The sequence below is a fragment of the Polypterus senegalus genome, chromosome 15 (genome assembly GCF_016835505.1).
Source record: "Polypterus senegalus isolate Bchr_013 chromosome 15, ASM1683550v1, whole genome shotgun sequence".
NCBI classification, from domain to species: domain Eukaryota; kingdom Metazoa; phylum Chordata; class Cladistia; order Polypteriformes; family Polypteridae; genus Polypterus; species Polypterus senegalus.
In genome coordinates, this window is record NC_053168.1 from 101,518,285 (window position 1) to 101,662,463 (window position 144,179).

Sequence of the window (144,179 nt, forward strand, 5' to 3'; positions counted from 1 at the left end):
CGTATGTCAGATGTCCGTAACTTGGGGACTACCTGTTTTCCCATAGTTACTGTTATCATCTACGACCAAAAGGAAGAGAAATGTTGGCACAGCTATTATAATAAAAAGATAAAAGAAATGGACTTATTTAGTCATAAAAGGTGTTGTATTCAATAAGGCATTTTTAGAGTTCATTAAAGTTACTTTTCCCTATGGGCTCAATCCAAATTAGGCTAGGCACCTCTCAAAGGGTGCATTGCAGCCAAATAAGAACTGACAAACTCTCTTCTAGTAACTCTTTTTAAAGCTCCCTCTCAGAACACATGGTTAGAAATGGTAGTCCTAGTTCAGCTTTGTACATATCCCATGGTGTATATACTCTTGTCATTTCTTTTCACATGGAATACATTACCAAGTAATGATGTGTGGACTGTAGCTACATTCAAATCTCAATTTGATGTTAATTTGGAGAAATTAAGTGAATAGGATTGGCAAGCTTTGTTGGGCTAAATTTGAATTTTCTTGTTAAACATTTTTATAAGGATTTTTCTAATGCAATGTGTCACGTTGTGCTACCATCTAGACTGAGAAAAAGAGAAGAAACACTTTGAAGCATCCAGAGTTCTTTGTACTTGCCCTGGTTTTCTCCTTGTGTCCAGATCTCCTGAGGAGATAGAGTGAGCTGTGACACTATAAATTTCTGTCTCCTTAGTTTAAAGAGAATGCTTGGTCAAATGTTTGACAACATACAAATACTGTATATAGCAAACAATTAGCTCGATTAATTGTTTGACAATATAAGGGCACACCACAAACAATTAATGTTACATTATTTTAATATGGTGTATGTTTAGCCTGCGTTGCAAGACATAGTCTCCAGAGAGGTTGCAGCTGAACTCACAGTATTCATGGCCATCAAGCAGCACGCTTTGGCCTGTCAAGAGATGGGCTACAAAATTCTGTTATAGCATGATGTCTCTTGAAGGTAGCCAAAGATCAGGAAAGCCTTTTGTTCTGACACAGAGTGGACTAGGCCACTTGGGCAAGAAATTATTTTGGCTCGGGAAATTAAATTTAGTCTGAAACTTAGCAAGGATCAACTCCAGAAGGACAGATAAACTGTGCAACTAAACCCAAACAAAGTCAAAGCAAAATTGTGTAGTACTGGAAATACTACAGAACACACAAAAGTTCTTGAGAAGTTATCCACAATCTTGGGTACCCAAAATAGCACAATGATATTATGATGTCATGTTAATAATGTCACTATTCCCAAATTCCAGTATCCATCATCTTAAGAACAGATAATCATATCATAGCAACAAAACTACAATTTGCAAAAACAATATGGTGTATTGGTAAAATGGAAAATAAAACATTAAATTAAAGTAATACATATCAAAACAAAGGAATCAGCCAAACAAAATAATAATTTGAATCTATATGATTTAGAAAACATAATAAAAAGTATGTGAGGACTGAGAAAATCCATCCACAAAAAAAATCATTTCTGACCAAAATAGAGATCATAAAACCTTCTACTTTGATGACAAAAGAAAATATTACCACTGGGGACTAAACTGCAATGAAAAATCAAAGTGACAGTGTGTGAGATAGCAGGCACTCTTGTTACTAATTATTATAGATCAGTTTAATTAATGCTTCATGAAAAATTGAATAGGAGCAAGATCCAGCCATATGGATGCTTAGAATCTCAAGTTAAATAATTCTGATTGGGAGAAATTTCTGAATTCTTTCATAACTTGGAATGAAACATAAATATATTCCTATCATACAGAGTTCAGACAACAATCAGAACAATGGAAGCATTTGTAGCACCCGAAAATACAAGGTTCAAGTCCATCCTGTCAAGATCATGTGCTTAGTTTGACAGATAGGAGGCACTATCGCTTCCTTGAACCCTCAGACTTGACTCCAGACACAAGTTAAAAGTCCAAATTATTATTTTACAATTATTTTACAGTGTTTACAATCCCCTAGTCCATGTGATCTATCACTTCCGGGTCAGATAAAAAGTCATCTTCTTCATCCCGGAAGCATGTCATTCCTCTTGTCCATGTGACTCGGATGTACTTCTGGGGCACAAGGCCAATAGCCTTTGTTCCTCTCTGCAGCGTCCCCTAGCGGCCCCCATGGTATCCAGCAGGGCTGTGGATAAAAACTCCATTGTCCAGGATTCCCTGCTGGTCTTCGGGGCACCTCCATGCTGTAGGGAGGTCTCCATCTGGCGACCTAGGTGTATTGACCGGGATAAACGACCGGCCAGATGCCACATTAGTTATTTTATGATGTTGAGGATGTAATTCATATTGATTATATAAATATTGCACTGATTTGCTTTGGCATTTTGGCAGTCAGGGAAAGTATCAAGGAAAGCTATCAACCAATGCTTCTGATCTTACTGTGTGGGTTTCAATAGCTACCTTTTGAAACTGTGGATTTAAACACGTCATACCCATCCTCTTCTCTACACCTGCTCCATCTGACTGCCACTCGTCTCCTAATTTGAAGTTCTTACACCATGGAATGTGATGTAGCAAGGATGAAAGGTCAGATTAGCTACAGATGAGACTCTCAGTTACACAGAAAAGCTTTATGAACATTTATATCAAGTGTACTAGTGTTTATGGGAAATATATAGAAAAGTACAACTTTCAAAGCTTATTAATCCATCCTCATATGTACAGTCGTACAATAAAAGCCTTTGAAACTTATGAAACGCTTGTAATTATACGTCAGTATACCATAGAAACATCTGACAAAAAGATCTAAAAACACAGAAGCAGCAAACGTTGTGAAAACCAATACTTGTGTCATTCTCAAAACCTTTGGCCATGTCTGTACTGCAGGATGTTTCTCTCATCAAGTTTCAAAACACGGAAGTTGGCAAACGTACAGATTTATGCATCTGGATTTTTCTGTGCGTAAGCACATTTCGGCTTTTGTGCTTACGTCATGTTATAGTGTGAGCTATACGCACGGTGTTATGCATGAGGCCCCAGGCCTTTGATGTTTGGGGCAAGCTGGCCCATTGGTTACACCCCAGGGAAAAAGAGCTGAAAGAATCGTGGAGATGGTACCCGCTGATTTTCTGTTCCATGCCCTCCCAGATAATCTTGTCCACCCATTGAGGAGACAGCAGTAGGTAGACATAAAACGGCTCTCAAAACTGATTGAGCGACTCCAGACAGCAAAAAGACCGACAAGAATGCAGAAATTAGGACCAAGGACACAGAGACACTCCCTCTGAGATGGATACAGTATTTTATATATATATATATATATATATATATATATATATATATATATATATATATATATATATATATATATATATATATATATACTGGCTGTGTTACCCAACTTTGCCTAGGAAAATTTGTAAGATAAATGCATCTCAATTGTCATACCATTGTTAATCAGTTGTATCAGAAGTACTATGTTACAAATTAAGTACTTTTTTGTATACAATATTTTTGTAGTCTTTTTTTTTTCAAGGGTTAATATTATTGTCAGGCAGTGTGTTGTAGAGATTAAGGCCTTGGACTTCAGTCCCTGAGGTTATTGGTTCAAATCCTACTACTGACACAATTTGGCCATGAGCAAGTCATTTCACCTGCCTGTGCTCCAATTAGAAAAACAAAAGAAACATAACTATTGTAGATCAAATGTTGCATTCTGCATTGGATAAAGGTGTCAGCTAAATAATAATAATAATAATAATAATAATAATAATATTAGTTCACTGTAGCTGCTTACTCTTGAACATACTATATACAATTGCCTATGAGTAAAACACTCCTGCATCAGATCAATTCCTGTTTTTTCTAATGATTTGGCTTTTTATGATGGTCATTGCAAAGCACAGTTTTACAGGAAAGTGTCTTCTTTTGAAATGAAATGGGTAATCAGTAGTAATCATGTTAAATTTGAGCGAATTATTATCATTATTAGATGTTTAGGATTTTCATTTATTTATGTCATTCAATCAAGTACAATATTTCTTTTCATGTTTTTCGTTAGTTGTATAAAGTCCCCCATTAAAGTCCACAGATGTGATTTTATCAGAGGTTGAAGTGGATATACATAAGTGCTGGTACTAAATGTGTTGAATTGTGAGCGGAAAAGGGAAAAGCGATTAGTGACAGTGCCCTCTCTCTGTTCAGGTGGCATCATTTACTTTCTGACAGACCTAAAGATATCAACTATTTGCTCATACTTGATGGTGTATTTAATGATGAGAAAATATTTTATCAGAGTTTGTATTTTGTATTTGAACAAAAACTGGATGATTTTTTGGGTCCAGGTAATGAGAAAAAATTCCTTATTTAAACTAATGGTAATTATGTTTCAGTGTTGCAAAAATTAACGTTCTAAAGAGTTTTTCAGGAACAGAATATTTTTACAAAGCAGCTGAGATTCCAGTGTCAGCAGCCCAGGAAACACAGTAGAGTAAAGCCAAATATAAACCATGCTCCCTTAAACATCCAGGTAAGGCCAGATAGTTGATTAAAAAAAATCATCATGTGTAGGAATTGTGGCAAATGGCCGGTGCACTTGACCAGTCGAGATGCCTGCATACTGGAAGGACCAGGGGAGAGAATGTGCTCAGGGGACTATGTCCACTGAAGCACTAGATGGCAGCCTCCTCGGGTTGCAGCAGTGCCCTGGATGCCCACAGGGCTCCTTGGGAGTTGGAATTCAGCACAGCCTTTTTGGATTTCATGGGTGCCGTTTGAAGTTGCTGTATGGATTGTGAAGCCCTACTTTGTTAGGGTTCTGCCTCCCCCAGAAGTGCATCTGAACCATGCTAACAGGCCACCGGAAGTATTCCCAGGTGCAGCATAAAACAAGTCTGCTGCCTTCACTCAGAGAGCCAGAGTCTGGAGGGAGAGAGACAAAACTTGCTGGAGGATGAGTGGAGGCGGAAGGAGAAAGAGAAGAAGAAGAAGAAGAGAAGTGCTGTATAACTGTGCTTGTGTACTGTGCTGCATTATTGGGAGAGTAACTGGGAAGAGCAACTGGTGTTTATTTGTGTCAGGTTTGGGGAGATGTTGTGTCCCCTGGTGGCCACATTACCAATTACTCTCTGTTTTTTGCTGTCTGGACAAGGCTCTAAAATAAGGTACTTCTGGGGACTTTAACTTCCACCTGGAGGCAAACAGGCATTTGGTAGGTCTATAACAAGAAAGGAATTTTTCAGTTGATGGGTAGAAATTTCATTTCAAATAAACTAAAAATCTCCAGTAAAATGGAAAATAAGGATGGAAAATCACTGATATCAAGCCTAAAAGAATAAAATTAACAAATACAACTAAAATATACGTGTATTTATAAGAACCATTCCCCTTTTGAATTCTTTAGCAACAGCTTATTCAGTTTAGAAAAATCCTACTTACTGTAAGCTTAACATCCTTCATGCTTTCTGATAGGAGAAAATTCGAATTGAAATATTCTGTTTCATATTCTAACCAGTGATTAATTTATTTGATCCTTCTTTCTGTGATTTTATTCACCTTTTATTTCTACTTATTATTTGTCATGTTTGCACAAAATGTTGCACACCCTAATAAAGAGCTATAGCTTTGAAACTGTTGAATTTATAAGAGAAACTTTCCATCTGTTTGAATCCTAAAAAATAACATTAAAATATATGGTAAGCAGTGATATTTTTTAACTTGTAGACTTTTCTCACAGTAGGCATGACTGACTTGTGTGTCAACTAGCACTTTAAAAGCATCTCCTCTGTGTTCTCATGTGTACATTATAAAGTTGGAAATGCACTTAATCCTAAGTATATTTCCTTTTCCTTTAAAACAATAAATACTGACTCTCAATGCTGAAACCTGGAGACACAACCGAAGGCAATGATGAAAAAAAAAACCACAAAAATCAATAAAGTCATCAAACATGAAATGCCTCTCTGAGGCTCTTGGGAGACACATCTACAAGGTGCAATACACAGGACGCTCTCCTTGACCTTCGCTGACATTCAAAGGTGGCTGGACTCGGCAGGATGGAGATTGACAGCTCCAGGCATCACTTACCAGATTACACTTTAAAATGTTTTGCAGTTTGAAGGAGTTTAATTTGGTTTTTATAGATCCCACTTTTAGCATATTATTTATTTATCTACTTGTAATAACTGCCCAGCTGATTTAGAAGCACAACCAGCATTTGCATTTTCTTCTATTTACAGTATTTTTCTATAATAATCAATGATTTTTGGATACCTTTAATGCTTTGTATATATAAAAAGATTGAAATAGTCTCTTGTTACAGAATCAAAAGTAAATTTTAAATGGTGAATATTCTAGCTAGCTATTTCCAAGTAAATTTAGAAAGGACTGGAACTAAAATCTAAACATTTAAATGTTTCAGCCATGTTAACAACTATTGAAAATGTGATTGGCATTTTTTAGAAAAACTTTGCATTATTACTGAGACACAAATAAATTATATAGAAGATCCATATTCCTATAACAAGTCACAACTCTATTAATGATTCTCTGTTTAAATACCTACAGATTATAGTCGCTAGCTTTTTTTACAAATGTTTCGATCAGCGCAAGCAGCAAACAGACTGCTGTCCCATCCCCCCTCGACGGAGCTCAGCTTGGACAAAAAGTTCTCCCAGCTCAAGTCTGTTTATCTGCATGTGAGGTGCCTGGAGTTGTAGAGGGTAAATAATATATCGCTGTTTGGAACACATGCATTTCATGTGTGTTCAGTGTCTGCAACGATCTGTGTAATTGTAGGATGAAAGGAAATGCGAGAAATGCAAGAAACATTGAAAACATAGCTAAAACAGAAAGTTTTTGGAAAGTTCTGACATTAAGTGTATAATGTGTGAAGGCTGAAGTCCAAATATCAAATAAACACTTTCACAAAAGGTACATGTATAACAAAACAAGTGCACTTTTATTAAAGAACTAGCAGAATACCCGCGCTTCGCAGCGGAGAAGTAGTGTGTTAAAGAAGGTACAAAAAAGAAAAGGAAAAATTTTAAAAATAACGTAACATGATTGTTAATGTAATTGTTTTGTCATTGATATGAGTGTTGTTCTCATATCTATCTATCTATCTATCTATATATATATATATATATATATATATAGGCAGCGGAGAAGTAGTGTCTTAAAGAAGGAAAGAGAAAGAAAAGGAAACATTTTGAAAATAACGTAACATGATTGTCAAAGTAATTGTTTTGTGTATTTGGCGGCAGCGTCACAAAGTTTTTTTCATCTAGCTGCATCAGAAAATGTACCACGACGTCTGACACGCCTCCTTTTTACAGTTTTCTCACAGCTTGGATTGCTGCTGTCATATACACACACACACACACACACACACATACATATATATACACATACATATACTTGTGTGTATGTTTGTATGTGTCTATATGTGTGTGTATAGCTTTGGTCACTGAGTGCAAGGGAAAAATAAAATATAGTCTATAAGTTATTAAACAGTAAAACATTAACGTTTTAAGAAGTACAGGTACATTGAGCACTACTGGAGTGGTTGCGGGTAAACTACATTTTAAAGACTGTAACACAACAGGTAAGTAACTAACAGCAGCTAAAATGTATATGGATCATCTCTCGGTAGTTGATCCCTTTTGAAAGGCGCTACACGACGGCTGTGGTATTGAAATTACATTTTCTATGTGAACGTTCAAATTTGTGCCTCTGGTAATGTGCCTTACCGGCATTTAAAGAAAATTAGTTTTGTGTCTTCTGCAGTGTTAAGAGAGAAAGGCTTTGGTTTGGGATAAAAGGAAAAAAGGTGTAAAGAAAGGAAAGTTGCCTTTTTCTTTTATATAGTATAGAGATGTGTTCGCTGACGTTATGATCGCCTTTTGGGGACAGTCTTGGGTGGGTCTTGTGTAGACTGGTGAGACGTCCCGCCATTAATCGGCTGTGATGGCACTGTCAGTCCTCCACTCGTATGCTTGTCTTCATAATCCGAGCTGACAACCTCATAATCGTAAACGTGCAAAAGAAAGTGCGAATCGCCTTAATATTAGTTTGCCGTGGTGTAGAAAAGGGGTCCTGTGTTTGCACTTGTCTGGGCTATAGCGCAGGGGGAGGATGAAAAAAATTAAAAGTGCTCACTTTGACTTAAGGCAGAAGCGCAGTCAGCGTCTCAAAGGCCGGCACAGCTATGCGCGCTGGCTGCTCGACTTTTGCAGGGCAGGAGACTACAGTTTTTGCAGACACGTTCATGATATCAAAAGTCTCAGCGCTCTTTGGAGGTCATTCATATATTATATATATAGCAAAATACCCGCTACTGCAGCGGAGAAGTAGTGTGTTAAAGAAGTAATGAAAAAGAAAAGGAAACATTTTAATAATAACGTAACATGATTGACATTGTCATGAGTGTTGCTGTCATATATATGCCTGCCTAAATAAGTCACCCTCGCTTTGCTCTTACTTTATTTACCGTTCATTTAATCATGGCTAATGGCGGAAAAATTATAAAATGGAAGGAGGATGGCTTTACCAAAACAATTATTGATGGCGAATCGATTATTCATAAAGCTTGAATTGGTGATCTGTTTTTCTGTGTTAACCTCATATTTTTCATACTTCTTCTCAAACTAAGGTGGTGCGAGGGTAAAATGAATCGGGATGCGCTGATCAATGTAATCGGTGTACCAGGAAATCATGCATTGACAAAAGCTCCCTTTGCTTGTAATGCAAAGTGTGATTAAATGCATTATTTTTAACGTTATGGAGCACATGCATCGAAGCTTCTCAGCTGTGCTTGTGCTAAGAAAAGGAAAGATTTTAAAAATAACGTAACACGATTGTCAATGTAACCTTTTGTAAGTAGTGCCTGGAGGATTCAGTGTGTAGAAACTCTAGAGACAGCGTGTGTATTAACTTGTGGATTTTTCTGGGAGTATTTGGTGGCAGTGTGACAAAGTTGCTTCGGAAGACGGCGCGCGGAGCTCAGCTCAGACCGAAATTAGATGAATGGGAGCGGAGATGATGACGTGACTCCCCCACCCGCCTTATCTGTCAATCCCCACAAACACAGTCTCGAATTTGCATAAGCACACCCCTTCACCTACAATTTTAACTTAGTTACAAAGTGATCAAAACTCGTTTATATCCTCGTCCTCTCATTAAACTTGTATCCCGCATTACCTGTGGGCATGTGAAACGCCAGCGGTAGCCTGTCTATGAACTTAATGTAAAGTTTAGGTTTACACCTTGCTTTCTTTCCGAGGTAGCAGCAGTCATGAATATGGTAGTATATGTCACTCGCTCGCTTCTTATTGTTTTTCGCTGTCTTCTCAATTATATAATGCATGTTTTCTTAAGCGCTTTTTGGAGGTCTTCCTGGTTTTCTACGCACTGCGTTGACAATCAGTTCACGTGATTACGTGGGAGGCGTGATGATGTCACACGAAACTCCGCCCCACGTCATTCCAGCTCAACTCCATTACAGTTAATGGAGAAAAATACCTTCCAGTTATGACCATTAGGCGTAGAATTTCGAAATGAAACCTGCCCAACTTTTGTAAGTAAGGTGTAAGGAATGAGCCTGCCAAATTTCAGCCTTCTACCTACACGGGAAGTTGGAGAATTAGTGATGAGTCAGTGAGTGAGTCAGTGAGTGAGTGAGTGAGTGAGTGAGGGCTTTGCCTTTTATTAGTATAGATATAACCAAAGAAAAAGAAATTGAATTAGGATATGACACTGACATGACCGTGTGGGTGGTCACAGATTCGATTCTGGCCACTTCCAGCATTACAGTTTTGAGGAGTGAGCTGTTCTTGTTACTATTATAGAATAAAAACATACATTTGATTCGAGTCTGTAACAGCCCGTGTAAATTTATGGTACTTGTAAAGGTTTGTGTTTTTTTTTTTTATTCACTTTTATTCTCTCAGTCACATTCACTGAAAAACTGCTGTTTTCAAATAAAGATGTGCTATAATAGAGGTGAGTTGAGATGAGAATGAGGGTTCTACATCAGAGAAAGAGAACAGAAGCCCTCCCCGCAAAAAAGTCCACTCACACATAAGGACTATGCAGCTGTACCAGATGGCACTGTTTGGATGCAGCAAGAGGTTGGGCATCATCCTGCCAGTGAATCTGCCACATGCAAGTCTTTCAATGAAACAGCGGGGCTTACAGAGTTTGCCAAGGTATCGTGCAAAGTACTGTTTGTGATTATGTTTGGTGATGGTCTTTATATGAAAAACATATATATGTTACGTATATAAATGCTACATTGAATGTTATGTAACTCGATTTATTTACTTATCTTCCTACAGCATAAAGTCACAAGTAGACTGCAGAGCTTCCTGTGGTTGATCAACACGGGCATGCTGACAAAGTACATGTGCAATGCTACTTCAGTACCCAAATGAGTTTAGCAGCGGGTGGAAGCTCCTGTTGCACTTTAAGCAGCTATTGTTACAGTTCTGCCTTTGTCTAGAAATGGTTTCATAAGCTTCCTGTGTTTGATCGCTCTGCAGTCTACTTGTGACATTTTCATGTATGAATGTGTATGTGCGTGCACGAGAGAGGCAGAGACAGATTTGATCTCATTCAAGTGGTTATTGGAATATAACATAAACACATTTGCAAAGGTATAACGAAACAAGTGTGCTTTTACTCATTAATAAAATTGCATAACAAAAAACTCAAGTGACAAGATACCCAGAAACCCAGAAGACATAAATTCACCACTGTTTGGGTGTCTGTTCATATACATTCAACAATGACTTTTACAGATAGCAAAACTTTACACTGGCTATTACAGACTGAAATCAAAGGCTTCTTCTTTTTGGGCGCATACACCATCAGTATGACACTGCCCGATCTAAACACTAGTGTGGCAAAGTGTTCGCATACTAAAGTGACTATTGCTGCAGGTGGAAGTCCCATTTTTTTTAAGGTGCCAAGTAGAGTTGCGTTGCGGTGCAGCAGTCTATTAGCCAGTAAAAGCACTGTGAAGAAGCTGTCTGTTGCTATTGTCCTGCATTTGTCTAGTATGAAAGCGGTCACGGGACATCGTATCTTTGATTGCCAGTACAACAAACAGTTCTGAGTAAGCATCAGCCACAGCGCTGCTCTTGTGAAAAGAATGGAGATAAATGCCATCAGCTCAGAGAGGGAGAGGCAAGTTTGTACCACGTGAATGTCACTGAGAGATTAAAACTAAAATTAGCTAAAATTTACACCGGCTGTTACAAACTCAAATCAAATGTATGTTTTTAGTATATTATAGTAATAATAATAATAGCAGTTCACAACTCAAAACACAGAGAGCCCCGTCTTGATCCCAGGACCTTTGGGTTCTAAGGCAGCAGTTCTTACCTCTGCACCATTCAAGAACACATATAATCTCCCTGTGGATTGACATTTGAACTTGGGTTTTTAACTCATTGACAGCAACATGTAAATCAAATGCTTTTTTTTCTTTGGTTATATTCTTAAATAAAATTGCACGTGTTTATTTGATATTTGGACTAAAGTTTTCAAACATTATATGCTTCACGTCATTATTGAAATAACATGGAAAAAGTTTCTGCTTTAGGTATGTGTTCGGCATTTTGTTGCATCTCTCCCATTTCCTTTCATCCTACACTTACCCAGATCTTTGTAGACACGGAACATACATGAAATGCATGTATTCCAAATAACGATACACTGTTTTATTTACCCTATACAACTCCAGGAACCTCACATGCAGATAAGGAGCCTTGGCATGAGCTGGGAGAACTTGTTGCCTGAGTTGAGCTCTGTCAAGGCAGGGGATGAAACAGCAGGCTGCTTGCTGCTTGTGCTGATCGATGCATTTACAAACAAAAGATGCTGACAGAGAAGTGTGAAGAGATTTAAGGTGGGCTGGGATTACAAGTTTTTTTGTAGGCTTCTGGAATTCTAGTGTTAAAGAAAGTAAGAGTTTTTGTGGATGAGGATGCATCTAGTAAAAGCAGACTTTACTAAAAAAGTCAAAAAATCCATACAAAGAATCAATACAATATTTTGAAAAACAAAATAAATTAAAACTCAGAAAGTGGGAAACACATTACAGTAAACCCTTGTTTATCGCGGTTAATCCATTTCAGACTCTACCACGATAAATGAATTTCCACAAAGTAGGATTCTTTATTTATAAATCAAATATTTTCGCAGTTATAGCATAGAAAACCTGTTTACAACCTTCTAAATACATTTTTTAAACATTATTAGAGCCCTCTAGACATGAACTAACACCCTTTAGTCAAAAGTTTAAACTGTGCTCCATGACAAGACAGAGATGTTAGTTCCGTCTCACAATTGGAAGAATGCAAACATATCTTCCTCTTCAAAGGAGTGCGCGTCAGGAGCAGATAATGTCAGAGAGAGAGAGAGAAAAGCAAACAATCAAAAATCAATAGGGCTGTTCGGGTTTTTAACTATGCGAAGCACTGCCGGACAAAGCAGCTGCAAGGAAGGGAGCAATGTGAAGGTAGTCTTTCAGCATTTTTAGAGGAACGTCCATATCCTCTAGGCCAGTGTGCGAACAACCCCTCTGCTCACACCCCCTCTGTCAGGAGCAGAGAATGTCAGAGAGAGTGAGAGAGACAGAGAAGAGCAAACAATCAAAATCAATACATGCTGTTCGGGCTTTCAAGTATGCAAAGCACTGCACGGGAAGCATATCCTATATCATTGAGGAGTTTCATTTAATACGTAATACGTGCTCTGATTGGGTAGCTTCTCAGCCATCCGCCAATAGCGTCCCTTGTGTGAAATCAACTGGGCAAACCAACTGAGGAAACATGTACCATAAATTTAAAGACCCATTGTCCACAGAAATCCGCGAACCAGCGAAAAATCCATGATATATATTTACATATGCTTACATTTAAAATCCGCAATGGAGTGAAGCCGCAAAAGTCGAAGAGCGACATAGTGAGGGATCACTGTATACTGAACAATGTTTTTTTCAAAAGTTTTTCTTCCTGAAAAAGTTTTTTCATTATTAGGTTTTGTGTTTTAATGCTGTTTGTTAAGGACATTTTGTGGTCTTTTACTTTTAAGTTGGATTGTTTTGATTTTTGGAAATTTTGCTGTTGTCAATTTCATTTAGGAATTTTGAGTTTGGACTTTTTTAATTTGGAGTTTGCTCATTAGGATTTCTTTTTCAGCTCTTGTATCTTGTTTGAAGTTCCTGCTTTCTTTTTGAGTGTTAGATTTTGAATTGCATTTCTTAATTTGTTATTTTTTTACTTCTGAATTCTTTTGTCTTTTTGTTTTTCTTCTTTGGTTTTCTTTATGTTTTTTTTTAATTTTATAAAATACGTTAATTAAAAATTAAATTTTGTGGCAGGAGCTGTCAATTTCTTCCTTCTTTTGGCCATTTTTTGAGCAAATACTAACAACATGGCTAATATGTTAGTGTCTCGTGACTACAAATACGTTAGATAGGCGAACATTCACTATGCAGCTAATCCAGCTGTCAATAGAGAATGCTATGCTTTCAGTATAATTCAAGCACCCAGACTCACTCACTGTATTGACTGTATATTTGAATTTAGCGCTAGACTAAACTCTCATACTGCCAATGTGCTGTATTTACTATTTAATAGCTTACACTTCAGCAGTTTCTCATATGAATAATTACATGCATGAAGAGACCCATCCATTTTCCCTCAATGACATACCTACGCCACTGACATTCACCCTCTGACCTCACATGTCAGAGTGCCTTTGTAGAGATTATTGACTTGAAAATTAAAATGACAGAGCAGAGCCCCAGTGCCATGTCAAGTTGATAAAGACATTATTGAGCTGCTACAAAGTGCTGAACTATGCCGAAATGAGCTCCAATGTATGTTTATTACAATTTGCAATCCCCGGTGACAGAGTTTATTAATAGTCCAACGTTCAGTAGTTTGAGCCACAGTAGAACAGAAAGTTTAGCTACTAGCTTTATTCACAGAAATAAATAACTTAAGATAGAATTTTAAAAAGGTGTCAATTGACAGTAGGTTTGAACCAAATACATTAAAGACAATGAAAGTAAACCTTTGACCAAATTGTATCAATGACCCTAGCCCTGGTGCTAAATCACTGTAACATTTTCACAACCTTTAAATTAACCAATCTAAATAATAAACACATACACTTGAGTGATGTAGTGGTCACCATTACTACCTGACAGGCCGAGGAGCCTGGGTTAAAACCAAGCCAAATCAGATTCTCTGTCAAGTGTGCATGTTTTCCTCATGTTTTTGTGTTTTATATTTCCTGTGTGTACTCTATGGTAAAAATATTCTTTTTAAACTGTGGACTGCCTCTATTAAGTTTTTAATTTTTCTCAAATTAACTGTACCGAACTATAAAAGATAATTTACAAAGGAAATGAACCTGGAAGGAGACTTATCTAACAGCATGTACATTTTTTCTTTTTTGTGACCAATAATTTTCCAGTTTGTAACCTTAATAAACATAATTTTTGTTGATTTTAGTTTAAAATGGTCAGACAGTTTTTATCACTTAGTCATAAAAGACAAAATGAGATTGCACAGATAAGTGCGAGGATCAAAGCTTTTTCGCAGAGCCCAATCATGTGTGTGTAATATCACATCAGAGACAGATATACTTCAGAGAATGAGATACCATTTCATAAGGAAGTCATAAAATGCATCTCATGCACCACCCAACTCGCTAAATCTGAAAGCTGCCCATGATAACAGAGCTATTAAAGCAATAAAGTAAACCCAGAGCACCTGATTTAGGAATGATCACCACTATTCTTTTCCTAAGGGGTTATCAGGTTAAGAAGGACAACCCAATAGAGTAACAGTGTAGTAGACGTATGACATTATTGGTTGTAAGTGGCATATAACCAAATGACATATCAGCTTTCATGTATGTATAAGCAGCATTTAGCTCTGGATTATATTTGATACCCATACATATGTTGTTCACACCAAAGATAGTGAGTCAGTATGTGAATAGGATCCTGTGTGGAGTACTAACAGATTGGATGGCACTGTAGGCATCACCCATATATTCTTGTGTGGAAAGACACTTCTGTGTGCGTGTGGCTGTGTCTGTGTATGTGTGTTAAGCATATGGTGTGAGAGTAGACCAATCCAATTAAAAACTTAAACATTAACTTGGTGAGTTCTGCTCATTCAACAATAATTCAGCATGTAAGGTTAGTTGGTGACCCCAAACTTTGCAGTGTGTGGCTTGGATCCTGACTTGTACCTGATCCCAAAAATGTGACCACTAGGTCTTGAGGATTTTTAAAGGCTAAGGGAAATTTATAAAGAAAACTCTAGTTATGGCATTTTTGGGGGAGCTTCTTTGGCTTACCCCTTGAGTCATAATTAGCATTATTTGTATATATATATATATATTTTTGCTTGTTTTGAGTTTTTTACACATGAACTTTTCAGTTTCATGATTGGTTCTATAATTTAAAAATGTTGTAAGAGCAAAAGTTAAAAGTTAAAGCTTTGAGTTAAACTCATATTAGTGTTTGCTTAATTTGAATATAATATAAATTTCTTTCATAGACAATGGTATAGTCTTTTCCCCCTATAAGTGAGTAAGAGAAAGAACTTTCTTGCTATAACTGAGATACAATGTGTTAATTGAGTCAGTTCTGTTTAGAACAGGTCCCAGTACACAGGGACTTAAAAGACCCATTTTCAACTTAGAAATGGGGTAGGCATACAGTTTTCTGACCTTCATTTTGAAATGGTTCAGAAACGATTTTTGAAGTGATTTGTAACGATTTGAAATGTAGCAAGATTTAAGCTTTGAACAGAACTTTTCTTAACAAGAACTTTCTTTTTTTTGCTATTTTAATTTTCTTTTTGTGTGAACTGCTTTACTTTGAATTTTAAATAAAATTTTTAAAAATGAAGATATTTTGTCTGTGGAATCATTTTGGTGTGTCAGGCTTTTGTTGAATCCCATTTTTTAAGTTAGAACTGCTGAACTTTGGTAATTTTGGAAAAACACAGCTACAAATGTATTTTAACTACTGTGATCACATTGATCACTCTTATGATGTTATAAAATAGTGATGGTCATGCATCAGTTTATCCAGAGGGGAATACTACGACTTTGCAACCTTTTATAGTTTCTTATTCATGGAGGCCTTAGTGGTAGGACTGATAATTTTCCTACAACTTTTTCTGGCTCAATTGGTTGTGATTGCTGTCCTGGTTTTGACCCTTCATTACTCATTTTGACAAAATCTTTTGGCTTCTATTTCATCTCCTTGGCACTTTGCTCACAATAGTACTCACAATATTATACCTTGCAAAATGGTCAAAAAATTTTAAGGATTAAAATTCAGAACAGACAGAAATCTCATATATTAAAGAATAAAACTTTCCACTATGCAGAGAGAAGCATCGTATATAACATGCACTATCCACTCATTGACTTTCGTAGTCAAACAGGGATTACAGATAGTGAGATGCATATTTTCACATAAAAGGCACTGCAATACAAAAGCTTGTTCAGCTTTTTTGAAATGCTTGATATTGTCTTGGTAACATATTTGTATAGCCTCTATTTGTTTGCTTGTTTTTTTTTTATAACATTAGTTGTGTTTATGTGTTGCCTTTCCCAATCATCTATGTCAATTTCTTCTTCAATTTTCCGAGCAAGATACTTAGGGTCTGCCGTGGTTTAGCGGGCTAGAGAAGTGAAGTGCTTGTGTGCTACTTAATAGAGCTCTCTTTAACTATACATTTTAGGTTTTGCAATAAATCATGACAGAGAAACACCTCTTGCATGACCTGATTTGATCTGAGCTCTGACCTCGGCTTCTGCTCTTTGGCCTTTATGCATAAACTCCACCCACTATGATTTAAATCCTAGCATAGGCTCTACCAATGACAAATGATTGCTATTTGCAACAATAAAAGCTTTTAAAGGTGCTTAGACCTTCTGCCCTGTGTCCTTCCGCATGACAACAAATAATCAATTACGGTGAGAGACTCGAACTTTAAAGGTGAGTGTAATGATAAGTGGCATTCCTAAAACATGTTTTATGTCAAGTCGCCCTTAGTGTTTCTGTTAAACACTGTTTTCCTCTTAATACTTGAGTATTTTTCCATTTTGTGTTTTGGAATTTGGCCCACTTTTTGCTTCACAGAGGTATTAAATCTTGTTTTGCCTTAATTTATTCTATTCTTCTAATAATTTTGACTTAGCACTGCTAAGAAAAAGCATGCAGGGGATAAACTGGACTGGATGTTAACATGTAGTATTATAAATATGAAAGCAACTAGAGATTAAAATATACTTATCTCTTTTTCAATGATTTGGCAGCAGTAAAAATGTAGGCAGTTTAAATTACTTAATTATAGAAATGATTCACAGCTATATCATTATTTTATATTATGACGATATCTCTATTCATAAACTGTAACATAAAGACTGTACTCAGGTAAATACCTGGGAGGTGGAGAAGGGTGCTAAACAGTTACTAACACCTTTTCTTCCTTTAACTTTAGAATGGAGAAAGCAACCAATGAGGATGTCTTACATAAATTCTGCTCTAACTCCTTAAGTCCTGCCCCTTCTGCCTAGAATGCTATATTAGAATAAGACAAACTGGAAGGCAGAAGGAGCTACTACTGTGTCCTCAGGAGCACTTTAAACAACTCTATAACAGACCACGACTATCCCTTGTACATTCTTTATGCTTGCCCAAACTCTGTACTGTGACAACTCAGTCCTGGACCCCAAACCATTACCTTGTCCTCTCTGATTCTGTTGCAGAACATTTTCAATGAGATCACAACTTATATATACAAAGTTCAGTTACAAATGGTGGCATGAACAGAACTTGTTTTTAACCTGAGGGCCGACTGTTTACTGTTTATAAATATAAATGAAATCAAAAATTTCTGGGGGCCCATCTCCTTTGTATAAAGTAACATTCCCAACTTGGTTAATAGCAGATGTTCCTGTACACTTGTGTTAGGAAATGTTAACACTATATACAGTAAACATGGATATTCCTCAACTATATGATCATATCAATACTTAACTTATTATGAGTGAGTGAATTTCAGACTACATTATTTTGTTCTGTATTTTGTCATGTTTTATAGACAGTTTACTATATGTTTATAGTAAGATCTTCTCTATTATTCCAAGACAGTGATACAGTTTAACTGAGACTTTGATAATTTTGATGATCATCGAGGGACCACCATAAATGACCATAAAAGATTGTTCGAGGTCTCCAGAAGGGTCTGTGACATTTTGGCCAAATGCTTTTATAGGGCTACTTCTGGCTTTTTGAGGCTTTGACAGTTTGATATACTGTACATGTCAACAGGTACAAAATGAAAATGTATGGGGAATAGATTCTGCTCAAACAAGGAATGGGAATGCACTTAAACAATTGAAAAGCATTGTTACATGAATTATATTAGTACATTAATTGAACTTGCCTATCAGAATTGTGTGGACCAGACCTTTGTAAATGCAAACATCTATTTAAATGTTCTACATTAGTTCATGCTCTATTTGATAATGTAGACTGTTCATTGACATTGTACTGCAGAAGCAGTTATGTGTTTGTTCTTTTTTCCATATTAAGTTTGAGAAACTGTATATTCCTGAAGCTCCTGAAATAAGAAAGTGGAGAGGCATGCTATTGTCTGAGAAAATATATTTTAAAAATAAATCTTTTGTGTTTTGGAGTGCTTACTTTTTTAATGGTCTCTTCTTTTTTGTATTTGCAGCCAGACAGTTGTGGCCATCTTAGCATTCTGCACTTCAATGTCAATTGACAATCTCTCACACCACTGATCACAAATGGCAGTAAGTGCCGTAAAATTACAAGTGGGCAACTTTGAGCTGAGACTGACTCATTTTCTGTTCATTTGACTTGATTGCTGAGAATTTTATAGAATTGGGGGCGTTGTCATTAAGTTTCTAATATGTTGCATACTATGTCAAGGTGGTATATTTGTGTGCTGCTCTTCTTCAACATGCGCCACTGTAAGTAATTTCTTTTTTCATCTAAACAGATGAGATAACCCCATTGGAGGAATATTTTCAAGACTGCTTGGAAAGACAGTCTTTCTTATAACTTTAGGTTTTCTTCTTTTTTTACTCTCTATAACAATCCTTCTATTGTATGTATTTTTTATGTTTTGGGCTAGTTTCTAAGACATCATTTTGAAGACATGAACTTTGGGATCGAAAAGGCTCAGTATTAGTTTGGTTAGCTTTCCATCTCAGATTTTATTGGATTTAAACTCTCTCTAGGTAATATAAATTATTTTATGTGGGATAGTTGCAATGTGGCTTTCTGCTGTTTAAAATATTACAGGCTGAAATAGCAAATGTGTGAAATAAAACAAAACTGAAAAAATGATTCAGTCTATTAAACTGACTGATGGCATAACAAGAGTGGAAGATGTTGTGCTTCAAACTATTGGGGAAAATGATTCATTGTTATTATTTAGTTAACCCATCTACCCATCCACCCATCATATCATCCCTCGTTTTATCCATTAGTTTAATGTAGGCTCAGCATGAATCAGTGTTCATTCCAGCAACAAAGGTAACAAAGTACTCCATCATTTGGCACACTGGATTAGCTGACAAAAGAACACAAACACAAATACAAGGAGAACATGAGAACCCCATACAGATAGTCAGCTCAAATCCCAAATGCTATAAGACAAAAATGATAATAACTGCACAAGTTTTAAACCCACTTAGTTTAATTCAGGGCCCCAGTTTCATTGGGTAAAAGGAAGGAACCAACTCAGGGATGAGCACTAGTCCATTGATGAGTACATTAACACGCACATCATCCAAATTAGATGGGTAAATGAATGTAACCCATATGTCTCATAATCAAGGTGTTTAAAGTTATGAAAGGAATCAGTACAATGAGTCCTTGCTGCTACATTAAAATAATTTCTTCAAAAGAACACAGGGACACAGTTGGAAACTTGTGAAGGTTAGATTTTGCATAAATGTTATAAAGTTTCTCTTCATGCAAACAACCATGGACACATGGAGAGTAGGATTTTAGGGCCTTAAAATTTAATATAGGTGAATCACTAAAGTTTCTTAAGTCCTTTTGATTAAATAGAAGACCACACTTAATCTGCTCATGACAAAAAAATAAACAAAATGACTAGTATTTTACATTCAGCCACTTATTGCCACATTCTAAACACTTCTGATTTGCATCAAGAGAAGGAAAAAAAAAGCATAAGCAAGCGGTCAAATGTGAAAGAGCTAAGAGTTCAAAAACTGATACTGACCTTTCTATATTTGTTTTCTGTATTCATCTGCTGTTTTGAAAAATATAAATGAACCATTTTTGATCAAAAATGTGAATTTCCATGTGCTTATTATAATAAATAAGGAGATCAATTTTCTACTTTTTTTTACATTTTCTTTTTAAATGTTCTATTTTTGGTATGCTCATACAACTAAAATTAATATAAAGTAGAAGTAAGCATACAAAGCCTCTAAGCACAAATTGTTACTAGGTTACATGTAACATTTCACATAACTGATCCAACTATATTGGAGCATTTAAATATGTACAAGTAACCTTTTAAATCTGCAAAAGGAAGGTGTGTGCATCATAGCAAAGGATAATTACAAAATAATCCATCATCTTGTAAAACCATTTCTATTGTAAATACCCTGAATGAATAAATTAATATTTTCGTAGGTCTCACTACCTAAAGGCATGTCACTTTTTGTATCATCAAGAAGATATAAACAAGTTATTATTAAAATGTCTGCATGTTTTCAGAGACACTGTATTTACCTGCAGTTAACTGGCCCATCTTCTTCCTGTTCCTGTTTTACAATCAGAGCTTCCAGAATAGGCTCTGACTTGCCAAAAATCCTAAATTAGAACACGTGAGCTGGGAAAATGGATGGAGTGCTGGGTCAGGTTAGATAGATAGATAGATAGATAGATAGATAGATAGATAGATAGATAGATAGATAGATAGATAGATAGATAGATAGATACTTTATTAATCCCTAAGGGGAAATTCACATACTCCAGCAGCAGCATACTGATAAAAACAATATTTGTCCTGTTGCCTCATGGTGTCTGTGTGAATTTTGCCTGGGCACTCTGATTTCCACCCAGATTCCAAAGATATGTATGTTAAGTTAATTGAAGAGCCTAAGTTGATCTGGAGGGCATGAGTGTGCCAGGTGATAAACTGCTTCAACTCCTTCTTTACTTGTAATGGAAAATGTGGGCTTATTAAGTTACATGTTTCATTTGTTAAGTGTGTTCACACTTCTTTTTGGTCAAAACATGAGTTTCTTATACTGTGCAATTTGTGGTCACATAGTTAAAATATAACTTAATTCAGTTTATCTTTGATCAGTGTAAGAGCCATTTGCTAGATATTTAAGTTACATTAAGTTATATTAAATGTTTGCCTATATATCAGTGTATAGTATATGGGAGGTTCCTACAACCCCCTCAAGCTAAATTGAATTGGTATATTCTAACTATTTCTTGTCTCTCTGACTACCTGACTACAGTTTAGTCTCAGTTAGTGACCTGCCTTGCCAAGGGTAAGGCATGGAGGGCACACAGTTTTAAACCATACCTTAACGTATTAACGTAGTATGAAAGTTAATATGTTCTATTGAACGTGCATTGCTGTATGTTTAGAGGATACTGAAGGCGAAGTAAAGCATCTTTAAGTATAGAAACAACTGAAGTTTGGCAAGAAAAGCTAAGTTTAGAGAAGAGACATTTTTTCCAGTTTTTTTTTTTTTGCCTTTTATTCTACGTGTATGGCAACCTTTTTTTCTTTATTCTTGTGTGGACTGTTTTGAATTTTTAACTAAATCCTTTATAATCAACTTTTGGACTGAGAGATTTCTTCCGGAACACTTTTGACCCGTGTTTGATCCTGCCTGAATCACCAGCAGCTACAATCAGTAATAAAATATGGTTTTGATCGGTGTGACAAAACTTAAATCCAGTTATGCATTTTTGATCAATGATGTCATGTTTGAGAGTCCAGATGAACAGGAAGTGCCATTCACTTTTAAAGAACGATTAAGTGCAGCCAATCAGTCAAACTTTATGTCCCTGCTCGATGTTCATGGAGGAAATGCACATAAAGAATATGCAAACCCTATATAGGGTGTAGACCTTTCAGGAATCCAATTGGGGTCTGGGTGCTCAAGAAATACAATAAAAGCCATTGCCTCAATTTGCAGTCCAAAATATTTAACATTTGATTGGATATACTTTATTAATCCCTGACCAGAAACTGCCTTTTTGCATGACCCTTAGCAGTCAGAGAACAGGGTCTGCCATTGTACATTGCCCCTGGAGCAATTTTCAAGTTAAGGCCTTGCGCAAGGGCTCAACAGAGTAGGATCCCTTCTGGCAGTAACAGGAATTAAACCAGTAACCATCCTAATACCAGCACAGATCCTTAGCCTCAGAGCCACCATTCCACTACTTTATGAAAATCAGACAATTTGTGAATCTGTTGACAATGTGCTACAAACCATCATTTCTGCACTCATCAATTGCATATATTTAGATTTTTTATGTTGTTGACCCTTACCTTTAGCGCAAAGCAAAAAGTTTCCATATTTCTAGGTTAATCTGAGGTAGGTGGGTGATTCAAGTTAGTTAGTGAGTCGCTTTACAGGCTGAAAAGACTGCCTCGTATTTGACTGCGTAATGCCTTGGCCACTAGGAAGCGCACAACTTCATTCATTCATTTGTTCATCTCTTTTCAATTCGGACACTATCACACTTGCTGAATTCAGAAAGGGGTCATAGCATTAAAGCATTAGACACACTGAAACAAACCCTGGACAGGGTGCCAGCCTGTCACATGCTACACTCACACAGATAGATAGATAGAACTTTATTTGTCCCCAGGGGGAAATATGGCTGTTTACAGAAACTCTTTAAATAAATAAATACCATCACACACATGCATCTGGGAAACTGTTTATGGGCTTGAATAAATATGTTTATCTGCCGGATCAGGGGTTCGCCCTGTACTCTAACTCTTTCGCCTTTTATCCTCTGCAGACTATCAGAAGAACCCGCCTTATAAAAATGTCACTTTCTGTTCCTGCCCCACAGAACCTTCGCCCTCAGACATCATTTCCAATTTCAGCTTCCAATGCCTCATCTTCCTTTCACTTAACTATACAGTACAGGTATATCAGCCACCATTGTTATTGTATCTGAGTTCTGTTTTGGACTGAAGTTTGTAAAGAATTAAAATTGTTTTTTGTCTTTTTTCATCCTTCAGTGTTTCAAGTATATGGGGTGGCTACCCCAACCCTTCTTCTGTCTCCTTCTGTTTATTTTATAATACATAAATAGGTAGTTAAGTAAGCAAATACATAAATACGCACACACACTGTGGTCTGAACAAACACCAAAATGACTATAAAGCAAGTAAATTAAAAAGATGGAAAAGTTCTCACTTGACTGTCACAGTCACAGTGAGGCATTATGCAGATGTATTGCCTTTGTTTTAAAGGAGCATTTGTGTGGTGTTTCTTGACACATTTCTGCTGTATAATTCATTGGATGTGCAGTATTGCTCATAATGGCATTCTGCTTTGTTTTAATTTTCCCCTTCACTATGACCTTAAGGGGTCCAGAGTGCATCCTATAACTGACCTTGACTTTTTAATTAGCTTGTTGATTAGGTGGATTCATCACAGTTCACCACAGCAGAGAACATCGCACTAGCTATCACAGAGTTATAGAAGATGTGAAGGATGTTACTTCCCACATAAAGAAGTGCAGTCTCATAAGGAAAAAGAGTCTGATCTTCCCTTTTTTACATAGTTCCTCTGTGTTGTGTGACCTGTCCAACCTGTCATTGATCCCAAAGTACTTATAGGCACACCCATACATTCACTCATAAGGGGCCAAGCTAGAATCAGCAATAATCTATGGTGTACCCAGAGACAAACCTCACATGAACACATGACATACAGACACAATTCATTCAAATAATGTCATGTATGATACTGAGTCAAGATTCCTAAAGCCTTGAAGCAACCCCACTAACCACAGAACTTCAGTTTCACCTGGGTTATAGCATTCTAAAATTAAATTGGCTGCTCAACAGAGGGCTGAAGATTTTAAATCTGAACTAAGAATGCTGTTGATACTTTGTTTTTTTAAAAAATTTTCTATAATATGTATACTTCTTGAGATAATATCCTGTATAGTATTTTGTCACATCAACCAGTCATCTGCTACCTTTTTTCATGCAGCAAGGAAGAGCAATCCCTTTCCTAATCTGTAACCCAGAGGTTAAGTAAATCAGCTGCTTTTAAGGAATCACCTAGCAATGCCATCATAATAGAATCTCCATTTGTACTCTTTGTGTCTGCTATTAACCTTGAATAAGCCAGTGCATTGCTAGTATTTCAAGCAGTCGTTAATTTCAGAAAATAAAACACAACTGTTTTTGTATAATGTTTCTAATCCCTTTCAATTTACAGTAAATATGATCACTTATTCTTTATTTATAACCCAGCCGCAGGGGTTGCACAAACTAGTGTGTTTCTACGTGCCAGTCCCAAGCCCAGATAAATGGGGAGGATTACATCAGGAAGGGCATCCGGTGTAAAATTTTGCCAAATTAATATGCGGACAACAATACAAATTTCCGTACTGGATAGATCGAGCCCCGGGTTAACAACGACAGCCACCAGTACTGTTAGCCAACAGGGGGCTGGCGGAAATTGGGCTACTGTTGGCCGAAGAAGAAAAATAAGAAGGAGAAGAAGATGGGGGAGGCAAGAGGAGAGGAGGAAGGTAAAAAGAGTGGAACTGAGGGTAGGAACTTGGAATGTTGGCAGTATGACTGGTAAGGGGACAGAGTTAGCAGATATGATGGAGAGAAGGAAGGTTGATAAATTGTGTGTGTAAGAGACTAAATGGAAGGGGAGTAAGGCCAGGTGGATTGGAGGTGGATTCAAATTGTTCTATCATGGTGTTAATAGGAGTAGAAATGGAATAGGGGTTATTCTGAAGGAACGGTATGTCAAGATTGTTTTGGAGGTGATAGGAGTGTCAGACAGAGTAATGATTATGAAGCTGGAAATTGGAGGTGTGATGATGAATGTTGTTAGTGCAGATGCCCTGCAAGTTGGGTGTGCAATGGATGAGAAAGAAGATTTTTGGAGTGAGTGAAGTGATGAACAGTGTATCCAAGTGACAGAAAGTGGTGATTGGAGTGGATTTCAGTGGACATGTTGGTGAAGGGAAAAGAGGAGACGAGGAGGGGGTGGGTATGTATGGTGTCAAGGAGAGGAATGAAGAAGGTCAGAGGATAGTGGATTTGGCCAAAAGGATGGACATGGCTCTGGTGAATACGTATTTTAAGAAGAGGGAGAATCATAGGGTTACGTACAAGAGCGGAGCAAGATGGACACAGGTAGATTACATCCTATGCAGAAGAGTCAATCTGAATTAGATTGAAGACTGCAAAGTGGTGACAGGGGAAATTGTAGTTAAGCAGCATAAGACGGTGGTCTGTAGGATGACGTTGGAGATCAAGAAGAGTAAGAGAGTGAGGGCAGAACCAAAGATCAAATGGTCGAAGTTGAAAAAGGAAGATTGCAAGGTTGAGTTTAGGGAGAAGGTGAGACAGGCACTGGGTGGTAGTGAATAATTACCAGACAGTTGGGAAACTACAGCAGATGTAGTAAGGGTGACAGCAAGAAGGGTGCTTGGCGTGACATCTGGACAGAGGAAGGAGGAAAAGGAAACCTGGTGGTGGAATGGGGAAGAATAGGAGAGTATACAGAGGAAGAGGATGGCAAAGAAGAAATGGGATAGTCAGAGAGATGCAGAAAGTAGACAAGAGCACAAGGAGATAAGGCACAAGGCGAAGAGAAAAGTGGTGAAGGCTAAGGAAAAGATGTATGATGAGTTGTATGAGAGGTTGAACACTAAGGAGGGAGAAAAGGACCTGTACCAATTGGCTAGACAGAGGGACCAAGCTGGGAAAGATGGGCAGCTGGTTAGGATAATAAAGGATAAAGATGGAAACATACAAGTGAGGAGAATGTGTTGAGCAGGTGGAAAGAGTACTTTAAGAGGCTGCTGAATGAAGAGAACGAGAGAGAGAAGAGTTTTGATGATGTGGAGATAGTGAATCAGGAAGTGCAATGGATTAGCAAGGAGGAAGTAAGGATAGCGGATGAAGAATGGAAAAGCCTTTGGTCCAGATGACATAGCTGTGAAAGCATGGAGGTGTTTAGGAGAGAGGGCAGTGGAGTTTTTAACCAGATTGTTTAATGGAATCTTGGAAAGTGAGAGGATGCCTGAGGAATGGAGAAGAAGTGTACTGTTGCTGATATTTAAGAATAAGGGGGATCTGCAGGACTGTAGTAACTACAGGGAGATTAAATTGTTGAGCCACAGCATAAAGTTATGGGAAAGAGTAGTGGAAGTTAGGTTAAGAAGTGAGGTGATGATTAGTGAGTAGCAGTATGGTTTCATGCCAAGAAAGCGCACCACAGATGCAATGTTTGCTCTGAGGGTGTTGATGGAGAAGTATAGAGAAGGTCAGAAGGAGTTGCATTGCGTCTTTGTGGATCTGGAGAAAGCATATGACAGGGTGCCCAGAGAGGAGTTGTGGTATTGTATGAGGAAGTCGGGAGTGGCAGTAAACTATGTAAGAGTTTTACAGGATATGTACGAGGGAAGTGTGACCATGGTAAGGTCTGCAGTAGCAGTGACGGATGCATTCAAGGTGGAGGTGGGGTTACATCAGGGATCGTCTCTGAGCCCTTTCTTATTTGCAATGGCAATGGACAGGTTGACAGACAAGATCAGAAAGGAGTCCCCGTGGACTATAATGTTTGCTGATGACATTGTGATCTATAGCGACAGTAGCGAGCAGGCTGAGGAGACCCTGGAGAGGTGGACATATGCTCTAGAGAGGAGAGGAATGAAGAACAGTAGGAACAAGAATCGTGATGAAACTGTCCATGATCTTATCGATGCCACGGCTGCCCGAGTTTCCGGAGAGGCGGTTGTGAGGGTGCAGTGTCTGGAGCAGTCCTTCGCGAAGTGTGTGCAGCCCCTGGAAGCCAATATGAGAGAGGAGATCAGGAGGCAGGTGCAAGAGAGCTGGCGTGCCGTCACGCAGCCACTGGGGCAGTCGACTCCTGTAGCGGGAGCGAGGAACGACTGGGGACAGTCGGCCTTGTCCGTTGCGATGCCGCGGATTGAGTTTCCAAAGCTGGCCCCTCAGTGTGCACCCACGGGCATTGTCGACTTTGTTCGTGGAGCTGCATCCTCTGAGTGGAGCCGAGCTGCGGGGATTCCTTAACACGGCACTCAGCGGGCCGGCACGCTCTTGGTGGTTTGCTGAGCGGCACAAGTACAACTCCTGGGCGGAGTTTCGCGCTGCTTTCCTGAACGCGTTCCTCTCTGACGAGTACCAGGCGCTGTTGGAAGAAAAGCTCCGGACCTTTGTGCAAAAACCATCGCAGAGCCTCCGGGATTTGTCTTTGAATTTCGTGCGTTGTGTCTGAAGTGGCGATCTGACATGCGTGAGGAAGAGATATTGCGATGTGTCCTTGATGCATGTGACCCTCGGGTGGCTGCTACACTGAGGGGGGTCGTGAAATCGGTCGATGAGCTGGTGAAGGTGGGGTCCCAAGTGGAAAAGGATTGGGCGGCTATCGGGCTTAGTGGGTCTCGAAAGGGTCCCACGTCTCGAGATGTCTCCTGTCCGAAACCACGAGGGAAAGCCCCAGTGGATCCCCGGGCCGATCTCACCCTGGTGCAAGCCACCTTGCCCCTCTTAGTGGTGCCCGTACAAGTGCGGGTTGTCACTGGAGAGGCGGTCGTAGATACAGGGAGCACTTATACCCTTATGAATTATAGCTTGTGGGAAAAGCTTAAAGTGCCTCATGAGCAGATAAGGGAAAGTGCAAAAGTAAATTTCTTTCTTGCGTAACAGTAAACAGGTAGACAAATGATTCCAGACCCCATCAAAACAATACAATCCAGGACACGAAGATGTAAAGCAGGAAAACGACAGGCAGTTCAACAGATAAATACAATCACCAAACAAACAAAACAAAACTTTTTTCTTCTACGTCCCCTGTCCTCCTTTTAAACCCCTCTGGCCACCTTTGACCCCAACAGCGCCTGCAAGGACTGCTGGGAGATGCAGTTCTAAGTAATGGTAGCACTGCTACAAGACATAATACATGTATGTAAATAAGAGGGTGGTCGATGGAATGGTGAGGATGCAAGGAATAGGTGAAGGTGGATGAGTTTAAATACTTGGGATCAACAGTACAGAGTAATGGGGATTGTGGAAGAGAGGTAAAAAAGAGAGTGCAGGCAGGGTAGAGAAGAGTATCAGGAGTGATTTGTGACAGATGGATATCAACTAGAGTGAAAGGGAAGGTCCACAGGATGGTAGTGAGACCGTGATCGACCGATAGATCGGAAAGTTAGTGCAGGTAGATCGCGTTGCATTCAAAAAAAAATTTTAAACGTTAGTCTATATATCCTCCCTATGGCATTTGCCACTTGATTGACATACAGGGCGGCCAATCTGAGATCTCTTTTCTTCTAACACACTGGTCATCCCGCACACACGATCAAACGCGCTAGCTACTGCAAAATTCCAGTTGTGATCTAGTTGGCCTTCCAATTTTTATCGACTAAATAAGGGATTTAAAAAAAAATGTTTGGGGAGGTTATGGGCTGGATGTGGAATTGGAGGAGGATTTTTTTTTCTCACAATGTCACATTTGAAGTGCGTTTGTCTGATCTGTCAATCTATCATTGCTATTCCAAAGAAGGAAATTGTGGAAAGGCACTTTCAAACTGTTCATAAAAACTATTAAACTGACTTCCTTCCAAAAAGCGATCTGAGAAAGAAAAAGGAGAGGGAACTAAAATAGCAGTTAATCGGACAGCCGTCATTTTTCACTTGGCTGAATTCAAAAGCAAAGGCAGACACACTGAAGCATCGTTCCGGGTGAGTCACTTGATCATTAAACATAAGAAGTCCTTCCAAGATGGAGAGATGATAAAAGAGGCCTTCGTTGAGACAGATGGCTAGGGAGATATTCCTGCTGAGATTTCAAAACCCCTGGCTGGAGAAAAAGGAGGTTCTCCTTCTCATTAAACATGCAAAATACAAGCAACTTAATAATGATCAATGGCCTCTAGACTTTTTTTCCGATCTGACCAACATGTTGAATGAGCTTAATTTACAGCTGCAAGGAAAAGAGAACTCCATGGTCAATATGATTAGCTCAGTTAATGCTTTCAAATGAAAAATGCAACATCTGTCCTCAAAGCTGTAGCGCCTTGATTTGGGGAACATCCAAAACCTCGCGTCAGAGCTGGAGACGCAATGGAAGGCATGTGCACAACTTGACAGCATACGCCACACAGAGCAGATTGAAAATGGCCTGTCAGACTTTGACAGACGGTTTCAAAACTCAGCTTTACTTGAGCCAATCAGTACATTTACTGTAAGTGCTATCCGTTTAGGGAAGATGTTGAGGGTGATTCACCTGCATCAAAAATTGCAACACTGTTTCACCTAAAACTCCTCTACAGTGGAGGATGAGATTTTGACACTACAGGATGACATTCAGCTGAAGTCTGGGGCTCTTGGACAGTTTTGGAACTTACTCACAGAGGAAAAGTACCCAAACCTGAGGAAATGTGCTACTTCCTTGACTGCATTATTCGGCTCTACTTATTTGTGCGAGTCAGCCTTTTCCCACATGAAGATTATTACATCCAAATACTGTAGTGACCATCAATTTATTGAATTGTTATTGTGCCATAAAGGTTATTCAGTTATGCAACATATATTTTATGTATAAAGTATACTCAGTATATATATATATATATATATATATATATATATATACAGTGGTGTGAAAACTATTTGCCCCTTCCTGATTTCTTATTCTTTTGCATGTTTGTCACACAAAATGTTTCTGAGCATCAAACACATTTAACCATTAGTCAAATATAACACAAGTAAACACAAAATGCAGTTTTAAATGATGGTTTTTATTATTTAAGGAGAAAAAAATCCAAACCTACATGGCCCTGTGTGAAAAAGTAATTGCCCCCTTGTTAAAAAATAACCTAACTGTGGTGTATCACACTTGAGTTCAATTTCCGTAGCCACCCCCAGGCCTGATTACTGCCACACTTATTTCAATCAAGAAATAACTTAAATAGGAGCTGCCTGACACAGAGAAGTAGACCAAAAGCACCTCAAAAGCTAGAGATCATGCCAAGATCCAAAGAAATTCAGGAACAAATGAGAACAGAAGTAATTGAGATCTATCAGTCTGGTAAAGGTTATAAAGCCATTTCTAAAGCTTTGGGACTCCAGCAAACCACAGTGAGAGCCATTATCCACAAATGGCAAAAACATGGAACAGTGGTGTTGTTGCTGGTGATGTCTGGTAAGGACCTGCCTTACAACAGGCCTACAAGCCCTCAGTCCAGCCTCTCTCAGCCTATTGCAGACAGTCTGAGCACTGATGGAGGGATTGTGTGTTCCTGGTGTGACTCGGGCAGTTGTTGTGGCCATCCTGTACCTGTCACGCAGGTGTGATATTCGGATGTACCGATCCTGTGCAGGTGTTGTTACACTGCGAGGATGATCAGCTGTCCTTCCTGTCTCCCTGTAGCGCTGTCTTAGGTGTTTCACAGTGTGGACATGACAATTGTGGCCCTAGCCACATCAGCAGTCCTCATGCCTCCCTGCAGCATGCCTAATGCACGTTCAAGCAGATGAGCAGGGACCATGGGCATCTTTCTTTGGGTGTTTTTCACAGTCGGTAGACAAGTCTCTTTAGTGTCCTGCGTTTTTAGAACTGTGACCTTAAATGCCTACTTTCTGTAAGCTGTTAAAGTCTTAACGACCATTCCACAGGTGCATGTTAATTAATTGATTATGGTTAATTGAACATGCATGGAAAACATTGTTTAAACCCTTTACAATGAAGATCTGTAAAGTTATTTGGATTTTTAAAACATTATTGTTGAAATACACAGTCCTGAAAAAGGGACATTTCTTTTTTTGCTGAGTATATTTATATATATATATATATATATATATATATATATATATATATATATATATATATATATATATATTATTTTAATGTAGGTAGATCATTTCGACCTGGTCATTTTAAAAGTAGCTTGCAAGCCAAAAAAGTGTAGGCACCCCTGTTATATGGGTTGGAGACGGTGGCACTGACCAGAAAGCAAGAGACAAAGCTGGAGGTAGCAGAGTTAAAGATGCTAAGATTTGCATTGGGTGTGACGAGGATGGAAAGGATTAGAAATGAGTACATTAGAGGGTCAGCTCAAGTTGGATGGTTGGGAGACAAAGTTAGAGAGGCGAGATTGCATTGGTTTGGACATGTGTAGAGGAGAGATGCTGAGTATATTGGGAGAAGGATGCTAAGGATAGAACTGCCAGTCAAGAGAAAAAGAGGAAGGCCTAAGAGAAGGTCTATGGATTTGGTGAGAGAGGACATGCAGGTGATGGGTGTAACAGAACAAAATGCAGAGGACAGAAAAATATGGAAGAAGATGATCCACTGTGGTAAGCCCTAATGGGAGCAGCCGAAAGAAGAAGAAGATTCTCTCTGGCTTACCTCATTCTCCAATCATTATTCTGTGATTGAATGTACAGCAATTGAATTCAGAGCATTTGACAAGCAAGCCACTATAATAGAGGAACTTTACAAACCATCTCAAGAAAACATGTTCCTCCATTCATTACCTTTGATAACTTTAGGTCCCAGATGGTTGTGGCCAATTTTGGCATCACACAGCACTAGTTAAATTAGTCTGGAGTGTACTACTCTTCATTTCTGGGCACAAACACATTCTTTTCAAAATGGACTTGGACTGGAGGAAGAAACCCATGTAGATACAGAAAAAGAAGAAACTCATCTAGGAATCAGACTGGGCCTCAAATGATGTGAGGAAGCAACCCTGCAATAACATTTCTTTGAAAAAAAACAAATCATTGCAAACCTTGGATATGGCTGGTGAGACGGCCCAGTAGGAAAAGTTGCCATGTTAGAGTTTTAACCCTAAAATATTTTAAATGGCTTGTCTTTTGCATGGATGTTGCCTGATCCCTCTGTATTTGTGGGAGTCTTGACTGTGAATTATACATTCATCAGCTCAAAATGGAATTGTGTGTGAAAGTGGAGATGAAAGTGTGAGTGTACCCGCTCAGTTGTGTGGTGCTGTTCTGTTCATGTTGTGCTTGTAGAGAGTAGGATACACACCAGAAAAACATGAGTTAATAAAACATCACCAAGATTTTCCCTTTTCTCTATCAATCTACTGGTAATGGTCTAGTCCTTGTTTAATATAGGTTAAGCACACATCTAATTACAGCCATTCAGTATTTATTTAGCTATATGTTTTTATTTTAATTAGATTGGAAGGGCTAAAAGCCTAGGAATGTTTAGATAAGTTTAATTTTAATAGAAAACAGGGCCATTGCAGAGCTGAGAGGTAGTTAACATCATCAAAATATCCATCCATCCATCCATCCTCTTCCGCTTATCTGAGATCGGGTCACGGGTGCAGCAGCTTGAGCAGAGATGCCCAAGCTTTCCTCTCCCTGGCCACTTCTAGCTTTTCCGGGGGAATCCTGAGGCGTTCCCAGACATAGTCCCTCCAGCGTGTCCTGGGTCTTCCTTGGGGCCTCCTCCCGGTTATACATGCCCGGAACACCTCACCAGGGAGGTGTCCAGGAGGCATTCTGATCAGATGCCCGAGCCACCTCATCTAACTCTCGATGCGGAGGAGCTGCGGCTCTACTCTGAGGCCTTCCCAGATGACTGAGCTTCTCACCCTATCTTTAAGGGAAAGCCCAGACACCCTGCCGAGGAAACTCATTTCAGCCGCTTATATTCGCAATCTCATTCTTTCGGTCACTACCCATAGCTCATGACCATAGGTGAGGGTAGGAACGTAGATCGACTGGTAAATTGAGAGCTTTGCCTTACGGCTCAGCTCCTTTTTCAACATGACAGACCGATGCAGAGCCCGCATCACTGCAGACGCCGCACCCATCCGCCTGCCGATGTCACACTCCATTCTTCCCTAACTCGTGAACCAAGACCCCAAGATACTTGAACTCCTCCACTTGGGGCAGGACCTCGCTCCCAACCCTGAGAGGGCACTCCACCCTTTTCTGGCTGACGACCAAGGTCTCGGATTTGGAGGTGCCGATTGCCATCCCTCCGCTTCACTCTCAGCTGCGAACCAATCCAGAGAAAACTGAAGATCACAGCCTGATGAAGCAAACAGGACAACATCAAAAAGCAGTGACCTAATCCTGAGTCCACCAAACCGGACCCCCTCAATGCCTGGCTGTGCCTAGAAATTCTGTCTATAAAAGTTATGAACAGAATCAGTGACAAAGGACAACCCTGGCGGAGTCCAACTCTCACTGGAAATGGGTTTGACTTACTGCCGGCAATGCGGACCAAGCTCTGACACTGATTGTACAGGGACCGAACAGCCCTTATCAGGGGGTCCGGTGCCCCATACTCCTGGAGCACCCACCACAGGATTCCCAGAGGGACACGGTCGACCGCCTTTCCAAGTCCACAAAACACATGTAGACTGGTTGGGCAAACTCCCATGCATCCTCCAGGACCCTGCTAAGGGTGTAGAGTTGGTCCACTGTTCCGCGACCAAGACAAAAACCACACTGTTCCTCCTGAATCCGAGGCTCAACTATCTGATGGACCCTCCTCTCCAGGACTCCCGAATAGACTTTTCCTGCAAAGCTGAAGAGTGTGATCCCTCTGTAATTGGAACACACCCTCCGGTCCCCCTTCCTCAAGAGGGGGACCACCACCCCGGTCTGCCAATCCAGAGGCACTGTCCCTGATGTCTATGCAATGTTGCAGAGGCGTGTCAACCAGGACAGTCCTACAATGTCCAGAGCCTTGAGGAACCCCGAGTGTATCTCATTCACCCCCGGGCCCTGCCACCAAAGAGTTTTTTGAGTACCTCGGTGACCTCAGTCCCAGAGATGGGGGAGCGCACCTCCGAGTCCCCAGGCTCTGCTTCCTCATTGGAAGGCATGTTAATGGGATTGAGGAGGTCTTCGAAGTACTCCCCCCACCAACCCACAACATCCCTAGTTGAGGTCAGCAGCGCACCATCCCCACCATATACAGTGTTGACACTGCACTGCTTATCCCTCCTAAGAGACACCGGATGGTGGACCAAAATCTCCTTGAAACCGTTTGAAAGTCGTTCTCCATGGCCTTCCCAAACTCCTCCCACGCCCGAGTTTTTGTCTCAACAACCACCGAAGCCGCATTCCACTTGGCCTGCCGGTATTTATCAGCTACCTCTAGAGTCCCACAGAACAAAAGGGTCCTGTAAGACTCCTTCTTCAGCTTGACGGCATCCCTCCGGTAGCCGCCTCAACAATAGAGGCACGGAACATGGCCCATTCAGACTCAATGTCCCCTACCTCCCTCCGGACGTGGTCAAAGTTCTGCCGGAGGTGGGAGTTGAAGCTACTTCTTACAGGGGACTCTGCCAGACCTTCCCAGCAGACCCTCACAACACGTTTGGGCCTACCAGACCTGACCGGCATCCTCCCCCACCATTGAAGCATACTCACCACCAGGTGGTAATCAGTTGACAGCTCCGCCCCTCTCTTCACCCGAGTGTCCAAGACATGTGGCCGCAGGTCCGACGACATGACCACAAAGTCAATCATCAAACTGAGGCCTAGGGTGTCCTGGTGCCAAGTGCACATATGAATACCCTTATGCTTGAACATGGTGTTCGTTATGGACAATCCGTGACGAGCACAAAGGTCCAATAACAAAACACCCCTTGGGTTCAGATCAGGGGGCCATTCCTCCCAATCATGCCCTTCCAGGTCTCACTGTCATTGCCCACGTGAGCATTCTAGTCTCCCAGCAGTACGAGGGACTCCCCAGAAGGTATGCCCTCTAGCACCCCATCTTTGGTACTCCAAACTGCTGTTCGGCGTATACGCACAAACAACAGTTAGGACCTGTCCCCCCACCTGAAAGCGGAAGGAGGCTACCCTCTTGTCCACCGGGTTAAACCCCAATGAACAGGCTCCAAGTCGGGGGGCAATAAGTATGCCCACACCCGCTTGGTGCCTCTCGCTGGGAGCAACTCCAGAGTGGTAGAGAGTCCAGCCCCTCTCAAGCAGATTGGTTCCAGAGTCAAAGCTGTGTGTCGAGGTGAGCCCGACTATATCTAGCCGGAACCTCTCGACCTCGCGCACTAGCTCAGGCTCCTTCCCCTTCAGAGAGGTGACATTCCACATCCTAAGAGCCAGCTTCTGTAGCCGAGGATCGGACCACCAAGGTCCCCACCTTCGGCCACCACCCAGCTCACATTGCACCCAACCTCTTTGGTCTCTCCCATAGGTGGTAAGCTCATCAAAATATATTGGGTATTAAAGGGCATGCAAGTGATGAGACTGTGTACATATTTTGTATTGCAGGTATCCGTTAAATTTAAAGTTTTGTTATTTTGTAGAAAGAATAAAGTTCTGTAATGGCCACTGAAGGGGTATGCAGGTGATGAGATCCTGTAAATATTTTGTAGTGCAGTGATATAAAGAATTACAGTCATGTAGGACAAACCCCTTTTTGTAGCCTCTGTCTGCACATAAACTACAACGCATAGGGCAACCTGAGATGGAGATTGTAGTTGCTTTAATTTTAAGATGGTTTATCCAGTAAGGTCCTGGTTAACCTGCAACTTGTTTAGAAAGGAGCTGCTTGTCTGCTTTTTAAGTCTTGTAAGAGGGACCATATTAAATTATTTTTAAAGTCTTTATATTAGATGGCTGCTAAATATCAGATTTTAAATGCACTTGCATCTGCTTATTGTTCAAATGTGTATAACAATGCGGGTTCTTGCTCTATACTCCCTCTTCCTTTTTGAGAGCTCTTGAACCCGACACCGTTGGTAATGTAACCGGATGAGCTTTTATTACAAACAACAAAACCAGTGTCCAAATAAATAGTGCAGTGCAATTAAAAAGTCATTAAATAAGTAATTCATTAAAAAAACCGTGAAAATGTGGTGGTTAAAATCCAATAAATAAATCCTTTAAAATTGAGGTTAAAATTCTGGCTGGAAGCAGTCCCTTCTTTAAAAAAAACACAGTTGCTTCTTCAGCTGGTGGCTCTCCTGCTTCTCCCATCAGGGCCCTGCACCAGGGGAGTTGCCCTACCTGCAGCTGACTTCTCTTACTAGTCTGGTAGCCTTTCGGACCCTGGCTACGTAGGGCTCCGCCAGACCGAGACTCAGGTTCCCCCAGCGACCAGGGCACTCACACTGGGGCTTCCACCTCCCAAACCTCTGATTCCTGCTTCCTTACACGGCAAGCTATCCTCGAACATGGTCACTCCTGCTCCTCTGTAAACTCAACAGGAGGCATCCATCTGCCCTCGGGTGCCAGCCAAACACCCCACTAGGGCTCACTTCCCAGCTGCCTTCCTTATTACAGCGAGTCTGCTCTCGCCGCTTGCTCGACCGGTCACACCAGCACTGGCTATCAGTTTCCGGCTACCCCTTCTTCTTCCTCTAACCTCCGTCCCCTCTTTTGACTTTTTTTTCTGTCCCTTCGCACCCGCGCTTCTCTTATTTATAATGGAGATGTGACACAGCTCCCGGCATCAATTACAGATACGAATGATTCCTCACCTATGCACTTAAGTGAGGAAAAGCCCACACCACATTGCTTCTGAGAACCGCTTCGGCCACACTGCCATGCCCCCTTTATAAGCCGTGAGTGATGATGTGATTATTTATTTAAAAACTTGGCCTTTTCTTCTAAGCTGTAGCCCCACTATACCACAACATGACTTTTAGATCCGCTAGACTGGGTCTTTTACCTGTTTCTACGGGGATGACTAAGAGTCATGGGCATGGCCTTTAGTTTTATGATCCCTTTTTATGGAATAGCCTCCCTGAGCTGCTGAAGGCATCTCAATCAGTGGACATATTTAAATGCAATCTTTAAAACATACCTATTTGCTATTGCTTTCTATAAAATGCCATTTACTGAATTTATTGCTTTGTTTATTGGAGTTATTAAAAATACCATTGCGTGTTTCATTGCTAATACTTTTGCTTTTTTATTGATACATCATTTCTTTTCTTTTTTTTTTTTCTTTCTTTTCAATTGCACTCCAAATTGCAAATGCAAATGCATTTTGATTTGATTTGATAAAATGAAGAGACTGGAGATGCCCCTTTTGGTTTCATCTTATAAATCAGGCTGAAGACTTACTACTTTAGTCCAGCATACCCTGACTAGAGCTGCTGATTTGCTGTGCATATTGCATCTCTATGTGTTTGTCATTGATAGAAAAAATATAAGGAATATGATAATTATGATCCATTACTAACTCTCCTCTATTCTGTTTCTTTTCTCTGTATCCTGCTTTGGAATTTACTACCACTTCTCTACTGCCAAGCTGCTTCCCTGCCCATGAAAGACACACCTGAGATATTGATAAAAGATTCTTTTGTTAGATTAGACATCTCAGAACAGACTATAATGTAGAATGATCAGAAGAGGGTGGGCAGCTAGTTGGCTGAGGTCTCTAGGTCTGTGACTGTGTCTGACTTTGTCTGTTATAATTAACTATGGACCCTTCAGAGGTTTATTTTCTTTAAGGATGCTGCCGACTGGAGTTTTTTTCTTCCTCTCCTTCAATGTCAATTGGACATAGTTAAATGATTAATTAATGGACAGATAGTGCTGGGGTCTATTTATGTTAAGTGGTTGCATACTACTTTGTAGCTTTATGTGCACTCATTTAATTAGTAAAGATTGTATTTGAGTTTTACCAGTGCTCTGTATGTAAACTCAGTGAATAGTGCCATAAAAAAATAAACTGAATTGAATTCTACAATATTGTCAAAAATTAAATTAAAAGTTGCTTCAACAAACAATGATGTTCCTCATCCTATTTTCTTTATGCTGTTTTTAAAAATTTTCAACACCATAAAAATGCAAAGTATTCTACATAATTATTCATTACCCTATCAAAATATTTAATGACTTAGCTCTCCCATTATATGTTTTTTATGAAGCACAGATTTAATTTTTCTTGCAATTTAAAGAAATGTAAACCACATGTAATAAAATATTTAGGTGCAAGGAACTGGGAGATAAAGAATTTTGGTGTAGTGACAGATTTGATCCAATTTCTCCAACACTGACCACCAGCACCAGCATCCTGGTAAAAAGAGTATGCTGCAAGTTTTGTTCAGATCAGTATCTTTATGTGAAAGGACAGGTGCAAATTGGTGTTGGGGTGAGGGCTTAATATGACTAACTAGTGACAAAAAAAACAGATTCCAATATCATATTTTAACCTGTCTCCATGCAAGGATAGCAAGAAAAGCATGATTACTTTATCTGTTCAGCCAGTTACTGACTTAGCTTCATTGAATTTTAGGGCTAAAGTCTCTTCAAGCTGGGATTCCAGTCCATCATTGTATCCAGTGTGGACCTCAGGGGTGCGTACAGCCGCCCTAGCCCGGCACAGAAAGTCATACACAAGTTCCAGTCCAGCACACACGTTTTATTTACAGCTGGGGAGCACTTTTCTCTGCTCCCCACAGCACAGTACATAAAGCACAGCACAGTCCCCTTCTTCCTCTTCTCTCTCTCTCTCTCTCCATCCTTCTGCCTCCACTCCTCCTGGAAAGCTTTGTCCACCTCATCTCGAATCTGGCTCCCCAAATGGAGTGAGGTGGCTCCTTTTATTCAAGTTCTGGGTGTTTTCCAGGTGGCTTATCAGTATTATATGGAATCACTCCCTTGTGTGGTTGAAGTTCACTATAGGGCTCTGCAGCTCACCCTGGCGTCCCCCACGGAACTCAATAGGGCTGTACTAAACTCCTGCTCCTAGCATGCCCTTCAGGAACCTGTGGTGCCACAGCCACCTGAAGGGCTGCCCTCTAGCGTCCCAGGGTAGATATTGCCTCACTGATGCTGTTTTCCCTGGTCCTTCCACTCTGCTGGCATCCCAGCAAGGTAATGGCCATGTCCACAAGTCACACCAGCTAGGCGCATATGTTCTTTTAGAAATTGCTGTTTTACTAAACCAAGTATACATATTGTCATGTGCGTGCATATAAGGGACAATTTAAGGGCTCCGGTGATGGTAATTCTCTGCAACTCCATGGGTTGCTGCTCTGTAATAATGCCTTTTCCTCCCTCTGTGAACTGGAAAATTGATGACATTTCCATTGCTGATGTCACTTCTGGTGTTTGTCTGCCTGGATCTCTGCTTGCCAGAACCATTATAACAGAAAAAAACGACATCTTGTGTCAGATTCCAGTCTGAAAAGATGTTCTCTTTAACACCATTTACTCGTTTTTTATTTTTTCCTTGAAATTCCAGTGATTACCTACTGATGCCATATATAATATATATATATATATATATATATATATATATATATATATATATATATATATATATATATATATATATATATGGAAGCTCCTGGTACAGCACAATGCAGTTGTGTGGTTCTTGGCAGTTGGCTCTGGACACTTCAAAAGTGTGGGAAGAATTTTTCCTATGTATGGCAGGAGTAATGCTTTCCTTCCACCCATAGGTAAGCTTCTATTTTCAATGCAATTTCCACAGCCTTATAGTTTTCTCACAGACTTTAGCTCCAAAATAAGAACATGGAATTTCCAAAAATGGGATTCAATCTTTTTCTAGCACAGTCCAATTTTTGCAGCATACAGCATTTTAGTATAACACCACCAATAATTTTTGATCAGTCTGTTTCCCCAGACTACAGGAAATTAAATTGCTGGATGATCACTGAAATCACTTCCTGAAACCACGGAACCCTACCTTTTCTGGTCCTCTGATATTTAATGAACATAGCCACTAGAAATCAAATTCAATTTTAGACTTTCATCAGGGAGACACAGAACTCCACCCCTGTAATACTCTTTATTTTTTGTCAGACATTGTCAAGATGACAATTTCTATTAAGCACAGAAAATGACTTTGAATAATGTTAATGTTTACCCCCCCAGGTGGAATTGAAGAGTCGCATAGTGGGGGGAGGAACGATCTCCTCAGTCTGTCAGTGGAGCAGGACAGTGACAGCAGTCTGTCGCTGAAGCTGCTCCTCTGTCTGGAGTTGATACTGTTCAGTGGATGCAGTGGATTCTCCAAAATTGGTAGGAGTCTACTGAGCGCCTGTCGCTCTGCCACGGATGTCAAACTGTCCAGCTCCATGCCTACAATAGAGCCTTCCTTCCTCACCAGTTTGTCCAGGCATGAGGCGTCCCTCTTCTTAATGCTGCATCCCCAGCACACCACTGCGTAGAGGAGGGCATGCGCCACAACTGTCTGACAGAACATCTGCAGCTTCTTATTGCAGATGTTGAAGGATGCCAGTCTTCTAAGGAAGTATAGACAGCTCTGTCCTCTCTTGCACAGAGCATCAGTATTGGCAGACCAGTCCAATTTATCATCCAGCTGCACTCCCAAGTATTTATAGGTCTGCACCCTCTGCACACAGTCACCTCCGATGATCACAGGGTCCATGAGGGGCCTGGGTCTCCTAAAATCCACCACCAGTTCCTTGGTTTTGCTGTTGTTCAGGTGTAAGTGGTTTGAGTCACACCATTTAACAAAGTCCTTGATTAGGTTCCTATACTCCTCCTCCTGCCCACTCCTGATGCAGCCCACGATAGCAGTGTTGTCAGCGAACTTTTGCACGTGGCAGGACTCCGAGTTGTATTGGAAGTCCGATGTATATAGGCTGAACAGGACCGGAGAAAGTACAGTTCCCTGCGGCGCTCCTGTGTTGCTGACCACAATGTCAGATCTGCAGTTCCCGAGACGCACAGACTGTGGTCTTTCTGTAAGATAGTCCACGATCCATGCCACCAGGTATGAATCTACTACCATCTCTTTCAGCTTGTCCCTAAGGAGCAGAGGTTGGATGGTGTTGAACGCGCTATAGAAGTCCAGAAACATAATTATGACAGCACCACTGCCTCTGTCCAAGTGGGAGAGGGATCAGTGTAGCATATAGATGATGGCATCCTCCGCTCCCACCTTCTCCTGGTATGCGAACTGCAGAGGGTCAAGGGCGTGGCAGACCTGTGGCCTCAGGTGGTGAAGCAGCAACCGCTCCATGGTCTTCATCACATGTGATTTCAGAGCAACAGGCTGGAAGTCATTCAGCTCACTAGGATGTGATACCTTTGGGACTGGGGTGATGCAAGATGTTTTCCAAAGCCTTGGGACTCTCCCCTGTTCCAGGCTCAGGTTGAAGATGTGCTGTAGAGGACTCCCCAGCTCCAACGCACAGGCCTTCAACAGTCATGGCGATACTCCATCTGGACCCGATGCTTTGCTGGCACGAAGAATCCTCAGCTCTCTGCTCATCTGGGCTGTTGTAATTGTAGGTGGGGATGTCTCTCCTATGCTAGTATCAGCAGAAGGATGGGTGGAGTGTGCAGTACTCCGAGGTGAGAGTGGCTTAGGGTGGTCAAACCTGTTAAAGAAGTTGTTCATTTGGTTTGCTCTTTTCACGTCTCTCTCGATGGTGGCAGACCAGTCCAATTCGAGCTACAGCCTGTGATGATCTTCATTCCATTCCACACTTCCTTCATGCTGTTATTCTGCAACTTCTGCTCCAGCTTTTCCTGTACTGCTCCTTCGCTGCCATGAGCTGGACTCAGAGTTCCTTCTGCACATGCTTGAGCTCATGCTCATCACCGCCTTTAAAATTTGTGATATGTGATTTACATTACTTTGCAGACATTCAAAATAAATGGGGAATCCTCCAGTACCCCGTGTCGTCTTTTGTTTACTTTCACAGTGGCATAGTCAGCAGGATTTGTTTAATCTCAGAACCCTTGTGCAGAACCTGGCATCGCAAGTGAGACAACTCCAGGTACAAGTAGCAAACCAGCAAATGGACTTTGCTAAAGCACAACAAATGGGGCCCTTCAAAGGGTTTGTAATCACAAAGTTACTGCCTTATTTGATTCTGGGAGCAACACTACAATTGTTGCTAGCTGACTAATACTATGTGACTAATATAATGTGGTACATCTTAGGGGCCTCAAGAATGCCAATGTGGATGCACTCACTTGAGTTTATGACCTCTCAGCCAGGTCTGCTTGTGAATACTTGGATGAGCTGAAAGGAGCAATGTCAAACATTTGAAGTGTAGGGGGCACTTTACATATTTATTTTACTGGAGGAAGAGAAATTGCTGGACAACCACTGAACTCAGTTGTAGGAACTACAAAACCCCATCCCTTCCATCCCTCCTGGTATTTAAATGACATAGCTGCTGGAAGTCCCTGTTCCATTTTGGGGCTTCTGATATTTTTAAGAAAGAAAAATATGTTTTGGATAGTTTTTTTAATGTATTTTAAAAGAATTACTGGTGCTAAAGATGATGTATAAGTTGTGTACAGATTCAGTAAAACTAATGGTGAGTCTAATTGTGTTAAAAAGTGACAGAATATTATTGTGGTCTGCATTATTGCCCTCAATAAGTAATGCCTTTTTTCTGTATTTAAAAAAAGTGGTTCTCATCCATTCACTCCTTTAATTAAACTGACACCATTAATTAAGGACATTATAAGAGAAGCAATATTTGGCCTGAAAGAAAGGTATAGCTGGTTATCGTCTGCATACGAGTGAAAGTTAATGTTATGTTTTCTAATGATAGTGGCCAATGGATGCACGTACAAGTACTGGGCCCTGTGGGACACAATATTTAACTTCTGAATATAATGGTAGAGTTCTGTAAGTTCATTCCTTTATGTACTGAAATTGATTTTATAAATATGAACTAAACCACGCAAGGACTGTGCCTAAAAGCCCAGTGTAATTTTCCATCCTATAAAACAGAATACAGTGGTCAATGGTGTCAAAGGCTGCACTTAAAACTAACAACATAATTTCGGTTGAATTTTCCTCCTCAGAATATATTAGAATGTTTTTTTACAACACAAGGTAATGTTGCCTCTGCACTGTGACATGTGTGGAAGCCAGGATGAAATTCCTCATATAATTTGTGATATATAATGATAACAGAAGCTGTTTGGTGACTACTTACTCAAGTATTTTAGAAAGAAATGGTAAAATAATCTATAATTGTTAAACATTTAATGGTCTAGCACTGATATTTTCAGTCACAGCCTGATAACTGACACTTTTAGTGCCAGTTAGTAACCACCTATTGATGGTTAACACCGAGAATGGGTGCTGTCAGAACAGCCATTGAGGAACTGGGCCTTTCACAGTAAATTATTTGGAGAAAGCATATTGCACTGCTTGCTAGTCTCTTCAAAAGAGACAGGCAAAAAATATTCAAACAGATAACCAGTCTTGACACTGACGGAATCTTATAAGCCTTTATCTTGATGTTACCGGGTGGTGGCTACCCTTATTCTCTGTGCACAGCTTCAAGTTTGTAAGCATGCCCTTCATTCACCTTTGTCACTTTTATGCTCTTCCATTTACAGTTGTACAGCTTTGCTCTGTATAACTGTACTTTCTAATCACAATATTTACACTGGTGCATCAGGTGGGTGCACAGATTCAGCTATGTCAAATTTTCCTTTAGTATTTAGTATTTAATTCCTGAAAGATAATAGAAACAAGATAACAATAATAATAATAATAATAATAATAATAACATTTGCAAACACACTCCAATTTAGTGTTGCTGGAGTGCAGAGCCTATCCCAGCAGCAAGGGACACAAGGCAGGAAACAGCCATGGACAGAGCGCCAGTCCACTACAGGGCCAACTCACACACACCCAGATGACATTTTGGAGTCACAAGTAACCTAATCCATACCTGCAGAAACCCCACACAGACAAAGGAATAATGTGCAAATTCTAGATTTGCACAAATTCAAATTCTAGATGCACATCTGGGTATTGTATTTGTACCCAGAATGATGAATCTGTGACACAACAGCATTAATCATTGTGCCATTTATTGATACATAATCAAAAAAATAACAAATAAAAAGAACGGTGACCTGGGAGCATTTGTTGATGGTGCCATGCTGATACAAGAGAACCATTCTTGTTATTGATGCTCTTTGTTTCCTCTGCTTTTCAGGCTATATACTCCATGTTATTTATTCATACCCACGACTGTACTCAGGATTAAGTGAGCTTAGAAAATGGTTTGGTATTTCTCCATACAAATACTGGTTAAAACTTCTGTTTCACTTCTGTTAATGGAAATGTCATTTTTCTTTAAATTAACCCCACTTATTTCAGTTCTTGGATGTCATTTAGGGTGGGGAATAATGCTAATACTGCAGGCCAGTCTAGTCTATGTGGACTTGGCAAATTCCACCCCAATGTCTGTGTGAGTGTTCTCTGGGAGCTCAGGTTTCCTCTCCGGTCATTAAGATGTACTTGCAGGTTGACTCCAACCTGTGTGTGTGTGTGTGTAAGTGTGTCTTGTGATTGCCTGGCAGGAGTTTTTCTTGCTATGTGTCCAGTTCTCCCAGGGTAAGCTGTAGCCCTCCACAACTTTATATTAGAATAAGTGTGTTTTTCAAAATGTGTTGCCACCTATACTATTACAGAATGAGTATTTATGTGCCATCAACATTTACTATTTTACTAGTGTAATATAACAGTCATGTCAGACCTGCTCAATTCAATTGAGAGCTGGTGCTGAAAACTTCTAAGGAATCATCAGGCACAAGGCAGGAACCAGTTCTGTGTGGCATGCCTGACCATTAGAGAGCCCAATCAAGTGCACATCGACAATATGGAATGCCATTTAACATAATAGGCACACCTTTTAAATGTGGGACAAAACTAGAGCTTTCATAGAAAAACTCAAACAGACATGCAAACAGATGACAAATGAGAGTTTAAATTCAGAATGCTCCATTGAGGATGCATTAGTAATCACTGCATCACTATATTGCCCTACACTTTATTTTTTGTCATGAATTGTTTGGTAGACTTGAACTGAGAAACTGCACAAGGCTTTACACAGTATACTATAATACTTTTACAGTGCCTTTATTCTTATTGAATTTAGACCATTTAGATCTGCTTTCACTTTGGCATTAAGGAGTCTTTTTCTGCTAATGTGTGTCCAAAATTCCAAATTAAATCCATTGTGATTCAATGCTGTATAGCAATAAAATGTGAAAACTTTCAAGGGGGTGAATACTTTTTATGTTTAAAGCAGTGGTTTTCAGGTTCAGTCTGGTGTACCAGTTTGGCTGTAGGTTTGGATTCCAACACGTTTCTTAAATCAAGGAGTCACTTTTAGGTCTGATTGACCTAATTGTTCAATTAACTGACGTTCTTTCTTATCTTATTGTGCATTCAGAAAATTGTTCTTGCATAATATCTACTTTCCATATATAAAATCCTAAGCCTAAAAGTGCAACGATTTTGTGCAACAATTTTATGTGATGTTATTATGTCATGTTTTTTGTCACACTTTAAATCGGACTTATTTTAAAACCTACATATATATGTTTGGTATCATTCTTTTCAGAATTTTATGTACTTTAATGTGATGTTGTTAGATTTTCAGATTCTTATTTCGTTTTTAAATTATAAACTAAAATATCAAGAAAGTCGTTTTTAATATCAAGAAAGTCGTGTTTTTTATTTTTGATCAAGTAAACTTTACTTCACAGGAACAAACTATTAAAAAAAACTGTCTATTCATAACACCAATGTTTGCATTTAGGTGATTTAGTTAGCTGAAGGTTTTCATGTGATTTTCCCTGTTATTTAAATGAGTAATTTTTAATAAAAAAGTTTTTCTATCTATAAGAATGTCAGTTAAAACAAATGGATCGTTTATTTAGTCTCTTATAAATATTCATCAAGCATAGTGGACCTCAGTTTAACAGGAATATTGCAATCAGTAAGAGAGTAAATATTTTATTCTCATTTCATGATTTTTAATTTGTTAAATAAAAATTAATTTTTCTTTTACATATTTATAGAATTATGTGATTTTGACTGCAATAAATAATAATTTTTCTTTTGTACATTTACACATTTTACTAATATTCTGGCCACAACTGGGGGTTGGGTGCCGATGGCGTCAGGGGTGTTTGCCCCCCTGGTTTATATTTATAAAAATTCAGAAATGTGTATTTTCAACCTTAGGTTTAAACATTTGTTTCACATTTTACTTTCAGTTCATCTTTTTCTGTGGAATGTACTACCCTAATTGTATCCAAATACTAACAATGATGAGCAGCACTGACACAGGTGCAAATTATACAAAAGACTGAAAAGTATCAGTGGTACCTAAGTTCGGTCCAGTGGAAGGTGTCCACCCCAATGAACTGCTGCTTTTAACTGGACTCCTGCCTTCAGCAAGCTGCTGTTTCACACTTTCTACACTTTTTGTGTTAATGCAGAAATTACAAAGTGGATCAGCTAAATTTTTCTTTGTAAAGTAGGATGCATGTGTTTAAAGTGACAGTTCTTTTTCTTGCTTTTTAAAAATGCTGCTTTTTAATATTCTGGTTATTTATGCCTTTTCTTACTAATTATTACACAAGTGAATATAACTCTAAAGTTAACGGCTTGTCAGTATTTGGATATAATTAACACAAGAATTACCAGAGCCTACGAAAAAACTCGTAGATCTGTCCCACCTTAAATTGCTTCTCACCTCTCCGTCCGCGTCTTTTGTCCTTTAAATGTGTTGATAAACAGCAAGCAGCAAGCAGTCTGCTATCACATCCCCCACCAGCGCACAGTTTTCTCAGCTCAAGTCTGTTTACCTGCGTGTCAGTTGCTTGGAGTTGTATGAGTCAAGTAAAATCACACCTTGGCAAATGATTGGTAGGGTAGGATTGTGAATGTGCCTGAGAGTATGAAACTGAATAATAATAATAAAAAAAAGCAAAGCTAACCTTTACAAGTATCATACGTTTACACCGGCTGTTACAGACTGAAATCAAATGTATGTTTTTTTTCTAAAATAGTAAGGATAAAAGCAGCTGACTTCTCAAAACGGACTCGTCAAGGATCAAACCTGTGAAGTTTAGATTACTAGTCAACAGCTGATACCATTGTGCCATTGAAGCAGTCGTAGTAAACATGTTTCAATGTGACACCCTAACGTGTTGTTTTTCTGTAGTTATATTTTTGAATAAAAGCGTACTTGTTCTGTTATATTTGTACCTTTTGTGAAAGTGTTTATTTGATATTTGGACTTCAGGCTTCACACATTATAAACTTCATGTCTACATTTTGTCAATTATTACTAAAACATTAAAAACGTTTCTTTTTTAAGGATGTGTTTAAATAGATTGTTTTAGACACTGAACGCACATGAAATGTATGTGTTCCAAATAACGGATGTGCTTATCAACACATTTAAAGGACAAACGACGCTGACGGAAAGGTGAGAAGTGATTTAAGGTGAGAAGGATCTACAAGTTTTTCATAGGCTCTGGTAATTCTGGTGTGGCATCGTCGTTAAGACTTTGGACCTCAAACCCTGAGATTATGGTTTCAAATCCTGCTACTGCCGATCTGTTACTATGAGCAAGTCATTTCACCTGCCTCCATTCCTATTGGAAAAACAAAAGAAATGTAACCAGTTGTATTTCAAATGTTGTAAGTTGCCTTGGATGAAGGTGTCAGGTAAACAATAATTAATAACTTTTGTATCTAATGTATAACACAGGGTTTTCGTACTGGCTGACAAGACAAAATTTTAATTCCAGAGATGACTACTTCTAGAGTGCTCAAACAGATAAAAGATTTTACTAATGGTGAGTGGCAAACGTTTTTAAGTCACCCTCCTTTCCAATCTACCAGCAAAAGCTGAAAGTATGAAAAGAGAGCAAGCAGTCTATTGAATTTTCCTCTCTTTTGCTGGGGTCTTGTGATGCTATTTAAAAAAAAATGTGGTAAAGCATCTAATTTCCCCCAACAAGTAATTTTGTGCTAGATGATTTATGTGGAATGCCACTGGAGTGGAGCAGTGTGGTTTTGGGGCCCCCTGTAGTCACACTCTAATGAGTGGGAGAGAGCACTGATGGCACATCAAGGGAAGAGATCGTACCAAAAAAGCACAGCTTGTCCAAACCTGATCAAAGTGATTGTCTCATCAATTATCTTTAGCAGAAAAAGCTCCAAAGGACATTTGAAGACAAAGAGTTTTAACAGCTATAAAAATATCAGGTATGCCAGTGGATCTTTAGCTTTAAAATAGAAGACTGTGTTCAGATCTCTAACACAATGCCATAAACAGAATAATCACTTCTTAAATGTGGGCCTGAAAGTGTAAGTATGTAATTAACTAGATTAAATGTTTGAAAGTACAATACAACTGAAAAATGACAACAAACAGTTAAACTCACATACATTCAGTGTGTATTGTGGCCTGATGGGTGTGCTCCAGCTCCCCAAACCCGACGCAGACAGATACAAGACACAAGTCCAGTACAATACAAACTTTTTATTACATGGAAAACTCTTCCCCAAGCGCTTCCCTCAGCACAGTTCAGAAACATATGAATAAATACAGTAACAAGAAGCACATCACTGTGTCTTTGCCTTCTTTCGCACTTCATCTCTGTCTGCCTCTGCCTCCATTCTTCCTTCAGCAAGCATCAACACATTCCTCCCAACTCTGGCTCCTGGAATGAAGGGAGCAAGCTTTTTTCATTTTGCACCTGGGAGTACTTCAGGTGGCCCATTCATGGTCCAGAAGCACTTACCGGTGAGATGGAAACCTGATGAAATAGGGTTCAATAGTCCCTGCTGCACCCCCTGGTGGAGTCCACAGGACCCAACAGGGCTGAGCTGCAAAATTCCATCTCCCATGAAGCCCAGTGGTAATCCGTTGTGCTGTAGAAGCTCAGGGGGGCTGCCATCTAGCAATGTGTGGGAGATAATGCCCTGTGCATGCTCTCTTCCCAGGTTCTTCCAGTATATACAGTAGGTGTCCCAGTCTGGTAAAGGACCTGGCCGTCTGCCACAGTATACACTAATTATTCTTTTCTCACTGTACCTGTTTGAATGTGAACAATACACACATGCATCTGTGTACTGTATTTATTAATCTTTTTTCCTAGCTTGATTATTCCAGTAGAGGTTTGTGGGCTGCTGGACTCAATTGAGGCACCACTGAGCAAGCACGAGTCAATAACTAACCCTTAGTAACTGCTGGCCCATCACAGGCCACACTCATCAAAAACCCTTTTGAGACCATTTATGGGCCTTCACTACATCCAGCAAACAGTTAACACTCAAGAGGCAAATACACAGGAATTCTGTGAAAATACAATATTTCAGCTAGAGCAGGACGACATAACACATTTATTAATTCATTTTTATATTTAAGAAAAATAAATACAGTATGTAGAAGCCATTATAGTGATGCTCAGTATTTTCGATTTTCACCAGTTTCTTCTGATATTTAAATAAAATCTGCAAAGTCTCCGCCACTCTTTTTCAGTATGATGGCATCAACTCTGCCATGTTGCCTTAATGTAGATCAAGTAGTGTTAACTTTGTTGTTTGAAAATGGTTTTGATTTACCTGAGATGACAGAGCAAGCAGTACAGCATCTAAAAATAAAACACATTACTGCATATTAAGATGTCATCTAAGGCAGTGGTTCCCAACTTTTTCTCTGTCCTGCAAAGCTAGAAAATGTTTGTTTTATGTGCATATCTCCAAAAAGATCACTATCACATTTGAAGATGACGAAGTCAAATGTTTAATTTTCTAACCACAAGTTGAACCACATACAGCACTGCAGGTAAATGAATTGAATTGAAAAGAATATCTTTTAACTAAATGTATACAATTTAAGCATAGATTGAGCAATTTACCTTTATAAATCTCAGTAATTTTGTGTACCCTGTGAAGCTTAGGCACTTGAATGATGATCCGGATTTTGGAGTATCCTACTAAGCATCAAGCATCGTGAGGAAATGACAGATGATCAACAATTGAGGGCTTTGGGGGATTGGAGACCCCTATTAAGCAACAGGTGCCGGCATGTCACTAAGCAAATAAACACAGTCAACAAACTGTGTCCCTTGATAACACCTGAGCTACAGTTTAAATCTAGATGGCCCACACATTAAAAATTGCTGCGCTACTGCCCTGACCACCAGCAGGAGAAATAGGCTGAGTCTAACTAGCAGGTATTCCCTCTAATCCAGTCTCCCTTGACCCGCCCACCAGCAAAACATGACAATCACACCTCAGAATCAGTGACATTTCATGATCAGAAATCTATACTAGACCTTGTCCTTCTCTATGGATCATTGCAATGTTCAACTTTCATTATCTGAAAAAGTTACTAGGGGGCTTTTCCCCCTGCTCACTTCGCTCACCAGTTTGTGGTTCAGCCGCTTGCGTATGGGGATGCGGATGTACAATTTAAACAGATTGTTATTTTCATGGGAATTGTTACATATACATAATAGATTATTTTGCATTACATCGAGTAATTAACCACATTAAAAAATAGTAAAACATAATTTGAAAGTAAATTATGTTTCATGTTGCATTAGAGTTATTTGTTGCACTATACGATTTCATTCTGTTTGAATTTGAAATTAACATGCAAATACTTTTTAAACTTACACTTTAACTGTAAAACTTCAGTAAAAACTATTTTTTTAATTAAATTTTTGTCTATATCACATTGAATTTTGATTCTGTGTTTGTACTTACATCGTGACAATACAATGTATAACTGCCTGTGAGTGAATTTTGTTCTTTCCCTCTAATAAATAAACCGACTTTGTTGAATGTTTGTCTCTGTGATTTGTTAATTGTCATAGCAAAAGCTATTCTAACTGGAAACTGTAAACATTTTAATATGAATGGCATATCAAGATCTCCTTTTGTGTCTAATGTTATTCGCAGGAGATGTACCACATTATCTTTCTTGGATACATCCTTCTTTCAACAGTAATTCGGCTGGTGGAAGACCGTACAGTGTTATCGATTATAGATATTGTTCAAGATATTGTAAGTTGATGTTTTCATCTTCCGCACAATCACCACCAACTGTTTCAGCATAGTCTATTGATACAGATTTAACCAATTTGCCGTGTAACCAATCAACAATTTTCACGTTACGTCGTTTGACTTCATCGTTTCTCAGTGCTAGGGTTGCCCGTGCACTCATTTCTTCTGTTGATAACTCTTCAGGATGAAAATAAAATTTGGACATAATAAGTCTTCTTTTACTGGAAACTTAAAGTGAGGAAAACATAAAAAATTATAAGAGCTAAGAGAGCAGGAATTGTGTCTGTCAAAAGCATTCACACGAATGAAAGGTGATAGGGCCGTGTGCGTGGTTGAATATGGTTGAGAGGAAGGCGTGACTCAAAAAAATCTCAAGACCAAAGTCTCATCTTGCAGAAATTGAAATTATCTCTTTGAAAAAGTCCTGTGTCAGGATTTCCTCTTATAATAGTTAGATTTGACTTCAAGAATACACCTGAAGAAGAAACGCACAAAAATGCACATTTCTTTAAATCGTTCAGAGGTGACAATTGCTTGTATTGTTTGATTCTTTTCATATCATATAACAGTAGCACTAACTAATAAATGACCTACAAGTGATTGCACACTGCAACACACCAAATGCACCATGCTAAAGTCAGACAACGCACCTTACTCAGTTTTGGTGAATCATGATGCAGCCTTCCTCTTTGTTGCACCCCTTGAAATGCATTATTGGGGTGCAGCCACGCCTGGTTGGGAACCCCGATCTAAAAAGTAAGTATTGTGTCTGTAGTATGCCCTCTTGCAAATGTGTCTCTGCTAAAAAAGTCCTACAAAATGTTTGTTGTTCTATTGCATGCTGTATGAGCAGACAATCAGCAGGTAGACAATCAACAGGTAGAAGAAGATAACAGCTTCAGTGATTTAATGAAAGACCTTCACACACCATGAACTGAAAAAGACAACACAATGAAGAGCACAGCTCGGTAGCCATATTGAGACAGGCATGTGGCCTGTTCTAAAGAAAGCTGACCACAAAGATGCCTTAACTAGAAACATTTTAAGTAACTAACAAGTCTGTGTGCCACCTGAAACTATACATCACCATTTATCAGATTGTATGGTTGCCAATATTCAAATGTACTTTGCATATTGTTATTATTTATGAATATTATCAATAATATATTATTTAAATTGTAACTTACCTCATACTTGTCTTTTACTACACCTAATTGCCTGAAGTTATAGATGTAGAAGGGAAATTGGGGAGATGTTATATGGTACAATACCTTAGAAACAGTGGTAAGTCTGGGAGATTTGAGGCATTCTGCAAAGGCTACAAATGAATAATACAAAAGGGGAAAGTAGAGCAATATAATACTCTACCAAGACAAAACAGATGGATTAATTCTGAAATCACTACTTTCTATTTTATTTTCTACTTCCATTTTTCATGTTGTCCCTGCTTTTCCTGAATTGAGGCTTTAAATGTTCTTAAATAGTTCCTTTTGTTTTTCAGCTTCCTTAGAAGCCTATGTAGAGTACTTTCATTTCACTGTGCTGGTCTTAATGTGATATTAGAAGATTTGCTTGCTCATTCTTACTCATTTATCTTTATATTATAAAGACTGCCTTTTTAAAGAAACATTGCACTAGTCTGAGCCTTTATATCATTGCTGACAAATGAATACATGCTTTCTTTTTAGCTGACTTGATTATTGTAATGCACTCCTGCCAGGGATGCCAAGAAAAGAGAGAGAGAGAGAGAGATAGAAAGAGATCATCTGCAGTTTGTTCAAAATGCAGCAACAAGAATCTTAACCAAGAAAATACAAAAACATTTAATTGATATTAGCGTCATATCACTACCTGCCTGCATCTCTCAGAATTGATTTCTAAATGCTCTTAATTGTTTATAAACCTATAACCAATCTTACATCTTTCTATATTTCACAAAGCCTCTACCCATGCATCTCTAATCATAATTTCAGATTTTTCAACACTGGCTGGCTCGAAATTCAAAGAGTGAATTTAAAAGAACTGGGGCCTCGTGTATAAAAGGTGCATACGCACAAAAATGTTGTGTATAAACGTTTACACACTCAAATCGCAATGTATAAAACCTAAACTTGGCATAAAGCCACTTTGACAGATAGGGGGTGCTGTCGTCCCCTGGAACCCTCAGACCAGACGCCAGACAACAGATAAAAATCCAATAAATGATTTTATTCAGACAATAAAGTGCCCAAAGCACCACACTCTCCACAATTCTCAATAATAAACACAATAATAATTAAATACAACAATAATCCAATCCTCCACTCCCAGCAGCTCCGTCCTCTACCACCCAAGTCCGGCTCAATCTGCTGGGGCTTCCCAGACTCCTTTTAAAGTCCATGACCCGGAAGTATTTCTTCTCCAGGTCAGTACCACATCTTCTTTCGTCAAGTGCTCCGGAAGTACTGCGGGCTTCCGTCCTTGTGACCCAAGTACTTCCGGGTGGACGTAATTGTAAAAGTTACTGGGTTCTTGGTGAGCTCCCCCTGGCGGCACCCATGGCACCCAACAGGGCTGGAAAGACGGACTACATGTCCCATGCTGCAGGAATCCGAGGAACCATTTCCATCCAGGGGAGCTGCCATCTAGCATCCCAGAGGATGTAATGCCTTGAAACGGCTGCTTTCTTCTGTAGAGGGACGTCCCGGCCGGACTGAAACGCTGGCTGCCCATCACACTGTGCACATTTTCACGGTAGCTCCAACCCTGGCTTACGCAAGTTCTGCACTTGGTTTTGCAAACTTTCGGCACCCAGCGTCGAAGCAGTGCTACTATTCCTGTGTGGTTACCCTTTGTTTTTTAGATCTACATCCCTGATACGGCTTTATCATATACACTGAAACTAACTGCATATTGTTTATTAGTTTAAGGCATCTGATTGTAATTAACCTGTAACAATATAATGGTCCAGGGAATAGCCAAAGTATTCCAAATACCATAGCTGCTTTAGCGTTATTACTCTCACTGCACCTTCTACTTCTCCTTTCATCTGATCCAGTTAGGGATTGCCATAGCGAATCATCTTTTTCCATATTACTGTAACTGCACCATTCGGAGTATTAATATCACTGCATCTGAGTGTGGAATCACAGATCTACAGCAGCTGATCAGAAAGAGAATTATCGATATACAGCATCAAGCACACGCTGCCTATTTGAACTGCTCTCAAATGGAAGTCTTTTCTGTACGGACCTCACGGTTCAGAAACAGTTTCATTCCAAGAACCATAAACGCAATCAATCAGTCCATCAAGTGTTCTTTGTAGAACTGTTTGTACTTATAAGTACAATTACCTCACTGCAAACATGCGATACTGTTATAATATTGCACGACCTGCGCCACTTTATAAAGCACATATTTACATATGATGACAATATCATTTTTAGGATGAAATGCAGCAAAATATGTTTATTATATTATACAGATAAAACTTTAACTTCATTTAAATAATCTATATTGGTAATAATTAAACATGTGAGGACACTGTGTCGCTGCGCTAGCAAGGAGCTGGCCCTGTATTCACAGATTGTTCCTGCCTCACGCTGTATGCTTGATGGGGCTGGTGCGACACTGGAAGGATAGAATAATTAAACATCTGCTACAAAGATATTTCAATGTTCCTTAAAAGTTTTGAAGAATCGGTGTTCCAAGCTTACAGATGGCTTAACATCTATTACAGAGCTGATTGTGTGGTGATTGGGTATTTGGAGAAAGAAAAGTGAAGACAGGAATTAGGAGTTAGTACGTTTGAAAGAGACAGTACTGCTGCAATAAATTATTTCATTAAAGGTCGCTCATGGCGCAGCAAACATCTTGCGTGAGGCATGAACAATTACTTCACCACCATGTTCCCATGCTTAATAACATGCTTTAACTCCTATCATCATGAAAATGATATCACGTATACTTCTCAGTATTTTAATCATTCAGAGAGATGTAATATCACGAATGTAATGAATTATGTGTCCTGTTGGAGGAAGAAAAAGCCTGTTTAAGAAGCACATAGTGATTCACACACATAGAGCACATAGAAGATCAAATATAAAACAAAGCATTTAACGTGCTACTTTAGTTACGGTGGATTTGAGAAACTAGTATATTAAACGATTTTAAGATTAAGTTTATGATGTTCTACTTTACTGTTTAAATAAACTACGTGATTAAAGTGGAAATTTAGAGATTAAAGATGACATTTTGTGCTTTTTTCCCAATGTGTGCCTATTTTTTTTTTCTGTACCCTAATAAGATTTCATATGACACTCAGATGGTGGGCTACGACTCGCCTTTTCACGGCAACTTTGATATCTGACAACTTCTTTTTTATTTCGGGCACTGTGCAACTTTTTGAACTTGAGCTTTCAAATTTCTTCTATTTCCCCCCGTGCTTTTGCCATTGCCTTTTCACAGAACACTGAGCTTAAGGGCTATTTATATTGATTTGCATATTTAAAGAGGCGTAATTCTGGGAGGAGACGGGGTGGGACAGCGGGCGCGTGCATGTGCGTTACTTTTCACGCTGACTGGTATTTATGTAGCAGAAGAACATGAAAGTTGGTGTTCACACAGATTCATGCATCCGGATTTTTTTGTGCATAGGCACATTTCCGCTTTTGTCCGTACGCCATGTTGTACTGTGAGCTCTACGCACGGCGTTATACATGAGGCCCCTGGTGAGGCAAGCCTTGCTTTTATGCTTCAAAAATCCGGAATGTTATGCAGATGGAAAAACGTCAGACATAAGGTTGAATATTAAAAAAATATATATTATTTTCATAACTTGTAATACAAATGTTTTCAAATATTAAAGTTAATGCTATATAGACACACATTTTAAGTTTTACCCTTGTTCGATGAGGAGTATTTGGCTATCTTCATAGAATACTATTTTTAACATTTCTTATTATTCATATCTTATTTTCCTGGTACTAATCATTTTTATCTTTTCTTCTTTTTCTCTTACTGGGTTCTTGTGGTGGTATGCTAAACTTCTTCCACCTGGCCCAAGTTCTCTCAAGCTGCCTTTGAAACTAGAAAGGAGGTAGAAGATCCTGGTATGATGGCACCTGCACAATTATATTCTCTAGAACAGTGGTTCTCAAATAAGAGGCCACAGCCCATAGGGACATCCAGTAAAATCCCTAAGATGGTTGAAAATAATTATGAAATAACAGCAAAATACTTTAATCTATAAAAATCAAGCTACAGCAGGGGTCTGGTCCTGGTCCATTAATATTCAAAACATGTTCTGTAAAGCCCACAATGACTGTTGCTTTCTCAAAGACCCAGTCTGTTTCATATACAGTATTGATTGCATATATACTGTTTATAGTTCAGCTGGATTACATTTACAATTGGAATTAAAATGTATCTCCAGTGTCAGCATCATGTCCAGATCAGAAGGACTCACATTTTGGGGGGTTTAGTCAGCTCTCGTATTTATCTGAGCAGCACAGTACATTGCAGCATCTAGCCTGTAGTCAGAATGGGAACGACTTGCTCGTAATGACCCAAGAGGAAAAAGAGAAAAGAAGGTGACATGTCACACTGCTATAAAGAACTTCAGTGTTGTAGCATGATGGCAAAGATGTGACAGTCTCACACATACCCATGCCTCCAGTGCCTTCACTTTTTAAAGCTGCACTAGTATCAGGACTGACCACCCTTCCATGGCTTATCTGCATACTGCCACCTCCCTACACAATGCTTTTGTCATTTTGGTTGAGTTGATTATTGTTTGTGGAGAGAAAACATGTTACATTTACAATCATGTTAAATGCCTGATAGAAACATTCCAGTGCAGAATTCTGTGGAAAATGAGGTAGCTTCTGTAATTAAGTTTTGAAACAATGTATGCCGCATGTAATTTTGCATTTTAAAAATGAAATTTTATTTTTTAATTTCAGAAATACTCAATCATTTTATGCTTAAAAAGTAATACTTAAGCTGAGAAAGTGGCGAACAGCCTGTGTTTTTATCAAAAATATCTGCAGTGACAAATTCTCTATTTTCTCATTCTGGCTAATGTCTATCTCATACTCATTTTATGTTATGATTAAGATTTTCAGGTACTAGTAAAAATAACTTTTATTTAATAAAAGCTTGCAGGCTAATTTTGAAATGGCCTATTAATATTTTATTATGTTTTAAAAAACACAGTGTAATAATAATAACAGCAGATATGCTGCTGCTAATTAAAGTAATTTAAAAAACAAGCAGGCTTGTCAACAAAAAGATCATGGCCTGCATATGGGGGACTCTCGTGGTCCAATGGGGGACTTTGCAGGAATAAAGGCTGAGAATGTTTCATTAGATTTAGACAAGGGGTCTCCAACTCCAGTCCTGGAGAGCTACTGTAGCTGCAGGTTTTCATTCTAACCCTTTTCTTAATTAATGACCAGATTTTGCTCTATCTAATTTGGCATGTTGAGCTGTTTAATATTTGATTCTTCTTTGATTTATAAAGTGAATTTGTTGCAGTGATCACTGTTAAAGGCACTCACTGAAATAAACATCCACCTTAAGATAGATAGATAGATAGATAGATAGATAGATAGATAGATAGATAGATAGATAGATAGATAGATAGATACTTTATTAATCCCAAGGGGAAATTCACATAATCCAGCAGCAGTATACTGATACAAAGAAACAATATTAAATTAAATAGTAATAAAAATGAAAAGAATTAAAATAAAATTAATGTTCGCATTTACTCCCCCGGGTGGAATTGAAGAGTCGCATAGTGTGGGGGAGGAACGATCTCCTCAGTCTGTCAGTGGAACAGGACAGTGACAAAAGTCTGTCACTGAAGCTACTCCTCTGCCTGGAAATGACACTGTTCAGTGGATGCAGTGGATTCTTCATGATTGACAGGAGTTTGCTTAGTGCCCGTCGCTCTGCCACAGATGTTAAACTGTCCAACTTTAATCCTACAATGGAGCCTGCCTTCTTAACAAGGTTGTCCAGGCGTGAGGCGTCTTTCATCTTTATGCTGCCACCCCAGCACACCACCGCGTAGAAGAGGGCACTCGCCACAACCGTCTGGTAGAACATCTGCAGCATCTTACTGCAGATGTTGAAGGATGCCAACCTTCTCAGAAAGTATAGTCTGCTCTGAGCTTTCTTACATAGAGCATCAGTATTGGCAGTCCTGTCCAATTTGTCATCCAACTGCACTCCCAGATATTTATAGGTCTGCACCCTCTGCACACAGTCATCTCTGATGATCACAGGGTCCATGAGGGGCCTGGGCCTCCTAAAATCCACCACCAGCTCCTTGGTCTTGCTGGTGTTAAGGTGTAAGTGGTTTGAGTCGCACCATTTAACAAAGTCCTTGATTAGTTTCCTATACTCCTCCTCCTGCCCACTCCTGATGCAGCCCACAATTGCAGTGTCATCAGCAAACTTTTGCACGTGGCAGGACTCTGAGTCATATTGGAAGTCTGATGTATATAGATTGAACAGGACCAGAGAAAGTACAGTCCCCTGCGGTGCCCCTGTATTGCTGCACACAATGTCAGACCTTCAGTTCCCAAGACGCACATATTGAGGTCTGTCTGTAAGATAGTCCACAATCCATGCCACAAGGTGTGAATCTACTCCCATCTCAGTCAATAATAATCAATAATCTCAGTTAATAAAAGAATAAGAGTCTGTGTGTCTGTTTATCTGTTTGTCTGTCCACTTGCTGTGTCTAAGTAATTCCAAAAGATGCCGTATCACAAACATTTGTAGTCATAAAATGCATTTTGTAATGTATGTAGTTATAAAACATATTGCATTTGTCATTCCAACAGATGGCACATTATAAACATTAACACTGCTTTTGCAAATCTCAATTCAAATGGCATATGAGAAAGACATATGCATTGCATTTGCTATTCCAACAGATTGTACATCACAAATACTTGTTGTAATGCATTTTATTACTACAAATGTTTCTGATGCACCATCTGTTAGAATGACAAATTTAATGCATTTTTTTACTATATGCATTGCAAAATACATTTCAGTGGATGGTGCCCTGCAAATGTTAACACTAAGGTCAAGCTGAATATTTAGATTTCAATCCATCTTTAACAGTGTGGACTCTAGGGGGTACCAGTGCACCCCAAACACCAGACTTAACTACCACAACCACAATTCCATGTTAAAGCAAAGTTATTTTATTTTTATAACAGTAGTTTGTCAGGCTTTAGGGTCAGCCCACAGAGTGAAAATCAATAACTTAAATGCATTTCTGTCTCCTTCCAACTCCACAGCGAGTGTTGTCCTCTTCCTTCTAACTCTGACTCACCTAAGTGAGGTGAGATGGCTCCTCTATGGAGAATTTCCAATGTCATGACATAGCACTGCAGAAGCACTTCCGGGTCATGCGGAAGCTCCCCAAAGTAAGGAGACCTTCTCCTGACAGTGCCCTCTGGCAGTTCTCATGAAACTCTGCAGGAACCCAAACTGGAACCATACCACAGTAGCACTGCCACCTTTTGGCCTGGGGGATAAACTGTCCTTGACAACCAGTCTCCCCCAGTTCATCCATTATACGACTGGGATATGAATCTAGAGCCATCTTGGCCCAGTTGCACCTCCACTTATGCAGTCCAACCATTATGGCCCATGGGCTGGGTAAGTTATTCTTTATCATCCTAGGTGATTCATTATGGCATCGGCCATAGGTAGCACAGATAGAACTCTGATAAGACTATGGAGCATCATACAGAATGCAGAACATGTATGGCTGCTGAAAAGCACATTTGTTTTATCATTCAGAAAAGGTGGGCCACATTGGCTTGGGGTCAGCATTCCACGCTGGTTCAGAAAGTCATAACAAAAATCTTAATCTACCATATATACTCACATATAAGTCTGGTCTTGAAACCTGAAAAATCAATCATAAAATTAGACACCGACTTATACGGCCGTTCAACTATGCGACACTTACATTTTTTTTTTTACATCTCCTTGTCTTCTCTAATCTCGCATCAGTTTATCAGACGCATCAAATTTTGTTGCAGCAGCACAGCTACCAATTTCTTTCACTACTCGCTTCATATTTTCTTCTAATCAAATGCTCCATCGTAGATAAGGGATGTTCTTACGATAAGGGTGTATGAGGCTGTGAGATACAAAAAACACAAATCAGTGGAAACGTTGCTTCTGAATAGTTTGGGTATTACTGTGTTGTCACGTAGGCACGATAGAGAGAGAGAGTGACAAAGGTTAGGAGCACACGCTGATACAGTGCATTACCACACCCACATAGAAAAAAAAGGCAGTGTGTTCAGTGGTTACTCTCTCAGGTTGTCGTTAGCATTTCATAATCTCTTGGACCAATAGCATGAGTTTTCTGCATTTGACTTATGTGACTGACATTATAAAATACCAGAAATTATATGGTAAAATCAAATCCTGACTTATCCGTGGGAGAACTTATATATCTGCGAGTATATATGGTAATTCAGCATTGCAAGGGGCTGTAAGACTTCCTGGCAGCATTCGATTCAAGACAGGAAACAGCCTTGGACAGGGCACCAGTCTATCGATGGGTCTTATATGAAAGCATATACTGTAATTAAATTGTAAAAACAGACATTTAATGTCTATTGTTTGTGGACTGAAATAAAGAAAAGAAAAATGTTGTTAGATAGATAGATAGATAGATAGATAGATAGATAGATAGATAGATAGATAGATAGATAGATAGATAGATAGATACTTTATTAATTCCGAGGGGAAATTCACATAATCCAGCAGCAGCATACTGATACAAAAAAACAATATTAAATTAAAGAGTAATAAAAATGCAGGTAAAAACAGACAATAACTTTGAATAATGTTAGCATTTACCCCCCCGGATGGAATTGAAGAGTCGTATAGTGTGGGGGAGGAACGATCTCATCAGTCTGTCAGTGGAGTAGGACAGTGACAGCAGTCTGTCGCTGAAGCTGCTCCTCTGTCTAGAGATGATCCTGTTCAGTGGATGCAGTGGATTCTCCATGATTGACAGGAGCCTGCTCAGCGCCCGTCGCTCCACCACAGATGTCAAACTGTCAAGCTCCATCCCTACAATAGAGCCTGCCTTCCTCACCAGTTTGTTCAGGTGTGAGGCATCCCTCTTCTTTATGCTGCCTCCCCAGCACACCACCACGTAGAAGAGGGCACTCGCCACAACCGTCTGGTAGAACATCTGCAGCATCTTATTGCAGATGTTGAAAGACGCCAGCCTTCTAACGAAGTATAGTCGGCTCTGTCCTCTCTTGCACAGAGCATTAGTATTGGTGGTCTAGTCCAATTTATCATCCAGTTGCACTCCCAGGTATTTATAGGTCTGCACCCTCTGCACACAGTCACCTCTGATGATCAAGGGGTCCATGAGGGGCCTGGGCCTCCTAAAATCCACCACCAGTTCCTTGGTCTTGCTGGTGTTCAGGTGTAAATGGTTTGAGTCGCACCATTTAACAAAGTCTTTAGCTTCCTATATTCCTCCTCCTGCCCACTCCTGATGCAGCCCACTATAGCAGTGTCGTCAGCGAACTTTTGCACGTGGCAGGACTCCGAATCATATTGGAAGTCTGATGTATATAGGCTGAACAGGACTGGAGAAAGTATAGTCCACTGAGGTGCTCCTGTGTTGCTGACCACAATGTCAGACCTGCAGTTCCCGAGACGCACATACTGAGGTCTGTCTGTAAGATAGTCCACGATCCATGCCACCAGGTGTGAATCTACTCCCATCTCTGTCAGCTAGTCCCTAAGGAGCAGAGGTTGGATGGTGTTGAAGGCGCTAGAGAAGTATAAAAAACATAATTCTTACAGCACCACTGCCTCTGTCCAAGTGGGAGAGGGATCGGTGTAGCATATAGATGATGGCATCCTCCGCTCCCACCTTCTCCTGGTATGCGAACTGCAGAGGGTCAAGGGTGTGGCGGACCTGTGGTCTCAGGTGGTGAAGGCAGGTGGTTAGGCACTTCAAAGTACCAAAAGTTTAAGGTGCTCTTGTTCGACAAAGACCCAGTTATGAAATACCACCTCTACTTGTCTGTGGTGGCATTTATGTTAGAACGGAATTGGAGCTGGTATGGTGGTCATCTTCTGTAAAAGTGACCTTATCAGTTCCCGGGCTGGTCCTTCTCCATTTTAAGGCACATGGAAACTAAGTAAGTTGCAGTGTCACATTCAAATTGTTCCCTGTAACAGTAGTCAACACAGCACCTGTGAGATACTACCCCCTAAACTCTTGTGCTTGTAAATATATGATTGCTAAATGTTATATATGCAGTATATTGTCAAACATTTGAGTTACAGGGACCAATTCTCTGGGCACACAGGGGTTGGAAAAAGGGGACACACATCCACTGCACTGTCATTTCTGTTCTTGTTTTCAGGCAAGTGGAAGTTCTGTCTAAATTACCTTGACATCACTTACAGTCCTTCCAGACCCCTCTACTTTTGGTCTCTCCAGCTATAAAATACCCTGACATAGGAAGTTCAGTGTCACTCGATCAGAAGATGCCCAAAGAAGAACCCCTGCCATGAGGTAAACATCACTTACAGAAGGCATCATCCAACCATGTTCTCCAAAGTCTTTCATGTTTGTAAGCATTTGCCGATTGAAATAGGGCATCTTAGCTGGGATTGCAATAAATTTTCATATTTCTGCCTACTTTGTTCCCAAGCTATACAGTAGATTCCAGGAGTATTGTAGTGTTTAAGTTATTTACAAATGAAGCAATCAGCTAGCTAAATGGATTTAAAAAAACTCAAAAGCTGACTGGACTTGTTCTGTCATCCTGACAATATCACTTCAAGTGTTTCACCTTTTGGCACACTGTTTGTTTTTTTTTTTTTATCTGCACCCCCTCCCCTCCCTCCCACACTAAGTCAGCTTAGCTGACCTAATGATTTGTGATCTTGCTGGGAATTCTCACACAGTCAATGGCTTGCGTAACCCAAGGTTCCCTTCTACATTAAAGGCCCTCTGTGTGATCCTGGGGACGTACATTTCCTAAAATGAGGTTCCTTTGATAATGAAGACAAAAAGCTGCATTGAAAGGCACGCCAGCTCAAAGCGGGCGGAGGAAATGAATTCAGTTTCTCTGTGTCCTTGGCTGAGGGCAGTCAGCTTCTTTTAGGTGGTCTCTTTGTGAGATGAATGCCAAAGTGGGGGCGGCTGAATGGAGAAGGCCATTCCCACCTTTTTGGCTGGGGGAGCAAGGGAGGGTTGATTTTTAAGGCTTGAGCCTGTCAGCTTGTTCTCTATTGAAATGTCAGAATGGTTTAAGTAATTTACTGCGCCTCTTCAACTCATGGCAGGCACAAAGAGCTGAAACCAACACAGCTCACAGAACGATTTGTATTCATCAGTCTCTGTATCGTGAGATAGGAGGCTAACGCCATTAATAATGGACTGCAAGGCAGCTGGAGATCTAATCTTCTGTCCCTCCCTGCTGTTGTCCTTAATCTTTAGTGCTAATATTCTGTGTGTGTGTGTGTGTGTGTGTGTATTTGTATGTGTGTGTGACAGAAAGAGGGAGATAGGAGAGATCATCTGAACAAAAAATGAAGCCTTTTTAATGGCCAATGCCTCCTAACCTCTCTTGGTAGTCACAAAAGCTGTACGTATTAATACAATTTATAATGTTAGTTACTATTGTTTCAAATAATATTATGTCTGTCCTGTCCACATATCCTTTTACTGGGTCCTATGATATGTCTCAGCTTTGGAGGAAGATGTTTGAGAGGCTGAAAGAAGATTTTGATGGCAGATTTCAAATTTCAGAAGGTGCTCTAGGAAGCAGTACTGGTTTCCTACCATCTGCCATCAGACTTTACCATGTGTATGTTGCCTATAAAAAGTATTCCTCCTCTTAGAAGTTTTCACATTTCATTTTTGTACAACATTGAACCACAGTGGATTAAATTTGGCTTTTTGACACTGATCGACAGAAAAAGGCCTTTTTAATCAAAGTGAAAACAGATCTCTGTAAAGTAATCTAAAATATTTACAAATATATATCACAAAACTGCTAATCATGTAAATATTCATCCCCTTTAATATGACATGCCTAAATCATCATTGGTGAAGCCAATTGGTTTTAGAAATCACAGAATTAATTCAACGAAGATCACATGTCTACAGTCAAGAGGTTTCAATTGATTGTTGTTCAAATTCACTTGGGAGGTCCAAATTGTAGTGAGTCAACACCATGGCTTAACTTTCACTATGAAGACAAAAGAATGTGCCAAAAAACTCAGTGAAAGTGTAAATGAAAAGCACATGTCAGGGGATTTAGACAAGAAAACATTCAAATCACTGAATACCCCTTGGAGTCCAGTTAAATCAGTCATGAAGAAATGGAAGAGTATGGCAAAGCTGTAAATGTGTCCTAAAGCAGGCTGTCCACAAAAACGTAGTAATCATACAAGAAGAAGAGAGGGAGGCCACCAAGAGACCCATGATAACTTTGAACGTGTTACAAGCTACAGTGTAAAAGATGAATAAGGCAGTGCATATAACAATGGTTGAACAGGTGCTCGACCAGTCATTTTTATGATAGAGTGATAAAGAGAAATCCACTTTAAAAAGTGCACTTAACATCTTGTCTGGAATTTACCAGAAGGCACATGGGGATTCTGAGGTCGGCTGGAGGAAGGTCTGATGAGACAAAAAATGAGCATTTTGCAATCAGACTAAACAGTGTGTTTGAACACTGAACATGATGAAAACAGCAGTAGAGGTAGCATCATGGTGTCCAAATGATTTCCTGCAGCGGACCCTAAAAGGCTTATGAGGGTAGGGGGTAAAATGAACACAATAAGTCCTGGAGGAAAACCTGATGCAGTCTGCAAGAAAGCTGCACCTTGGAAGAAGATTTGTTTTCTAGTAAGACAACAACCACAAGCATAAAGCCAAAGTTACACATAAATGGCTTGAAAACAACAATATTAATATTCTGGAGTGGCCATGTCAGAGTCCAGAACACAGTCTTGAAAATTTGTGGATAGACTCAAAAAAAGGTTGCCCAATCTTACACAGAGCTGGAGCAGATAGAGACCTGCACACACAGACTCTAGGCTATCATGGCTGCCAAGGGTGCATCTACTATGAAGACTTGTCAACAATTATGTGATCAATTATTTTGTGTTTTATATTTGTAATAATTTAGACCATTTCTCAAAAATCTGTTTTCACTTTGATTTATCTGTTGGTCAATTTCAAAAAAGCTACATGAATTCCACTATGATTTAATGTTGTAAAATAATAAAATTTAAAAAGCTTCCAAGGGGGTCTTTAATGTTCCATCAGACAAGCCCAGCATAACTCTATCTTTCTCTCCCTGGCTCACCCATTGCTTCCTCAGGGTGTGGAGACACCAGCAGCTGCTAATTCCACACCACCTGATGCTCGTCTTAGCTGCGTTAAGTGACGTAAACCAGACCTCCCGGGGTCGGTTATCCTCCTGCCATCCTTCACACTCCCTTGTCATACCTCGGATGCCTGGGGCAGGACTTCACCTCACTCACAGCCACTCTATCACCAAAAAATTAGTGGGGATGAATTGCCTCTAGATTGCTGATTTGTCACTCCGCTGCAGGGCCAATGACCACACTTTCTTCCCTATACTGACTGGCTGGCTGGCCGTCTTGCCCCTCCCCTTGCTGTGCAGGCTACTTTTATCCAGCCAGTTTAATTTGGTGCAGGTGTGACACGGCACTCCACCTGAAGAGCAATTAAGGCGCCTGACCGATCCGTCCTCCTCCACAAGTGTATGCAGCACAGTCGGCTAGGTACCTCAATTAACTAAGGAGTGAAGCATGCCTGCACACACCCGCACCCGTTTGAAGCCCTGCACGCAATTACTTATTTGAAAAGTTGCCCTGCTCCACGGACCCCTCATCACAAGGTTAGACAATATTTTTCTCTCATAAATGTTTTAAATTGAAATAATGTACAGACACAATTATTTTATTCAATATTTACTTTAGTATTTAAACCTAGTATCTTCAAGATTGCCTGGGAATGCCTTGGGATCCCACAGTATGAGTTGGAAAGTGTGGCTATGGAAAGGGATGTATGGGCCTCACTGCTAAGCCTATTGCTCCCGTGACCCAGTTTTGGATAAGCAGGAGAAAATGAATGAATGTTTAAACCTGAGTGCTGTTAATATGTGGTGGCTCAAATTTATCCTGGATCAATTTATTTTAGAATTTATTTGAAATCGACATCAAGAGCATTGAACCATCAATTCAAAGTCAGTACGTAAGGTATTGCTTTACCATGACCCATATGAAAAGCTTCTGCAGTATGACATGGGCTCTACTAACATTTGTAATTGTGAAGTTTAAATGGGACACCATTCCTCTTTGTTATGCTAGATGAGCTAGCAAATTGAAAAGATTGTGACCGGGGGAAAGGCATAAAAAAATTCAGAAACAAATGGTTCTAAACCAAGCCATCAAGCCGTACTAGCATCAAAATGAAACTCGGATGAGTAAGTGAATATGACATGGCCTTTTTCTTGTCATTCCCAAAAATTCCCTCCAAGGATATCCCACAGCAGCACGAGGGTACTACCTTAAATAGTTGTGGCCAATATGGCAAATGAAACAGATGAATTAAAACTGAGATCAGAATTAATACAATTAAGAGTTAACAACAGATTTGAATTCTCTGGCTGATAAACCTACCAAAATGAGTTGTAAAAATCAACAAAATTGATAATTGAAAATCCCACAAAAAGTATTCAAAAACCAATAGCCAACACTCCTCAAGAAAGACAATTAGCCTATGCCTTGGGGAAGTGATGTGTTTCTCAAATGTTAATTTAATATTTGGCATATATTCTTAATAATATTTGAAATGTTTTGATCAGACACAAAGGAGTATATATGGAACTCCTTCTTAGTTGTTCTATCCAGCTCTGTCCTATTCAGTATATCTGTGGCCTGTCATACTCCTCCTGAAATTAAAGAAATGTTACAGAGATATAAGTGTCTTCTTAGGGCTTGTGGTTGACCATCCATGTTTTGAAATTGAAAGGTACTTTTGGTATCCCTTTGCTGCATATTTCTCCAAGTGAAAGTCAGCATAACATTTGCACCTTTCCTTGTGTAAGAGCAGCAGTGTCGGTACACTCACTCAAGCTTCTGCCAACAATATTCAAACAGCAAACACTCTGACAAGGTCATGGGCATTTTTTTTCTTTTAGCTATGCTAACTGATATACACAGAGATAAGGTAAGAGATAAATGATGACGTATGTGAGAACACATAAAGGCAGCCTGCTCGATGCTCCGAGCACACACACATCACAGGAGCTGCAGCAGGGCACAGGGCACTTTTATGTGTCTAGCACTTAAACAATTCTTCAGACCAATCAATGTTTAATCAAAGGGTTTGATTTATTTTTCATATAGGTCTTTGGGGAAAGCCTATGCAGTTCATGAGTATCAAAGGCAGCATTTTTGGACATTGTAAGAAAGGCGCTATATTGCGCCCAACCCGGCACAGACTGGACACGGGAAGCACATATAAAATTAAAGACTTTTTATTTTTCTTCAGCTGGCGGGCACATCTTCCCCATATTCCCTCCAGCCACAACACAGTCTCAAGCACAAACTACACCACAGAACACTCCTCTCTCTTTAACCACCACTCCTCCACAGCTTTGTCCTCCTTCCACCCGACTCATTGAGTGGTGGTTGCTGGCTCCTTTTATGGCCCACCCGGAAGTGCTCCAGGTGCTTTATTACCTGTTTCTGGTTGCACTCCCTGGTGGGGCTGAAAATTAATCCAGCTGGGCTCAGGGACCCATGCCGCACCCTGTAGCGGCCACCCCAGACCCCAACAGGGCTGTGGAGAACTCCATCTCCCAGGAAGCCCTTCAAGAGACTGAGGCACTGCTCCAACCCAGGGGGGCAGTCATCCAGCGTCCTGGGGTGGGGTACTGCACCGTCCTGGGCTGCTCCCCCTGAATACACATTGAAGGGGCATCCCAGCTGGGTCTGCCACAACATGAAGTTTAAAAGCGAATTGCCTCATTAAGTCACGAGCAAATGCACTTTCATTATTCTTTGTGTTTCTCAGTTTTTATACTGAAGGTGCATTATGAGGTATATTTGCCTGAAATGACTTTCCAGGACTCCACTCCAGGCTCTCGTATTCAACTCTGCTGAATACAGTTTCCACTTATGAGCTATCCCATGACATTTCTAATGGGACTCTTAGGTCATCTAGTGACATAACCCAGGCTTTGCCCCAATTTCCTTATTCTATCTCTTTTTTTTGCATGCTGTCCATACAATTCAATACAATACAATACAATTTATTTTTGTATAGCCCAAAATCACATAAGAAGTCCCGCAATGGGCTTTAACAGGCCCTGCTTCTTGATAGCCCCCCAGCCTTGAATCTCTAAGAAGACAAGGAAAAACTACCATAAAAACCCCAGTAGGGAAAAAATGGAAGAAACCTCGGGAAAGGCAGTTCAAAGAGAGACCCCTTTCCAGGTAGGTTGGGCATGCAGTGGGTGTCAAAAAGAAGGGGGTCAATACAATACAATACACAGAACAGAACAAATCCTCAATACAGTATAAAAATAAAAAATTTAGAAGTACGTAGCAGAATTTAACAGTGGATGACATAATATGATTTGGATTTGTTTAGAGTCCTGGAGACCTCATCCATCAAGCTGCCTCCCCCATTTGGCCATTCCACAGCTAAAACAGTGCTGGGCCAGCCAATCCGATGAAAGGTTCTCTCTTTCCTATGATTCCAGCAATCCTACATCAGGGATGACTTTACCATAGGCAGGCACAACAACTTAGCAGTTGGGCCATGGCACCAAGTGCCACATTTAAGTACCGAGAAGAGAAACAGAATAGGTGAGGGTTAGTATCAAATTATAACTATCATCTTACTTATGTTTTAGTGCTAATGACTGACAACAGAGATGCAGTATGTACAGTAAATCAGCAGCTCTAGTCAGAATATGCTAAACTGAAGTAGTGAGTCTTCAGCCGGGATTTAAAAGCTGAGACCGAAGGGGCATCTCTTATAGTAGCAGGCAGACCATTCCACAGTTTAGGGGCTCTGTAACTAAAAGCTCGACCTCCAACTGTTATTTTATTAATCCTTGGAATCATAAGCAGACCGGCATCTTGAGATCTTAATGTGCGTTCTGGTTTGTAAGTCATGATAAGTTCAGACAAGTAAGCCGGACCTTGGCCATTTAATGCTTTATATGTTGTGAACGGAACCCGGGCACAGACAGGCAGACATGTTGTTTTCTACCACCACACGTTTATTTACAAGTCTATTTACAAAAGTCAGTGCACACACAAACCCCCAAAGTCCTGGCCACACACTATGCCTTTCTTTGGGCCACCTCCACTCTTGCTTCTCCTGCTTTGTCCTACTTCCACCCGACTCCAGCCCTGAATGAAGGGAGGCGGCCCCTTTTATCCACACCCGGATGTGCTCCAGATGCTTCCCGGCAATCTTCCACCGACACGCCCCCGTGTGGCGGAAGTGCCGGCTGTACTCCAGGAAGCACTCTGGGTGTCCCTGCTTCTCTTCCCCCCCCAGCACTTCCTGGTGTGGCGGAAGTGCTGAGGTCCAGAGTCTCCAAAGCCTCGGGGCGCCCCCTGGCGGTGACCATGGGCCCCTACAGGGTTGAGCTTCCAAGCCCTCTACCCATGGCCACCAAAAGCACCAGGTGGCGGCCCCCACATGGTCCAAGGTGGGCGCACGCCCTCTTCAGGTCCTTCATGGCGTCCCGGCCGGGTCGTCACCCCTGGCCTTCCTGACAATGTTAAAAGGAGGATTTTGAAATCTGCCCTAAACTTAACCGGGAGCCAGTGTAAGGATTTAAGAACTGGAGTTATGTGTTTTTATTTTTTTGTTCTTGTGATAATTGTTGCAGTAGCATTTTGGATTAATTGGAGGCTGTATAGAGAACAGTTTGAACATTCAGTGAATACTGCATTGCAGTAGTCAATGCTACTAGAAATAAATGCATGAATTAATTTCTCAGAATCCTGTTTATTTACAAAGCGCCTTAATTTCCTAACATTTTTAAGATGGAAGAAACATGATTTGTACAACTTTGAAATGTGTGCTTTAAATGACATACTAGAGTCAAAGAGAACTCCAAGATTTCGGGCTGATTCAGTAAAATTAATGGTGATTCCAACTGAGTTAAATGATGACAGAATATTGTTGTGATCAACGTCATTCCCTCCAATAATTAACATCTCTGTTTTATCTGTGTTTAAAGACAAGTAGTTCTCATCCATCCACTCCTTTAATTCACTAACACAACTAATTAAAGACAACATCAGAGAAACTTCATTTGATTTAAATGAAAGGTATAATTGGGTGTCATCTGCATACGAGTGAAAATTAACATTATGTTTCCTAATGATAGATCCCAGTGGAAGCATGTAAAGTGAAAACGGTAAAGGTCCCAGTACTGAGCCCTGCGGGATACCATATTGAACTTCTGTGTTTAATGATGGAGTACTGTCAGCACATTTCTGTACATATTGCAATCAATTTGATAAATAAGAACTAAACCAAGTGAGCTCAGTGCCTGTAAGCCCAACATCATTTTCTAGCCTGTGCAGTAAAATAGAATGGTCAGTGGTGTCAAACGCTGCGCTTAAGTCTAACAACATAATTACAGTGGAGTTTCCTTCATCAGAGGATATCAGAATGTCGTTTACAACCCACGTTAGGGCTGTTTCTGTACTATGACCAGTGCAGAAACCAGACTGGAATTTCTCAAATAAATTGTAATGGATAACATGTTACTGATTATACAACATATAATATCTGGATGTCAGCGGAGACTAAAAATAGATTGGATGGAACTTCTTCAGATTAAGAAGGAGATAATAAATTGGGTGAATTCCTGATTTGTGTCCATGCTTTTTAGGCGAAGCAGCTTATGGAATATTCAGTCACATTCAGTTGGGCTGTCATTTTCACAGTAATAACCATTAATCTTTACTATTTGTATGCTTGAACTTCTCTGACTCTGAAGGCGTAGAGACTTCATAAAGACAAATCTATTATATAGCTCTATTCTATACTGATCATCATCCCTTAGTTTGCGAACATACTGTACATTAGGGAGCAGACCAGTTGTGTGACTTACACAGTAACAGACTGTGAATTGTCAACTTTGTATTTTAATGTCAAGTGCCTTAGCCACTATGTCACACTGCCTACCAAATGAAATTTATCATTCCTGCACACTCTTCTGTCTGTTTACCCATTGCACAAATTGTTTTTCATGTAGCTGGTATACATGTTGTACTTCACTAGGTGTAATATTAATGTGTGCTGCTCATGACAGCATTATATATTGTCTTGATTTACGCAGGATTACACTAGTGAGGCAAAGAAACAAAGTGGAAACAGTTTTGACCTTCCAGTGTCCCAGGTTGTGCCTTTGTTTATTCCCAGCTTCCTCATTTACAGGGACTGATCCAAAAAGAAGATCCTTGAAGCTTATAACTTGAATCAGAACTTACACACGGAAGGGCTCCTTGGCTACACTTCCTTAATGCTTTGCCTGGTGGTGGATCAGTAACTAGGGCAAGCAAATTTAGTTTGTCAGGTTTTGCAAGCTGTAATTTGCTCATAGAATCAGTACTCACAGTTGCTTCGTGTTATTCGTTTGAACCTTTAAGTGCCTCAGCAGGCCATATTCTCATTTGCCACCCTGCTTGTCACCACTTGAACTTGGAGTTTCATCTCGTACTTCGTGCCCCTGAGGACTTCTATCAGTAAACCTCATTTTTCTCAGGTTTATGTAGTGAGGTAGCAAGTGACATTCCCCGATTAGGAGAACATCAGTCACCAGTGCAGGATATGACGAAAGGACATGATACATGCTGTGATTTGCGCCTTCTTTGTTTTGACATATAACTTAAGAATTAAAACCACAGTGATGCTAAAACAAATGTTATTCTGTATAATTGTTTGGCACACACATTACAACACTTTTTATTATCACAGTCAGATCTCCAAACTCTTATTTTTATAAGCATTTCATTTTTTTCACTGGTTTTCATGTATGTATGTCCTTATACGGCCCAGAATCTATAACCTTTGGAGAAACTCTGTATTCAAAGTTTCAGAAAATATTCAAACTGCCTTGTTTTTCCTTTCTAAAACACTTTGAGGCAAAGATCTTCCAGCAAGTCTAAACCCAACAGCATAGAATTTGTTCCAAGACTGACATTTCAGCCCTTGAATCTCATGCATTAGCAGAGATTTCTTTCATAATGTAACAGAAATGTCACAAAGGGTACTGGATATTCCCATTAAAAATACAAAGTAATTCATCACCGCTGAGCAAAATGTATACCCTTTACGCAAAAGAAGAAAGACATATGAGATTTTAAATTAAAACTCAGAAGGCTGCTTATTACACTTGCTAAGGTCACACTTAAATATTGATAAAAAAAATCATGCTTTTTGCAGGTGCTTTATTTAAACTGAGCTTCTGAAAACATACTTCTACTAATCTAAACACAATTCCTTCTCTTATGTTCCTCATGCTAAAGAGATATTGATCCGTTGTGCCCCAAACAGCATTCAAATTTACGTTACACGATGTGACCTTTAAGTGAGAAAAGCTGCTGAATATTAATGATTGGGCTTAATGGTCTACATGGATCTGTAAGATGAACTCAGCCTTTTCCTTGAAACTCTGTAATGCTGGTGCACATAATTTTTGAATTATCAATATCTATTGCATGTCTTCTTTTCATCGCACACCCTAAAATCGAAAGTTAAAACCAAAAGACTTAATCACTCGTGGAGTTGTGTACCATATTATTTATTAATATCATTTTGTTACATTTATTGCATTCAACCTATTCATCCGTTTATCCATGCACCCCTCAGTTTAGCAGTTTATCACCCATTATCAATTAATAAATCACAAATGAGTCCATTGATCCATTAATTTATTTGATTATATGTGTGAACAATAATCAAGTAAATCATCAATCCATCTATTCAATATCCATCATTTAACCAATACATGAAACCATAGATCCATCCATTCAACTGTTCATCTGTTGATCACCTAAGTATTCAACCCACCAGTCAACAAATCAATTACTCCATCCACCTTTCAAGCCATCCATCAATTTATATCCTTATCAGTTAATCAATCTAACTAATCTGTAAACAATATAATGAATTGATCATTCTATCACTGTCTGTCTACTCATCCATCAATGTATTTTACTGTTAGACTATCTGTTCAACCATTATTTCAGTTTATCCATCCTCCCATTAATCACTTGAATAATAAATCAATTAGTTAGTAAATTTTCTCTAACCTTTAGTTTGTCCTTCAGGTTTAAAGTATACCCCTTTCTCAAATATTTTTTTTACTTGAGTTTTCATGTTGATTTTGCCTCCTATTATCCTCTGAGAATCATAAATTATTGCAACTTGATAATGTCTCACTGAGCATGTTTAAGGCTACGTCACATTCCATGATATTTCCAGCAGCCTTCATTTACACAACTTTTGCGAATCGGTGGTAGTTAATGAAGCCTATTGTCAAATTTAACATCCTCACTTCAACTAAATACGGTAGTTAGAGGGCAAGCTCTCTGTGCAGAGAGCCGACAGCCAGTGAATGCTCATCCAGAAGCACAATGCATAGAACACAACAATGAGGAATAAGGAATGCAAGTTTTTTGAAACACACAAACATTAGAGATCCTTGTTGTCATGACTTGGCAGGAAACAAATAACAATTTTTTTGAGAAGGATCAGGAAATTCATGAAAAAGGCAAAAAAAAAAAAAACCCAAATAAAACGCACCAAAGTTAACCAACCAAGATGAAAGGCAAGAATCAAACTCAGTACCATTATGAGCAATGCTGCTCATCCTGTCTCTGATACACTAACACTGAGGACTTTCAGCCAATTAATTTTATAACAGAAGTGTGTCAGGAAAAGCTACTAGGGCTCCTTTATATCAACAATATGTTTGCAAAGAAAAACTTTCTCATTGTGACTGTGTCTGCCAAGTTTTTCCTTCTTTTTAATTTCTTACTTTTTAGTCTTGCTGGTGTATGTTCAGGCTATAGTATCTACACTAGTAGCAGTGGTCACTAGACATACCTTTCCTACTGTGATTATGTCAATGTTTTAGTATTTACATGTTTCTGTTACATATAATAACGTTTTTTGTAGTTGGAAAAAAAAAAAACACTTTTGGATGCTTTTTTTCTTGTGCTAAACATAATGTTAAGCAGGCTACATGCCATTTGGCAAACTCCAAGATCCTCAAATGAGTGTCTGCTTATAATTCCAAAAGCTAAACTTAAAAGAAGTGGTGAGGCAGCCTTCTGCTGTTATGCACCTAAAATCTGGAATAGCCTGCCAATAGGAATTCGCCAGGCAAATACAGTGGAGCACTTTAAAACACTGCTGAAAACACATTACTTTAACATGGCCTTCTCATAACTTCACTTTAACTTAATACTGATACTCTGTATGTTCAATTCATCATAATAACTATTCACAGTGGCTCCAAAATCTGTACTGACCCCTACTCTCTCTTCTGTTTCTTTTTCTGGTTTCTTTGTGGTGGTGGCCTGCGACACAACCACCTACTCAAAGCATCATGATGCTCCAACATTGATGGACTGAAAGCCAGAAGTCTACCTGACCATCATCATCAAATCCTTCCGTGAGAACCCTAACTACAAACAGGACTGTTTCATTTATGTTAGGTAGATTGCCCAGAGGGGACTGGGCTGTCTCATAGTCTGGAATCCCTGCAGATTTTATTTTTTTTCTCCAGCCGTCTGGAGTTTTTTTTTTTGTTTGTTTTTTCTGTCCACCCTGGCCATCGGACCTTACTTATTCTATATTAATTAATGTTGACTTATTTTATTTTCTTACTGTGTCTTTTATTTTTCTATTCTTCATTTTGTAAAGCACTTTGAGCTACATTTTTTGTATGAAAATGTGCTATATAAATAAATGTTGTTGTTGTTTTATATACCTTTTATGCATGAGTGGCTTTAGTCAAGCATCTCTACCGAAAACACCTGATTGAAAAAGTACCACTGAAATGGTCATCCTTATGACAAGTTCTTCCATTCAGCAAAGGTCTTCTGAAGCTCTGTTAGAGGGACTGCTGTGTTCTTGGAAACCCACATGGCCAAGGCTCTTCTTGCCCAGTTACTTAGTCTGACTGGACAGCCAACTGTAGGAAGAGTCCTGGTGGCTTTAAACTTTTTCCATTTCACAATGACTGAGGCCACTTTGCTCCTGGGAGCACTCAAAGCTTCAGGAATGGTTTTATACCCTTGCTCTGATGTACACTTCACCACAATTTGATAACGGAGGACTACAGAAAGTTCCTTGGACTTCTTGGCTTGGTTTTTTCCTACCATGAAGTAAGAATTGTGCCACCTTATATGCACAGGTATGTGCCTTTCTAAATGATGCCCAATTAACTCAGGATGTAAAGATCTGCATCTTACAACTCCTGGTTTGGCCAAGTTTGCAGAAAAGTGTGGAAAATTAAATAACTACTGTATATCAATATATATATGCACAACTGACAATATATCTGCCTGTGTTTTCCAAAAGTGACAATCTGCTTTCTTTTTACTCGTATTTGCTGTTAAGCAATACCCATTGGATAAATCACAGAAAAACAGGAGGTATGGGCTATTTATTTTTTTTTTTATTGAACTTATATAAAAAGCTAAATTTCCCCCTTGGGACAAATAGAGTTCTATCTATCTATCTATCTATCTATCTATCTATCTATCTATCTATCTATCTATCTATCTATCTATCTATCTATCTATCTATCTATCTATCTATCAGTGTCACAAGTAATGCAACATAAAGATTTTTTCAAACTATTTTCTATAAATAATATTTTAAAAATTGTTTCACCCATAAAGTCTTATGTTACTTAGTTTCTCACATCAACAGGTGGAGTACGAGGCTGCACTGGCAGCAGTGCACCAAAGACAGACTATTGGATTCATATGAAAGAAGACTGTGTCAACTAAGAATGCAAATGGAAGTGAAGCTGAGTTTCAACATAGGTGGAAAACAAATTGGATTAGACAAAAAGACAATGAATGACAAATCCTGACTAGGGTGCAGTCGACATTTATTGATTTATTACACAATTTTTGGTTCACAAAAACAAATCATGGGTCATTTTGTATTTGCTGAAAACAGACAGTAGGGATTATGCCTACATCTGAACTGCGACGAAAAGAGCCGAAGAAAAATAAAAATAAGCAGATGAAGAGAGACAGAAGAGCACAGTCACATGTAACTGTGATAAAAGAGGTGATATTTTTTTCCTTTCAAATATCAAATTGCAGCTGTGATGAAAGTCCCTTCTTACACCAAAGTAGCTATCTGGGGGGCACAATGAATGTCATCCCTCAGGAGACTCTCACTTCATTACTTTTTTCCTTTGACAAAACAAGCAGTGAGATCATTTTTAGATGTATTTCTTCTGTTAAAACCTTGTTTTTGCTTTTCTGTAAGATTAGATCAATATCCTGTCGCTTTTACCCTAGAGCACATTACAAGAAATGAAAATATTCTTAACAGACACAAAGCAAAAAGATGTTTCTCTTTGTAAATGTTTGCCTTATTGATGTCTGTTACCTCTAACAAAAACTGCCTCACACGCACACACACACACACATATATATATATCAATCCATTATGAACAAAAGTGTCACTAGGGGTCAGTCCAGTGCAAAATAAAGTGTCACAGAGCATCAAGAAAAATAATTAAAAAGTTGTATATTTTAAGCAACTGCACAAGGAGGGATCAACAAAGGAAGAACATAATAAATTTTACAAATAAAAAGAGGCAATTCAAGTTATTGTGCTTTTTGATTAGTTAATTATTACTAAATTGTCAGAACTTTCAGGGTCTCCACTTTAACCACATGACTCAATATTCCATATTCCTCCAAACATTTGTGTGAAAAAGTGTTTTCTGATTTCCACAGGTGGTTTGGAATACAACTATTTTAAAAGAATATACAGTGCCTATAAAAGTATTCACCTCATTGGAAGTGTAAGAGCCAATCTTAAATAAGTTAAAGTTTTGAGTTAAACTCAAATTAATGTTTGCTTAATTTGAATAGAATGTAAATTTCTTCCATAGTCATAGACAATGGTATAGTCTTTCCCCCCTAGCCTAGCACCCAACCAACCACCTTACACTAATGTTGAAGTTGATTATTTTGGTCCTTTTCAAGTCAAAAGAGGACGAAGTCTGGTCAAGAGGTACGGAGTAATCTTCACTTGTTTAACAACCAGAGATGCACACATTGAGATTGCACATAGCTTAGACACTGATTCCTGTATCCAAGCCATACGCCGATTTATGTAGAGAAGAGGACAAGTTAAAATCATGCGCTCAGACAATGGAACAAATTTTGTTGGAGCAGAAAGAGAGCTAAGAGAAGCTACTAAAAATTTGGAACAAGAAAAAATCTACAACGCTATGATGCAGAAAGAAATCAAATAGATTTTCAATGCACCATCAGCTTCACATCAAGGTGGGGTGTGGGAAAGACAAATCAGAAGCATAAGAAAGATTTTAAATTCAACACTAAACCAACAAACACTTGATGATCACAATCTTCATACAATGATGTGTGAAGTGGAATCAGTAATCAATAACAGACCCCTCACAAAGACATCAGAAGACCCAAATGATTTAGAACCACTCACACCCAATCACTTGCTGTTAATGAAGACACAACCTGATATGCCACCTGAACTCGTTTTAGAAAATGAGCAATACTCTCGAAGATGCTGGAAACAAGTTCTATACATGGCAGATTTGTTTTGGAAAAAATGGACTACGCAGTATTTGCCAATACTTCAAAAGCGTCAAAAATGGCTTGCATCAAGAAGAAATTTTGAACCAGAAGACATTGTTTTAATTGTAGATAAAGATACACCTCGCAATTCCTGGGTAATGGGTCGAGTCATCAAGACAATACCAGAAGCCAAAGGTGCAGTCAGAAGAGTTTGTGTGCAGGCCAAAACCCGCACACTGGACAGACCCGTGAGTAAACTGTGCCTGCTTCAAGAAACAGCCAATGTTTGAAATAAGAAATTTTTAAAATGTTTGTTTGCAGTGTTATTGCTAGTGATTTAAAAAAAATAGTTAATGTAAAAGTAAAGTTAATTGGCTCATATTGAAGTATAGTATAGTAATTGTTTCTGCTCCTGCTTAGCCAATTAGGGGCCGGAAATGTAAGAGCCAACCTTAGAAAGTTAAAGTTTTGAGTTAAACTCATATTAATGTTTGCTAAATTCGAATAAAATGTAAATTTCTTCCATAGTCATAGACAATGGTATAGTCTTTCCCCCCTATATGTTAGTAAGAGATAGAACCTTCTTGCTAAAGAGTCCCAATCTTTGGTGCTATTCTGTTCATATTTTGGGCTATTTTCTCAGGTGATTGACAAGCAGCCCTGTGACGCGATTGGCTCGCCGCAGAAACGCCTGTTTTCTAATTGGTCGAGGTGTTCTTTTTCTGATATTTTTGTAAATTTTTACTGGCTAAAAGAAATGTGTTCTATTTTCTGTTCCGAAAGACCTGCCTTCCCACCTAAAAGCTGCGATGTCATGTTCCAAGTTTTATCTTAAAGCGGGCCCGCTGGTACTATTAATATGGTACTATTGCTACTACTATTAGTACACAAGAATTATAGTGAAGTGAAATAAAACTTGTAGTTTAATCTAATTTATTTTTTTTTCTTATGTGCATATTAATGAAAGTGTTCTTTTTTTGTTTTTAGCGACTATATAATGATACTTTGACCAGTAGTATAATAAATAATATAACTATAGTGCTACTGCTATAACAGGATTATAGTGAAGTGAAATAAAACAGATGTAGTTTAATCTAATGAGAATTTATTTGTTTTGTACATATTAATGAAAGTATTCTTTTTTCTTTTAAGCAAACTGGTTTCAGTAATATAAATATCTGTAAAATAGTCTTTACAGAATTGCGTTATAATTATGTTTGTTAATAATAAATAATAATAATGCTAACAATAGCAAACTGCAGTGTAACAAGGTAGTTGTAATATTATTAAAGGCCTTAAAAAAAGTCAGTACTAGTATTACTAACAATTAAATTTATTTATTTATTTATTTTGTGTGTCCCCTTACTCTTTCAGAATTAAATGTTTCTGGTATCCCTTACCATGACTGCTAATAGTATTCCTACGTGAGTCTTTGTTTGTAGTAGCAGTGTTCCTCTGAAAACAAAGGTTTCTTTCTTTAATTGACGTACTGGTTGATTGCGTTGTTTTAAAAGACCCAACATCACCTGCAGTGTTGACATGTAAGTATTCATAGGTTAAATAACACTAAGGTTAATTAAAAAAAAAAAAACTTTTTGGAATATTGGGCTTGGCACAAATAGACTTTGCTAAAAGGTGGCGGCTTATAGTCTTGTACTTCCTTTGTTCCTTTTTTCTTTTTCCATGCTCAGTTACTCTTCATTTTATCTCTGTTGGAGGCAACGTCGCTTGGTACAGACTATATGTAGGTTGTAATCTATTAGTTGTTCCCTGAAGGCCAATTTGTAATATTCTGAAATTTCTTTTAATTTCAGTTTTTGATAACCTAAACTTTAAATGTAAATGTCTGCCAGTTTCCTGCGGATCTGTTTTAGGTTGCTTGTTGCATTCCAGTTGGTTAAATTTGAAGAAAAATAGAGGTGTTGTAAAACTTTGGAATGTAACTGTAACATTCTCCTAGTTTGTCTAATTTATCCATCTTGAACCCTGTGCCACAGTTCTGCCATGAGACTGCTGGCAAACTGACCCTCAAGGCCTCCGCGAGGCGTCCAGGTTGCCAAGGCATACAGTCTGAGCGGCTCTGTGCCATTCAGGTTAAAGTCGGCCGAGATGGTCAGGGAGCAGGCCAGGAAACACGTGTGGGCAGCAGGTGGTGACCCCAGAGACTCCAAGCTGGTGCACAGTGCCAGCAAGCTTCAGTTAGGATGAACCGGGGTCAAACTTTTAAATGGTTGCTGACCCATGACCTCGGTTATGCCATCATGGTGTTGGCAACCCACCAGAGGGAGAGCGAAGATAGCCAGGTGTCGGATGTAAATGCCGAAGTAAAGACGGCCATCTGTCATCAACAGGAGAGAGATGGGTCGGCCAGGCCCCTGGATGAGGGCAAGAGGCTTTTTGGCTTTGGTGAACACGCACACCTGACGTTTCAGGCCCTTACAATGCACAAGATCGGGAGGCCAAGAGGTGAGAGACTTTTGGGTGGGGTCTGATTGGAAGGGCACAGCAAGGTTGTGGGACCCTGCTTCCATTTGTTCACCTGTTATCGTTCCCTGTTTTGTATCTGAAAACGTTTTACATGAAATGGCTCCAGTGCCAGACCAAAATTGGGACCAGTATGCATGTGCTCCAACTGTATGCGCGATGGAGAGACGAGGTGAAGGCAGAAGCAACCTCCTCCCTTCCCAAAACCACCACTGCCAGGGAGGTGGCTTCAAGGCTAGAAGAGACCAAGGCCCGGATCACCTCCATCTTCGTCTCAATCTTGAAAATGGACTCAACCAAGAAGGTGAGCAATATTGCCATCCCCTCCTTCCTTCTTTCCTTCCAGCTTACCGTCACTCTCCCTTTCATCATTCTGGTGACCAAGACACTCCACAGCCACTACCCCTGCTGGCCAACATTGCCGTTCCATCACCTCCACCGACACTGGCACAACCTTCAGTACCCCGCACCACTGCCAGATGGTGCAGAAAGAAGCAGGAGGCGGAGGAGCTGATGCAACAGAAAGGTATCCACCTCAAACAAAGGAAGAAGGTGGAGGGCTTTGTTTGCCAGCACTATTCAGCCACAGCTGCTTTGGGGGGGGGAAACATTTTGCTCCACCTCAGCCTGCAAAAGTGTTCAGAAATGGCTGGATGAAAAGAGGAGGGAGAAACAGAATCGTGCTGGGGAGAGGATGGCCATTAAGGATTTTTTTTTTATTATTATTTTTATTTTATTTATTTAATCTGTAGATGGGCCCATACATTGCTTTTTTTTTTGTTTACGAGGAGGTCTGGTTAAGATTTTGTAAATCTGTATAAGTGCCTGGCACTTTGTATGTTGTCAGGCCTCCTCCTCTCAATTTTCTTTTTTAATTTTGGGCTTCATCTGCAGGTTATGGCTTATTTCAACAATATATTTAGTTATTTTTTATTGCAAAAAACTGCCTGTTGTATTAATTGTATGTATATTATTATTTCATGTTATTTTTTCATAAACATTGCATTGTTGTTTGATTTTTATTTATTGCATGTATATAGTTGTTTCATGTTATTTTTTCATAAACATTATTGATTGAATTGTTGTGTCTGCCTGCCTGCTTCTGTACGGCTGCCACTTTAAGGGCTCTCTGTTTACCTTCCTGCGACCACGTGGCTATTCGGCTGTGGGTCCACCCCTTTCACCTTTTATGGACCAAGCTCTGCTCCGCAGGTGGCCTTCTTCTGCCACAAAGATCAGGCTTACTGAGATACAGTGTGATAATTGAGTCAGTTGTGTTTAGAACAGGTCTCAGTACTCAGGGATTTGAAAGACCCATTTTCAACTCAGAGATGGGATAGGCATACAGTTTTCTGACTGTCAAGAAATGGTTCTGAAACGTTAAGTAATTAGTAACGATTTGAGATGTAACAAGATTTAAGATTTGAACAGAACTTTTCTTAACAAGAATTTTTCTCTTTTTTTTGCTATTTTAATTTTCTTTTTTGTGTGAACTGTTTTACTTAGAATTTTAACTAAAACTTTTAAAAAACAAAGATATTTTGTCTGTGGAATAATTTTAACGCATCAGGCTTTTGTTGAATCCCATTTTTTGAGTTAGAGCTGCTGAACTTTGGTAATTTTGAAAGAATGCAGCTACGGGAAGTTTTCCCATTTTATTGTTGTACAACATTGGATCACAATGGCTTTAATTTAGTGTTTTTGACTCTGACCAACAGAAAAAGACTCTTTAATGTAAAAGTAAAAGCAGATATCTTCAAAGTGGTCTAAAATAACTAAAAATAAAAAATACACAATAGTTGATAACAGAATCTTTCAACCCCTTTAATATGACACCTAAATCATCACTGGTAGAGTCTGCTAGTTTTAAAAGTCAAAGAATTATTTTAATGGTGGTCACTTGTCTGTAGTCAATGGACTTCAACTAATGGCCTAACCTACACAACGAAAGCAAAAGAACACTCCAGGCAACTCTGTGAAAAGATGATTGAAAAGCACAAGTCAGGGGAAGGAGACAAGAAAATATCCAAGATTCCAAATATCATTTGGAGCCCATTTAAATCAATCATTAAGAAATGGAAAGCATATGGAACAGCTGTAAATCTGCCAAGAGCAAGTCATCCACAAAACAGAGTGATTGCGCAAGACAAAGACTAGTGAGAGTGGCCACCAAGGGACCTAGGATAACTCTGAAGGAGTTACAAGCTACAATGTCTAACAAAGGAGAGAATGGGCAATTGTTGTTAGATGCATCAACAGTCATAGCTTTATGGGAAGGTGACAAAGGAAAAATGATGTACATAACATCTCAGCTAGAGTTTGCCAGAAGGCACATGGGAGACTCTGAAGTCAGTAGGAAGAAGGCTTTATGATATAATGGCAACAAAAATGTACTTTTTGTCCATTAGACTCAACGTTATGTTCGGTGTAAGCCATGAAGCATGGTGGTGGGAGCATTATGTTATGTGGAGGCTTCTCTGCAGCAAGGCATAGATGGCTTGTGAAGGTAGAGGGTAAAGTGAATGCAGCAAAACACAGATAAATCCTTAAGCAAGACAATGACCCTAAGCAACAAAACAAAGCTTAACATAGCTTAAAAACAGATCTCAATCCAAATACGAATGTGAGGCTGGGCTTGAAAAAGACTGTTCATTCCCAATCCCCATGACACCTGACACAGCTTGAGCAGTTTTAGAAAAAGGATTTGGGAAGGGATGCAGTGTCCAGCCAGAAGTGCAAAGCTGACAGAGAAAGACCTGTGCACACAGACTCAAGGCTGCTATGGCTTCTAAAGAGTCATCTACTAAATACTGACTTAAAGGGAGTGAATACTTCATCAGTTAGTTGTTTTGTGTTTTATATTTGTAAATAATTTAGATCAGTTTGCAGAGATCACTTTGACATTAAATAATTATTTAATTTATAAAATACAATACAGTGCAATTTATTTTTGTTTATCTGTTGATCAGTGTCAAAAAAGGTTTTTCATTAATGATGTGTATCTGAAGCCTTTGTTTTTTCTTTTTTAACCTTGAAATGATTTATTGTTTTTTTAAATAGAATAATTGTGGAATATACAACTTTCTTTGCTTCTATTTTCTATTTATTTGATTAAAATGAGGTTTGCAGTGTGATTTGTAATGAGTAATTTGTACATTCCATAATCATGGAGGGATTATGAATGACAGAAATGATGGAAAAGGGTGAATGTTGTTCATATATGATGGCTTATAAATTTAGATGTTAGCCCCAATGCTGCCATCTACGAGTCTGTGGCAGCAGCTCTTTCTTCCCACATGCACTTACTTATCATGGTTGCTCAGTGTGGACGTTGGCTTCAAGGACAGCAACTCTTGCCAGACAAGATTTCACTTTCATAAATATGCATGTCAATCTGGAACCCATCAATGCTTCCTACTGCCATTCACATCTGGCTGTCATTGTGTTACATAAATGGAGAATTGGGCAATTTAGAATCAATTTGTTTAGTGCTTCTTTTGTAGCATGGCCATGGTTCTACAAGAATTCAGAAGACAATAAAATGAATGTCAGGTAAAAAAAAAAAAAAATAACACTACAACACAAAAAAAGCAAGTGTCTCTTTGATTTGATTGAGCAGAATTGCTACCTTCTTAATAATAAAATAGAGCCTAATGGCAGGAATGTATAGAGACACATTGTATCACTGCAATTATCTGTATTCATGTAAGATTTTGAATTTACTGTCCTCATAAAAGACTTGCACATTGGGCTTTCAAGCATTGGCCTTACCTATAAAATTAAGTTGGGTGAGACTCTTTATGGTTGCAGACTCTAATACACTGAAGTGGCACCATGTGTAAGGCAGAGGTGAACACTTACGACAGTGCTGATAGGCAGGTACAAACAAAAACCAGCTGGCTCCCTATAGATGTGCCTTTTTGACAGCGGTAGGCCTATGATGTAGGTCTAGTCTGTCCCTACTTTGCTAGTTTTGGTCTTTATCAAACAAGTTGTTGTGACTTTATTCTTAATAGATTCGGTTTTTTGCATATTTATTTTCTGAACACTACTTTTCCATAGGGCAAACAAAATGGTTCAGTGAGTAGTTCTGTTGCCCTTGAAGTCCAGTTGCACTGTATTTGGATATTGTACCCTGCTGTTGGCTGAGTAGAGTTTGCATGGGTTTCCACTGCATATCCTGTGTTTCCCTGGGTTTTCCTCCCACACCTAAAAGATGAGCATCATAAGTTAAACGGTTAAATTTAAACTGCCCCATATGGATGTGTGTTAAGTGGACCCTGTAATTTACTACAAACTTTCTGCTTTGAGTCTCTTGAGGCCCCAAATGTAATTAAGCATATTTGAGAATGTCATAATATTTTATGCTATATTATAATATTTTATGCTTTTCCCATTAATTGTAGAAAGCAAGAGCCTCCCATAACCAGTTTCTTGTTAGAAGGTAAGAACACTTATCATGCTGGGATTTCCTGGCCTCTACCATCCTGTGAAAAGATTTCAGGCTCCTTCCCAGAGTACAACATGCTGTTGTTCTGTGACACCAGGAGGAAATTTAAAGGGCCTCAATTCAGCACCATCTTTGTATTTCTGATGGTCATCTATACAAGACACTCTCTATGATAACATTGGCTATTGTCCTACAAAGCCCTGGCAGGAAAATAATTTTTCTATATGCCATTTTGGCTTTTTAATTTAATCTTTGATCCTTTTTAGGCCCTCCCCCTGTCTATTTCCAGCATAATGCCATTTGTGCCCCTTGCCAGCCTAGAACCCTTTTACAGTATATATAGAGTAACAGACTGAATAAACGAGGGTCTCGTAAAGGGTTTACTTTATCTTAACAGTTTTAAGTACAGAAATTTCTTGAATTTCTCCTTGCATTTCTTGTAACGCATTTCTAATCATTAACTTTCTAGAGGCTTCAGCCCTGTGGGAAGAGCCTAAGTTGGCAGACATTGCAGTGGTTTACTCAGGGTCTACTTCAACAGAAGCATTGGCTGATTTTGTGCAGGTTTCCTTATCAAAAGCATTTCTCTGTCTGGTTGGGTTCTTTTCACTGTACTGCACTGCTCAGCTATTTCTGTTGAGACATCCAAAGTGTTCACCCACTGACATAGTCATAGGTCCCCACTGCAGCAGCAGAGGTGAGGCTCCATCCCTGAAAAAAGCACTAACAATGGAACACAGATTTAACATTTCTATGTTTCCTATGGTCCCAGAGGTTCTCTTATCAGTGGTATGCTGATGATATACAGCTATATCTGTTGATCCCTGCAGAGGGTCATGTGGTATCAGCTAGAATCTCTGCATGTATCACTAACATTGCAACCCTTAGGAAGGAACACCAGCTTCAGCTTAACGTAGCAAAGATGAACCTTCATGATATTCCAGATTGTCTGTCTGTTCAGCTTGATTCATTATCTCTTACACCGGCTAGGTGGTGATTGATAAGCAGCTGTCCTTCAAGGACCATGTTGCTACAGTCTGTCAGTCTTTCAGATTCACTTTCTACTATATCTGCAAGATCAGATTGCATCTGACAGAATATGCAGCACAACTCCTGGTCCAGGCCCTGGACTTGTCCTGGCCGGATCCCTGCAACTCTCTGCTGGCAGGAGCAATGACATATCTCACCAATCTGCTCCAGATGATTCAAAATGCATCAGGCACATCTGGTTCTCAAACAGTTGAGGTGGACACATGTCACTCCTCTCATTAGACCACAACTTTGGCTTCCTGTAGCAGCATGTGTTAAGTTCAAATCCTTGATGCTTACCTACAGAGTAGTCACTAGGTCTTCACCTATATATACAAAGACACTTGTGAGATCTTATGCTCATTCTAAACCACACAGGTCTGCCGTTGAATGGTGTCTGGTGATGCCACCTCTGTATGGTATCAAATCTCAGTCCACACTCTTTTCACATGTAGTTTCTGCCTATTGAAAAGAGCTCCCCGTCTCCATTTGATACTCTGACTCCCTCAGTGTGTTTAACAATGTTTGAAGACCCTCTTGTTTGCTGAATTTCTATCTTGCTGATTTTAGCTATTAGATTTTGTAACCGAGGACTTGTAACTAGCTTATATTTTGTTCTGAGCTTTTAACTTGTGATGATCAGTTTTGCACACTGTAACTAACAGTCTCCAAACTGACGTTTACTCAATTATGTTGACATCTTTTGTAAGCTGCTTTGGATAAAAGCATCTGTTAAATAAATATATGTAAATGTAAATGCATATTAAGCATTTTCACTCATTTAACATTTTTTGGATGCTGTTGTTAAAGTAAAAGCAGCCATTGTATGAAAAAGTGCATATCTTTTAAGACCGTGTTCACACTGCTGCTAAAAGTGTCTCAATCCTACTTTTTGCATAGTATCTGATTTTTTTTTTTATTTTACTTTTTTATTTCTGTGACTGTTTAAAGAGAAAAGCCAAACAAAATGACACCTTTTATTGGCTAACTAAAAAGATTACTAACTAAAAAGATTACAATATCCAAGCTTTCGAGGCAACTCAGGCCCCTTCTTCAGGCAAGATATAATACAGAAACTGGAGTTCCCTGTGTTTATATGCACACACTAGGACATGAAACAACATTGGTAAATCTTTAAATGAAAAAATCTTAAATGTAAAAAATTAATAGATTCATTCAGGCTAAAATTAATTTAACAAGAGAAATTAGATTAATCTTAGCCTGAATGAATCTATTAACCAGTCTACTGGTTTCAAAAATAAAACACAAAGTTGCTATCAACAAAATGGTCATGGAAAAGAATACCAATGTGAAATGACAAAATTATAATAATAATTACACAAATTAAACAGACTGAATCAGGACAATTCAAACTTCATCATAACTGTTAATCATATAAAACTGCAATGAAAATATAAACAAAAACCCTAAGCACTGTGAAAAACCTGTACTAATGAGATTTCAATATCACAACAATTTCATATAATACTTTGGGTCTTCTACTGTATTCCAAACTTGCCTGCCTCTTGGGTGAAGCCAGTAGCTATTCAAACAAATGTTTTCTCAGATATCAAATTAATACCATGCAGTAAATGGATAGTTTATTAACGTATGAAACATTTTGAGAAACCAATGTAATCATTTATTTATTTATTTGTGTTCAAACACTGTGTGCATTGTTATTTCTACCTGGATCTGGGTTTGTCAGGTTGTTGTGCACATCTTTAGTAATAGGCTCATGGGAAGAGGTGAGCAAGTAGAACAGGGAGAAAAAGCCTGTTCTGTCGAGCTTGCCACAAATACTTGGTTCACCTCATACACACAGATTTCCCGTAGTGACATTCGAGGGTAGCATTTTATTTATTCCTTCTTCCTCTGATGATTGATGTTATTGATGTTATTATGGGCTTGTTGTGCCAATTGCTTAATACTTACTTATTTTCTTTTTCATATCATTATATAAGTCTTCATTGTCTACTCGCTTACAGGTCTCAGGTATTACCGCGCCCATCAGTCAATCCGACAGTTGGCTATAACATCATGTGTTGCCACATTGCAGCTTATGACTGTTGTGTTTAACTTAAAAATGCACCAATATTATTTTTCTGTTTTCAAAAATGAAATATATATTTGTTTGGATGGCTTTGAGGAGGTCTGATGAGGCCATACATTAGAGCTGTGGGGATGTCCGTTACACCACTGTGTCCACCCTTATGGTCACCAAATCTAGCATGTTAATTCAATATTAAATTAAAATATGAGTATGAAATAAATTTCACTTCCAGATTAATATATTTTTGTTATTATTCTTATACCTTGATGGTCCCCTTGAGGAGATGGGAAAAAAACTTTTCAATACTCCATACTTTCTACCATCTTCTAGGTTAAGTAATGTTCTATTCCAGTTTTTGTTGCTATCTCTTTGATGAGTTTTTTATGTGGTAGCTAACTGGCAGCCTGGACTAAAGAGCAACATTTGTGTTTTTGCCTTAAAATGGTTTACACATAGTCTGACACTGCTAGCGCTCATACATCTGTCTGCATATGCACAATAAAGTCAAGAGTGCATGTCAATGGTATTGATATCCTCCTTCATCTTTGAAAAAATTGGTTCAAGTTAGTTACATTCTTGCACTGATTGTTGAACACGTGAATGAAGGGTGTCATTTTTCATTTAGGAATGGAGCAGAAGATATTCTTTGTAGGTGTCATAACAACCCATTTACATATTGTCAGACATTTCTTGTTAAGTCAAAACACTAGTTTTGGTGTGGTCCTTGTGTGTGTTGGTATCTGTTTGTTTGTGTGTGTCTCTGGGCATATCTGTATTTACTAATGGGTGTTCCAGGATACAAAATACCAAACAACTCATAGAAAAAACAACACACAAAGAATGAATGAAAACATGATAATTCAGATATTATAAAATTAATAATAAAAGACAAATATGCTCTTTTTACTCATTTCCTTTCATGTCAACCTTCTCTTTTCCTTTTACTGATTTCCCTGCGTATTTCTCTTCTGGGCCCACCACTATGCACACAAGGTGTAGGGCATGTTTATACAGTGCATCCGGAAAGTATTCACAGCGCATCACTTTATCCACATTTTGTTATGTTACAGCCTTTTTCCAAAATGGATTAAATTCATTTTTTTTTCCGCAGAATTCTACACACAACACCCCATAATGACAATGTGAAAAAAGTTTACTTATGGTTTTTGCAAATTTATTAAAAATAAAAAAACTGAGAAATCACATGTACGTAAGTATTCACAGCCTTTGGTCAATACTTTGTTGATGCACCTTTGGCAGCAATTACAGCCTCAAGACTTTTTGACTATGATGCCACAAGCCTGGCACACCTATCCTTGGCCAGTTTTGCCCATTCCTCTTTACAGCACCTCTCAAGCTCCATCAGGTTGGATGGGAAGTATTGGTGCACAGCCACTTTAAGATCTCTCCAGAGATGTTCAATCAGATTCAAGTCTGGGCTCTGGCTGGGCCACTCAAGGACATTCACAGAGTTGTCCTGAAGCTACTCCTTTGATATCTTGGCTGTGTGCTTAGGGTCGTTGTCCTGCTGAAAGATGAACCATTGCCCCAGTCTGAGTTCAAAAGTGCTGTGGAGCAGGTTTTCATCCAGGATGTCTCTGTACATTGCTGCAGTCATCTTTCCCTTTATCCTGACTAGTCTCCCATTTCCTGCCACTGAAAAACATCCCCACAGCATGATGCTGCCACCACCATGCTTCACTGTAGGTATGGTAATGGCCTGGTGATGAGCAGTGCCTGGTTTCAAACTTGACGCCTGGAATTCACACCAAACAGTTCAATCTTTTTCTCATCAGACCAGAGAATTTTGTTTCTTATGGTCTGAGAGTCCTTCAGGTGCCTTTTGGCAAACTCCAGGTGGGCTGCCATGTGCCTTTTACTAAGGAGTGGCTTCCGTGGCTACCTCCCTGACTAAGGCCCTTCTCCCCCGATCACTCAGTTTAGATGGCCGGCCAGCTCTAGGAGGAGTCCTGGTGGTTTCAAACTTCTTCCACTTACAGATGATGGAGGCCACTGTGCTCATTGGGACCTTCAAAGCAGCAGAACTTTTTCTGTAACCTTCCCCAGATTTGTGCCTCAAGAAAATCCTGTCTTGGAGGTCTACAGACAATTCCTTTGACTTCATGCTTGGTTTGTGCTCTGACATGAACTGTCAACTGTGGGACCTTCTATAGACAGGTGTGTGCCTTTCCAAATCATGTCCAATCAACTCAATTTACCACAGGTGGACTCCACTTAAGCTGCAAAAACATCTCAAGGATGATCAGGGGAAACAGGATGCACCTGAGCTCAATTTTGAGCTTCATAGCAAAGGCTGTGAATACTTATGTACATGTACTTTCTCAGTTTTTTTATTTTTAATAAATTTGCAAAAACCTCAAGTAAACCTTTTTCATGTTGTCATTATGGGGTGTTGTGTGTAGAATTCTGAGGAAAAAAATGAATTTAACCCATTTTGGAATAAGCCTGTAACATAACAAAATGTGGAAAAAGTGATGTGCTGTGAATACTTTGCAGATGCACTGTATACATCTCTACTGTCTCTGTGGGTTTTTATTCTCATTTCACAGCCATAGCATTCTCTGTCTTAGCTTAGTCCTCAGTCATCCTTTCCTGCATGGCAAACTCTTGTATGCCATGCATCCATTAGACATCATTATTTTGAAGGTTAACATTCCTCATTGTTTTCAATTATATCAGGACACATAGATAGATGGTTTGATTTCCCCTCATGTGTTTGTTACCTACACACAATTGTTTCACTCTAGGTTCACTGTGGGCTGAATTGTGTACAAACTGAAATAGAAGCAAAGGAAGGAACTGTTTTTATCGGGAATAATTGGCCATCTCAGGGCATACTCATTCACGCAAGTTTTAGTATACTCAATAATGTAGCGTGTTCATTTTTTTCTGATGTGGAAAGAAATCACAGTTCTCAGAGAAAGCCATTGTACAAACATTACACAAGCAGTGGCTAGGAGGACAGGTGAAGTTGTTGTAGTGTCAAGAAGCACAAGGTTCAGATGAGTTCAGATAAGGTAAAAAACAAACTCTTGTGAGTACGTGATAAGCCCTAGCCCTACAACTCTGGGGAGAATCAAATTACAAATGGACTCAAATTGTGATTATGCATCTATTTTATCTGTGCTTTGCACTAAGGTAAAAAGAAATGTGGTTATGCTTTATATATAATACCCTACAGAAATTGTCATGCTTACAAAAAGTAAAAATGAGGAATAATTGATGTCTTTTATACGATTTCTTGTACTTTTCATGGAAGATTCTAGGAAACATCTAAGCATCCTCTTTATAATCTGCAGCACTCTAACCCTTGTTCTTTATTCCCCTACTCCAGTAATTTGTCACAATGTCTTGGTTATAGATTTCAGACTCAGTGCTCATTATTGTTAGCAGTCTGTCACCATTGTTCTTCTGAAATTAAGCTTCTTCCTTGATTATCCTGCTGTGCTTTGCTTGTTAGCCTTGAGAGCACTCAGTCTTTAATTTTTGTTGCCTTTAATTCCTCACTAGACTTTCTTCAGAATTTACTTTGTTCACTTTCCAATGTATATAACAATCAGTCTTTAAATTTTTAACATATATTAGTTGCTTATCTGGCAAGAACTCTGCACTCACTCAACCACCATGTAATCCCATCATTCTCAGCTCATTTATTTAGAAGTGGTTTCTCTCAATCTGCCATCACTGCAGCCTAATCTCATACCTCTGTCATTAGGCTGCTAATATTTCAGAATTATTCTTCTTCATTTTTTATATTTAAGTGTGATGGTATTATAATCAATTGACCCCAATAGCCCAGTAATGTGAATGTTGTTGCCTTGCTTGGGTTTAAAGAGACAGATAAACCTCCTGGGAGAATTTTGAAAAACAGCAAAAATCATTTCTTGGCATTATTTCCATTTTTTTTTTACCTGTAATATAATTCTGATCCTCTAAAGTTTAATTTACAAAGATGGCATTTGACAGAAATGTAATTAATTTGGCACATGTTCCTACATAAAGGAAAATGAGCAATGAAATTTAAAAATCATGAGAACATTAAAGGAGAGGAGTACCGACTAATGTAGAAGTACAGACAGCATGCAAACAGAATACGGTCTGCAGCCTACAACCCCAATTCCAAAAAAATGGGGAGGGTATAGAAAATGCTATTAAAACCAAAACGGAGTGATATGTAAATTTACTTTGACTTACATTCAAACGAAAAATAGCACATTATTATATTATATTATATTATATTATATTATATTATATTATATTATATTATATTATATTATATTATATTATGAGGGTGATTGGTTTAATCCAAGCAACTATAGGTTAGTAAATGAATGGAACACTATCAACTTCCAGACAGTGTTCAGAAGCCATTAATAAGGCACACAGAATGTTAGGTTATATAGCACTCTGTGTAGAGTACAAGTCCCTGGAGGTTACACTCAAACATTATAACACACTGGTGAGGCCTCATCTGGAGCACTGTGCGCAGTTTTGGTCTCCAGGCTTCAAAAAGGACATAGCAGCAATAGAAAAAGTCTAGAGAAGAGTGACTAGGCTGATTCCAGGGCTACAGGGGATAAATTATGAGAAAAGATTAAAAGAGCTGAACCGTTTCAGTTTAAACAAAATTAAACTTATTGAAGTGCTTAAAATTATGACTGGACTTACCAATAGAAGACTGCCTTCTCAAACAACTGCCCGCCCTTGCAAGCACCTCATAAAAGCAAGTAACTTCTTATACCATGCACCCAGTCTGCTGGTGCTTCAGTTGTTTATTTGTCATCAGTAGTGGCTATCAGAGGTGAAAAAGAGAAAAAAATACAAAATATACAAGTTGGCGTTTTTGCTCTCAAAGTAAAAATAAAACATTAAAGTATTTTGTAGATGAAGCCCCACAGAATAATTCTCTGTTTTAAAACACAATGCTTTTTAATAGAAGATTTTAAAATTTCAAAACTTTGTACAGTGCAATCTTTTTGACATAGCTTAATGAAAATAGAACTGTTGCAACAAATTTCCTTGAAGAATAGTTGTACAACATTTAAATAAAATTGATCTATTGGGGGGTTGAGTTGATTTATGTGGATAGATAGACAGTCAGACATGGTTATTGTAATAGGTGCTTTGCACATGATATGTGAATGCGCCTAAAATAATTGGGTTAGGGTAGTTTAGAACTAATAACAATGGAAAAAGTTGAAATAACAAAGTGATGTTAAAGGAGTGAGGCAATCATGATATAGTATCTAAATAGACCCCATCAAAAATAAAACCTAGTTTTTCAAGAGCAAGGACGAGGCAGAATCACTTTCAGTTTCACTGACTGTTTCAGTTTCACTGCCTGAAGATGGATTAATATTGTCATCACAGCTAATAAGGGGCGTTTCTTACAAGACTCCATTATGAGGCTAGGAATAGACCTTTTCCCAGGTAACATGCTGCACTAACACTGTTGACACTTTTACAGCCCAAGTAAACCTCCGGTCTTTCACGAAATGCGTCTATACTGTTGCCTGAGTGACATTTGGGACTAAAGCTTTTAGCACTGTTTTTACAGCCCGTGTAATGCTCAGGTCTAACACTAAGGGTGTTAATCCCTGAGGGGAAATTGTCTTTTCACATGACCTTTGGAGGTCAGTGTGCAGGGTCCAAAATCCCCTGGAGCCATTTTCAGGTTAAGGGCCTTGCACAAGGGCCCAAGAGAGTAAGATCCCTTCTGACAATAACAGGATTTCAGCAGGCAACCTTCTACCTAGCAGTGCAGATCCTTAGCCTTAGAGTCATCACTTTTGTCTGTATAAGTTTCTCTCTACAATTCTATTCCTTTCAAATCTAAGCCCATTGCGGCACTTCCTGTGTGATATTGGGCTATAAAAAAATAAACTGTATTGTATTGTATTGTATTGTAAATCTCAATAACCAACTCATCTCATGACTGTAAACTGGTCTCATGCCTTACGATGGATTAATGTCTAATCTAAGGATAATATTTGATGCTGTCAGGATAAACTGCAGTGCCTCATAATCATATGTTTAAATAGGCAATATGATCAAACAGGGTACTATGGAGGAAATCTGGTTCATAAAAAGACATCAGTATGGTCCAGTTACAGACTGGAAAGGGTTATTTCTTACAGAAAACAATACAAGAGAGGATAAAATAAAATGGAAGATAGATAGATAGATAGATAGATAGATAGATAGATAGATAGATAGATAGATAGATAGATAGATAGATAGATAGATAGATAGATAGATAGATAGACTCTGTTTGTCCCAAGGGGTGAATTTAGCTTTTTATACAAGGTCAATAAATAAATAAGTAGCCCAATAAGTAGAATACATAGGCAGATATATTGTCAGTTGTGCAAATGCATATTGATATAGTTATTTAATTTTTCACACTTTGTTGTATCCACAAACTTGGCCAAACCAAAAATTATAAGATGCAGATCTTTACATCGTAAGTTAATTGGACATCATTTAGAAAGGCACATACCTGTGCATATAAGGTTGCACAATTCACACTGCATGTTAGGACAAAAACCAAGCCATGAAGTCCAAGGAACTTTCTGTAGACTTCTATGATCAAATTGTGGTGAAGTATAGATCAGGACAGGTATAAAACCATTCCTAAAGCTTTGAGTGCTCCCAGGAGCAAAGTGTCCTCAATAATTGTAAAATGGAAGAAGTTTAAAGCCACCAGGTATTGTTTTTTCAACTACAAAAAATGTTATTATATGTAACAGAAACATGTAAATACTAAAACATCAACATAATCACAGTAGGAAAGGTATGTCTAGTGACCACTGCTGATCTGATACAGAACTAGCATTTGTACTTTGTGTAAAATATTTTGAAACAGTCACCAGCAAACATAAGCACTGTTCAAGCAGATACCAAAAGGTTTTTGTGTAATGTTTTTTCTGTTGCATGCATGTGACAGGGCAGATTATCAGTGCGTGACCTCCACTTATTTTAGCCTACCACAGCGCAAGTCAAAGAGACTTCCACATTTCCCCTGATACAAACATTGACACTTGCTGCTTTGTGAACAGTACTTAGAAGGCAGATGTCTTTCTTGCCCTTCCACTTAATCACAATCTTTTTGTCTTTTTGCCACACAGCTATCTGCGGTGGGCTGGCGCCCTGCCTGGGGTTTGTTTCCTGCCTTGTGCCCTGTGTTGGCTGGGATTGGCTCCAGCAGACCCCCCTGACCCTGTAGTTAGGATATAGCGGGTTGGATAATGCATGGATGGATGGACACAGCTATTGCATGATGTTGCAGTTTGACACGTTCATGCAGTTGGAATCACCAGATATTTCGAAGCAGTTCAATTATACATTACCGTAATCATAAATTTTCCTTTTTAAGTAAAATTTCAAGCACTTCAGGTGAGGTATAGAAACTATCAATCATTGTACAATAACCTTGGTCAAGCAAAGGTTTGCAAAATGAGAGCAAAGATAATGTTGCAACACCTTTCCACTTGGTCCCTCTACTGGTATAAAGTATCAAATTCCAGATGTATCTAGAGCTTCCTTTGCACACCATATAGAAACTGACACCATATCTTGCCTGTTTGGATGTAATATGCTGTATCCACAACAGCCTCCTCTCGTAACCCATGAGACTTTTGTTAATACTTATGCCACAATCAGGAACATATACTGTAACTTCTGCATATTTCTGATGCTCACCTGATGCACACCCCACAGTTTGTACAGTTTTGGTGTCAGGTGATTATCCTTATTAGTGAAAAGTAGACATTTCATAATGAGTGAAAAACAACACCCACTCATAACTCAACCAGTTTGTGAACCAGTAACATCCCTGGACTGTTTTTCCCAATATGCCATGCTGTTTCAGGAGAATGAAAAACACCCATGTGTTGTCTGATACAACAGACTGCCAGTGACTGGGACAAACGTTCATAAATAGAGCAATCAATCATGATTAACAGACACCTTAAGACTGGGGTTATCCATAATTGGGCAAAGAGGAGGTGCAGGATAGTATGAGCTGACACCAAACATGAACATCACTAAAACTTGGAAGGTGGGAATTTACCAAACAGATGTCACTTTCACATCGTCATCACTGTCGCTTGATTCGAGGAATGGTTCAGCTTTATTGTGTTCTAAAACTGGCTTTATGGCTTTCCATTTCCCATTGTCTTTTTGATTTAAGGCTCTGCCCCACTCATGAATATTCTTGAGTTACCACAGAGTTACCATAAACTGGCCAAAACATATTCATGGATATATTTCATATTTCATGGAAATATTCAGGATTTTTTACAGTATAATATAATTTCACCCACTAGTCCAAGTTGGGCTTAACTTTATTTACATGGAATTCTGAACCTGAGTTATGCTTGTAGTTAATGCAAAGGAGGTTAAAGAACTCCAAGTACTATGGTGAAGACCAGGCACTACTCACCTGCCTGCCTCTTACTATTCCTTGGTGAAACATGGTGGCAGCATCATGCTATGCGGGGTGCAACCAAGTGGCAGGGACAGGGAGACTGTTCACAATTGAGTGAAGACTCAATATAGCCAAATACAGAGACTTCATTGAAGAAAATGTACCCTAAAATGCGTGCAACTTCAGACCTGGATGAAGGTTCATCACACCCCAGACAACACTGGAGTGGCCTGCGGACAATTACTTGATTGTCCCTGAGTGGCCCAACAAAAGCCCAGACTTAAATCCCATAGAACATCTTTGGAGAGACCTGACAATGGCAGTTTACAGATGATTCCCATCGAACCTAATACACCTTCAGGAAAAATATGACAAACTGCCCAAGTCGAGGTGTGAAAAGCTTGTAGAAGACTCAAAACTGTAATTTCTGCTAAAGAAGCTTCCACAAAATACTGAATTAAGGGTCTGACTTCTTTCTTTTTAATAAAGTTGTAAATCTTTTTTGAAAAGATGTTTTCACTTTGTCATAATGGGTTATTTAGAGTAGAATGATGTTCAAAAATGTCAGATTTATCCATTTAAAATGAAATCTAAACACAATAAAGTGTGCAGGAAGTGAAGGGGTCTAAATACTTGCGGAATCCACAGTAACTCTTTAGTGTAGGGTAATATGGTTGAGGAGCAGAACACAAAGCATTGCTACCACTTAGTATTATGTACAGTATATGAACACTGGGTACAGTATTGCAATCAGCACGGACAATTCAATAACATCCGATTTATAATAGATAACACTAAATCATTCTATGTAGACACAACAAGAGCAAATGATCAAACTGTCCACATTTCATAACTTTTTTCAGCCATTATATCTGGCTCCATCAGAGCACTGCTAAAATATCCTGAAATGACTACTGCAACATTTCCCATTTGCTTCAACAGGACCTGATTTGATTGGCTTTCTCATGAACATCATCTCTCTTGCTTAATTACATTAGCTGTCCTGGCAATTCAATGCTTTACAAAATCATGTTTATTGGTGTTTTGAGACTTTTGACCAATACCTGTATTTTTAATAATTAAGAATATATCAGAATGGCTTTTGCCGGAGGTAAACACAGAGTTGTTTTCAGTTTTTTGATTTTGTTGTTGTTGATTTGTTGATAGATTACATTTTAAGTATAGACAAAGGAAATTACTGCACAGATGTTGGCAAATATTATCACAAGGAAATTAAACCTCCTACACCATGTTTAATCTCATTAAACCTACACAGTAGTTAATCAGAGGGGTATTGATCGTCTTTATGTATTGTTCCACTTTGTGACTAAGAATCAGTTTGCACTGAATATTTACCAAGCACACATTTCTCAATATTCATTAGTATTGCATATTGTATGTGGGGGCTCTTTGTGCTGCACCAAAATCATCCTTGTCAAAAATGATTGCCATATTAACAAATGCATTTTTTTGGTAGACATTTTTGGGAATTACTGTATATGAATGTAGTGATTCTTCTATTATTTATTAATCAATTGATCTTTATAATAATAATAATCATCATCATCATTCTTTAAATTTTATATAGCAATTTTTTTTCATAAAGTACTTTTCACAAAGAGCATGAAAACAAAGTGTTTTAAAAATTACACCTGTACAAGAATATAATACAAATTTAAGTAGGTACAATAGACGATAACATGCACTTCAAATATTGATGCCCCCTGTTCCAATGAGGTGCTGAGGTATCACCTGTTGCATGGCTGCACTAGGCTCCCATTCTGGGGGTTTCATTGGGTGATGGGTGAGTCATCATGCTGCAATCAGCACATGCTCCCATCCTTTAACCACATATCCCAACATAGTGTTAGAATATACAGTATAAACAATAAACTGAATGAGTGGATTAGTAGGAAGAACTGCCAACAAAGCACCGCAGAAACAACAAGAGGCATATAAAGGTAAAGGAGAGAAACTATAAAGATTAATAATTATATTTACTGAGAATGGTTGGAGTTGGGGCTGGGTTAGGCAGATGTGAGATGTCAGGTTCATGACAGGTTTACACATGGCAATGAAAGAATACAAGGATAATATAGAGTTGGCACTTACATCTTTTTATTTTAGTGCTTAGGAATATTCTTTACACAGGAAGCCAGTTTTGTCAACTAAGTTGAAGTGTAGTCTTCCAGTGTAACTCCTAAATTAGCATTTTACATATGGTGTGCAATGTTCATTATTAGAATTCTTGTGGGAGGAACTTTGAGAAGAGACATGCAGAAATTCAGCTGAAATGTTATGAACGTTTTTGAAAGGTCGAGTTTTCATGATAGATTTACAGTAGAATTAATATTGCATTATAGAGAGACATAGACCATTTTGATGGCAGCAGGACATGACAATCATAATTGACAAAAACATTGCATACTTGCAAAGAACATAATGAAGAAAATTATTAGACCTTTATTGAATGGCATTGCTCCACATTCCTTTAAAGTGGCTGTTTTCAAGCCTTATTGAGTATATCAGATTTAGACTCAAATATTAATAGTAAGTATAGATGGATGTACCTACAATCTAAAGTTTCAAAACAACTGTGACTTTGTAACTACAGTCTTATCGTTTATAGGGAAAATACACATAGGGTCACCTAGAGTAGCAAAATTTGTGGGGCAGCATTTTTTAAAGACCACAATCTCTGACTATGTTAATAAAACCTGTCCAACGTACAGTACATTAACCTGATTATGTTGTAAAGAGCACCAGCATTGAAGAGACAGGCCATGCACACATAACACACAGGACATGCAGGTTTGAGCTTTCAGACAGCCAGGTGTATTTGTTGTTTAAGATCAGAACACTGCAGATCTCTAATCCTCCCTGATGTTAGGAACCAGAAAGAGTGCCACAAAAATAACAGATACACTGCTAAACACTGCTATAAGTTGTGCGTTGTCTCCTTTGCTGCACTGTTCTTCAGTTGCATCACTTCATGATTCTTATTCCCCCCACACTTCTATTTCCTCGTCCACTCTACTGAACACAGTATTTCAACTCCTCCATTCAGCTCCAGTAATTCTTCTAGAGGTCCTCTTTTTGCTGGCTACTCCAACTTGTCACCTTCTGAAAACACTTGGCCAACTGTCCCTCAAAATTGTCCTTTTTAAAAAAAAATGTTTTGTTTGTGCTGTGGGGTGGTCAGCCCTTGGAGAGCCATGGAATAGACTGAGTGTTTTTATGGAGTTCACTGTCAATCAGATGGCAGATTTCACATTGCCTGTGTGTGCTTCTTCTTGCAGTAAACTTGCTTGTATTTGAGTTTGCATATTTAACACTCTGTAGATTATGCAAGTTTTATATTACTATTATTATTGATATTCTATATTCATATTAATGTGAATAATTTGTAAAATTAGAGATAATTAGAGAACAACCCTATCTCAAAACATAGTAGTTGTTTGCTTGTACAAACCACATGTACACATTATATGTGTTTTATACATTTTAGTAGCTGTGTTAGCTGGTTTTACCCAGGAAATTTAATAAGACAATGGCCATTAGTTAGAGTTCTGTTGGCTAATTGGGTGTATCAGAACTACTATGTAACTAAGTGATTTTCTGTATATAGTATTTGTAGCTTTTTATTATTATTATTATTATTATTATTATTATTATTGGCAGGGAGTGTGTTGCTGTGGTTAAGGCTTTGAACCTGGGAATTCAAACCAACAGGTTAGGAGTTTAAATTACACTACTGACATTGTGAGACCAATAGCAAGTCACTTCACTTGCCTGCAACCTAACTGCAAAAACAAAAGAAATGCAGCCAACTATGTCTCTTATGTTCTAAGTCCCCTTAGATAAAGGCATCAATCAAATAATAAATAATAATTTTATTAGGTCACGGGAGCTGCTTACTCTTAAACAATCACAACTGGCCATGAGTAACACAATCCTGAGTTACTTCCATTGCTGTCTTTCCTAGTGACTTGGCTTTTGTAGAAGGTGATTGCAAAATACAATTTTACAGGAAAGTGGATGGAAACTATGAATGCTCAAGTCCAGTGTATTCACTGCATGTTATTGTGAAGTGCGCCGTTATAAGTATATATATATATATATATAATATATATGTATATATATTGTGGTCCCCGGCCGGGGCTGGAGCCTGGCCGGGACGCCCAGGAGGACCAGAGGAGGCATCCGCCCTGGTTATGTGGGGGGCCTCGGGTAAAGGGCTTGGAAGCCCAGCCCTGTAGGGACCCGTGGCCACCGCCAGGCGGTGCCCCGGTGCCTGAGGAACCCTGGAGCCCAGCACTTCCGCCACACAAGGAAGTGCTGGGGAGAAGAAGACAGGAGACACCCGGACGGCTTCCGGGTGCACAGCCGGCACTTCCGCCACACTGGGGTGTGTCCAAGAGGGAGTGCCAGAGAGCAGCTGGAGCCCATCCGGGTTCCCATATAAGGGTCCGCCTCCTTTCAGTCGAAAGTGGATGTCGGGTGGAAGAGGACAGAGCTGGAGAGAGGACGGGAGGCGGTCAAGAGAAAGGCACAGAGACTGTGAGGCCTGGACAGTTGGGGGAACGGTGCTGGAGGCAGTGGGAAGTGCACTGATTTAAAACTGTAAATATTGTAAATAAACAAGTGTGTTGGGTGAACTATGTTGTCCGTCTGCCTGTGTCCGGGTCCCAGTTCACAATATATATGTATGTGTATATATATATATATATATATATATATATATATATATATATATATACTGTATATATATATATATATATATATATATATATATATATATATATATATATATATATATATATATATATATATATATATATATATATATATATATATATATATATATATATATATATATATATTGTCACACACGTGCGAATAGGAGTCAACCAAATAATGGCAATTCCACGTCCGTTCAATCAAGTAAACAATGCTCTGTTCGACTAAAAGCCTTCTTGCACCCAGAGGACATTATACGGATGGCTGCCCCAAACCTTTACGAATGTCTAAGTGTTCTTGTTACAATACATATATATGTCATTATGATTCATATAATTCTCAGCAGCCTTATCAGTGAAGAGTAATTTAAATTGATTTAAAATAAATAGAATTGAAAAATAAAATATATAGAATTGTTTATTGTATTTCTAAATTCTAAAAGATGAAGTAAATAAAAAGCAGTTTTGAATTTCAGTAAGTTGTATTTTTATACTGTAGATTTAATGTATTATTGCTTATTTTAAAATGAAACTCTCGTCAAGCAATTAACTTATCACATTTATAATTTTTCATTACATATTGATATATTTGTGTTTACATATTACAGTATTTAAATGAAATATACTCAGTTCTAGAATGCTATGACAATTTTTTTTGTAATTTACTTAATATCTGTAGTAAAGCGGTAGTTTCCAAAAACTTTGAACCTCATTATAACAAATGAATTGCATACATTTAGTTAACAAATACATTTAAAGTAACAGATTAGAAACCAAATATTATATAGGTACAACTATATGAAATGGTAATGGCAATAATCCTACATTTACAAAGCTCTTTTGTCATAGAAAGAGTCATTATTGGCAGTGAGGGAATGGGGGTACATTTATAAATTTGCCTGCCATGTGCTTTGGTACAGTGCAGCACGACAAAAAAACTTAACAGAGCAGCATCTTTTACAAGTTAGGTTCATTTAGATAACATATTTGTGAGGCATTTCAATTGCACCAACCAGAGAGCTGATAAATGGTATGATCTTTAATTTCCATATGCTTTACATTATCTAAAGTCTCAAAATATTTAAACAGATTAAAAGTCTTTGCTAAATATCTGATTCATTAAATAGGACTTCTTTAGATTAGATTAGATACACTTTATTAATCCCACAGGGAAATTGAAATGCATACAGCAACATAAACATACAAAACAAGAACACAGACTCATAGAACAGATAATACATCCAATCAATCCATAAAACAATTACATCAAGTAGAAGCATTGAATTATCTGATAACTGTGGACAGAAAAGACCCACAGAGGTGTTTCTTAGCACACCGTGGTGCAATGATCCTCTGATTGAAAGTGCTCCAAAAGAGTGCAGACTGGAGGGGATGGCGGGAATTTTTCATGATGGCATTGAATTTTGCCATCATCCTCTTTTCTACAAAAGCTTCAAGTTTGTCCAGGGTTTTCCCTGTGATTGTTTTCCTGGTAAGTTTAGTCAGGCATTGTACTTCTTGCTTTTCTCATGTTGCTTCCCCAGGAGACTGCAGTGTAGAACACCACACTGGCTACTATGGCTTGTAGAACATTTCCAGCAGTGTGCTGCACACATCGAAAGACCTGAGTCTCCTTAGTAAACACAGTGTCTGCTCTGGCCCTTCTTGTACAGAGCCATTGTGTTGTCTGACCAGTCCAGTTTGCTGTTTATGTGAACCCCCAAGTAATAGTAGCTCTGCCCCACTTCCATGTCCTCCCCTTGAAAGGTGACTGGTCTTAGAGGCTTCTTGGTATGCTGGAAGTCCACGAAGAGCTCTTTTGTCTTGTTGAGTTGCATGTTGTTGTCCCTGCACCACAAGATGAACTAGAAAATTGTTATCATAGAACAAAATAAAAAGTTAAAATGACACATGATCTCATCTCTGTAATGACATGTTGAGTATAAATGATTCACAATGACCTACTTAAACAGGCAGCACTTTCAAGCACTTTACAAATTCATACAGTAAGTTTTTCCCATGCAATCATGAAAAATATAACCTGTATAAAAACGTCCAATCATGGTTTTACCTCATTCAAACCACAAAAATAGCTTTAACTTATATAGTAAGAATGCTAGAATCGCTATAATCATTGTTTGGATATTTAAAAGATTAATAGAAGTCACCAGGCTATTCAGTTGCACTGATGCAAAAATTACATTTTGTCCTATACTTGCCAAACAGTTTTTAGTCAGTTACAAAGCTTCAAGAAAGTGTTCCTCCTTTTGTTTTCTAAAATTGAATAAACTGTTCTATATATAACTGTTGTTGTACGAAATGATCTACACAAAACTGAATTGTTTTGCTTTGCAAAAAATTCCAATTCAATTTGTCCTATTGACACAAGAATAATACATTCACTTGCAATAGTTGCACAACCGTTAATGTAGTCCTGCATTTAAATAATAAACTGCATTTTGCTCAGTTTCCAGTCCTTAAAAAAGAATTTAAATTTAAATATTCTTAACTGTTATACCCTGTCTTCCATTTCACTCTTTGTTTTGTAAAGTTTTTGAGTCAGTAGTAACCATACAATTTGTCCCAACACAGAAGCCACTATGGCACATACTGAGAAGGATTCTAATCTTCACTGACGCAAGGTATTCTGCTACCATTAAAACTACTATATATGTTGCTTTTGACACCATTGATTATAGCATTTTATTACACAGGCTTCAGAATTTAATCGTTCTGTTTTATGTTAATATTGTGCTACTCTGTGAATCCTTGTCATTTGTCTTATTTGCCTGGAATTATCTCCCATTTTAGGTTTATGTTATTTCAGGTCATGCTTATTTCACCACTACAGTACATGATTGCAAATTTAAACAATATTTTCAAGAAGATGCATTTTTTCTCATCAGACTATGACAGCTGACGTTTACCAATAATGTTTTTGTCCTGTCATAATGGTGACTGCATCAAAAATGGCAGACTAAGATCAATCAAGTGACATTCTGCTGATCAACAGCAGTTGGCTGAAGGACATTAACTGCCCTGAGAAACTGTAAGCTAAAGCAATCTTTCCAAATCGTTGTGGGGCCCTGACCCAGTTTTTCATATTCCAGTGTGGTGGGAAGGGTTCCCCTTCATGAATTTTATGTGATTTTCAAAGCGGAAGGAGGTTCCTTGCTGGGGAGAATCCCGCCCATACTATCACCGTAGCTTAAGAGCATTAGATAAGTCAAGTGCGACCATGCTTTTTCTCTTTGGTGACTAAAGTATGATCATCACAGAGGTAGCAGTGAAGGTCGTCTAGGATTTACCACGATCCTCCTACAATGCTGCCGCTGTGAATCGAGTGTGATTGTCAGGTCTAGGGGTCTGAAATGCCGCCATGGCCCACGGGTTAGGAATAGCTGGGTTATAGCAGTAGTTCTCAACCTGTGGGGCGGGCCCCCTTAGGGGGGTGCGAAGTAACAAAAAGGGGGGCGCGACGATGTGAAAAAAAGAAAACAAGAATCAAAAGTATAAAAAAAACATGTGTTGAAACCAAAACAAATTAACTTAAACTACATTCTGATACTAGAAAAATAAATATACATTAGAGTTAGATAAATATCGATAAAAGTTAAGTAGGTATAATAAAATATGCATCTACTTTTCAAAAAAATGTTAGGGGGGGGCACAATTAAAACTGTTATGAAAACTCGGGTCGCAAATACTTAAAGGTTGAGAAATGCTGGGTTATAGAATTGCAGCAAGTCAGCGGCTTCTGTGAGGATATCTTGGCAAAAGAGGAACTAAATAATATGAAATTTTTAAAACTAAACCATGACTTGAATTGAATCATTTTTTGCATATCAAAAATTAAGATATTCTCAAATACCACATTGTATAAGTGAGGAAATTAACAGTGGAGAAGAAAATTTCTTGACATCAAGTAAGTCATCTACTTATATATAAGCAAATGTGCAGTTACAAGTCATCCCTGTCAGTGGCAACCAAAAACCAAAAGCCCATAGACTAATGATTTGCCATTCAGGCATAGTGCAGGAACTAAAAAAATAGGGAGAAATGTTTAATTTACTCTTTCACAGCAATCCTAACAGCAGACAGCTGTTTGGGACAGTGAGAAAGTATTCAACAATGCCCTCTTCGTCCATGATAAACAGGTGTATTTCTGGCAGCAGGCTTCCAGCACTATCTGTGGTGCGATATACTAACAGAGTGGGGTTTTCAGAGTACGAGTTGAGCTGGTGCTGCTCCGGTTGCAATACAGCTGTGTCCTTCTTAAAGATGCCATTTATTGTGAGAGCCTGGAGGTGCTGGGGGCTGTGGGATTATGTGCAGCTGCTCCAGCACAGACTGGTTTCTTAACTGTGAAACTTCTGCACAAGCTGCTTTGCCAGGAGCATTTTTGCCTAGTGGCAAGGAATTGTGTGTAGCGTGGCACATACTCTGCTGAGGTAACCAGGCAAAGAGTGCACCCTCCAGGTCACAATATGAATTAGCCATTTTGTTGTATTTTTATATTTAACTATGGAAAATCCACAACCACTAAGCAGATTTTTTATCTGTCAAAATTATAATGCATAGAGCTCAAACATTCAGCCTGGTTGGCAATCATATCATTCATTTTTGTCGCTTTGGCTTTCACTTTACATTCAACTCATTGTTTGAATCTAGTGTTGAACCCATTGAGATCACACCACCAACACTACACTGTATTTTCTAAAAATTGTTTTGTATATCCCCACAAGCATTCACTTAACGCATGGCATGCGCCTTCCCTGGAAAGCCAAGTTATATGTTATTTCACCACTTCTGTCTTTGCTATAATGTATTTGGACTAGAATTACAATGGCAACCTACTAATTATATTGCGCTTTCAACTTTTACATTGCATTGCAGGCTTTTACTACTTCACGATACACCAATCCTTGCCTATCTGTGATCACTCTATTGTTATATTTGCATCCAAAGTTCTCTGTCCACATTGAAACCCCCAAATCTGAATCTGCATCATAAAAAATGTAAAAAGTCTGCATGCACCAGTGAAAAGTTTAAATTGCCCACCCATCCAGAAAAGAAGATGAGTGCGCAGTGGTTAGACATGTCTCAGTGCAGTGTTTGGTGCTCTCACTGTTTAAAATGGTTGTGCTTTTGATTTTTCACTATCATTTTTAAATTAAAAATGTTTGCAAAGAAAGTGGACAAGAAGAGTCTTCCATCATCCCCTTCTGGCACAACCCAAATGTAGTTCAGTTTTTCAGTTGGTAAGTAAACAAATTTTTAAAAGTTTATTTTGATAAGCATTATATTCATTAATTATGAGTTTTAAATGTTCATTTATATCACACTACATGTCCATTATAGTACAAAAGAAAACGTAAATAGTTTCCAAAAGTGAATACATTTGTTGTGTTTACTTTTGTACTACAACTAAGCATACACGCTATTCGGTTCATGAAGTGTTAAACAAGGAGGTCATTAGTGTTTTAAATGCTTTATGTTTTAAAGTCCAGTCCTTGGTGGACTGTAATACAGGTGTTTCTGTTTGTGTGGACATGGTGAACAACTGGCTTCTGAGGGCACTGACCTTTCATGTTGTTAATACAGGCAAAATGAAAGCATGACTACCATTTAAATTGGTTATGACCCCTTTTTGACATGTAAATGTCAGACTTTGGACTCGCTAAAGTACACCAATTTTCCTGGCATTTGATGAGTTATTTTAATTGCTACAACTTTACATGTAACAGTTTGTGTAAAGTCATGAAAAATGTGAAAACTTGGCTGAGTACAAGTACATTGCATGGACATGTATTTGGGTTTGCATGATCCGTTCTAATATTCCTGGGCATAAGAATGAACCATTAAAGTTATTAATAAATTTGGACAAAATAAGTGTATACTACATCTCTTCAAGCAACAGTGATTTAACTGTCATATATTTAAGGCTTTGTTGCACTCATGGAGTGGTTTCTCAAAGTTATGAGGGAATAAAGGAGACAAGACTGTTACTGTTGTCCCGGGGTGGTACCACATACTGTACCTTATGTGAGCCTGGAAGTTGACTTTAATATATCAAATGTACAATTTGGTAAGAGTGACATATGAGACACCTGCTCTGATCATGCTCCATTCATGTCCACCAGCCAGCATGCATATTATTCTTTTAAATGCTTTTTAGTTATGTCTGATTGGATGGGTTTATAATTGTGAGGATCGAAGTGGAGAATGGGTATGTGCCAGCAGCAGATTGCTGTAAGTGCCTGTCCCGTTAGTGAAAACATAGACTTTTCCTGTTATTTGGTATATTTTCTTTCGCACATGCTAAGGCTGCTTTGCAAGCATGACTAAAGGGTGCACACCCAGTCATCCTGATAGTAGCTCTGACCATATAATCTTCTCTATTCAAACTCACAAATTTAGACTTTACCTGTTTATTGAAGATGCCTTTTATAATCATTAAATCTGGCGTGATTTAGGTTATTTTTATTATTACCATTTAATATCAACTAAATATTCTGTTTACCACATATTCTTATTAGTTCTATTCGTCTTGATGAACAGTTTTTAATTGTGTGATTCACAGACCCAACCCCAAAAAAAAATTTTCTGCAGATACCAAAGTTTATTCCATTCATCCCCTTTGTGTCAATTGGACTGAATTCCTTCCAAATAAGATTTTTTTTCTTGTTTCATACCAATTAATTTCTTTTATTCACTGTTTTTCACTTTGATTCTCTGTCTAAATTTCCTGTTCTTTCCATATGTTATTGTATCTCTTTTTAATTTCTGTGTCCCAGAAATCCCTTTTTAGTTTTTGTCCATGTATCCCACCACTACAGAATCAGACCATTATAACGTGTAACCTACTGAATAACACAGATACAAAATTATAACAAATGGTTCAGCAAACACAATTTATAAAAGACTAGGACTGAAAAAGGGTTATGGATGAGAGAAGTTGTCAAGAAGCTCTCGAGCCGTTTTTAAAAATCTTAACGACACTTAACAGTCAGCATCAATTAAAGACAGAGATTGGACAATCTAATTAATTATGCTGCCTCCAAAGATCTAAGTTAAAATTAAGTTGGAGTAGAATTAAAATACTTTTGCAATCATATCCTTGACCAAATTTAATTATGAATATCATTAGTAATACAATTTTAAACATCCTCAAAGGGCTTTTCTTCTTTTCATTTAACTACTTTTAATTTTTTTTTTCATTACACCAAACTATTCACTCATTTTTTTCTATCACACAGTTACTTCTAAGCAACGATAGGCAGTCAGCTACTCATGGGGTAGGTGTTTTTCACACACTATCGGTACAATTTCTGAAACCAAAAGCGCAAAAAATTATATTCCCTGATTAATTTAAAATTTCATAATAAATTCAATAAGGGATTTGACATGATGACACAGTGGCAAATGCTGTTTTGTTATAGAATGCAGTATGAAATATGCTAAATATAAATGCTACCGGTTTTCTTTATAATTTATTCCTCATCTTTCATCCCAGTATAAGCTTAGAGCACACACATAAATTTAAAGGTACAAAGCATTAGCAGTATTAAGCCTTACAATATTTACATACATAAGCTAGTAGTGGCACCAAAATTTCATAACAGGGTGTTCATAAATTTTTCACAGGTAAACCAATTATTATTTTTATTGGAAACTATAGGGTTTTTTTTTTTAAATCCACAATTTAAAAAATTCACATATACCGACGTAAATGGGGTCATCATAGAGGTTGTTGTTCCTTCCAGTTCTTATACATTTGTGTTCACTTTAACTTAATTCCATTTATAAATGGTTGGTTTGTGTATTAACTGACCCCGTACCTTTTTATGATCTTTATGGGCGCCATGTGCTTACAAATTCCTAACGTGACAATAAATTTGTCTGCAATAGAGTTTTTGCCTGTGTAGCCCTCTCACACAAAGATCACTCACTTTTTGGGGTTTGCTGTAATGTATAGCAATAACTGCCATTCTCTGTGTTTCATATATAGGTCTTTTCTAATTTAATGAAGTTTACCACAAGCTACCATTCAAATTCCTTTATAGAAGTTGCAGTAAAGCCTAATGTCTTAACAATAAACAAATAGCTATAATCAGAAGTGTGAGAAAACGAAAGGTGTTCTGCAAATAGAACAAATGGTGCACATTTGGAATCACACTTCCCAAAGTCTAAACATCAGTCAACTACACCTGTATAATTTGTATTCAAAAATTGCATCTTTTAATACTCTGTATTCCATCCATGCATCTTACCTGTGGTGCCAATGAGGCGTAAAAGATGTTTGCTTCATCAGCAACCAAAGCTGCAAAAATCAGCCTGTTGAGTTGTTGACTCATCCATAATAGACAAATCGAGGACCTCTGATAATCTCTCAATATCTGCCGAAAGAATGATCTTGAATCTTTCAGCACTTCCAGTAGAAGCGTTGCTAGCAATTGCTGCTTTCACTTGCTATTAGGGAGTAATTTTTAATGCTTGCATCAGACTTGGGAAGGTTTTGAAATTCTTTTTGTTACCTGGTAGTCTGACCGTGTAACATTCCTGGCTGGCAAACAGCTTACATGAGGAGGACCTCTGGGTGGATGACATGGGTTGGCTACAGCTGCTGAAGAGCTTTGTGCAAAGGAGTGAGTGTGTTGCAACATAAGCAAGGTGTCATGACTTCTAAGGACAAGCTCCTAACAAATTGGGAGTGGTTCTATCAAGAGTACAACATTGTTCAACCCAGTAATAAACAAATATGTTGGTGAAACTGGATCAAAAGACTTATGAAATCCAAAAGAAAACACATAATGAGAAAACACATATCAAAGTGGATTCCTTTGGTTTCTAGAAGCCATCAAAATAAATGCCATTCAAGATACAACAAAATTTTAAAAGACCAAAATTCCCAACAATGAGTAGAAGATAAGAACTTGCCTAGCAGGAGAGAGTCTGGCCAGAGTGGTTTTTAGCAGAAGGAGAGGTGTTTGGTGTGGAAACATGGACATTCTGTGTGGTTTTGGATTGTAATATACCATACTTTTTTGATTTTCCTAAGTTTGTGTCCATTGTCATGACCCCCATGTAACCCTGGCAACAGCCCTATAATTATTGTTTGCTAATTTTAGTGTGATAACACAATCAAACACAATAGCACAAGTGTCATTTTGTGTTGAATCATGCCAGATCCGAACACATAATGCATGCTGGCACAGAGCACATTGGTGGGTAATCAGAGAGAGTTAAAAGGGGTTGACATTCAATGTCACCTTGTTAGGGTTGAAACTGACATACTTACAAAATACAGAAGTTTGTGTATATGTTGATTTATCCCAAAGAAAAATGCAGGTATGCAAGGTATGCATGTCAGGCAGCCATTAAGACTAAAAAAAGCTGTTAGTCATGTGTAACAGAGCTCAAGTAAAATGAGCATGTTGCAAGATGAACACAATCACATAGATAAAAGTACTTCTCTTTTGGCTTGATTGGCAAAGAGGATTGATTTTCACTCTCTGAGTGACTAATGACAAAGGCAATCCAAAAAAAAAACATAAACAGTGGAAGCGTTCTAAGTAAATTTCCTTCACTATAGATGCCCAGTAGGAGACACTTTAATCAATGGAATTTTGAACCTTGGCTTTAACCTTCTGTCCAAGTAAAAAAGATATGAACCATTGAAATGGTTGTCAAATTTTAGATTTTCTTTTTCACTAAATTTACACTAATTTCCATCAATTCTAAAAAATAATCATGTCTAAATATCATGGCACAATAAGTGACAGAGAACAAGAACTGAAAAATAAATAAAAATAATTATTTCTAGTTTTTTTCACTAGTCACCATTTTGTTCCATTTCCAATATTCAGTGAGAACTAATTTTTTTCAAATGACCTTGACACCCTCAATTTGAAACTGATCTAATAATGGACAATTTTATTTAGTAGGGGGAAAAACATTCTGGACTCCTTGTGGACATTGATAATCCTGAGTATTTTCTTACAAGGTACCTTGTCAGTTTAATGTCATTCATTACATCCTATACTGTGGAAATTGTAATGCCAAAATACCAGGAAATAGTTGGGCATTTAAGGACTTTCTAGAGATCAAAGACTTGAAACAGGCAAAGGTCAGTACAAAAGAAAAACAAAAGTCAAAGTTAATAACGACATCCAAAAGCCAAAGTTAAAAAAAATCAATAGGCAAGGTTCCTAGTCCTGGTCTATGCCCTTTCCCTAACAAACTAAGCAATCATTAATGCTTTACAACAGGTGTGGTTAGGTTGTTTTGGAGGAAAGGGAGACCAGGAAAGGTTATCTCTATGAGACCTCCATAACGTTCCTGGATGTAGCAAGAAGTTTGCCGCGGTATTGTCTTGAGAAGAGAAGAGAAGCAGTCACTGACAGAGAGGTGGCCAAATGAAAGGAAAATGAAAGTGTATTGTGGACCACAAGAAAGTAGAAGCTTTATGGAGATTGTGCTTAAAACTGATATCAGACAATTCTGGATATTTTTTTATTTGAAAGAAAAACATTAGATATGGGTTGTAAATTTCATGAAGAATAGAGTGAACTTATGTGCCATAATGTTTTCTTTTACTTGTTGACTGTTTAATGGTCACCTTGTGAATTTTATAACATGCATTATCAACGAACCACCTGGATTGGTACCTGAGTGCAGCAGGTGACACCTCACCACCACACTGGAACAGTGTGAGGTTTTTTACAGTGGCTGGAGTACCAATCCTGCCAACAACCTCTGAGTTTTCACCATAAGTTGGAGGACCTACTTGCAGAGCTGGATGCAGATTAACGTCATACCCAGGACAATACAATTACAGATTAAAGGCCTTGCTCAAGGGTCCAATGGAGTAGAGTCACTTCTGGCATTTACTCCCAATATAAGAGAACTGAATTCAATTTTAGAGTTGGCGAAGGTGAATGAGTTTAAATACTTGGGATCAACACAACTGAGTAACGGGGATTGTGGAAGAGATTTGAAAAAGAGAGTGCAGGCAGGGTGGAATGGGTGAAGAAGAGTGTCAGGAGTAATTTGTGACAGACGGGTATCAGTAAGAGTGAAAGGGAAGATCTACTGAAGATTATGATAGAGAGATCAGCTATGTTATATGGGCTGGAGATGGTGGCACTGACCAGAAAGCAGGAGACAGAGCTGGAGGTGGCAAAGTTAAAGATGTTAAGATTTGCATTGGGTATGACAAGGATGGACAGGATTAGAAATGAGTACATTAGAGGGTCCGCTCAAGTTGGACAGTTGGGAGACAAAGTCAGAGAGGCGAGATTGCATTGGTTTGGACATGTGCAGAGGAGAGATGCTGGGAATATTGGGAAAGGATGTTAAAGATAGAGCTGTCAGGCAAGAGGAAAAGAGGAAGGCCTAAGAGAAGGTTTATGGATGTGGTGAGAGAAGACATGCAGTTGCTGGGTGTAACAGAACAAGATGCAGAGGACAGGAAGATAATGGAACAAGATGATCTGCTGTGGCAACCTTTAACAGGAGCAGCCAAAAGAAGAAGAAGTATTTCAGATGTTATGCATTTATGTAAATCATAACTTATCTGTTTCTTTTGTACTAGGGTGTTGTACCGTGTTAGCCATTATGAATGTAGTGAAAAGTCAAGCAAAATTGTACCTTTTATTGGCTAACTAAAAAGATTACAATATGCAAGCTTTCAAGGCAACTCAGGCCCCTTCTTCAGACAAAATGTAATACAGAAACTGGAGTTTCCTGTGTTTATATACATACTAGGACAAGAAACAATATTAGTAAATCTTTAAGTGAACAAATCTTAAATATAAAAAATTAATAGACTCCTTCAGGCTAGGGTTCATTTAACAAGAGAGAAGAACAATGTATGGTCAAGATCTTTGGATAAGATAACTGTCTAACAAAGTCTTTTGAAGTTTCTAATGAGTTTTTCAATACAATGTGGATATGTAGACAGGTTGTCTGTGTTAGTCTGAGAGATGCAAACAATCCTCATACCTGGCCATAAAACTCTTTTCTTTATTCAAACTATGTTGCAATGTGTTAAATTTTACCATGAGTTTAACTTCCCATTCTTTTCTCTCTTGCTGTGTTCTGAAGTTGTCCATAAGCACTGTGATTTTAAAGTCCCTCTTGCAGTGTCCATGGCTGTTGAAGTGGGCCGCTACAGGAACATCTGTGTTGCCGCCTTTAATGTGGAACCTGTTTAAATTCATTCTCTGGCAGAGTGTTTGTCCAGTTTCTCCCACATAGAGTGCAGTGTCAGTACATTTCATACAGAGAATAAGGTAGACTACATTAGATGATCTGCAGGAAAATGATCCCTTTATGTCATGTTCTAGTCGGCAGTGTGGTATAACTATACAGTCTGTATTGTAAATGTGGGCACATGTTTTACATATTTTCTGTAGGCAGGGAGATGTGCCATTGTCTGTTGGTTCACTTAGGGAGCTTCAGACAATTAGCTGCTGCAGGTTTGGTGGTTGTCTGTATAAGAGGAGGGGAGGTTCAGGAAATACATTTTTCATTGTTTGGTCATTGTTTAGCATTGGCTGAAGTTCTTTTATAATTTTTTGAAGTGCTTCAAGATGTGGGTTGTAGGTGACAACATGGAGAATGTGGTTCTTGTTGTCTTTGTTTTTATATTCCAGAAGGTTGTCTCTGTTGTTTCGTTAAGAAGAAGATGTCGCTGTACATAAATGCCAGAAGTGACTCTACTCCGTTGGGCCTTTGAGCAAGGCCTTTAATCTGCAATTGCATTGTCCTGGGAATGACGTTAATCTGCATCCAGCCCTGCAAGTAGGTCCTCCAACTTATGATGAAAACTCAGAGGTTGTTGGCAGGATTGGCACTCCAGCCACTGTAAAAAAATCTCACACTGTTCCAGTGTGATGCTGCGGTGTCACTTGCTGCACTCAGGTCTCAATCCAGGTGGTTCGTTGATAATGCGTGTTATAAAATTCACAAGGTGACTATTAAACAGTCAACAAGTAAAAGAAAACTTTATGGCTCATAAGTTCACTCTATTCTTCATGAAATTTACAACCCGTATCTAATGTTTTTCTTTCAAATAAAAAAATATCCAGAATTGTCTGATATCAGTTTTAAGTACAATCTCCATAAAGCTTCTACTTTCTTGTGGTCCACAACACACTTTCCTTTTCCTGTCTTTCATTTGGCCACCTCTCTGTCAGTGACTGCTTCTCCTCTCTTCTCAAGACAATACCACGGCAAACTTCTTGCTACATCTGGGAATGTTATGGAGGTCTCATAGAGATACCCATTCCTGGTCTTCCTTTCCTCCAAAACAACCTAAACACACCACATGTATAAGATTTGTGTTTAAACAGGAAAGCTTGCTTTCTCTGAAAAAAATTCTTATGCTACATAAAGACACAAGTTATGCAAAAAGGCTGTTTCCTCTTCAAACTCTGTGTCACAAAAAGACACTCCATGGTTTCTGGCTTTTAAAGACCGTTCTTTTCAACATTTGTGCAGCATTATGGATACTACAGTTTGCTGAAATTAAACTCAGTTCATTGATTTGTGCAATATCACCCAAATTATATTTATTTCACATGCATTGATGCTAAAATCATGTAATTATTTTACTAATCTCAAGTAGAAAATATTATATAAAAACTTTGAAAGTATCAAACATCAACTGATGTGAAAGTGAAAATACTGTAAAGCCACCAATGCAATTTTGCTAATGCCTGTTCATGTTCAATATTATTATGGAGCATTAACTGTGGGAGGATTCAGTAATAATCTGAAGTTGGGCAAACATTTTCAGTAAACACTTATGAATATTATATTTGTTTTCACTTTGTCTTTATAGAATTTTGTATGCTGGTAACTGGGAAAAATTACATATTGAAACAAAATGCCATCTGAAAAAATTCAAGAAGAATTCCTTTCAAAGCCACTACCAGATAAATAAAATATATTACTATTATTATTAATAGTATATACAGGATGCTATAATACTGAAATGTTAAAAACTGCTCCGTTTTTCCTGTGTGGAGGCTCATTTTGGGAGCCCAGTCTTATCTCAGAGGTACGGCCATGAGTGGATGGGAGGTGGGTCATCTGCTCACTCAATGAAAAAATCTGTAAAATAATATTATGAAATGTACTTGTCCTCTCTCCATATCCTAATGTCCAACCCAGGATGACATTCTAGTAACACCACTGGCTAATCCTCACTCAGATAACCTTCATTTGCTCAGTTGATTAAATGTTATTCCCACAGACACTTTCATTAAGCCACAGCCATTAATATTTAAAGAAAATTTATAAAATGCAGAAAGCCAAGAAGTCAATTTAGAGGCTATTTTCTTAGCTTAGAATGACCTGCTAATATCCCCCATGAAAAATCCATAACTTCAATTCAAGGGTCAATCCTCCCAGTGAATTACTTGCACCTACTCATGATTCTGTACCTCGTGCATAATGCAGATGTTCACCCAACCTTGTAGTGTCATTCTTATTCTAACAGTATGCTAACTTATTATTTGCCTTTTTCTTCCTCTCGTTGCAGCAATCTCTTCTCTGTCTCCTCTGCACCTTTTCTTTCTCTTATGCCTGTTGATTTATGAGTGGATTTTACTGTTAGTCAATTGAGAATTGTATATTGATGAAATGTATTCATTTCATTTTGGCCAGTACAGATATCACCTGGATCAAAACAGGAGTAAGTGGACTAAGTGGCAATAGTTCTGATTTCTTCATCTTAAACAGACAGAATTTATGGAAGTTCTTCCTTTTCAGAGACTCTCAGGTATCAGTGAATCAAAGAAAGGATCCACCACTTCTACAAGAAACCAAGAAACCAATATCTCTTATTCCACATTAATAAAAGGATAAGTGTCTATGTGTCTGTGTATCTGTGTGTCAGTCTGGTTGCTAAGTAGTGAAAAAATGTATGAACACTGTTGTGCTTTCTCCACATGAAAATCTCACTACACAGAAATTGGCTGCTGCTGATGACTTAACCTAGTTGAGGGCATGTAGACTAATTTCTTTTTTTTTTAGAGAGATTTTTATTTAAATACTTAATGTCAAGCAGAATTAATTGAAAAATACATTTCTAGGTTGGAACTTAACACCTTTCTTCTTGTGTGAATAGTATTAATCTTACTGAAAATGAAATTTATTTTGTATGTTGTGCTGCAAATTCAGTTTCGCATGAATCACTATTTACGCATTTATATCATATTATTTTAGATTCATTAAATCCTTCCATTCGCTAAAGTTCGCAAACTCAGTTTTACAAACTTTCACATAGGAGTAACAAATTTAAGAGAAAGGTTAGAACCAAACCTAATCTAACACAGGATTCATTCACACGCATGGTGACACTCACTCAGAGCAGACCAAATTAGAACTGCTAAACTTAAACTTTGATTCTTTCCTATGCAGAAATAAAACCAGAATCTCTTCCCACATGGTGACCATTCTGGAACTCTGATGCAGCACCACCACTCTATGACACCATGCCACTATCAATACTGTATACAGTTTCAGAAACACATTTATATACATTTTTATTTAGCTATATTCATCAACTAATGAAATATTTTTCTTTTTATTTCATTAATTAACTTTTTGGATGAGAGAAAAATACTCTTTAATATGAAAGAAAACAGAAGCTCTTTTTTGCGGTAGAAAAAGTTTATTCATGTCATAACTTCTAAAACGTTTTGCCAGTTTCCAATATTTACATATTTTGTAAACAGATTTTATAATAAATCTACCATATTAATGCCAATCAAATGGTTCCCAAATGTCTGCTCGGTCAACTGAAGAGGAAATATGAACTTTTCTAGATGAAATCTGTTTTGTGTTGTGTTTATTTAGGCACTTCTCATAACTGCTTCCCACTGCTGCTTGTCAGTCACTTTTTTGTCCTTGGGCAATTATTCACTGTTTTCCAAAGTCACTTAGCTTCCTTACTAACATTATTAATCTGGATTGGACATTTCTTCAAAACAGAGGTAAATATGAACAAATGCTTCTTTCCATCCCATAAATCACAGTTGTTAAAAATGGATTTCACTTACTCAGGTAGCTCAGTGTCAGATGTAACATAACAAAACATCCTCAGAGTCACTTAAGCCAGTTCTGAGACTCAAGTAGCCTGCAGCTTATTCCGGCAGCACTGAGCACAACTCAGAAAACTACCAGACTACTGGGGAAGTTTCATACATTTGTATATTCTCCTTATAGTGTGGCACATTGATTTAAAAAGAGAGACCATGCAAGGAACAATCCTTAACAGGTTTTCATGATAGCTTTAAAAAAATCAAAGAGAGGCTCATCTGGAACAGAGATATCAACATCCATTCCTTGAACGAATCCTGGGAGTGTTAACCTGGTGCCTAAGTGGGCTACGTAGTCTAGCCAGGTCAATCTGAAAAAAGCATGTCCTTGATGTCCTTGTTTCGGCTCACCACACACAAGGCCATGAATTTCAGGTGAAGAAATGGCAAAAATGGGTTGGATCCAGGCATATTAAACCTTGGCAATTGAAAGTGATAATTGGGATATGGAATGGAACATTCATGAGAGTGTCATAAAAAAGGTCATCAATACTAAAACTAGTCTAGCCTAAACCACAAAGAATCAGAGTCTAATTATACATGGCAAAATCGTAAGCCCTAATGACAATGAAGATTATTAACACCAAATATTTTCTTTGTTTTTGGATAAACAGGAAGGGCACACGGACCTTGTTATGGTCATGTCATGAGTGGCTACTTCTGGGTATCCCATGGTAACAGAAAACTAGCAAAAGTATGCAAACAATACCACAAGGAAAACAAATTGAAGCATACCAAGCTTAAAAAAAGTACCGTATGCCTCTTAAAAAAACTTGGAAAAGGTAACACTAATTAAAAATTCAGATTTACCAAATAGCAAACCCCAATTAACACTGGAGAAAAATTAAAATGTGTCCAAAATCATGATACAGTCGGACTCACCTTTACATAAAGCATTTGCTCTGCATCTAAGCTTCTCATTCAAGGGTAGTCTCTCTCTTACTCTCGAGTTACACCACTGGAGAGCTAGAGAGATATGGAGACACTCCCAATCCCATATTCCAGTGGAGGAGAAGATTGTGACTTCAAGCTGCAGTGAGAAAAACGTTGACTGTATGCACCAAAATATTATTCTCAATATTCAGACTCTTTAGAGACATTGGTTTTGGTACACCAACAGACTCTCAAATCCCACTGGAGGAATTCACTGCTTACGTGAGGAGTGACAGAGATATCTGGAGGGTTATGATTGGGAGGAAGAGCATGTCGCAATGGTTAATTGTTATTGGAGTTAATTTATTAGATTCTCCATAATAAACATCATGTTCAAAGCAAATGATGCTTATAAGTGGACCTGATACAAGAGTACTTTGGGTCAAAGGTAAATATTTGATAATTATGTCTGAGGCTGTATGTTCTGGGCACTCAGGTAAAGAAATTTTTTGAGCTGGCTCACAGCAAATTCCCTACTTATCTGTATGTTAAGTAGTATAGTAGAGTGGTTCTCAGTGGCAGTTCAGATGGCTCAGTGTTTTTTGTTTTTCTTTTAATTGCACTTTTAATTATGTAAGTGGTTATTTTGCAGTTTCTAGGTTTCCTGTATCAATCCAATCATCATAAACTAGTTATGCTAATACAAGATTTTATGTGTAATAGATGAGTAAGAAATCATTCCTTTTTTTTTTTAAATATTTGTTGTTTCTTAACATTCTAGTTATTTTTAGCCATTAATTACTACTAAGTACGAAAGGGTATAACACCACTGTCCTTTAGCAGTCTGTTTTGTTTGTCCTGCAGTCTGCTCTGCTTGTCATCAAATGTCTGTATTTGGTTACAATTAAGAGAGTTATGCGAAAATGACAGAGTATGAATTTAAGGATATGGCAGAAAAAAAGCTATTTCTTATAAACATACATGTCATACTATTGCACTACTTTTCTAAATGCAAATCAAGAGAATGAAAAAACCAAGCTACATTAGTTAAATAAATTCAATTAAAGGTAAAAATGCCTTGCTGATTATTAAACTGGTGGAAACACAAACTTTTAGCTATCTAGTGGCCAAGGGCTAAACTTGAGAATCATAAATAGACTGACATAAAATGAAAGTGTGTACAGATGCTGCACTGTATCCCAACTCTCTGATATCCCCTGAAGCTGCTTTATCTTCTTGCCTCTCGACAACTATCATGTGCAATGCTGCAGATGCTGCACTAGGCTGAACCTTTACATATAATTAGGAAAGTGTGTGGCTCTAAAACACTGGCAAATTTAGGTTTTATAATTAAGCATCTTCAAACTGCTTGCTAGCTAATATTAGCTTTGTGCCTCATGTTTGAAAGTTGGCACATTGTAAAATAAAGCACCAAGCTGTTTAAATCACCACAACAGTCCCTCGCTCCAAGGAGGTTCAAATAAATTGTTAATTTTCTGACCCTTTGCTGCTTGGTAAAAGAGTTTTTTTTCCCCTCGCTTTTTCAGCTCCCCTTTCTGGTTTTTCGTGACATTTTCTCTGTCCCTCTTGCACTTCTGTATTATTTGCTTTGCAGTTCAGGCATTGAGATTATGACAGTGAGAGATGGCCATGAGTTAGTAGGGTAATGTGATTGGAGTGGTTCAAAGCTGAATACAGTGTGTACCACAACTACTCTACCCCACACCGATCCTCTTGAGGGTAAAAAGCATGGCCAATAGATATAACAGCCCTTTGGAAATTGTTCTGGTAGGTTAGATTGCCAGTCCTTCCCTGATAAGAATGTAATTTTTTATGTTCTTCAAATCATCACAAAGATGGACATGTTTTCTAGACTGGAGTATAAAAGTGATTTTTTTCCTTAATGTTGATGCTGAATCTCTTTGCACTGAGTTTGATGACTAAACTATAAAGCTTTACTATAGTGTCAAATGAACTACGATAGAGACTCTGGAATATACCATTTATGCATGGGTGTCTTCCTCTGGATACACAAAATTGTCTGTGTTTATTGGGTAAAGCTCTCTGCTGCATCTGTCTTGTTATGTATGTCAACATTACATTGAGTGCATAGTCTACTTCTAGAATACTACATTCACCAGCATGACTTAAAGTTCCACCTTCATAGATCTGATATCCAGCTTTGCTATCACCCATATGTGCGTATTACATCTAAAGACAATAATTGCTTGCATCAATAAAATCAATGCTTGGATGTTTATTAAGCTGAAACTGAACAAAAGTGAACTGATTTATCTCACCCTAGATGTAAGTTCCTGTACATTCATCTTGTTATCACATATCACTGTCCAGACATCCTGCTTAACATCATTACAGGTGTTTCAAAGTCAAACGATTGTATCATTACTCCATTCTAACCTTACCTTTTCTCCTCTTCTGCAAAACTATCTTCTTGTGTTCTTTACTGCAATTTGATTTTGAATGGTATTTCTACATAAAGTAATAAAAGTTTTAAAATGATACTGCCAGAAACCACACATCATACCTGAAATTATCTTCTCACTATTCAAAAAACTCATACACTCCAAAACTCCCCCTATCTGTACTGTTCCCAGGGTCATTCTGCTAACAAATAGACCATAGTCAGTGAGGATTGACAACAGGAAGAAGTGTACGCTGTTGATGAACTTTGGCATTCTGTAGCTGCTACCCGAGCCCACTGCTATGTAGTCTATTCAATTGTGACTATGTAGCAAAACAAGGCAGAATAACATCACCAGTTTGTGGATGGAACCCCTGTTGATGAGGTTGCCTGCTAAAGAGAGAGTATAGTGTCTCTCCTTGAATGTTCACAAGACAAAGATGCTCATTGTTGACTTCAGGAAAAACAAAGAAAATCATGCTTTACTCCACATTCAATGGCTACTCTGTCCAGACAATTAGCAGCTTAGGATTTCTGGATGTCCAGATCACTGTCTGCCTTTTATTGTCTGTCAACACCACCTCCACCCTCAAAAGGACTCTGCAAAGGCTCTTTTTCCTAAAGAAAATGAAGAGCTTTGGAATGGGAACCAATATCCTGGTGAACTTCCACTGCTGCTATATTGAAAGTATCATGTTGTTGTTTGATAACTTGAATCATCAGGATCACAATCTCCTCCAAAGAACTGTCCATACTGCTTCCAAAATCACTGGGGCTGACCTTTCACAGTTTCATAACATCTACTCCACCGGATGTCTGAGGAAGGCTCAATCCACCATCTCTGATGCTAGTGGAACAGGTGTATAAAATAATAATGTTTAGTTGTTTGGAGCTTCACCAAATTATTCAACACATTCATTGTGTTGTATGTATGTTGTGGTCCTGTTATATTTCCATACTCCGTTTATTGTGTTATGTTACGTCATCAGGGAGAGCCTCTCCCAGTATGCATTGTGTTACTGTGAGAGGAGGTAAGCACACTGCTATTCTCTATAGTAGAATTAATTAAATTATTTTAAATTGCTTGAGTTAAATTAGTTTTGTATGTGACGGTAATTGTAGTATGATTTTGTAGTATACAGTTGTTGTTTTTAAATGTTTTGAATGCTTTTCTATTAATTTTGGTTATGTGTTAATCTGAGTGTTCAACAGCCTTTCCATGTGTTTTTGTTTTGTTAATAAGAGGAATCACAGAGCTTGAATAGTCATTTTTTATGTTCTCTGATATTTCAGGTAGGTTATTTTTTTTTATTTGTATACTAAGCTGTACATGGATAGGTATGTCGTTGGAATTTAGCACTGATCACAGTATTCATTATGTCAAAGAGCTTGAATGTTTAATGTTCTCTGTTTTAATATTTCAGACTGTTAATAAAAAAAGAAAAGGGTGTTTGCATTACTCCCTCGTGGCGGTTTGTACAGCACGTTGCATACATATCACAATGCAGAAGCTATGTAGATTATGCTATTCTTGTGCTATCTATTGTCTATTATACTTTATACTTACACATTATCTTATTGTTTATATATACTTCCCTGCACAGATCCAGCCCTCACACCCAGGACAAAGTGTGGCCAAATATTTCACTGTGCTCTTGCATTGTATGTGCCAATAAAGATCTAATCTAACCTAATCTCAATTATATTTCAAATATATATTATATTAGAAATCTGTTTTTCTCTCTTCTTTTTAATTGCCTATGAATTATTCACTAATTGACATTTGTGTTTCCATGCTGACTGTACTGACAACTCACATCGTCAATCTGCTCTTCTGGCACTATCACTTCTTGCATACTATTTTAGGCTCTTCAAAGGTTTGTTTCCTTGTAATTTAAATATATTTACATTTACTTACTTATTAAGGTGAACAATCTAGTTACTTTAAATTGTACTTTCATTTGCGAAGTGCCTCATGATCATATTATTTAAGCAAGGCATCATGTGAAAGATTTTAATTGCTTCAGGTATTCTGTCCCCCACTACACTCACAGTACTTCACATGGTCCTGATCCTAAAGTTTTTCCATTGTTTATGATATTTTCTCATAACTTCTTACCCGACATTCATCTACTCCAAGTGAACTTCATGTGATTCTAAGTGTTGGGAGAACTGCTTTCTATTGGAGCTTTATATCCCAAAAAAAGCAATCTGTTTTACAGTAAATGGGAATTAAATACTGTAGACTCTGTGGCATCTCCTTGATGTGCATACATTACTGCAAGCTTTCTCCTGTCACATATTGAATCTCTAGAACTCTTTCCTGTTTGTCGCCTGTAGAGGGATGCTGAACCCAGTCTGTGCTTTGGCTCCATTACTGGGTAAGTGGCATTAACTCCAAAGTACCTTCTTTATTTTCTCATAAATTACTTGCCACCTTGGATGTTTTGAGATTTTATTTCTCTGTCAAATCTTAAAACATCCAATTGTATCATTAAAGTAAACCAGAGCAGAATTTTTCTACCGTTTTTATCTATATTCAAGAGTTACCTTAGCTCACCTAAATTATTATAAAACTTTTAATGTTTAAATGATTCTTGTTATTATAAAGGCATTAGCTAAGTTAACAAAGAGCCATTAAAATGTTGTGTAGGCATTGATAAATTATAATAAAACATTCAAATAGAACGGAAAATCATGAAAAAAACATCAAGGCCAATTTAGTGATTAGTTGGAAGTGGTTTGGTATGTATGGAATATAAAAATAAAAAGACTGTTTTTTTTGGGGGTTTTTTTTTTTTTTGCATTTACCAAAGCCTCTCAAATATTCCTATGAAAACACTAATTGGTGGAATACAGATGTAGGTGTACATGGCATAATAGTCTTTTTATCAGCCCCTAATATAAAGGAAATTGCACCTGCCCCTTCATTTATTTGAATTTTTAGAATCAACTCAGTATGATAAAGTAGTCATAGGGCTATTGGGAGTGTCCATGTCTTTTATGAACCTACACAATCATGCAAAGATAATAAATGTCTTTACAAAAACCAAAATTGAAAAAAATATTGTATGAGTGTCTTGTTTAAATTGAGATTGTGCTGACTCCAAGACAAAAGTAACATGGGAATGCCTTTTCTGCTTATGATGTATGCAGATTTTTCTGGAAGTAACCTTTTAATAATATTTTAGCATAAAAGGCACATATTTTGCTTCTTTTGAGGATATGGCTGGATGACAGACGTGTATTATGTGATTTTTTAATTTTTTTTTTTATATAGGTGTTTCCCACATCATTTGCCATTGTACAGCATTGGGGTCACCATTGGTTTTTACTGTAGGAATACACTTTTTTGTAAACTCCTAGAGTTGACAGCAACATGTAAATTGAATAATTTCTTTTTCTTCTGTTATATTTTTGAACAAAGGTGCACTTGTTTTGTTATACCTTTTGTGAAAGTGTTTTTCTGATATCTGGTCTACATTATAAACTTCATGTTAACATTTTGTCAATTATTACTATTACGTTAAATAAGTTTCTGTTTTAGTTATGCGTTCAACATTTCTTGCCTTGCATTTCCTCTTATCCTACATTTACACAGATCATTGTAGCCAAGGAATAGGCATTAATTGTATGTTTTCCAAATAACAATATATTATTTACCCCTTACAATTCAAAGCACCTCACACCCAGATAAACAGATTTGAGCTGAGAGAACTTTGCTACTGACTTCAGCTGAGTCGGTGGGGAATGGGATAATGGGATGTGCTAATTAAGATATTTGTAAAACAAAAGACACTGATGAGGAGGTGCGAAAGAATTTAATGTTGTCCAGCATTATGACTTTTTTTTCATAGGCTTTTCATAGGCTTCAGGGATTCTAGTGTTAACCTGTTTTGGGCCACAAGGGGAACTTTGCTAAAGGGCACCTTGTAGGAGCCCCCACATTGATCCAGTGCCATATTTATTTGGGTTGCTCCAACCCCACACCGCCCATGATCTGACTACAGGAGGGCACCATGTCCATGTCTGCTGGATTTCAATATATTTTGCTAATTATGGAAACAAAACAGAGAGCTTGTCCCCCTTTATTATTTCACAACATCAAACTAGATGTAAATAATTCAGAAAAAAGGAAATAAGAAATATAATTGGGCAAAGAGTTCTGATAAAGTCATGAGAGAGCTGCTTACATGTTATTGTTCCTGCAATAGAAATCCAGGAGACACCAAAGCCCTCCAGGAACTAAGTTTGAGATTACCACTTCAAAACAGGTTTATGATTAAACATTTTCTGTCATGCTTCATTGGGATCAGATTGCACATATTCGGCATTTTCTTGTTATATAACATTTTATAAGAAAGCCACAGAACACTGAGGCAAGATCTACTTTTTTCATAATTTTGTCAAGTGTTTTGAAGCCACTTGTTCTTCTTATGCTTTATATCTTTATGTGTTTTTTCTTATTATAATCGTTTTTTTGCTGATTTGTGTTAAATACTTTCATTTAATGTAGTTTACTTAATAGAGATCACAAGCAGAAGAATCTGTATGGTGTATTAAATGACAGAAAACAAACATGTTGGCAGAAGTAGAATATCACTGCCATTTTGACAAGGATACTGAGAGGAGACCCAAAGCAGAGTGTCTGAAGCAGGAAGAAGATACACAGTGGAAGCCACCTTCCTCTTTCTGTACTGACTATGCATGGACGTAGCTGGTTTTAATATTGGAATCATCAGGAGAGAGAGTTCAGTTGGAGAAAACAAGATAAAGTTGAGATTAGGTGAATAAGAATCTAAGAAACTAAGCACTAAAACAAAAATATCACAATGAAAAAAGTGAGCAAGAAGATCAAAAAACACAATATTCCATGTAACTGGGCAAAAACAAGAAACAAGAGATGTAAATCATAATCAAAGGAAGGAAAAAATTAGAAACCAAAGAGCTTTTCAAATGAACAAAAGGAATGCTGTGTCTTTTTAGTGCATCCAAAATTGGATAACCAAGAGGCTGACCTTTATACCCCTTGACCTGTGATGTCAAGCCATTTGTGAGCCCTATGCTAAACACTAAACTTCCAAAGTGGTGGTGCCCATAGAACAACATAAAAAAGAATGTGCTGAAACCACAATTGTCAAAGTTGAAACGTTAATGCATGCCATTAATTTCAAAGCATAACAAATTATCTTTCCTTAATCGCGTTTAGGACCTGCATTGTTTCACAACACTTGCTACCTAAGTCATTGGTTTTCAGACTAGGAGCCCCAAGGCTAACATTATTTTAAAAAATCAATTCTAATTAAAATTAAATTCAATTCTCTTTAAAGTATTAAATAAATATACAGGTAACTGAAAATTCTCCATTTGTCGCTTAAAAGTATTTGTATATCAAAGTAGTTATACACAAGAGAATGAATTCTTAACTTATACTGTAACAGATATCAGGTAATACTTGAGGAAATGAAATGAAAAGGTATTTAAAATAAGACTTAATAGGACTGTTGGTTACTCCGCAGCTAAACCTGAGTCTTCTTGTTCAGCTTTGGTTTGATTGCACTGTGCCATCTCATGGTGCTCCTGCTGCAAGATTCCACTCTTGTCTTTCCCACCCCTATTCTCTGCTTCCTGTGTTCATCACCCTCTGCAAATCAAAGTCCCCCACGGCTACCATTGGCTTCAAGGGAAACAGCTCCCTCTTGCATCCACACACTCTTTGAGATGGTCTATGCTAGGATGGAGACTGCTTGGGGATCACGCAACAAGCATGGTAGACGTGGGTGGAACAGAGCATCTCATTTGAGTCATTTGTTTTTCTCCCCATCCACCCGATGAGCAGGCTGCACAGTGTGCTTATTTCTGTCCCTCAGGTCTAGTCCTCCAAAGTTACAAGATTTCTGTTTTTTGTATCATTATTTTTAGAATAGATTTACAAAGTCAGAACAATATACAATGAGGAACAAGTAAAAATACAAGTATCTAACGTTGCATTTTAGTGTTATTAATATTAATTTACAGTGGAAAGCTATTGTTCAGACAATGTTAGTGGTAGGTAACCTTCAACTTTACTGATCTACTTTTCATCATCTGAACAATGCAGAGAAGCTACTGAGAAAGGCAAATAAAATGTAAGGTTATTGTTAATAGTAAAAACTGACTTCATGCTCAGACTATGTAGTGTATTGTATTGTAAGCAGTTCCTGTCACAACACTGCAAGAAGACATAGCAGCACGTGAAGCTGTGCAGAGTAGAGCAACCAAGAGCAAGACTTTAAGGACATGTCCTAATGTGACATACTCAGAGAGTTAAACCTGTTTAATCTCAAGCAGAAGAGACGGTGTGAGTAACAAATCCAGGTCTTCAAAATTCTCCAAGGCATTCATAAATTAAAACTTAACATAAATTTCAACTTAAGGGTCAATCATGTAGCTAAGGACACCAATGTAAGTTTAGTTGAAGTGCCTTTGGAACTGAAGCCAGAAAGCACTTCTTTAGAATAAAAGTTGCGGAAATCAGGAACAAACTATCAAGACATATAGTTGAAGCTGAAAGCTTCAAGACATGTCAGAATTAAACATTGCTTAGCCTTAAGCTAAACAAGTGAGCATAATGGTCTGGTCACGTCTCATTGGTCAAATTTCTTATGTTCTTATGTGTACCTCTTTTGATATGGATTCATATGTAACTGTATAGTTTCTGCAAATTAAATATATATAAATTTTTATTGTTTATGAAACCATGCTTACATTAAGTAATTATTTAAAATAAAAAAAGAATTTGATATACGTAAGAAAAGCTAAAAGACATACACCCAAAAAAGCATCTGTAATCACTTGTTAAAATCTTTAAATCGAGTATTAGGGTGAGGACTGGGAGTTAAGAACTCTCAGTTTCAGTTGTGCCTAAAAGCAGTTCATCACTTAAAAGTTTCAGACTGAAAGACAATGGGGATACTTAAGAATATTTCAATTCCTAGAGATGGTGAGCCAAGAAAAAGGGTTAAAGATCCATGGTCTTGAGATAGCTTGTGACATTTAATGACATATGTGTCACTAGTCTGTTGTAGTTTTATGTTTTCTTTGATTAATACATCTGCTATTATACAAATAACTTCAGTTAGCAGTTATCGCAATCCAAGTTCATGCTGTGCTTTGTGGCATTGGCGTTATATTACCTGGAGGAGCCTGACCAAATGGTTAACCATTTTAAGGGGCATGACTTACAGTTTGGGAACCCCTGATCTAAACATTTCATTACCAAAGGCTTAGAAAGACAACATGTATAATGGCTGCGTTATATTTAACTCTATCTCAGATAGTTCAAAGGCCAAAATTGTCAATATTTATAAACCTAGCGTGGGAAAATTTAAATATCAGAGAAGTACAACATACTTGGCTTATGGCTTAAAGTAAAACATGCAGGATGCTGCTGTTAAATACTGTAATGCGAGACAACAAAATCCATGAAGGTACAACCTGAAAGAAAATCTAAAGCATTAATAATGCAAAATGTGTCACATTAGACTGCAGACCTCTAAAAATAATTTCAGAGAAATATAATTAAGTGATGAGAAACATTATTTTGGCAAGGTCTGACAATTTCTACACTTTACCGTCATATATGACAATCATGTCACATATCAAGGATTTATTGAGCAACTAAGAAGTTGTGCAGCAGTCGCATTCTCAGGGACTGCTAGACATCGTTGAACTACCTTATTTAAACACACAATTAATTGAGTGACATTTTGTGATTGATTTGACAACCCTAGTTGAAAAAAAATAAATGTAACCTTTGGATTTCTGGGCCGCAGAAACACACTAAACAATAAATATATACAGGGAGATTGAAAAGGCGCTCTATAGGCACCAGACCTGACACAGACTGACAATGGAGGCACGTGTAAAAATAAACAAAAAGATTTATTTTCTTCATCTGTGGGCTACGCCTTCCTCGTACCCACAGAAGCAACACAGTCCCAAAAGCACACAAAAGCAAAAGCAAAGACAACTCTTTTCTTCCTCCACTCCTCGCAGGCAGCTTCATCCTGCATTACAGCCCACATGAGCTTAGGAAGCCATGAAGCTCCCCCTGGTGGTGGCCACGGAGCCCAACAGGGATAAGCTCCGGTGTAACAAAATTGTGGCCCCGATGCAGCCCGAGGGGGCTGCCGCCTAGCGTTCAGGGGAGACATAATATGCATCCCATGGTTGCTCTCCCGGGTCCAGTGTCAAAGGGGCGTCCCGGCTGTCTGCCACAAAATAAATACAGCATATATATATATATATATATATATATATATTATATATATATTTATATGCATGTATATACAGTGTATACATACAGAGAGAGTATATATATATATATATATATAGAGAGAGAGGGGGGGTGCAGTGAGTGTGTACGCCTGATGAGCCCAGAATTAGGGCGAAACATGTGTTGCGTACTATTTGACACTAAAACTATTTCAACCATTCTATGATCTGCTTCTCGCAACTGAAAGAGGGCACCGTGGCAGATGTTAGCCAACTTGCTGACCAACCACAAGCGTTACCTGGTAGGTAACCACCCATACAATCAGATTGTGATTCAGACTATGAATGCTTTATATATATATATAAACAAAATCAAGAACCATTAAAACATTTAAAATTAAAATCAAATCATGACACTTTCTAACTGAGGAACGTTATACATGATAATTCTTAGATAACTGACATTCAAAAAAATACTTTGTAGCCTATGAATTTTCCTTTTCCACTTTGAAAAAAAAGGTTAACATTTTAGCAGATAATGTTGATTTCCTACTCTGTAAGAATCACAGTCCATTTAGAAAAGACTGCAAGGGCGCTAAGCAAAAGCCACATAAATTACATCACAATGACCTGACCACTAATAACCTTAGCTCAACCTTAAAGAAAAACCTTTTTCTTGGGTAAAATTAAATCCAGTGTTAGGCCCAGTATCAACTCCATTACTATAAATTTTGTGATACTGCTGTTTTGCTCTCATCATTCTCCAATTAGCCTTTGAGCTAGAACAATCCTTTGAGTGCTTCTTTACACATTTTCATTTGCAGTTGTCATGTTTTACTCATTTTCTTCATTTTCTTTCTATTTGTTTGTTTGCCACTGTCAGGGCCTTTTGTTTTTCCTCCATTTTGCACTTTGCAGTTATCATTGAAGACAATCAGCCTGACAAAAAGAATTGCTTCAGTAATAGACAACTAGTGCTTTCGAATCTCTATCTCATTAAGCATTTATTGGGTGCTTCGTGGAAAATAAACAGAGGCCTTTTGCTGTGTCAGCAGGTCTGAACATTTGTTTCTGTGGTTCCAATTTTCTCATTTGTTCAATCAGATTGTTTCAAAAGTTTCCAGTCATTTTGAATTCAAAAATGTCTCATTTCACCCTGTGAGAAAATGCAAAGGTTCTGTAATTCTCCATCTTCTGTTGACTTTTTATTTCTACAACTATTTGTAGGCTAAGAACTGCCATAGTGTTTATATGTATGTATGTTTATGTATTCGCATCTAGCTGAACTCTAACCCTGCTAAACTTACACAAGTAGAAGATCACAATGTAATACTGCATTGGTCTTGACCAGAAATTCTAATTGTAGAATTGATTGTTTAGGTATGAGGTGGTGAAGGGGGGCAGTTTCTGTGACAATAACATTATTGGTCTTTTGTTTAGACATGCAGCCAACAGATGAAGGAAATTTCTGATCATCGTGTTAAAGGCTATAGCTTACTAACAAAAACCATCAAAAGTTATAATAAAGAACTTGTTTTGTGTTAACCATGTCACTCAAACATTAAATGTCCACTACAACTTGGGTAATAGCTTCACCATACTGATGTATTCTCCTAATAGAACATTCATGATGGTTTCCTCCAAGAAAGCCCAGTCAGGCCGAAATTTTGATGTGCAAGTGTAGGTTTGCTCAGTGTGTAAGTGTGTGTTTTGTGGTGCTCCTCCAGGACTGAGTCTTGTTACACACAGCTTATTGTCCAGAGCAAGAATCCTAAAGTTTTGTCCTGGAGGGCCACAGTGGTTTTTACTCCAGTCAGTTTCTTAATTAGAAGTCAGTTCTTGATGGTAACAGAACTTATTATTTAATTCAGTTGTCATTTTAATATGATGGATTTTTCTTTCCCAATAATTTCATCCAAATGGTTTTAGGACAAGAGAAAACTGGTCATTTTCTATCCTCCACTGTCTTCTTTTTCATTTTTGTTTCTTTCCAAACATTCTTTTAAACGAGATAGTTCACAGGGAATCAACACATTATCAGTCCAACCAAATTAGACAGTGTACTGTTGGTTCTTTTGTCGTTTACTGCATATTTAATTGATAGTTGGATTTTGTTTAAGAAAATAAAAAGCAAAATAAATCGTGATTTCAGTTGTTTAAGACTAAAATAAAAAAAAATTAAGGGTCTGTAATCTTAAGAAGTAGGTACACTGAAATGAAGCACAGAAATAGTGCTTGAGCAATAAGTACATCAGCAGAAATAATTACTTTGTAATTGAGAAATTGGATTGCAACAGATACCTGCAGCCATTGTAGGCCCTTCAGGACCAAACATAAGGACTCTTGGTCTAGTAGTTCTGAATATAGGTGGATGGGATTGCATGAACAAAATTTAATTAATTTTAGTGCAGTGGCTCTCAACCAGAGGTTACAACCTGCAAAAGGGGGCCAAGTAAACTTCCAGGGCATCTGTAAGATGACTGAACACAATTATAGCAGCAAAATACTTAGATCACTTAAAATTTAGACACTGTAGGAGTGTGAAACTTAAGGCACATGAGCCTGATCTGGTCCTGCAAACTTTTTCAAACAGGCTGCGGTATCAATATCCAAAACATTTTACATACAGCCTGTAATGGCTGCTAGTTTTCTCAAAGACATTCTTTAGAGTTGCTGCATCAGTTTATAGTTTAGGTGGATCACACTTTCACCTGGAAATAAAAAGCATCTCCAGTGTTCACATCATGTCCGGTGTGAGAGAACAAACAAGCACCAACCTGGTGACACCTAATAATTGCTGTGAAACAATTACGAAAAACACAGTAATTGCAAAAATGTCTTTCCAGGTGTGAGCACCCAATTAAACTGCCTCAGAGTGGTAGATCTTCTGGTCTTAAGTCCTTCGGCTAGGAAAAGGTAGGTCCCAGTGGATGAAAACTGAAAGTGACGTCAGTGGTGCTATAACCATCAATGTTTCCATCTGTAGAGGGAGGAAGAGAAAAGGCATTAGGATACAGTGCAACCCCAGTTACAGTAGGGAATTACAATTGCTAGAGCCTTTAAGCTGTCACCTATGAGCACACGTGTGACACCAGATAGAAATCAGATGGACTCCCCACATATTTGCAGCAATTCAGGGTTTAGTAACCACTACATTTATCTGCATAGCACAGTGCAGCCACTAACGTGTGGATGGAGTGGGAAAAGAAGGTGTAATAGCTCACTGCCATTAAGTACTTTAGTGGGTTAGCATGATGGCAAAGATATGAAAATCTCATGAAGGAGATGGTAAGTCGACTTCACACATGCTGCTGCTGCTACCAGTCTAAAGCCACACAGGTGTCAGGGCTGACCACGCTTTTGGGGCTTACACTACTTCTGCTACAACCCTACTTGATTCTTTTGTCTTTTCCACTGACTTGGTTGTTGTATGTGAAGAGAAGAAGTGTTTAAATGTTCACTCATGTTAAAAATGGCCATTTTTGATGGAAAATCTCCAGTGCTGAATTCAGAGAATAATGGGGTATCTTACTGTATGTAATTAAGTTATGAAGAAATGTCTGCAGCAACTAATTCAAGACTTTAAAAATGGTTTTGATTTTTTATTTTTAAAAATGCATAATCATTTTATGTTTAATTTAAAAAGTAATACTTAGCCGAATGAAAGAGTGCAGCTTTTGTTGTTATCAAAAATATCCGCAGTGACATATTCTGTATTTTAATAATTTCAGGTTATTATTTATCCATAAAAAATGACATGTTTTATGTAATGATTAAGAACTTCAAGCACTAGTAAAATCATTTTTATTTGATAAAAGCATACAGACTGTTTTGGAAATGGCCTATTCATCTTGTATTATACTTTAAAAAAGATAAAAAAAACACAAGCACTTTAATAGATGAGCAGCAAATATGCTTTTGTTAATAGATGTAAGTTCAAAAACAAGGACCTTTGTCAAGACTAAAGCAAAAGTACATGAGAGTAAAGATTATGGATTGTGTAGGGAACCCCTCAAATATTCTCATTTTACACCAGGGGTACCTTGGAGGAGTATAATGCATATTGAGAACCATTGATATATTTCTTTGGCATTGGTGAGCATGAAAATATTATGAAATGAGTTGATGTTCTTTTCCACACCAGTTACTGCCTCATGCCCTACCTAATACACAGTATACATTATCTCTCTGAAAAAACATCTATCTACTGTATAATAAAACACTATGGTTTATGTCTCCAATACTTCTGAGCAACCTCATGGGTCAGTTTTAGTTTGGTGAGATTGCTCATATTAGCATTGGTAATGTGATCGAAAGAGGAAGTGCAAGTGTGAGACTCACAAAGAGGAGTAAAGCCATATAAGGCACGCTGAGAGCATCCCCTTCAAAGACAGCAAACATAGATAGATAGATAGATAGATAGATAGATAGATAGATAGATAGATAGATAGATAGATAGATAGATAGATAGATAGATAGATAGATAGATAGATAGATAGATAGATAGAATATTTATTAATCCCCAAGGGGAAATTCACATACTCCAGCAGCAGCATACTGATAAAAACAATATTAATTAAAGAGCAATAAAAGCGCAGTGCAAGTTAAAAAATGCAAGGCGGAGAGTGTGAGGCAGGTATAACAGTCTATAATCTTGTGTAGTGTTAACGTTTACCAACGCCCCCTTACCCCGGGTGGATCTGAAGTGTCGCATAGTGTGGGGGAGGAACGATCTCCTCAGTCGATCAGTAGAGCAGGACAGTGACAGCAATCTGTCACTGAAGCTGTTCCTCTGTCTTGTGATGATCCAGTTCAGTGGATGCATTGGATTCTTCATGATTGACAGGAGCCTGCTCAGCGCCCGTCGCAATGCAACAGATGTCAAACTGTCCAGTTCCGTGCCTACAATAGAGCCTGACTTCATCACCAGTTTGTCCAGGCATGAGATGTCCCTCTTCTTTATGTTGCCTCCCCAGCACAGCACTGCGTAGAAGAAAGTGCTCGCCACAACCGTCTGATAGAACATCTGCAGCATCTTATTGCAGATGTTGAAGGACACCAGCCTTCTAAGGAAGTATAGTCGGCTCTTTCCTCTCTTGCACAGATCATCAGTATTGGCAGTCCATTTCAATTTATCATCCAGCTGCACTCCCAGGTATTTATAGGACTGTACCCTCTGCACACAGTCGCCTCTGATAATCACAGGGTTCAGAAGGGGCCTGGGCCTCCTAAAATCCACCACCAGCTCCTTGGTTTTACAGGTGTTCAGGTGTAGGTGGTTTGAGTCGCACCATTTAACAAAGTCCTTGATTAAGTTCCTGTACTCCTCCTCCTGCCCACTCCTGATGCAGCCCACTATAGCAGTGCCATCAGCGTACCTTTGCACGTGGCCGGACTTCGAGTTGTATTGGAAGTCCGATGTATATAGGCTGAACAGGACCAGAGAAAGCACAGTCCCCTGCGCGCTCCTGTGACCACAGTGTCAGCAATAAAAGTGAACAGGAGGAATGAAAAGCACCTCGAAAATAATGTCAAAGTCTGAGAAGCAGGCTATAGAGTCTATATAAAAGGGGTAAGATGCACACTGGCAGAGTTGCATTGAAAGACGGCAAGTATTTAACCAGATAGGATATGAGAAATGCTCCTTAAAAATAATTAGAGTCTGAAAAGCGGGCTTTATGGGAATGCACTTGAGAGAGTGAGTGCTGGTGAAGAAATATTCACACATACCCAACAGAGTGGAAGGGCACTGAAGATGCACGTAGAACATCAAGATGAAGATGCTTCATTTGGGAAATGCCTCAAAGAAATTTAATCACCAGGAAATGAAGGACAATAATTATTGAGAGAGACTGTGAAAAGACTAGGAAATGACTGCAAGAGACAGAGAGCATGGTTAAAGTTGTTGCTGGTGTCAAAACTAGGAAATCAAATGAAAGCCGAAGCATGACGTACAAACAGGTAAAGCACAGCATGAAAATCAAGGACAAATGATGGGTCCAAACCAGTATAAACTGCTGCCTGGTTAACTATCAGTAAGACAGGGTTTGAAAGGTATTTTTAGCCACTGACTGATGCTGACTTTTTGCTATCTTGATAATAGTTGGCATCATGAAAATAAAATACAACAAATCAAATTGAATAATTCAAATACAATTAGAAAATTCAAAATGGCACAATCTAATGCATTTCTGGATACATTACAGATACCACAAATAGACGCTTCTAGTGTGAAGGAACTTGAGAAACCTCTGGCATTATCAGAATTACTAGATGCTATAAAGTCACTCCAAGGCAGGAAAGCAGCAGGCCCTGATGGCTACCCTGCAGAATTTTACAAGAAATTCTCCGCTCAGCTAGCTCCCCTCCTATTAGCAACATTTACAGAAGCCAGAGATAACCAATCTCTTCCACAACCCTATCGCCAAGCACTAATCACTGTCTTTCCAAAACAAAATAAGGACTTATTACAATGTGCATCATACAGACCAATTTCACTTCTGAATAACGACGTTAAAATACTCTCTAAAATCTTAGCCAGAAGGATGGAGAAAGTGCTCCCCTCGGTAATATCACAAGACCAAACTGGATTTATTAGGGGCCGGCACTTATCTTCAAATCTTCAACGCCTGTTTAATGTAATATACTCACCAACTAAATCAAACACCCCAGAAATATTATTATCATTGGATGCAGAAAAAGCATTCGACATGATTGAATGGAAATACCTTTTTACTATATTGGAGAAGTTTGGGTTTGGCCCAAACATTTGTGCATGGATTAAATTACTGTATACTAACCCAGAAGCTTCAGTTTGCATCAACAACATTTGCTCAGACTACTTTAAACTAGAACGTGGCACTAGACAAGGATGCCCCTTGTCACCGCTGCTGTTTGCGATTGCCATTGAACCACTGGCAATACATTGTCGAAATACTGATCAGATAAAGGGGATTAGCAGAGAAGGACTGGAACAGAAAATCTCATTATATGCAGATGACATGGTACTGTATATATCAGACCCAGAAAATTCTGTGCCTGCAGTCTTAGCAGCACTCACAGAATTTCAAAAGATCTCTGGTCTCAGAATTAATCTGAATAAAAGTGTACTCTTTCCAGTGAATTCTCAAGCATATAATATTAGATTAGACCCTACCTTTTATCATTGCAGAACAGTTTAAATACCTAGGGTAAACATCACAAGTAAACATAAAGCTCTATATCAACAAAATTTGCCGTCTGCATGGAAAAAATTAAACAAGACTTGCATAGATGGTCAACCCTTCATCTCACACTAGCTGGAAGAATTAACACTGTTAAGATGAATATTCTTCCTAAGCTCCTTTTTATTTCAAAACATCCAATATACATTAATAAATCATTTTTAGCAATTAGATTCAACAATAACCTCATTTATTTGGAATTCAAAACATCCACGCATCAAAAGAGCGACCTACAAAGACAAAAGGCAGAAGGCGGCATGGCTCTACCTAACTTCCAGTTTTATTACTGGGCAGCAAATATACAGGCATAAGAACCTGGACACAAATAGAAGAACATACACAGGCTTGGACCACAATAGAAGTAAAATCCTGCAGTACTTCTTTGTATTCCTTGCTCTGTGCTCCAATAAACACACGTTATCGGCAATATACTAATAACCCAATTGTGCTCCACTCACTTAGAATCTGGAACCAATGTAGAAAGCATTTTAAGACGGAGAAGCTTCTATCTGTGGCACCCTGCAAGAGAACCACCTCTTTCAACCTTCACAAACATATGCAGTTTTAATATCTGGAAAAATTTGGAATTAACTTGCTTAGAGATCTTTATATAGACAACGTCTTTGCATCCTATGAACAATTACATTCCAAATTTAACATTCCAGCTACACATTTCTTTCACTATCTTCAAATCAGGAACTTTGTTAAACAGAACCTTCCAGATTTTCCTCATCTTGCACCCTCATCCATGCTGGAAAAAATATTGCTCAATCTCAAGGACTTAGACTCCATCTCTACAATATATAAAATCATTTTACAATCCCTCCCTTTCAAAGATCCAAGAGGACACTGGGAAAAAGATCTCTCAATTAATATATCAGAAAAGGAGTGGAAAGTAGCAATGCAGAGAATTCACTCGAGCTCCATATGCAAAAGCATACAATTATACAACTCAAAATTATATATCGAGCACATCTGTCTCGACTAAAACTCTCCAAAATGTTTCCAGGGCATGATCCAACCTGCGAACGTTGCAACCAAGTCCCAGCCTCACTAGGTCACATGTTCTGGTCCTGCACCAAATTAACATTATTCTGGACATTTTTAATTACCTTCAGACAGCCTTGGACTCACAATCCCTCCTAACCCATTAACAGCTGTGTTTGGGGTTCTTCCAGAGGGTTTAAAGTGGAGAAAGACAAACAAATTGTGATTGCATTCACTACACTTTTGGCACGCAGACTTATTCTGATAAACTGGAAGAACCCAAACTCTCCTCTTTAAGTCAGTGGGAAACCGATGTGTTATATTATTTGAAATTGGAAAAATCAAATACTCAGTTAGAGGATCCGTACAGACTTTTTCAAAACATGGCAGGATCTAATCAGTAGTATTTTAAAATAAGTTCATAAAGCACAGAGAATTTATTAATTTAGGTATGTTTACAAGCCTTAAATTTAACGCCGTTTGGCTTGCTCTCTCTCTCAGGGGTGGGGATCGATCTGTTCTTAACTTAATTTTTCTCTTTGTAAAAACTTGATTACTTTGTATGGATTGTAATAAAATTAATAAAAAATAAATAATAAAAAAAAAAGAAAATAAAAAATGAACATAAGACTGGATCTTGATATCCCCAAACATGAAAAACACCAGCCTTCTCCTACAACTACAAAATTTTGAAGATTTATGCAAAGATTGTCCTAATTGTGGAAAGAAGATGTTGCTTCTTTCTCTCTCTCTCTCTCTGTCTGATAAGATTAAAATTTTAGGCATAACAACTTATAAATAAAGTTGTTTTGATCAGTAACATTATGTTGAGTACACAGTCTGATCGTTGTTTACTTACTGAAGCTTGGCTTAGTAACACTGATGCTATTCCTTTAACTGAAGCTATTCTGGATAGTTTTACCGCCCTTCACAAATTAGCAATTAATCATTAAGGAGGTGATCTTGGAATAATTTTATGTGCTAAACTCTATAATGTTTCCAAAACTTTCACATTCTTTGCAGGGTCCCCATACTAGTTAGTTAATTGTTATGCTAGTTTCTTGTTGTTAGGTGCCATTGAGTCCAATTCCGACTCATAGTGACCATATGTATGGTAGAATGAAAAACTGCTCAATCCTGCTCCAGACTCACAATTTCTGACAGGTTTGATCCCATTGTTGCAACCACTGTATCAATCCATCTCATAGGGGGTCTTCCTCTCTTTCTTTGTCTTTCCAGGTTACCAAGCATGATGTCCTTTTCTAGGGAGTGACCCCTTCTGACAACATGTCCAAAGTACGTGAGACGAAGCTTCGCCATACTTGCCTCTAAGGAGCATTGTGGTTATACTTCCTTCAAGACAGACCTGTTTGTTCTCCTGGCATTCAATGGTTCGTTCGATATTCTTTGCCAGCACCACAACTCAAAGGCATCAATTCTTCGATGGTCTTCCTTATTCATTGTCTAACTTTCGCCACCATAGGAATCAATTTAAAACACCAGGGGCCTCATGTATAACGCCGTGCATAGAACTCACACTATAACATGGTGTAAGCACAAAAGCCGAAATGTGCTTACGCATAGAAAAATCCAGATGCAGGAATCTCTGCGTACTTCAACTTCCACGTTCTTCCGCTACATAAATCCCGATCAGCGTGAAAACTAACGCTTGTGCACGCGCTTTATGTAACGCCCCAACTCCTCCCAGAATTACGCCTCTTTGAATATGCAAATGAATATAAATCGCCCTTAAACTCAGCCTTCTGTGAAAAGACAATGGGAAAAGCACGGGGGGAAATATAAGAATTTCAGCGAATACCAAGTGGAGGCAAAGGAAAAACATACTATTTGTTCAAATAAACCGTGGTATAATCAACAAAAGGAAGTTGATCGAGTGACATAGCGTGTTGGAGAAACTTGAAAGCTTACGTTCACAAAATCGCACAGTGCCGGAAATAAAACAGAAGTCACATATCAAAGTCGTCGTGAAAAGCTGAGTTGTAGCCCACTGTCTGAGTGTCATATGAAAGCTTATTAGGGTACAGAGAAAAAAAGGCACACAGTGGGGAAAAAGCACGAAATGTCAACTTCAATCTCGACATTTCCACTTTAATCACGTGGTTTATTTTGTCATTAAAGTAGAACATCATAAACTTCATTTTAAAATCGTTTAATTGACCAGTTTCTCAAATCACATCGTAATTAGAGTAGCACGTTAAATGCTTTGTTTTGTATTTGATATTCTATGTGCCTATGTGTGTGAATCACTACTTGCTTCTTAAACCGGCTCTCTTCCTCCAACTGGACACAGAATCCATTACATTTGTGATATTACAGCTCTCTGAATAACTAAAATACTGAGATGTATACGTGATATCATTTTCATGATGATAGGAGTTAAAGCACGTTATTAAACATGTGTTTCACATCGATGAAATAATTTATTGCAGCAGTACTCAGGGGTGGCTCTAGGCTTGTGGTGGCACTGGGCAGAGGAAGAATCGGTGGCTCCTTCGCCCGCCAATGTCAGTAAAGTAGCTTATGCACGGTGGATGGCCTCGTCCATTGCAGACACTGCATAGTCGCCTCGTGCTCATGACACAAGCATTTAACTTTTGCCGAAATTTGTTGCTGTGTTTTTAGCTGTGTTGTTATTTTCTCTTTCTGTGTTATATTCAATATATATTGGCGTAGCCATCACTGCAGTCAGTGCTTTTCTTTCCCCAAGTAACCGATCGCCATACAATCAGCTCTGTAATAGAAGTTAAACCATCTGTAAGCTTAGCACCGATTCTTCAAAACGTTTAAGGAACATTGAAATATCTTCGTAGCACATGTTTAATTATTCTATCCTTAAAGACACTCCCAGTGAAGAATATAGATTATTTAAATGAAGTTGAAGTTTTATCTGTATAATTTAATAAACATATTTTGCTGCATTTCAACTTAAAAATGATATCGTCATCATATGTAAATACGTGCTTTATAAAGTGGCTCAGGGTGTGCGATATTATATCTGTAGTGCAAGTTTACAGTGGGGTGATTGTACTTAGAAGTACAAACAGTTCTACAAGGTGCAATTGATTGAGTGCATTTAAAGTTATTGGGATGAAACTGTTTCTGAACCGCGAGGTATGTACAGGAAAGGCTTTAAAACGTTTTGCAGTGGCTGAGACAGCGTGTCCTTGAAGCTGTATACCGATAATTCTCTTTCCGATCAGCTGCTGCTGTGATTCACACTCAGATACAGTGATATAAATACTCTGAGTCGTGCAGTGAGAGGAATATGGACCATTATATTGTTACAAGTTAATTACAATCAGATGCATTACACCAATAAATAATATGCGGTTAGTTTCAGTGTATTTATAAAGCCACATCAGGAAAATAATGAGTAACCACACAGGAACAATACCATTGCTTTGACGCTGGGTGCCGCCAGTCTGCAAAACCGAGCGGAGAACTTGCATACGACAAGGCATGAGGTACCGTGGAAAAGTGCGTGGCTTTACGCCAAGTGTAGGCTTTATACATCGCGATTTGAACGTGGAAAAGTTCTTACGCAACATTTCTGTGCGTACGCACCGTTTATACATGAGGCCCCAGGTCAGGCACAACTTAGTCCTCCAGGGGTCATCATTTGGGGAGGTCTTTTACTGCAGATCTTCCCAATGGAACATGCCGTCTGATTCTTTGACTGCTGCTTCTATTGGCATTAACTGTCGATCCAAGTAAGATGAAGTCCTTCACAACTTTAGTCTTCTCTATCTATCATGATGTTACTTACTAGTTCAGCTGTGAGGATTTTTGTTTTCTCTGTTTTAAGATTGTCACACACACACGCTTAGGAGGCAGTCAACAAGCCCGGAGGTGAGTGAAATATTGCAAGACACGGGGTCGATCCATGGTAATAATGCCTCTCTCTCTCTCTCTTCAGACAAAAAGAAGAAATATAAAATACCTGCAATACTTCCAGGTTCCCAAGATGGCGACTGATCGTCACGTCCTTCTCTGACTCCCAAAGACAACGACACTTCCAGTGTCCTCATCATGAGGTCACTTCCGGCACCCTTGTCACAACGTCACTTCCGGTTCCAAATTGATGACATCACTTCCGATTCCACATCACTTTCAGCTTCTAAAGATGATGTCACTTCCATCTGCCAGACATGACATTATCTCCTTCCAACTCACTTCCGTCAGCCATATTTTCTTGTACAAAAATGCTATTCTTGCATATGTCAGTCAGTCAGTCATTGTCCATCCCTCTATATCCTAACACAGGGTCACACATATGTAAAACGGTCAATTTCTATATTTTGATCAAAAATTCTTTTTTTTCTCATTATTGTCCTTGGACATTATACAGGGATGGTCCTCAACTCTTTTTTGTTGTGTTCAGTCATCTAATTTATCACAAGATGTATTCTATGCTGAAGGCTGTAGTCTTTGATTTTCATCAATAAGTGCTTAAAATCCTCTTAGCTTTCAGCCAACAGGGTTGTATCGCAATTGGTCAGTCAGTCTTCCTTTAATCGTGATGCCATGTTCTTCATATAGTCTGGATTCTCGGATTATTCGCTCAACATAAAGATTGAACAAGTATAGCATAACTTTCCCAATTTTAAACCACCCAGTATTTCCCTGTTCCATATGGATATCTGCCTCTTTGTCTATATACAGGTTCAATATGAGCATAATTAAATGTTCTGGAATTTCCATTATTCTTAATGTTGCCCATAACTCGTTATGATGTACACAATCAAATGCCTTTGCATAGTCAATAAAACACAGGTAATTGTCTTTCCAGTATTCTTTGTTTTTCGACATGTTCAGTCTGATATAAGGATTGATATCTCTCATTACATGTCGTCTTCTAAAACCAGCCTCGACCTCTGGCAGCCCCCTGTCAATGTATTGCTGCAACCATTTTTGAATTATCTTCAGTTTGATAAATCTCACATTCTGTTGGATCACTTTTATTTAGAATGGGCACAAGAATTGAACTCCTCCAGTTGGTTGGACAAACAGTTGTTCTTCAAATTTATTGGCATAGATAAGTAAGCACTTCTAGAGCTTTATCTGTTTGTTGGACCATTTCAATTGATATTCCATCAATCCCTGGAGTCTTGTTTTTCACCAATATCTTCAGTGCAGCTTGAACTTTGTCCTTCAGTACCATCAGCTCATGAGCATATTCTATCTCCCAAAATGGTTGAATATCAGGCAATTCCTTTTGTTATAGTCAATCCATATCCTAACTACAGGGTCACGGGGGTCTGCTGGAGCCAATCCCAGCCAACACAGGGTGCAAGTCAGGAAACAAACCCCGGGCAGGGTGCCAGCCCACCGCAGCCTTTTGTTATAGTGACTCTGTATATTTTTTACATCTTCTTATTATGTTTTCTGCACCATTTATTATTTCATCTGTGGAATCCTTCACTAATACAACTCAAGGCTTGAATTTCTTCTTTGGTTCTTTCAGCATTAGAAATGATGAGTGTGTTCTTCCTTTCTGGTTTTCCAACTCCAATTCTTTTCACATTTTTTTGTAAAACCTTACTTAATCTTCTCAAGATGTTCTTTGTAATTTTCTCTTCAGGTAACTTTCTTCTTTTTTCCTTGTGCTTTGGCCTCCTCTGACATCCACTTTGCTCTTTTCTTTCTTTCCATTATTTTTTATAACTTTTTTCATTCTGCCTGTGTGATGTCCTTGATGTCATTCCATAATTTGTCTTATCGCTTTTATGTTTGATCGTTTCTGCACAACATATCAAATCTATTCTTAAGGTGATCTCTGAATTCAGGTAGTATATGCTCAAAGACATACTTTAGCTCTCATGACTTTGTTTTAATTTTCTTCCATTTTAACTTAAATTTACATATGAGCAGTTGATGGTCTGTCCCACAATGTACACCTGACCTTGTTTTGACTTTTGATATTAAGGTTTTCCATTGTTTCTTTCCGCAGATGTAATCAATCTGAATTCTGTGCCCCCTACCTTGTGAAATCCATGTTGTCACACACGTATGAGTAGGAGGCAGCTAAAGGGCTGAGTAATTGTAATAAAACATCCGACCAGGGGGCAGCGAAGTGCGCTGACTGTCTTTCTCAATTCCCTACAGACCTTTCCCGGAAAATCCTGCAAGGTTCCAGCACCTTAGAAGACGTCACTTCCAAAGCCGGCCTCTTTGATGACATCACTTCCGAAGCCGGCCCCTTTGATGGCATCACTTCAGAAGCCGGCCCCTTTGATGGCATCACTTCAGAAGCCGGCCCCTTTGATGACGTCACTTCTGGTTCTGGCCCCTTTGCTGACATCAGTTCCTCTCCAGACCTTTAAAGCCTCCATCTTGGGCTACTATAGCCAGTTCTGTTTTGGACTCTGTGATATGCACATCGTGTATTTGATTCATGAAACCCTTTTGCAGCTGGGAAAAACAATATACAGGTGGCTGCCCCAAATCTTTATAATGTCTTGGACTCGTATTTATGACAATGTATATAGTCACCATTTATGTTGTTGAAAAAAGGTGTTTGCAATAAATAAGTTGTTTGTTTTGGAAAATTCTATGAGGCAATCTTTGGCATCATTTCTGCCTCCAAGGTCATATTTTCAACTACCAATTATTCTTATGCATATTAGATTAGAGGTGCAAATTTATTTTATACATTTATTTACAAAGAATTCACTACAACAGTGCTTTGTAAAGGTCTCAAATTATTGTATTTTTAAATGTTTCTTCGTGCCAGTCCCAAGCACAGATAAATGGGGAGTGTTACATCAGGAAGGGCATCCAGTGTAAAATTTTGCCAAATCAATATGCGGACAACAATACAAAAAAGTTAAATCAAAATGCTGCTAGAAAGGTAAAATCATATTACTCATGTTAAGTTTTGGCTTCATTTGAAAATTCTTGTTCCTATGTGCAGAAAAAAACCTTAAAATGACTTGTGCCTTACTTTCTAAACAGAACTTATCGATGCATAAATACGATTCTCAAAATGCAGGGGTTCTAATAAAGCTACCATGGGAAGTTGGTTGTTTACCTAAGAGTTCTAAAGCTATGAACTAATCTGCTTG